The sequence below is a fragment of the Phyllobates terribilis genome, unplaced genomic scaffold (assembly GCF_046119375.1).
Source record: "Phyllobates terribilis strain yellow unplaced genomic scaffold, ASM4611937v1 Scaffold_8__6_contigs__length_399053987, whole genome shotgun sequence".
Taxonomy (NCBI): Eukaryota; Metazoa; Chordata; class Amphibia; order Anura; family Dendrobatidae; genus Phyllobates; species Phyllobates terribilis.
In genome coordinates this window covers 217,936,975-218,081,153 of record NW_027362768.1, presented here as the reverse complement: position 1 = coordinate 218,081,153, position 144,179 = coordinate 217,936,975, and positions in this window count along the sequence as shown.

The following is a 144,179-nucleotide window of genomic DNA, read 5'->3' as shown; positions in this document are numbered from 1 at the left end:
CTCTTAGCATGATAAAGAAGATTCAAAGAGAGTGAGATGCCAGCTCCTTTCATTCAGTCAGTAGCTTCAAACATTTCTAGACGTTTTTCAAAGGCAAAAATCAATGAATATTGTAAATGCACAAACAGTAATTTCTCCGCATTGCAAGGTGCAATTTTGAAATTTTTTGCTTTTTCCTGCTCCTCTTAGCATGATAAAGAAGATTCAAAGAGAGTGAGATGCCAGCTCCTTTCATTCAGTGAGTAGCTTCAAACATTTCTGGACGTTTTTCAATGGCAAAAATCAATGAATATTGTAAATGCACAAACAGTAATTTCTCCGCATTGCAAGGTGCAATTCTGATATTTTTTGCTTTTTCCTGCTCCTCTTAGCATGATAAAGAAGATTCAAAGAGAGTGAGATGCCAGCTATTTTCATTCAGTCAGTAGCTTCAAACATTTCTGGTATATGAATAGCATGATGTCTTTCAATGGCAAAAATCAATTAATAATGTGAATGCACAAACAGTAATTTCTCGGCATTGCAAGGTGCAATTCTGAATTTTTTTGCTTTTTCCTGCTCCTCTTAGCATGATAAAGAAGATTCAAAGAGATTGAGATGCCAGCTCCTTTCATTCAGTCAGTAGCTTCAAACATTTCTGGACGTTTTTCAATCGCAAAAATCAATGAATATTGTAAATGCACAAACAGTAATTTCTCAGCATTGCAAGGTGCAAATCTGAAATTTTTTGCTTTTTCCTGCTCATCTTAGCATGATAAAGAAGATTCAAAGAGAGTGAGATGCCAGCTCCTTTCATTCAATGAGTAGCTTCAAACATTTCTGGACGTTTTTCAATGGCAAAAATCAATGAATATTGTAAATGCACAAACAGTAATTTCTCCGCATTGCAAGGTGCAATTCTGAAATTTTTTGCTTTTTCCTGCTCCTCTTAGCATGATAAAGAAGATTCAAAGAGAGTGAGATGCCAGCTATTTTCATTCAGTCAGTAGCTTCAAACATTTCTGGTATATGAATAACATGATGTCTTTCAATGGCAAAAATCAATTAATAATGTGAATGCACAAACAGTAATTTCTCGGCATTGCAAGGTGCAATTCTGAAATTTTTTGCTTTTTCCTGCTCCTCTTAGCATGATAAAGAAGATTCAAAGAGATTGAGATGCCAGCTCCATTCATTCAGTCAGTAGCTTCAAACATTTCTGGACGTTTTTCAATCGCAAAAATCAATGAATATTGTAAATGCACAAACAGTAATTTCTCAGCATTGCAAGGCGTAATTCTGAAATTTTTTGCTTTTTCCTGCTCATCTTAACATGATAAAGAAGATTCAAAGAGAGTGAGATGCCAGCTCCTTTCATTCAGTCAGTAGCTTCAAACATTTCTGGTATATGAATAACATGATGTTTTTCAAGGGCAAAAATCAATGAATAATGTGAATGCACAAACAGTAATTTCTCCGCATTGCAAGGTGCAATTCTGAAATTTTTTGCTTTTTCCTGCTCCTTTTAGCATGATAAAGAAGATTCAAAGAGAGTGAGATGCCAGCTCCTTTCATTCAGTCAGTAGCTTCAAACATTTCTGCTATATGAATAACATGATGTTTTTCAATGTCAAAAATCAATGAATAATGTGAATGCACAAACAGTAATTTCTCGGCATTGCAAGGTGCAATTCTGAAATTTTTTGCTTTTTCCTACTCCTCTTAGCATGATAAAGAAGATTCAAAGAGAGTGAGATGCCAGCTCCTTTCATTCAGTCAGTAGCTTCAAACATTTCTAGACGTTTTTCAATGGCAAAAATCAATGAATATTGTAAATGCACAAACAGTAATTTCTCCGCATTGCAAGGTGCAATTCTGAAATTTTTTGCTCTTTCCTGCTCCTCTTAGCATGATAAAGAAGATTCAAAGAGAGTGAGATGCCAGCTCCTTTCATTCAGTCAGTAGCTCCAAACATTTCTGGTATATGAATAACATGATGTTTTTCAATGGCAAAAATCAATGAATAATGTGAATGCACAAACAATAATTTCTCCGCATTGCAAGGTGCAATTCTGAAATTTTTTGCTTTTTCCTGCTCCTCTTAGCATGATAAAGAAAATTCAAAGAGAGTGAGATGCCAGCTCCTTTCATTCAGTCAGTAGCTTCAAACATTTCTGGACGTTTTTCAATGGCAAAAATCAATGAATATTGTAAATGCACAAACAGTAATTTCTCCGCATTGCAAGGTGCAATTCTGAAATTTTTTGCTCTTTCCTGCTCCTCTTAGCATGATAAAGAAGATTCAAAGAGAGTGAGATGCCAGCTCCTTTCATTCAGTCAGTAGCTTCAAACATTTCTGGACGTTTTTCAATGGCAAAAATCAATGAATATTGTAAATGCATAAACAGTAATTTCTCCGCATTGCAAGGTGCAATTCTGAAATTTTTTGCTTTTTCCTGCTCCTCTTAGCATGATAAAGAAGATTCAAAGAGAGTGAGATGCCAGCTCCTTTCATTCAGTCAGTAGCTTCAAACATTTCTGGACGTTTTTCAATGGCAAAAATCAATGAATAATGTGAATGCACAAACAGTAATTTCTCCGCATTGCAAGGTGCAATTCTGAAATTTTTTGCTTTTTCCTGCTCCTCTTAGCATGATAAAGAAGATTCAAGGAGAGTGAGATGCCAGCGCTTTTCATTCAGTCAGTAGCTTCAAACATTTCTGGTATATGAATAACATGATGTTTTTCAATGGCAAAAATCAATGAATATTGTAAATGCACAAACAGTAATTTCTCCGCATTGCAAGGTGCAATTCTGAAATTTTTTGCTTTTTCCTGCTCCTCTTAGCATGATAAAGAAGATTCAAAGAGAGTGAGATGCCAGCTCCTTTCATTCAGTCAGTAGCTTCAAACAATTCTGGACGTTTTTCAATGGCAAAAATCAATGAATATTGTAAATGCACAAACAGTAATTTCTCCGCATTGCAAGGTGCAATTCTGAAATTTTTTGCTTTTTCCTGCTCCTCTTAGCATGATAAAGAAGATTCAAAGAGAGTGAGATGCCAGCTCCTTTCATTCAGTCAGTAGCTTCAAACATTTCTGGTATATGAACAACATGATGTTTTTCATTGGCAAAAATCAATGAATAATGTGAATGCACAAACAGTAATTTCTCCTCATTGCAAGTTGCAATTCTGAAATTTTTTGCTTTTTCCTGCTCCTCTTAGCATGATAAAGAAGATTCAAAGAGCGTGAGATGCCAGCTCGTTTCATTCAGTCAGTAGCTTCAAACATTTCTGGACGTTTTTCAATGGCAAAAATCAATGAATATTGTAAATGCACAAACAGTAATTTCTACGCATTGCAAGGTGCAATTCTGAAATTTTTTGCTTTTTCCTGCTTCTCTTAGCATGATAAAGAATATTCAAAGAGAGTGAGATGCCAGCTCCTTTCATTCAATCAGTAGCTTCAAACATTTCTGGACGTTTTTCAATGGCAAAAATCAATGAATAATGTGAATGCACAAACAGTAATTTCTCCGCATTGCAAGGTGCAATTCTGAAATTTTTTGCTTTTTCCTGCTCCTCTTAGCATGATAAAGAAGATTCAAGGAGAGTGAGATGCCAGCGCTTTTCATTCAGTCAGTAGCTTCAAACATTTCTGGTATATGAATAACATGATGTTTTTCAATGGCAAAAATCAATGAATATTGTAAATGCACAAACAGTAATTTCTCCGCATTGCAAGGTGCAATTCTGAAATTTTTTGCTTTTTCCTGCTCCTCTTAGCATGATAAAGAAGATTCAAAGAGAGTGAGATGCCAGCTCCTTTCATTCAGTCAGTAGCTTCAAACAATTCTGGACGTTTTTCAATGGCAAAAATCAATGAATATTGTAAATGCACAAACAGTAATTTCTCCGCATTGCAAGGTGCAATTCTGAAATTTTTTGCTTTTTCCTGCTCCTCTTAGCATGATAAAGAAGATTCAAAGAGAGTGAGATGCCAGCTCCTTTCATTCAGTCAGTAGCTTCAAACATTTCTGGTATATGAACAACATGATGTTTTTCATTGGCAAAAATCAATGAATAATGTGAATGCACAAACAGTAATTTCTCCTCATTGCAAGTTGCAATTCTGAAATTTTTTGCTTTTTCCTGCTCCTCTTAGCATGATAAAGAAGATTCAAAGAGCGTGAGATGCCAGCTCGTTTCATTCAGTCAGTAGCTTCAAACATTTCTGGACGTTTTTCAATGGCAAAAATCAATGAATATTGTAAATGCACAAACAGTAATTTCTACGCATTGCAAGGTGCAATTCTGAAATTTTTTGCTTTTTCCTGCTCCTCTTAGCATGATAAAGAATATTCAAAGAGAGTGAGATGCCAGCTCCTTTCATTCAATCAGTAGCTTCAAACATTTCTGGACGTTTTTCAATGGCAAAAATCAATGAATATTGTAAATGCACAAACAGTAATTTCTCCGCATTGCAAGGTGCAATTCTAAAATTTTTTGCTTTTTCCTGCTCCTCTTAGCATGATAAAGAAGATTCAAAGAGAGTGAGATGCCAGCTCCTTTCATTCAGTCAGTAGCTTCAAACATTTCTGGACGTTTTTCAATGGCAAAAATCAATGAATAATGTGAATGCACAAACAATAATTTCTCCGCATTGCAAGGTGCAATTCTGAAATTTTTTGCTTTTTCCTGCTCCTCTTAGCATGATAAAGAAGATTCAAAGAGAGTGAGATGCCAGCTCCTTTCATTCAGTCAGTAGCTTCAAACATTTCTGGACGTTTTTCAATGGCAAAAATCAATGAATAATGTGAATGCACAAACAGTAATTTCTCGGCATTGCAAGGTGCAATTCTGAAATTTTTTGCTTTTTCCTGCTACTCTTAGCATGATAAAGAAGATTCAAAGAGAGTGAGATGCCAGCTCCTTTCATTCAGTCAGTAGCTTCAAACATTTCTGGTATATGAATAACATGATGTTTTTCAATGGCAAAAATCAATGAATAATGTGAATGCACAAACAATAATTTCTCCGCATTGCAAGGTGCAATTCTGAAATTTTTTGCTTTTTCCTGCTCCTCTTAGCATGATAAAGAAGATTCAAAGAGAGTGAGATGCCAGCTCCTTTCATTCAGTCAGTAGCTTCAAACATTTATGGATGTTTTTCAATGGCAAAAATCAATGAATATTGTAAATGCACAAACAGTAATTTCTCCGCATTGCAAGGTGCAATTCTGAAATTTTTTGCTCTTTCCTGCTCCTCTTAGCATGATAAAGAAGATTCAAAGAGAGTGAGATGCCAGCTCCTTTCATTCAGTCAGTAGCTCCAAACATTTCTGGTATATGAATAACATGATGTTTTTCAATGGCAAAAATCAATGAATAATGTGAATGCACAAACAATAATTTCTCCGCATTGCAAGGTGCAATTCTGAAATTTTTTGCTTTTTCCTGCTCCTCTTAGCATGATAAAGAAAATTCAAAGAGAGTGAGATGCCAGCTCCTTTCATTCAGTCAGTAGCTTCAAACATTTCTGGACGTTTTTCAATGGCAAAAATCAATGAATATTGTAAATGCACAAACAGTAATTTCTCCGCATTGCAAGGTGCAATTCTGAAATTTTTTGCTCTTTCCTGCTCCTCTTAGCATGATAAAGAAGATTCAAAGAGAGTGAGATGCCAGTTCCTTTCATTCAGTCAGTAGCTTCAAACATTTCTGGACGTTTTTCAATGGCAAAAATCAATGAATATTGTAAATGCACAAACAGTAATTTCTCCGCATTGCAAGGTGCAATTCTGAAATTTTTTGCTTTTTCCTGCTCCTCTTAGCATGATAAAGAAGATTGAAAGAGAGTGAGATGCCAGCTCCTTTCATTCAGTCAGTAGCTTCAAACATTTCTGGACGTTTTTCAATGGCAAAAATCAATGAATAATGTGAATGCACAAACAGTAATTTCTCCGCATTGCAAGGTGCAATTCTGAAATTTTTTGCTTTTTCCTGCTCCTCTTAGCATGATAAAGAAGATTCAAGGAGAGTGAGATGCCAGCGCTTTTCATTCAGTCAGTAGCTTCAAACATTTCTGGTATATGAATAACATGATGTTTTTCAATGGCAAAAATCAATGAATATTGTAAATGCACAAACAGTAATTTCTCCGCATTGCAAGGTGCAATTCTGAAATTTTTTGCTTTTTCCTGCTCCTCTTAGCATGATAAAGAAGATTCAAAGAGAGTGAGATGCCAGCTCCTTTCATTCAGTCAGTAGCTTCAAACAATTCTGGACGTTTTTCAATGGCAAAAATCAATGAATATTGTAAATGCACAAACAGTAATTTCTCCGCATTGCAAGGTGCAATTCTGAAATTTTTTGCTTTTTCCTGCTCCTCTTAGCATGATAAAGAAGATTCAAAGAGAGTGAGATGCCAGCTCCTTTCATTCAGTCAGTAGCTTCAAACATTTTTGGTATATGAACAACATGATGTTTTTCATTGGCAAAAATCAATGAATAATGTGAATGCACAAACAGTAATTTCTCCTCATTGCAAGTTGCAAATCTGAAATTTTTTGCTTTTTCCTGCTCCTCTTAGCATGATAAAGAAGATTCAAAGAGCGTGAGATGCCATCTCGTTTCATTCAGTCAGTAGCTTCAAACATTTCTGGACGTTTTTCAATGGCAAAAATCAATGAATATTGTAAATGCACAAACAGTAATTTCTACGCATTGCAAGGTGCAATTCTGAAATTTTTTGCTTTTTCCTGCTCCTCTTAGCATGATAAAGAAGATTCAAAGAGAGTGAGATGCCAGCTCCTTTCATTCAATCAGTAGCTTCAAACATTTCTGGACGTTTTTCAATGGCAAAAATCAATGAATATTGTAAATGCACAAACAGTAATTTCTCCGCATTGCAAGGTGCAATTCTGAAATTTTTTGCTTTTTCCTGCTCCTCTTAGCATGATAAAGAAGATTCAAAGAGAGTGAGATGCCAGCTCCTTTCATTCAGTCAGTAGCTTCAAACATTTCTGGACGTTTTTCAATGGCAAAAATCAATGAATAATGTGAATGCACAAACAGTAATTTCTCCGCATTGCAAGGTGCAATTCTGAAATTTTTTGCTTTTTCCTGCTCCTCTTAGCATGATAAAGAAGAGTCAAAGAGAGTGAGATGCCAGCTCTTTTCATTCAGTCAGTAGCTTCAAACATTTCTGGTATATGAATAACATGATGTTTTTCAATGGCAAAAATCAATGAATAATGTGAATGCACAAACAGTAATTTCTCCACATTGCAAGGTGCAATTCTGAAATTTTTTGCTTTTTCCTGCTCCTCTTAGCATGATAAAGAAGATTCAAAGAGAGTGAGATGCCAGCTATTTTCATTCAGTCAGTAGCTTCAAACATTTCTGGACGTTTTTCAATGGCAAAAATCAATGAATATTGTAAATGCACAAACAGTAATTTCTCCGCATTGCAAGGTGCAATTCTGAAATTTTTTGCTTTTTCCTGCTCCTCTTAGCATGAAAAAGAAGATTCAAAGAGAGTGAGATGCCAGCTCCTTTCATTCAGTCAGTAGATTCAAACATTTCTGGTATATGAATAAGATGATGTTTTTCAAGGGCAAAAATCAATGAATAATGTGAATGCACAAACAGTAATTTCTCCGCATTGCAAGGTGCAATTCTGAAATTTTTTGCTTTTTCCTGCTCCTTTTAGCATGATAAAGAAGATTCAAAGAGAGTGAGATGCCAGCTCCTTTCATTCAGTCAGTAGCTTCAAACATTTCTGGACGTTTTTCAATGGCAAAAATCAATGAATATTGTAAATGCACAAACAGTAATTTCTCCGCATTGCAAGGTGCAATTCTGAAATTTTTTGCTTTTTCCAGCTCCTCTTAGCATGATAAAGAAGATTCAAAGAGAGTGAGATGCCAGCTCCTTTCATTCAGTCAGTAGCTTCAAACATTTCTGGACGTTTTTCAATGGCAAAAATCAATGAATAATGTGAATGCACAAACAGTAATTTCTCCGCATTGCAAGGTGCAATTCTGAAATTTTTTGCTTTTTCCTGCTCCTCTTAGCATGATAAAGAAGATTCAAAGAGAGTGAGATGCCAGCTCTTTTCATTCAGTCAGTAGCTTCAAACATTTCTGGTATATGAATAACATGATGTTTTTCAATGGCAAAAATCAGTGAATAATGTGAATGCACAAACAGTAATTTCTCCGCATTGCAAGGTGCAATTCTGAAATTTTTTGCTTTTTCCTGCTCCTCTTAGCATGATAAAGAAGATTCAAAGAGAGTGAGATGCCAGCTCCTTTCATTCAGTCAGTAGCTTCAAACATTTCTGGACGTTTTTCAATGGCAAAAATCAATGAATATTGTAAATGCACAAACAGTAATTTCTCTGCATTGCAAGGTGCAATTCTGAAATTTTTTGCTTTTTCCTGCACCTCTTAGCATGATAAAGAAGACTGAAAGAGAGTGAGATGCCAGCTCCTTTCATTCAGTCAGTAGCTTCAAACATTTCTGGACGTTTTTCAATGGCAAAAATCAATGAATATTGTAAATGCACAAACAGTAATTTCTCCGCATTGCAAGGTGCAATTCTGAAATTTTTTGCTTTTTCCTGCTCCTCTTAGCATGATAAAAAAGATTCAAAGAGAGTGAGATGCCAGCTCCTTTCATTCAGTCAGTAGCTTCAAACATTTCTGGACGTTTTTCAATGGCAAAAATCAATGAATAATGTGAATGCACAAACAGTAATTTCTCCGCATTGCAAGGTGCAATTCTGAAATTTTTTGCTTTTTCCTGCTCCTCTTAGCATGATAAAGAAGATTCAAAGAGAGTGAGATGCCAGCTCTTTTCATTCAGTCAGTAGCTTCAAACATTTCTGGTATATGAATAACATGATGTTTTTCAATGGCAAAAATCAATGAATAATGTGAATGCACAAACAGTAATTTCTCGGCATTGCAAGGTGCAATTCTGAAATTTTTTGCTTTTCCTGCTCCTCTTAGCATGATAAAGAAGATTCAAAGAGAGTGAGATGCCAGCTCCTTTCATTCAGTCAGTAGCTTCAAACATTTCTGGTATATGAATAACAAGATGTTTTTCAATGGCAAAAATCAATGAATAATGTGAATGCACAAACAATAATTTCTCCGCATTGCAAGGTGCAATTCTGAAATTTTTTGCTTTTTCCTGCTCCTCTTAGCATGATAAAGAAGATTCAAAGAGAGTGAGATGCCAGCTCCTTTCATTCATTCAGTAGCTTCAAACATTTCTGGATGTTTTTCAATGGCAAAAATCAATGAATATTGTTAATGCACAAACAGTAATTTCTCTGCATTGCAAGGTGCAATTCTGAAATTTTTTGCTTTTTCCTGCTCCTCTTAGCATGATAAAGAAGATTCAAAGAGAGTGAGATGCCAGCTCCTTTCATTCATTCAGTAGCTTCAAACATTTCTGGACGTTTTTCAATGGCAAAAATCAATGAATATTGTAAATGCACAAACAGTAATTTCTCCGCATTGCAAGGTGCAATTCTGAAATTTTTTGCTTTTTCCTGCTCCTCTTAGCATGATAAAGAATATTCAAAGAGAGTGAGATGCCAGCTCCTTTCATTCAGTCAGTAGCTTCAAACATTTCTGGATGTTTTTCAATGGCAAAAATCAATGAATAATGTGAATGCACAAACAGTAATTTCTCCGCATTGCAAGGTGCAATTCTGAAATTTTTTGCGTTTTCCTGCTCCTCTTAGCATGATAAAGAAGATTCAAAGAGAGTGAGATGCCAGCTCCTTTCATTCAGTCAGTAGCTTCAAACATTTCTAGACGTTTTTCAATGGCAAAAATCAATGAATATTGTAAATGCACAAACAGTAATTTCTCCGCATTGCAAGGTGCAATTTTGAAATTTTTTGCTTTTTCCTGCTCCTCTTAGCATGATAAAGAAGATTCAAAGAGAGTGAGATGCCAGCTCCTTTCATTCAGTGAGTAGCTTCAAACATTTCTGGACGTTTTTCAATGGCAAAAATCAATGAATATTGTAAATGCACAAACAGTAATTTCTCCGCATTGCAAGGTGCAATTCTGATATTTTTTGCTTTTTCCTGCTCCTCTTAGCATGATAAAGAAGATTCAAAGAGAGTGAGATGCCAGCTATTTTCATTCAGTCAGTAGCTTCAAACATTTCTGGTATATGAATAGCATGATGTCTTTCAATGGCAAAAATCAATTAATAATGTGAATGCACAAACAGTAATTTCTCGGCATTGCAAGGTGCAATTCTGAATTTTTTTGCTTTTTCCTGCTCCTCTTAGCATGATAAAGAAGATTCAAAGAGATTGAGATGCCAGCTCCTTTCATTCAGTCAGTAGCTTCAAACATTTCTGGACGTTTTTCAATCGCAAAAATCAATGAATATTGTAAATGCACAAACAGTAATTTCTCAGCATTGCAAGGTGCAAATCTGAAATTTTTTGCTTTTTCCTGCTCATCTTAGCATGATAAAGAAGATTCAAAGAGAGTGAGATGCCAGCTCCTTTCATTCAATGAGTAGCTTCAAACATTTCTGGACGTTTTTCAATGGCAAAAATCAATGAATATTGTAAATGCACAAACAGTAATTTCTCCGCATTGCAAGGTGCAATTCTGAAATTTTTTGCTTTTTCCTGCTCCTCTTAGCATGATAAAGAAGATTCAAAGAGAGTGAGATGCCAGCTATTTTCATTCAGTCAGTAGCTTCAAACATTTCTGGTATATGAATAACATGATGTCTTTCAATGGCAAAAATCAATTAATAATGTGAATGCACAAACAGTAATTTCTCGGCATTGCAAGGTGCAATTCTGAAATTTTTTGCTTTTTCCTGCTCCTCTTAGCATGATAAAGAAGATTCAAAGAGATTGAGATGCCAGCTCCATTCATTCAGTCAGTAGCTTCAAACATTTCTGGACGTTTTTCAATCGCAAAAATCAATGAATATTGTAAATGCACAAACAGTAATTTCTCAGCATTGCAAGGCGTAATTCTGAAATTTTTTGCTTTTTCCTGCTCATCTTAACATGATAAAGAAGATTCAAAGAGAGTGAGATGCCAGCTCCTTTCATTCAGTCAGTAGCTTCAAACATTTCTGGTATATGAATAACATGATGTTTTTCAAGGGCAAAAATCAATGAATAATGTGAATGCACAAACAGTAATTTCTCCGCATTGCAAGGTGCAATTCTGAAATTTTTTGCTTTTTCCTGCTCCTTTTAGCATGATAAAGAAGATTCAAAGAGAGTGAGATGCCAGCTCCTTTCATTCAGTCAGTAGCTTCAAACATTTCTGCTATATGAATAACATGATGTTTTTCAATGTCAAAAATCAATGAATAATGTGAATGCACAAACAGTAATTTCTCGGCATTGCAAGGTGCAATTCTGAAATTTTTTGCTTTTTCCTACTCCTCTTAGCATGATAAAGAAGATTCAAAGAGAGTGAGATGCCAGCTCCTTTCATTCAGTCAGTAGCTTCAAACATTTCTAGACGTTTTTCAATGGCAAAAATCAATGAATATTGTAAATGCACAAACAGTAATTTCTCCGCATTGCAAGGTGCAATTTTGAAATTTTTTGCTTTTTCCTGCTCCTCTTAGCATGATAAAGAAGATTCAAAGAGAGTGAGATGCCAGCTCCTTTCATTCAGTGAGTAGCTTCAAACATTTCTGGACGTTTTTCAATGGCAAAAATCAATGAATATTGTAAATGCACAAACAGTAATTTCTCCGCATTGCAAGGTGCAATTCTGAAATTTTTTGCTTTTTCCTGCTCCTCTTAGCATGATAAAGAAGATTCAAAGAGAGTGAGATGCCAGCTATTTTCATTCAGTCAGTAGCTTCAAACATTTCTGGTATATGAATAGCATGATGTCTTTCAATGGCAAAAATCAATTAATAATGTGAATGCACAAACAGTAATTTCTCGGCATTGCAAGGTGCAATTCTGAATTTTTTTGCTTTTTCCTGCTCCTCTTAGCATGATAAAGAAGATTCAAAGAGATTGAGATGCCAGCTCCTTTCATTCAGTCAGTAGCTTCAAACATTTCTGGACGTTTTTCAATCGCAAAAATCAATGAATATTGTAAATGCACAAACAGTAATTTCTCAGCATTGCAAGGTGCAAATCTGAAATTTTTTGCTTTTTCCTGCTCATCTTAGCATGATAAAGAAGATTCAAAGAGAGTGAGATGCCAGCTCCTTTCATTCACTGAGTAGCTTCAAACATTTCTGGACGTTTTTCAATGGCAAAAATCAATGAATATTGTAAATGCACAAACAGTAATTTCTCCGCATTGCAAGGTGCAATTCTGAAATTTTTTGCTTTTTCCTGCTCCTCTTAGCATGATAAAGAAGATTCAAAGAGAGTGAGATGCCAGCTATTTTCATTCAGTCAGTAGCTTCAAACATTTCTGGTATATGAATAACATGATGTCTTTCAATGGCAAAAATCAATTAATAATGTGAATGCACAAACAGTAATTTCTCGGCATTGCAAGGTGCAATTCTGAATTTTTTTGCTTTTTCCTGCTCCTCTTAGCATGATAAAGAAGATTCAAAGAGATTGAGATGCCAGCTCCATTCATTCAGTCAGTAGCTTCAATCATTTCTGGACGTTTTTCAATCGCAAAAATCAATGAATATTGTAAATGCACAAACAGTAATTTCTCGGCATTGCAAGGTGTAATTCTGAAATTTTTTGCTTTTTCCTGCTCATCTTAACATGATAAAGAAGATTCAAAGAGAGTGAGATGCCAGCTCCTTTCATTCAGTCAGTAGCTTCAAACATTTCTGGTATATGAATAACATGATGTTTTTCAAGGGCAAAAATCAATGAATAATGTGAATGCACAAACAGTAATTTCTCCGCATTGCAAGGTGCAATTCTGAAATTTTTTGCTTTTTCCTGCTCCTTTTAGCATGATAAAGAAGATTCAAAGAGAGTGAGATGCCAGCTCCTTTCATTCAGTCAGTAGCTTCAAACATTTCTGGTATATGAATAACATGATGTTTTTCAATGTCAAAAATCAATGAATAATGTGAATGCACAAACAGTAATTTCTCGGCATTGCAAGGTGCAATTCTGAAATTTTTTGCTTTTTCCTACTCCTCTTAGCATGATAAAGAAGATTCAAAGAGAGTGAGATGCCAGCTCCTTTCATTCAGTCAGTAGCTTCAAACATTTCTGGACGTTTTTCAATGGCAAAAATCAATGAATATTGTAAATGCACAAACAGTAATTTCTCCGCATTGCAAGGTGCAATTCTGAAATTTTTTGCTCTTTCCTGCTCCTCTTAGCATGATAAAGAAGATTCAAAGAGAGTGAGATGCCAGCTCCTTTCATTCAGTCAGTAGCTCCAAAGATTTCTGGTATATGAATAACATGATGTTTTTCAATGGCAAAAATCAATGAATAATGTGAATGCACAAACAATAATTTCTCCGCATTGCAAGGTGCAATTCTGAAATTTTTTGCTTTTTCCTGCTCCTCTTAGCATGATAAAGAAAATTCAAAGAGAGTGAGATGCCAGCTCCTTTCATTCAGTCAGTAGCTTCAAACATTTCTGGATGTTTTTCAATGGCAAAAATCAATGAATATTGTAAATGCACAAACAGTAATTTCTCCGCATTGCAAGGTGCAATTCTGAAATTTTTTGCTCTTTCCTGCTCCTCTTAGCATGATAAAGAAGATTCAAAGAGAGTGAGATGCCAGCTCCTTTCATTCAGTCAGTAGCTTCAAACATTTCTGGACGTTTTTCAATGGCAAAAATCAATGAATATTGTAAATGCACAAACAGTAATTTCTCCGCATTGCAAGGTGCAATTCTGAAATTTTTTGCTTTTTCCTGCTCCTCTTAGCATGATAAAAAAGATTCAAAGAGAGTGAGATGCCAGCTCCTTTCATTCAGTCAGTAGCTTCAAACATTTCTGGACGTTTTTCAATGGCAAAAATCAATGAATAATGTGAATGCACAAACAGTAATTTCTCCGCATTGCAAGGTGCAATTCTGAAATTTTTTGCTTTTTCCTGCTCCTCTTAGCATGATAAAGAAGATTCAAAGAGAGTGAGATGCCAGCGCTTTTCATTCAGTCAGTAGCTTCAAACATTTCTGGTATATGAATAACATGATGTTTTTCAATGGCAAAAATCAATGAATATTGTAAATGCACAAACAGTAGTTTCTCCGCATTGCAAGGTGCAATTCTGAAATTTTTTGCTTTTTCCTGCTCCTCTTAGCATGATAAAGAAGATTCAAAGAGAGTGAGATGCCAGCTCCTTTCATTCAGTCAGTAGCTTCAAACAATTCTGGACGTTTTTCAATGGCAAAAATCAATGAATATTGTAAATGCACAAACAGTAATTTCTCCGCATTGCAAGGTGCAATTTTGAAATTTTTTGCTTTTTCCTGCTCCTCTTAGCATGATAAAGAAGATTCAAAGAGAGTGAGATGCCAGCTCTTTTCATTCAGTCAGTAGCTTCAAACATTTCTGTTATATGAATAACAAGATGTTTTTCAATGGCAAAAATCAATGAATAATGTGAATGCACAAACAATTATTTCTCCTCATTGCAAGGTGCAATTCTGAAATTTTTTGCTTTTTCCTGCTCCTCTTAGCATGATAAAGAAGATTCAAAGAGAGTGAGATGCCAGCTCCTTTCATTCAGTCAGTAGCTTCAAACATTTCTGGACGTTTTTCAATGGCAAAAATCAATGAATATTGTAAATGCACAATCAGTAATTTCTCCGCATTGCAATGTGCAATTCTGAAATTTTTTGCTTTTTCCAGCTCCTCTTAGCATGATAAAGAAGATTCAAAGAGAGTGAGATGCCAGCTCCTTTCATTCAGTCAGTAGATTCAAACATTTCTGGTATATGAATAAGATGATGTTTTTCAAGGGCAAAAATCAATGAATAATGTGAATGCACAAACAGTAATTTCTCCGCATTGCAAGGTGCAATTCTGAAATTTTTTGCTTTTTCCTGCTCCTTTTAGCATGATAAAGAAGATTCAAAGAGAGTGAGATGCCAGCTCCTTTCATTCAGTCAGTAGCTTCAAACATTTCTGGACGTTTTTCAATGGCAAAAATCAATGAATATTGTAAATGCACAAACAGTAATTTCTCCGCATTGCAAGGTGCAATTCTGAAATTTTTTGCTTTTTCCAGCTCCTCTTAGCATGATAAAGAAGATTCAAAGAGAGTGAGATGCCAGCTCCTTTCATTCAGTCAGTAGCTTCAAACATTTCTGGACGTTTTTCAATGGCAAAAATCAATGAATAATGTGAATGCACAAACAGTAATTTCTCCGCATTGCAAGGTGCAATTCTGAAATTTTTTGCTTTTTCCTGCTCCTCTTAGCATGATAAAGAAGATTCAAAGAGAGTGAGATGCCAGCTCTTTTCATTCAGTCAGTAGCTTCAAACATTTCTGGTATATGAATAACATGATGTTTTTCAATGGCAAAAATCAATGAATATTGTAAATGCACAAACAGTAATTTCTCCGCATTGCAAGGTGCAATTCTGAAATTTTTTGCTTTTTCCTGCTCCTCTTAGCATGATAAAGAAGATTCAAAGAGAGTGAGATGCCAGCTCCTTTCATTCAGTCAGTAGCTTCAAACAATTCTGGACGTTTTTCAATGGCAAAAATCAATGAATATTGTAAATGCACAAACAGTAATTTCTCCGCATTGCAAGGTGCAATTTTGAAATTTTTTGCTTTTTCCTGCTCCTCTTAGCATGATAAAGAAGATTCAAAGAGAGTGAGATGCCAGCTCTTTTCATTCAGTCAGTAGCTTCAAACATTTCTGGTATATGAATAACATGATGTTTTTCAATGGCAAAAATCAGTGAATAATGTGAATGCACAAACAGTAATTTCTCCGCATTGCAAGGTGCAATTCTGAAATTTTTTGCTTTTTCCTGCTCCTCTTAGCATGATAAAGAAGATTCAAAGAGAGTGAGATGCCAGCTCCTTTCATTCAGTCAGTAGCTTCAAACATTTCTGGACGTTTTTCAATGGCAAAAATCAATGAATATTGTAAATGCACAAACAGTAATTTCTCTGCATTGCAAGGTGCAATTCTGAAATTTTTTGCTTTTTCCTGCACCTCTTAGCATGATAAAGAAGACTGAAAGAGAGTGAGATGCCAGCTCCTTTCATTCAGTCAGTAGCTTCAAACATTTCTGGACGTTTTTCAATGGCAAAAATCAATGAATATTGTAAATGCACAAACAGTAATTTCTCCGCATTGCAAGGTGCAATTCTGAAATTTTTTGCTTTTTCCTGCTCCTCTTAGCATGATAAAAAAGATTCAAAGAGAGTGAGATGCCAGCTCCTTTCATTCAGTCAGTAGCTTCAAACATTTCTGGACGTTTTTCAATGGCAAAAATCAATGAATAATGTGAATGCACAAACAGTAATTTCTCCGCATTGCAAGGTGCAATTCTGAAATTTTTTGCTTTTTCCTGCTCCTCTTAGCATGATAAAGAAGATTCAAAGAGAGTGAGATGCCAGCTCTTTTCATTCAGTCAGTAGCTTCAAACATTTCTGGTATATGAATAACATGATGTTTTTCAATGGCAAAAATCAATGAATAATGTGAATGCACAAACAGTAATTTCTCGGCATTGCAAGGTGCAATTCTGAAATTTTTTGCTTTTCCTGCTCCTCTTAGCATAATAAAGAAGATTCAAAGAGAGTGAGATGCCAGCTCCTTTCATTCATTCAGTAGCTTCAAACATTTCTGGATGTTTTTCAATGGCAAAAATCAATGAATATTGTTAATGCACAAACAGTAATTTCTCTGCATTGCAAGGTGCAATTCTGAAATTTTTTGCTTTTTCCTGCTCCTCTTAGCATGATAAAGAAGATTCAAAGAGAGTGAGATGCCAGCTCCTTTCATTCATTCAGTAGCTTCAAACATTTCTGGACGTTTTTCAATGGCAAAAATCAATGAATATTGTAAATGCACAAACAGTAATTTCTCCGCATTGCAAGGTGCAATTCTGAAATTTTTTGCTTTTTCCTGCTCCTCTTAGCATGATAAAGAATATTCAAAGAGAGTGAGATGCCAGCTCCTTTCATTCAGTCAGTAGCTTCAAACATTTCTGGATGTTTTTCAATGGCAAAAATCAATGAATAATGTGAATGCACAAACAGTAATTTCTCCGCATTGCAAGGTGCAATTCTGAAATTTTTTGCGTTTTCCTGCTCCTCTTAGCATGATAAAGAAGATTCAAAGAGAGTGAGATGCCAGCTCCTTTCATTCAGTCAGTAGCTTCAAACATTTCTAGACGTTTTTCAAAGGCAAAAATCAATGAATATTGTAAATGCACAAACAGTAATTTCTCCGCATTGCAAGGTGCAATTTTGAAATTTTTTGCTTTTTCCTGCTCCTCTTAGCATGATAAAGAAGATTCAAAGAGAGTGAGATGCCAGCTCCTTTCATTCAGTGAGTAGCTTCAAACATTTCTGGACGTTTTTCAATGGCAAAAATCAATGAATATTGTAAATGCACAAACAGTAATTTCTCCGCATTGCAAGGTGCAATTCTGATATTTTTTGCTTTTTCCTGCTCCTCTTAGCATGATAAAGAAGATTCAAAGAGAGTGAGATGCCAGCTATTTTCATTCAGTCAGTAGCTTCAAACATTTCTGGTATATGAATAGCATGATGTCTTTCAATGGCAAAAATCAATTAATAATGTGAATGCACAAACAGTAATTTCTCGGCATTGCAAGGTGCAATTCTGAATTTTTTTGCTTTTTCCTGCTCCTCTTAGCATGATAAAGAAGATTCAAAGAGATTGAGATGCCAGCTCCTTTCATTCAGTCAGTAGCTTCAAACATTTCTGGACGTTTTTCAATCGCAAAAATCAATGAATATTGTAAATGCACAAACAGTAATTTCTCAGCATTGCAAGGTGCAAATCTGAAATTTTTTGCTTTTTCCTGCTCATCTTAGCATGATAAAGAAGATTCAAAGAGAGTGAGATGCCAGCTCCTTTCATTCAATGAGTAGCTTCAAACATTTCTGGACGTTTTTCAATGGCAAAAATCAATGAATATTGTAAATGCACAAACAGTAATTTCTCCGCATTGCAAGGTGCAATTCTGAAATTTTTTGCTTTTTCCTGCTCCTCTTAGCATGATAAAGAAGATTCAAAGAGAGTGAGATGCCAGCTATTTTCATTCAGTCAGTAGCTTCAAACATTTCTGGTATATGAATAACATGATGTCTTTCAATGGCAAAAATCAATTAATAATGTGAATGCACAAACAGTAATTTCTCGGCATTGCAAGGTGCAATTCTGAAATTTTTTGCTTTTTCCTGCTCCTCTTAGCATGATAAAGAAGATTCAAAGAGATTGAGATGCCAGCTCCATTCATTCAGTCAGTAGCTTCAAACATTTCTGGACGTTTTTCAATCGCAAAAATCAATGAATATTGTAAATGCACAAACAGTAATTTCTCAGCATTGCAAGGCGTAATTCTGAAATTTTTTGCTTTTTCCTGCTCATCTTAACATGATAAAGAAGATTCAAAGAGAGTGAGATGCCAGCTCCTTTCATTCAGTCAGTAGCTTCAAACATTTCTGGTATATGAATAACATGATGTTTTTCAAGGGCAAAAATCAATGAATAATGTGAATGCACAAACAGTAATTTCTCCGCATTGCAAGGTGCAATTCTGAAATTTTTTGCTTTTTCCTGCTCCTTTTAGCATGATAAAGAAGATTCAAAGAGAGTGAGATGCCAGCTCCTTTCATTCAGTCAGTAGCTTCAAACATTTCTGCTATATGAATAACATGATGTTTTTCAATGTCAAAAATCAATGAATAATGTGAATGCACAAACAGTAATTTCTCGGCATTGCAAGGTGCAATTCTGAAATTTTTTGCTTTTTCCTACTCCTCTTAGCATGATAAAGAAGATTCAAAGAGAGTGAGATGCCAGCTCCTTTCATTCAGTCAGTAGCTTCAAACATTTCTAGACGTTTTTCAATGGCAAAAATCAATGAATATTGTAAATGCACAAACAGTAATTTCTCCGCATTGCAAGGTGCAATTTTGAAATTTTTTGCTTTTTCCTGCTCCTCTTAGCATGATAAAGAAGATTCAAAGAGAGTGAGATGCCAGCTCCTTTCATTCAGTGAGTAGCTTCAAACATTTCTGGACGTTTTTCAATGGCAAAAATCAATGAATATTGTAAATGCACAAACAGTAATTTCTCCGCATTGCAAGGTGCAATTCTGAAATTTTTTGCTTTTTCCTGCTCCTCTTAGCATGATAAAGAAGATTCAAAGAGAGTGAGATGCCAGCTATTTTCATTCAGTCAGTAGCTTCAAACATTTCTGGTATATGAATAGCATGATGTCTTTCAATGGCAAAAATCAATTAATAATGTGAATGCACAAACAGTAATTTCTCGGCATTGCAAGGTGCAATTCTGAATTTTTTTGCTTTTTCCTGCTCCTCTTAGCATGATAAAGAAGATTCAAAGAGATTGAGATGCCAGCTCCTTTCATTCAGTCAGTAGCTTCAAACATTTCTGGACGTTTTTCAATCGCAAAAATCAATGAATATTGTAAATGCACAAACAGTAATTTCTCAGCATTGCAAGGTGCAAATCTGAAATTTTTTGCTTTTTCCTGCTCATCTTAGCATGATAAAGAAGATTCAAAGAGAGTGAGATGCCAGCTCCTTTCATTCACTGAGTAGCTTCAAACATTTCTGGACGTTTTTCAATGGCAAAAATCAATGAATATTGTAAATGCACAAACAGTAATTTCTCCGCATTGCAAGGTGCAATTCTGAAATTTTTTGCTTTTTCCTGCTCCTCTTAGCATGATAAAGAAGATTCAAAGAGAGTGAGATGCCAGCTATTTTCATTCAGTCAGTAGCTTCAAACATTTCTGGTATATGAATAACATGATGTCTTTCAATGGCAAAAATCAATTAATAATGTGAATGCACAAACAGTAATTTCTCGGCATTGCAAGGTGCAATTCTGAAATTTTTTGCTTTTTCCTGCTCCTCTTAGCATGATAAAGAAGATTCAAAGAGATTGAGATGCCAGCTCCATTCATTCAGTCAGTAGCTTCAATCATTTCTGGACGTTTTTCAATCGCAAAAATCAATGAATATTGTAAATGCACAAACAGTAATTTCTCGGCATTGCAAGGTGTAATTCTGAAATTTTTTGCTTTTTCCTGCTCATCTTAACATGATAAAGAAGATTCAAAGAGAGTGAGATGCCAGCTCCTTTCATTCAGTCAGTAGCTTCAAACATTTCTGGTATATGAATAACATGATGTTTTTCAAGGGCAAAAATCAATGAATAATGTGAATGCACAAACAGTAATTTCTCCGCATTGCAAGGTGCAATTCTGAATTTTTTTGCTTTTTCCTGCTCCTTTTAGCATGATAAAGAAGATTCAAAGAGAGTGAGATGCCAGCTCCTTTCATTCAGTCAGTAGCTTCAAACATTTCTGGTATATGAATAACATGATGTTTTTCAATGTCAAAAATCAATGAATAATGTGAATGCACAAACAGTAATTTCTCGGCATTGCAAGGTGCAATTCTGAAATTTTTTGCTTTTTCCTACTCCTCTTAGCATGATAAAGAAGATTCAAAGAGAGTGAGATGCCAGCTCCTTTCATTCAGTCAGTAGCTTCAAACATTTCTGGACGTTTTTCAATGGCAAAAATCAATGAATATTGTAAATGCACAAACAGTAATTTCTCCGCATTGCAAGGTGCAATTCTGAAATTTTTTGCTCTTTCCTGCTCCTCTTAGCATGATAAAGAAGATTCAAAGAGAGTAAGATGCCAGCTCCTTTCATTCAGTCAGTAGCTTCAAACATTTCTGGACGTTTTTCAATGGCAAAAATCAATGAATATTGTAAATGCACAAACAGTAATCTCTCCGCAGTGCAAGGAGCAATTCTGAAATTTTTTGCTTTTTCCTGCTCCTCTTAGCATGATAAAAAAGATTCAAAGAGAGTGAGATGCCAGCTCCTTTCATTCAGTCAGTAGCTTCAAACATTTCTGGACGTTTTTCAATGGCAAAAATCAATGAATAATGTGAATGCACAAACAGTAATTTCTCCGCATTGCAAGGTGCAATTCTGAAATTTTTTGCTTTTTCCTGCTCCTCTTAGCATGATAAAGAAGATTCAAAGAGAGTGAGATGCCAGCGCTTTTCATTCAGTCAGTAGCTTCAAACATTTCTGGTATATGAATAACATGATGTTTTTCAATGGCAAAAATCAATGAATATTGTAAATGCACAAACAGTAGTTTCTCCGCATTGCAAGGTGCAATTCTGAAATTTTTTGCTTTTTCCTGCTCCTCTTAGCATGATAAAGAAGATTCAAAGAGAGTGAGATGCCAGCTCCTTTCATTCAGTCAGTAGCTTCAAACAATTCTGGACGTTTTTCAATGGCAAAAATCAATGAATATTGTAAATGCACAAACAGTAATTTCTCCGCATTGCAAGGTGCAATTTTGAAATTTTTTGCTTTTTCCTGCTCCTCTTAGCATGATAAAGAAGATTCAAAGAGAGTGAGATGCCAGCTCTTTTCGTTCAGTCAGTAGCTTCAAACATTTCTGTTATATGAATAACAAGATGTTTTTCAATGGCAAAAATCAATGAATAATGTGAATGCACAAACAATTATTTCTCCTCATTGCAAGGTGCAATTCTGAAATTTTTTGCTTTTTCCTGCTCCTCTTAGCATGATAAAGAAGATTCAAAGAGAGTGAGATGCCAGCTCCTTTCATTCAGTCAGTAGCTTCAAACATTTCTAGACGTTTTTCAAAGGCAAAAATCAATGAATATTGTAAATGCACAAACAGTAATTTCTCCGCATTGCAAGGTGCAATTTTGAAATTTTTTGCTTTTTCCTGCTCCTCTTAGCATGATAAAGAAGATTCAAAGAGAGTGAGATGCCAGCTCCTTTCATTCAGTGAGTAGCTTCAAACATTTCTGGACGTTTTTCAATGGCAAAAATCAATGAATATTGTAAATGCACAAACAGTAATTTCTCCGCATTGCAAGGTGCAATTCTGATATTTTTTGCTTTTTCCTGCTCCTCTTAGCATGATAAAGAAGATTCAAAGAGAGTGAGATGCCAGCTATTTTCATTCAGTCAGTAGCTTCAAACATTTCTGGTATATGAATAGCATGATGTCTTTCAATGGCAAAAATCAATTAATAATGTGAATGCACAAACAGTAATTTCTCGGCATTGCAAGGTGCAATTCTGAATTTTTTTGCTTTTTCCTGCTCCTCTTAGCATGATAAAGAAGATTCAAAGAGATTGAGATGCCAGCTCCTTTCATTCAGTCAGTAGCTTCAAACATTTCTGGACGTTTTTCAATCGCAAAAATCAATGAATATTGTAAATGCACAAACAGTAATTTCTCAGCATTGCAAGGTGCAAATCTGAAATTTTTTGCTTTTTCCTGCTCATCTTAGCATGATAAAGAAGATTCAAAGAGAGTGAGATGCCAGCTCCTTTCATTCAATGAGTAGCTTCAAACATTTCTGGACGTTTTTCAATGGCAAAAATCAATGAATATTGTAAATGCACAAACAGTAATTTCTCCGCATTGCAAGGTGCAATTCTGAAATTTTTTGCTTTTTCCTGCTCCTCTTAGCATGATAAAGAAGATTCAAAGAGAGTGAGATGCCAGCTATTTTCATTCAGTCAGTAGCTTCAAACATTTCTGGTATATGAATAACATGATGTCTTTCAATGGCAAAAATCAATTAATAATGTGAATGCACAAACAGTAATTTCTCGGCATTGCAAGGTGCAATTCTGAAATTTTTTGCTTTTTCCTGCTCCTCTTAGCATGATAAAGAAGATTCAAAGAGATTGAGATGCCAGCTCCATTCATTCAGTCAGTAGCTTCAAACATTTCTGGACGTTTTTCAATCGCAAAAATCAATGAATATTGTAAATGCACAAACAGTAATTTCTCAGCATTGCAAGGCGTAATTCTGAAATTTTTTGCTTTTTCCTGCTCATCTTAACATGATAAAGAAGATTCAAAGAGAGTGAGATGCCAGCTCCTTTCATTCAGTCAGTAGCTTCAAACATTTCTGGTATATGAATAACATGATGTTTTTCAAGGGCAAAAATCAATGAATAATGTGAATGCACAAACAGTAATTTCTCCGCATTGCAAGGTGCAATTCTGAAATTTTTTGCTTTTTCCTGCTCCTTTTAGCATGATAAAGAAGATTCAAAGAGAGTGAGATGCCAGCTCCTTTCATTCAGTCAGTAGCTTCAAACATTTCTGCTATATGAATAACATGATGTTTTTCAATGTCAAAAATCAATGAATAATGTGAATGCACAAACAGTAATTTCTCGGCATTGCAAGGTGCAATTCTGAAATTTTTTGCTTTTTCCTACTCCTCTTAGCATGATAAAGAAGATTCAAAGAGAGTGAGATGCCAGCTCCTTTCATTCAGTCAGTAGCTTCAAACATTTCTAGACGTTTTTCAATGGCAAAAATCAATGAATATTGTAAATGCACAAACAGTAATTTCTCCGCATTGCAAGGTGCAATTTTGAAATTTTTTGCTTTTTCCTGCTCCTCTTAGCATGATAAAGAAGATTCAAAGAGAGTGAGATGCCAGCTCCTTTCATTCAGTGAGTAGCTTCAAACATTTCTGGACGTTTTTCAATGGCAAAAATCAATGAATATTGTAAATGCACAAACAGTAATTTCTCCGCATTGCAAGGTGCAATTCTGAAATTTTTTGCTTTTTCCTGCTCCTCTTAGCATGATAAAGAAGATTCAAAGAGAGTGAGATGCCAGCTATTTTCATTCAGTCAGTAGCTTCAAACATTTCTGGTATATGAATAGCATGATGTCTTTCAATGGCAAAAATCAATTAATAATGTGAATGCACAAACAGTAATTTCTCGGCATTGCAAGGTGCAATTCTGAATTTTTTTGCTTTTTCCTGCTCCTCTTAGCATGATAAAGAAGATTCAAAGAGATTGAGATGCCAGCTCCTTTCATTCAGTCAGTAGCTTCAAACATTTCTGGACGTTTTTCAATCGCAAAAATCAATGAATATTGTAAATGCACAAACAGTAATTTCTCAGCATTGCAAGGTGCAAATCTGAAATTTTTTGCTTTTTCCTGCTCATCTTAGCATGATAAAGAAGATTCAAAGAGAGTGAGATGCCAGCTCCTTTCATTCACTGAGTAGCTTCAAACATTTCTGGACGTTTTTCAATGGCAAAAATCAATGAATATTGTAAATGCACAAACAGTAATTTCTCCGCATTGCAAGGTGCAATTCTGAAATTTTTTGCTTTTTCCTGCTCCTCTTAGCATGATAAAGAAGATTCAAAGAGAGTGAGATGCCAGCTATTTTCATTCAGTCAGTAGCTTCAAACATTTCTGGTATATGAATAACATGATGTCTTTCAATGGCAAAAATCAATTAATAATGTGAATGCACAAACAGTAATTTCTCGGCATTGCAAGGTGCAATTCTGAAATTTTTTGCTTTTTCCTGCTCCTCTTAGCATGATAAAGAAGATTCAAAGAGATTGAGATGCCAGCTCCATTCATTCAGTCAGTAGCTTCAATCATTTCTGGACGTTTTTCAATCGCAAAAATCAATGAATATTGTAAATGCACAAACAGTAATTTCTCGGCATTGCAAGGTGTAATTCTGAAATTTTTTGCTTTTTCCTGCTCATCTTAACATGATAAAGAAGATTCAAAGAGAGTGAGATGCCAGCTCCTTTCATTCAGTCAGTAGCTTCAAACATTTCTGGTATATGAATAACATGATGTTTTTCAAGGGCAAAAATCAATGAATAATGTGAATGCACAAACAGTAATTTCTCCGCATTGCAAGGTGCAATTCTGAATTTTTTTGCTTTTTCCTGCTCCTTTTAGCATGATAAAGAAGATTCAAAGAGAGTGAGATGCCAGCTCCTTTCATTCAGTCAGTAGCTTCAAACATTTCTGGTATATGAATAACATGATGTTTTTCAATGTCAAAAATCAATGAATAATGTGAATGCACAAACAGTAATTTCTCGGCATTGCAAGGTGCAATTCTGAAATTTTTTGCTTTTTCCTACTCCTCTTAGCATGATAAAGAAGATTCAAAGAGAGTGAGATGCCAGCTCCTTTCATTCAGTCAGTAGCTTCAAACATTTCTGGACGTTTTTCAATGGCAAAAATCAATGAATATTGTAAATGCACAAACAGTAATTTCTCCGCATTGCAAGGTGCAATTCTGAAATTTTTTGCTCTTTCCTGCTCCTCTTAGCATGATAAAGAAGATTCAAAGAGAGTAAGATGCCAGCTCCTTTCATTCAGTCAGTAGCTTCAAACATTTCTGGACGTTTTTCAATGGCAAAAATCAATGAATATTGTAAATGCACAAACAGTAATCTCTCCGCAGTGCAAGGAGCAATTCTGAAATTTTTTGCTTTTTCCTGCTCCTCTTAGCATGATAAAAAAGATTCAAAGAGAGTGAGATGCCAGCTCCTTTCATTCAGTCAGTAGCTTCAAACATTTCTGGACGTTTTTCAATGGCAAAAATCAATGAATAATGTGAATGCACAAACAGTAATTTCTCCGCATTGCAAGGTGCAATTCTGAAATTTTTTGCTTTTTCCTGCTCCTCTTAGCATGATAAAGAAGATTCAAAGAGAGTGAGATGCCAGCGCTTTTCATTCAGTCAGTAGCTTCAAACATTTCTGGTATATGAATAACATGATGTTTTTCAATGGCAAAAATCAATGAATATTGTAAATGCACAAACAGTAGTTTCTCCGCATTGCAAGGTGCAATTCTGAAATTTTTTGCTTTTTCCTGCTCCTCTTAGCATGATAAAGAAGATTCAAAGAGAGTGAGATGCCAGCTCCTTTCATTCAGTCAGTAGCTTCAAACAATTCTGGACGTTTTTCAATGGCAAAAATCAATGAATATTGTAAATGCACAAACAGTAATTTCTCCGCATTGCAAGGTGCAATTTTGAAATTTTTTGCTTTTTCCTGCTCCTCTTAGCATGATAAAGAAGATTCAAAGAGAGTGAGATGCCAGCTCTTTTCGTTCAGTCAGTAGCTTCAAACATTTCTGTTATATGAATAACAAGATGTTTTTCAATGGCAAAAATCAATGAATAATGTGAATGCACAAACAATTATTTCTCCTCATTGCAAGGTGCAATTCTGAAATTTTTTGCTTTTTCCTGCTCCTCTTAGCATGATAAAGAAGATTCAAAGAGAGTGAGATGCCAGCTCCTTTCATTCAGTCAGTAGCTTCAAACATTTCTGGACGTTTTTCAATGGCAAAAATCAATGAATATTGTAAATGCACAATCAGTAATTTCTCCGCATTGCAATGTGCAATTCTGAAATTTTTTGCTTTTTCCTGCACCTCTTAGCATGATAAAGAAGATTCAAAGAGAGGGAGATGCCAGCTCCTTTCATTCATTCAGTAGCTTCAAACATTTCTGGATGTTTTTCAATGTCAAAAATCAATGAATATTGTAAATGCACAAACAGTAATTTCTCTGCATTGCAAGGTGCAATTCTGAAATTTTTTGCTTTTTCCTGCTCCTCTTAGCATGATAAAGAAGATTCAAAGAGAGTGAGATGCCAGCTCCTTTCATTCATTCAGTAGCTTCAAACATTTCTGGACGTTTTTCAATGGCAAAAATCAATGAATAATGTGAATGCACAAACAGTAATTTCTCCGCATTGCAAGGTGCAATTCTGAAATTTTTTGCTTTTTCCTGCTCCTCTTAGCATGATAAAGAAGATTCAAAGAGAGTGAGATGCCAGCTATTTTCATTCAGTCAGTAGCTTCAAACATTTCTGGTATATGAATAGCATGATGTCTTTCAATGGCAAAAATCAATTAATAATGTGAATGCACAAACAGTAATTTCTCGGCATTGCAAGGTGCAATTCTGAATTTTTTTGCTTTTTCCTGCTCCTCTTAGCATGATAAAGAAGATTCAAAGAGATTGAGATGCCAGCTCCTTTCATTCAGTCAGTAGCTTCAAACATTTCTGGACGTTTTTCAATCGCAAAAATCAATGAATATTGTAAATGCACAAACAGTAATTTCTCAGCATTGCAAGGTGCAATTCTGAAATTTTTTGCTTTTTCCTGCTCATCTTAGCATGATAAAGAAGATTCAAAGAGAGTGAGATGCCAGCTCCTTTCATTCAATGAGTAGCTTCAAACATTTCTGGACGTTTTTCAATGGCAAAAATCAATGAATATTGTAAATGCACAAACAGTAATTTCTCCGCATTGCAAGGTGCAATTCTGAACTTTTTTGCTTTTTCCTGCTCATCTTAACATGATAAAGAAGATTCAAAGAGAGTGAGATGCCAGCTCCTTTCATTCAGTCAGTAGCTTCAAACATTTCTGGTATATGAATAACATGATGTTTTTCAAGGGCAAAAATCAATGAATAATGTGAATGCACAAACAGTAATTTCTCCGCATTGCAAGGTGCAATTCTGAAATTTTTTGCTTTTTCCTGCTCCTTTTAGCATGATAAAGAAGATTCAAATATAGTGAGATGCCAGCTCCTTTCATTCAGTCAGTAGCTTCAAACATTTCTGGACGTTTTTCAATGGCAAAAATCAATGAATATTGTAAATGCACAAACAGTAATTTCTCCGCATTGCAAGGTGCAATTCTGAAATTTTTTGCTTTTTCCTGCTCCTCTTAGCATGATAAAGAAGATTCAAAGAGAGTGAGATGCCAGCTCCTTTCATTCAGTCAGTAGCTTCAAACATTTCTGGACGTTTTTCAATGGCAAAAATCAATGAATAATGTGAATGCACAAACAGTAATTTCTCCGCATTGCAAGGTGCAATTCTGAAATTTTTTGCTTTTTCCTGCTCCTCTTAGCATGATAAAGAAGATTCAAAGAGAGTGAGATGCCAGCTCCTTTCATTCAGTCAGTAGCTTCAAACATTTCTGGACGTTTTTCAATGGCAAAAATCAATGAATATTGTAAATGCACAAACAGTAATTTCTCCGCATTGCAAGGTGCAATTTTGAAATTTTTTGCTTTTTCCTGCTTCTCTTAGCATGATAAAGAAGATTCAAAGAGAGTGAGATGCCAGCTCTTTTCATTCAGTCCGTAGCTTCAAACATTTCTGGTATATCAATAGCATGATGTCTTTCAATGGCAAAAATCAATTAATAATGTGAATGCACAAACAGTAATTTCTCGGCATTGCAAGGTGCAATTCTGAATTTTTTTGCTTTTTCCTGCTCCTCTTAGCATGATAAAGAAGATTCAAAGAGATTGAGATGCCAGCTCCTTTCATTCAGTCAGTAGCTTCAAACATTTCTGGACGTTTTTCAATCGCAAAAATCAATGAATATTGTGAATGCACAAACAGTAATTTCTCAGCATTGCAAGGTGCAATTCTGAAATTTTTTGCTTTTTCCTGCTCATCTTAGCATGATAAAGAAGATTCAAAGAGAGTGAGATGCCAGCTCCTTTCATTCAGTGAGTAGCTTCAAACATTTCTGGACGTTTTTCAATGGCAAAAATCAATGAATATTGTAAATGCACAAACAGTAATTTCTCCGCATTGCAAGGTGCAATTCTGAACTTTTTTGCTTTTTCCTGCTCCTCTTAGCATGATAAAGAAGATTCAAAGAGAGTGAGATGCCAGCTCTTTTCATTCAGTCAGTAGCTTCAAACATTTCTGGTATATGAATAACATGATGTTTTTCAATGGCAAAAATCAATGAATAATGTGAATGCACAAAGAGTAATTTCTCGGCATTGCAAGGTGCAATTCTGAAATTTTTTGCTTTTTCCTGCTACTCTTAGCATGATAAAGAAGATTCAAAGAGAGTGAGATGCCAGCTCCTTTCATTCAGTCAGTAGCTTCAAACATTTCTGGTATATGAATAACATGATGTTTTTCAATGGCAAAAATCAATGAATAATGTGAATGCACAAACAATAATTTCTCCGCATTGCAAGGTGCAATTCTGAAATTTTTTGCTTTTTCCTACTCCTCTTAGCATGATAAAGAAGATTCAAAGAGAGTGAGATGCCAGCTCCTTTCATTCAGTCAGTAGCTTCAAACATTTCTGGACGTTTTTTAAAGGCAAAAATCAATGAATATTGTAAATGCACAAACAGTAATTTCTCCGCATTGCAAGGTGCAATTCTGAAATTTTTTGCTCTTTCCTGCTCCTCTTATCATGATAAAGAAGATTCAAAGAGAGTGAGATGCCAGCTCCTTTCATTCAGTCAGTAGCTCCAAACATTTCTGGTATATGAATAACATGATGTTTTTCAATGGCAAAAATCAATGAATAATGTGAATGCACAAACAATAATTTCTCCACATTGCAAGGTGCAATTCTGAAATTTTTTGCTTTTTCCTGCTCCTCTTAGCATGATAAAGAAAATTCAAAGAGAGTGAGATGCCAGCTCCTTTCATTCAGTCAGTAGCTTCAAACATTTCTGGTATATGAATAACATGATGTCTTTCAATGGCAAAAATCAATTAATAATGTGAATGCACAAACAGTAATTTCTCGGCATTGCAAGGTGCAATTCTGAAATTTTTTGCTTTTTCCTGCTCCTCTTAGCATGATAAAGAAGATTCAAAGAGATTGAGATGACAGCTCCATTCATTCAGTCAGTAGCTTCAAACATTTCTGGACGTTTTTCAATCGCAAAAATCAATGAATATTGTAAATGCACAAACAGTAATTTCTCAGCATTGCAAGGTGCAATTCTGAAATTTTTTGCTTTTTCCTGCTCATCTTAACATGATAAAGAAGATTCAAAGAGAGTGAGATGCCAGCTCCTTTCATTCAGTCAGTAGCTTCAAACATTTCTGGTATATGAATAACATGATGTTTTTCAAGGGCAAAAATCAATGAATAATGTGAATGCACAAACAGTAATTTCTCCGCATTGCAAGGTGCAATTCTGAAATTTTTTGCTTTTTCCTGCTCCTTTTAGCATGATAAAGAAGACTCAAAGAGAGTGAGATGCCAGCTCCTTTCATTCAGTCAGTAGCTTCAAACATTTCTGGACGTTTTTCAATGGCAAAAATCAATGAATATTGTAAATGCACAAACAGTAATTTCTCCGCATTGCAAGGTGCAATTCTGAAATTTTTTGCTTTTTCCTGCTCCTCTTAGCATGATAAAGAAGATTCAAAGAGAGTGAGATGCCAGCTCCTTTCATTCAGTCAGTAGCTTCAAACATTTCTGGACGTTTTTCAATGGCAAAAATCAATGAATAATGTGAATGCACAAACAGTAATTTCTCCGCATTGCAAGGTGCAATTCTGAAATTTTTTGCTTTTTCCTGCTCCTCTTAGCATGATAAAGAAGATTCAAAGAGAGTGAGATGCCAGCTCCTTTCATTCAGTCAGTAGCTTCAAACATTTCTGGACGTTTTTCAATGGCAAAAATCAATGAATATTGTAAATGCACAAACAGTAATTTCTCCGCATTGCAAGGTGCAATTTTGAAATTTTTTGCTTTTTCCTGCTTCTCTTAGCATGATAAAGAAGATTCAAAGAGAGTGAGATGCCAGCTCTTTTCATTCAGTCCGTAGCTTCAAACATTTCTGGTATATGAATAACATGATGTTTTTCAATGGCAAAAATCAATGAATAATGTGAATGCACAAACAGTAATTTCTCGGCATTGCAAGGTGCAATTCTGAAATTTTTTGCTTTTTCCTGCTACTCTTAGCATGATAAAGAAGATTCAAAGAGATTGAGATGCCAGCTCCATTCATTCAGTCAGTAGCTTCAAACATTTCTGGACGTTTTTCAATCGCAAAAATCAATGAATATTGTAAATGCACAAACAGTAATTTCTCAGCATTGCAAGGTGCAATTCTGAAATTTTTTGCTTTTTCCTGCTCATCTTAACATGATAAAGAAGATTCAAAGAGAGTGAGATGCCAGCTCCTTTCATTCAGTCAGTAGCTTCAAACATTTCTGGTATATGAATAACATGATGTTTTTCAAGGGCAAAAATCAATGAATAATGTGAATGCACAAACAGTAATTTCTCCGCATTGCAAGGTGCAATTCTGAAATTTTTTGCTTTTTCCTGCTCCTTTTAGCATGATAAAGAAGATTCAAAGAGAGTGAGATGCCAGCTCCTTTCATTCAGTCAGTAGCTTCAAACATTTCTGGACGTTTTTCAATGGCAAAAATCAATGAATATTGTAAATGCACAAACAGTAATTTCTCCGCATTGCAAGGTGCAATTCTGAAATTTTTTGCTTTTTCCTGCTCCTCTTAGCATGATAAAGAAGATTCAAAGAGAGTGAGATGCCAGCTCCTTTCATTCAGTCAGTAGCTTCAATCATTTCTGGACGTCTTTCAATGGCAAAAATCAATGAATAATGTGAATGCTCAAACAGTAATTTCTCCGCATTGCAAGGTGCAATTCTGAAATTTTTTGCTTTTTCCTGCTCCTCTTAGCATGATAAAGAAGATTCAAAGAGAGTGAGATGCCAGCTCCTTTCATTCACTCAGTAGCTTCAAACATTTCTGGACGTTTTTCAATGGCAAAAATCAATGAATATTGTAAATGCACAAACAGTAATTTCTCCGCATTGCAAGGTGCAATTTTGAAATTTTTTGCTTTTTCCTGCTCCTCTTAGCATGATAAAGAAGATTCAAAGAGAGTGAGATGCCAGCTCTTTTCATTCAGTCAGTAGCTTCAAACATCTCTGGTATATGAATAACATGATGTTTTTCAATGGCAAAAATCAATGAATAATGTGAATGCACAAACAGTAATTTCTCGGCATTGCAAGGTGCAATTCTGAAATTTTTTGCTTTTTCCTGCTACTCTTAGCATGATAAAGAAGATTCAAAGAGAGTGAGATGCCAGCTCCTTTCATTCAGTCAGTAGCTTCAAACATTTCTGGTATATGAATAACATGATGTTTTTCAATGGCAAAAATCAATGAATAATGTGAATGCACAAACAATAATTTCTCCGCATTGCAAGGTGCAATTCTGAAATTTTTTGCTTTTTCCTACTCCTCTTAGCATGATAAAGAAGATTCAAAGAGAGTGAGATGCCAGCTCCTTTCATTCAGTCAGTAGCTTCAAACATTTCTGGACGTTTTTTAAAGGCAAAAATCAATGAATATTGTAAATGCACAAACAGTAATTTCTCCGCATTGCAAGGTGCAATTCTGAAATTTTTTGCTCTTTCCTGCTCCTCTTATCATGATAAAGAAGATTCAAAGAGAGTGAGATGCCAGCTCCTTTCATTCAGTCAGTAGCTCCAAACATTTCTGGTATATGAATAACATGATGTTTTTCAATGGCAAAAATCAATGAATAATGTGAATGCACAAACAATAATTTCTCCACATTGCAAGGTGCAATTCTGAAATTTTTTGCTTTTACCTGCTCCTCTTAGCATGATAAAGAAAATTCAAAGAGAGTGAGATGCCAGCTCCTTTCATTCAGTCAGTAGCTTCAAACATTTCTGGATGTTTTTCAATGGCAAAAATCAATGAATATTGTAAATGCACAAACAGTAATTTCTCCGCATTGCAAGGTGCAATTCTGAAATTTTTTGCTTTTTCCTGCTCCTCTTAGCATGATAAAGAAGATTCAAAGAGAGTGAGATGCCAGCTCCTTTCATTCAGTCAGTAGCTTCAAACATTTCTGGACGTTTTTCAATGGCAAAAATCAATGAATATTGTAAATGCACAAACAGTAATTTCTCCGCATTGCAAGGTGCAATTTTGAAATTGTTTGCTTTTTCCTGCTTCTCTTAGCATGATAAAGAAGATTCAAAGAGAGTGAGATGCCAGCTCTTTTCATTCAGTCCGTAGCTTCAAACATTTCTGGTATATGAATAACATGATGTTTTTCAATGGCAAAAATCAATGAATAATGTGAATGCACAAACAGTAATTTCTCGGCATTGCAAGGTGCAATTCTGAAATTTTTTGCTTTTTCCTGCTACTCTTAGCATGATAAAGAAGATTCAAAGTGATTGAGATGCCAGCTCCATTCATTCAGTCAGTAGCTTCAAACATTTCTGGACGTTTTTCAATCGCAAAAATCAATGAATATTGTAAATGCACAAACAGTAATTTCTCAGCATTGCAAGGTGCAATTCTGAAATTTTTTGCTTTTTCCTGCTCCTCTTAGCATGATAAAGAAGATTCAAAGAGAGTGAGATGCCAGCTCCTTTCATTCAGTCAGTAGCTTCAAACATTTCTGGACGTTTTTCAATGGCAAAAATCAATGAATAATGTGAATGCACAAACAGTAATTTCTCCGCATTGCAAGGTGCAATTCTGAAATTTTTTGCTTTTTCCTGCTCCTCTTAGCATGATAAAGAAGATTCAAAGAGAGTGAGATGCCAGCTCCTTTCATTCAGTCAGTAGCTTCAAACATTTCTGGACGTTTTTCAATGGCAAAAATCAATGAATATTGTAAATGCACAAACAGTAATTTCTCCGCATTGCAAGGTACAATTTTGAAATTTTTTGCTTTTTCCTGCTTCTCTTAGCATGATAAAGAAGATTCAAAGAGAGTGAGATGCCAGCTCTTTTCATTCAGTCCGTAGCTTCAAACATTTCTGGTATATCAATAGCATGATGTCTTTCAATGGCAAAAATCAATTAATAATGTGAATGCACAAACAGTAATTTCTCGGCATTGCAAGGTGCAATTCTGAATTTTTTTGCTTTTTCCTGCTCCTCTTAGCATGATAAAGAAGATTCAAAGAGATTGAGATGCCAGCTCCTTTCATTCAGTCAGTAGCTTCAAACATTTCTGGACGTTTTTCAATCGCAAAAATCAATGAATATTGTGAATGCACAAACAGTAATTTCTCAGCATTGCAAGGTGCAATTCTGAAATTTTTTGCTTTTTCCTGCTCATCTTAGCATGATAAAGAAGATTCAAAGAGAGTGAGATGCCAGCTCCTTTCATTCAGTGAGTAGCTTCAAACATTTCTGGACGTTTTTCAATGGCAAAAATCAATGAATATTGTAAATGCACAAACAGTAATTTCTCCGCATTGCAAGGTGCAATTCTGAACTTTTTTGCTTTTTCCTGCTCCTCTTAGCATGATAAAGAAGATTCAAAGAGAGTGAGATGCCAGCTCTTTTCATTCAGTCAGTAGCTTCAAACATTTCTGGTATATGAATAACATGATGTTTTTCAATGGCAAAAATCAATGAATTATGTGAATGCACAAAGAGTAATTTCTCGGCATTGCAAGGTGCAATTCTGAAATTTTTTGCTTTTTCCTGCTACTCTTAGCATGATAAAGAAGATTCAAAGAGAGTGAGATGCCAGCTCCTTTCATTCAGTCAGTAGCTTCAAACATTTCTGGTATATGAATAACATGATGTTTTTCAATGGCAAAAATCAATGAATAATGTGAATGCACAAACAATAATTTCTCCGCATTGCAAGGTGCAATTCTGAAATTTTTTGCTTTTTCCTACTCCTCTTAGCATGATAAAGAAGATTCAAAGAGAGTGAGATGCCAGCTCCTTTCATTCAGTCAGTAGCTTCAAACATTTCTGGACGTTTTTTAAAGGCAAAAATCAATGAATATTGTAAATGCACAAACAGTAATTTCTCCGCATTGCAAGGTGCAATTCTGAAATTTTTTGCTCTTTCCTGCTCCTCTTATCATGATAAAGAAGATTCAAAGAGAGTGAGATGGCAGCTCCTTTCATTCAGTCAGTAGCTCCAAACATTTCTGGTATATGAATAACATGATGTTTTTCAATGGCAAAAATCAATGAATAATGTGAATGCACAAACAATAATTTCTCCACATTGCAAGGTGCAATTCTGAAATTTTTTGCTTTTTCCTGCTCCTCTTAGCATGATAAAGAAAATTCAAAGAGAGTGAGATGCCAGCTCCTTTCATTCAGTCAGTAGCTTCAAACATTTCTGGTATATGAATAACATGATGTCTTTCAATGGCAAAAATCAATTAATAATGTGAATGCACAAACAGTAATTTCTCGGCATTGCAAGGTGCAATTCTGAAATTTTTTGCTTTTTCCTGCTCCTCTTAGCATGATAAAGAAGATTCAAAGAGATTGAGATGACAGCTCCATTCATTCAGTCAGTAGCTTCAAACATTTCTGGACGTTTTTCAATCGCAAAAATCAATGAATATTGTAAATGCACAAACAGTAATTTCTCAGCATTGCAAGGTGCAATTCTGAAATTTTTTGCTTTTTCCTGCTCATCTTAACATGATAAAGAAGATTCAAAGAGAGTGAGATGCCAGCTCCTTTCATTCAGTCAGTAGCTTCAAACATTTCTGGTATATGAATAACATGATGTTTTTCAAGGGCAAAAATCAATGAATAATGTGAATGCACAAACAGTAATTTCTCCGCATTGCAAGGTGCAATTCTGAAATTTTTTGCTTTTTCCTGCTCCTTTTAGCATGATAAAGAAGACTCAAAGAGAGTGAGATGCCAGCTCCTTTCATTCAGTCAGTAGCTTCAAACATTTCTGGACGTTTTTCAATGGCAAAAATCAATGAATATTGTAAATGCACAAACAGTAATTTCTCCGCATTGCAAGGTGCAATTCTGAAATTTTTTGCTTTTTCCTGCTCCTCTTAGCATGATAAAGAAGATTCAAAGAGAGTGAGATGCCAGCTCCTTTCATTCAGTCAGTAGCTTCAAACATTTCTGGACGTTTTTCAATGGCAAAAATCAATGAATAATGTGAATGCACAAACAGTAATTTCTCCGCATTGCAAGGTGCAATTCTGAAATTTTTTGCTTTTTCCTGCTCCTCTTAGCATGATAAAGAAGATTCAAAGAGAGTGAGATGCCAGCTCCTTTCATTCAGTCAGTAGCTTCAAACATTTCTGGACGTTTTTCAATGGCAAAAATCAATGAATATTGTAAATGCACAAACAGTAATTTCTCCGCATTGCAAGGTGCAATTTTGAAATTTTTTGCTTTTTCCTGCTTCTCTTAGCATGATAAAGAAGATTCAAAGAGAGTGAGATGCCAGCTCTTTTCATTCAGTCCGTAGCTTCAAACATTTCTGGTATATGAATAACATGATGTTTTTCAATGGCAAAAATCAATGAATAATGTGAATGCACAAACAGTAATTTCTCGGCATTGCAAGGTGCAATTCTGAAATTTTTTGCTTTTTCCTGCTACTCTTAGCATGATAAAGAAGATTCAAAGAGATTGAGATGCCAGCTCCATTCATTCAGTCAGTAGCTTCAAACATTTCTGGACGTTTTTCAATCGCAAAAATCAATGAATATTGTAAATGCACAAACAGTAATTTCTCAGCATTGCAAGGTGCAATTCTGAAATTTTTTGCTTTTTCCTGCTCATCTTAACATGATAAAGAAGATTCAAAGAGAGTGAGATGCCAGCTCCTTTCATTCAGTCAGTAGCTTCAAACATTTCTGGTATATGAATAACATGATGTTTTTCAAGGGCAAAAATCAATGAATAATGTGAATGCACAAACAGTAATTTCTCCGCATTGCAAGGTGCAATTCTGAAATTTTTTGCTTTTTCCTGCTCCTTTTAGCATGATAAAGAAGATTCAAAGAGAGTGAGATGCCAGCTCCTTTCATTCAGTCAGTAGCTTCAAACATTTCTGGACGTTTTTCAATGGCAAAAATCAATGAATATTGTAAATGCACAAACAGTAATTTCTCCGCATTGCAAGGTGCAATTCTGAAATTTTTTGCTTTTTCCTGCTCCTCTTAGCATGATAAAGAAGATTCAAAGAGAGTGAGATGCCAGCTCCTTTCATTCAGTCAGTAGCTTCAATCATTTCTGGACGTTTTTCAATGGCAAAAATCAATGAATAATGTGAATGCTCAAACAGTAATTTCTCCGCATTGCAAGGTGCAATTCTGAAATTTTTTGCTTTTTCCTGCTCCTCTTAGCATGATAAAGAAGATTCAAAGAGAGTGAGATGCCAGCTCCTTTCATTCACTCAGTAGCTTCAAACATTTCTGGACGTTTTTCAATGGCAAAAATCAATGAATATTGTAAATGCACAAACAGTAATTTCTCCGCATTGCAAGGTGCAATTTTGAAATTTTTTGCTTTTTCCTGCTCCTCTTAGCATGATAAAGAAGATTCAAAGAGAGTGAGATGCCAGCTCTTTTCATTCAGTCAGTAGCTTCAAACATCTCTGGTATATGAATAACATGATGTTTTTCAATGGCAAAAATCAATGAATAATGTGAATGCACAAACAGTAATTTCTCGGCATTGCAAGGTGCAATTCTGAAATTTTTTGCTTTTTCCTGCTACTCTTAGCATGATAAAGAAGATTCAAAGAGAGTGAGATGCCAGCTCCTTTCATTCAGTCAGTAGCTTCAAACATTTCTGGTATATGAATAACATGATGTTTTTCAATGGCAAAAATCAATGAATAATGTGAATGCACAAACAATAATTTCTCCGCATTGCAAGGTGCAATTCTGAAATTTTTTGCTTTTTCCTACTCCTCTTAGCATGATAAAGAAGATTCAAAGAGAGTGAGATGCCAGCTCCTTTCATTCAGTCAGTAGCTTCAAACATTTCTGGACGTTTTTTAAAGGCAAAAATCAATGAATATTGTAAATGCACAAACAGTAATTTCTCCGCATTGCAAGGTGCAATTCTGAAATTTTTTGCTCTTTCCTGCTCCTCTTATCATGATAAAGAAGATTCAAAGAGAGTGAGATGCCAGCTCCTTTCATTCAGTCAGTAGCTCCAAACATTTCTGGTATATGAATAACATGATGTTTTTCAATGGCAAAAATCAATGAATAATGTGAATGCACAAACAATAATTTCTCCACATTGCAAGGTGCAATTCTGAAATTTTTTGCTTTTTCCTGCTCCTCTTAGCATGATAAAGAAAATTCAAAGAGAGTGAGATGCCAGCTCCTTTCATTCAGTCAGTAGCTTCAAACATTTCTGGACGTTTTTCAATGGCAAAAATCAATGAATATTGTAAATGCACAAACAGTAATTTCTCCGCATTGCAAGGTGCAATTCTGAAATTTTTTGCTTTTTCCTGCTCCTCTTAGCATGATAAAGAAGATTCAAAGAGAGTGAGATGCCAGCTCCTTTCATTCAGTCAGTAGCTTCAAACATTTCTGGACGTTTTTCAATGGCAAAAATCAATGAATATTGTAAATGCACAAACAGTAATTTCTCCGCATTGCAAGGTGCAATTTTGAAATTGTTTGCTTTTTCCTGCTTCTCTTAGCATGATAAAGAAGATTCAAAGAGAGTGAGATGCCAGCTCTTTTCATTCAGTCCGTAGCTTCAAACATTTCTGGTATATGAATAACATGATGTTTTTCAATGGCAAAAATCAATGAATAATGTGAATGCACAAACAGTAATTTCTCGGCATTGCAAGGTGCAATTCTGAAATTTTTTGCTTTTTCCTGCTACTCTTAGCATGATAAAGAAGATTCAAAGTGATTGAGATGCCAGCTCCATTCATTCAGTCAGTAGCTTCAAACATTTCTGGACGTTTTTCAATCGCAAAAATCAATGAATATTGTAAATGCACAAACAGTAATTTCTCAGCATTGCAAGGTGCAATTCTGAAATTTTTTGCTTTTTCCTGCTCATCTTAACATGATAAAGAAGATTCAAAGAGAGTGAGATGCCAGCTCCTTTCATTCAGTCAGTAGCTTCAAACATTTCTGGTATATGAATAACATGATGTTTTTCAAGGGCAAAAATCAATGAATAATGTGAATGCACAAACAGTAATTTCTCCGCATTGCAAGGTGCAATTCTGAAATTTTTTGCTTTTTCCTGCTCCTTTTAGCATGATAAAGAAGATTCAAAGAGAGTGAGATGCCAGCTCCTTTCATTCAGTCAGTAGCTTCAAACATTTCTGGACGTTTTTCAATGGCAAAAATCAATGAATATTGTAAATGCACAAACAGTAATTTCTCCGCATTGCAAGGTGCAATTCTGAAATTTTTTGCTTTTTCCTGCTCCTCTTAGCATGATAAAGAAGATTCAAAGAGAGTGAGATGCCAGCTCCTTTCATTCAGTCAGTAGCTTCAAACATTTCTGAACGTTTTTCAATGGCAAAAATCAATGAATAATGTGAATGCACAAACAGTAATTTCTCCGCATTGCAAGGTGCAATTCTGAAATTTTTTGCTTTTTCCTGCTCCTCTTAGCATGATAAAGAAGATTCAAAGAGAGTGAGATGCCAGCTCCTTTCATTCAGTCAGTAGCTTCAAACATTTCTGGACGTTTTTCAATGGCAAAAATCAATGAATATTGTAAATGCACAAACAGTAATTTCTCCGCATTGCAAGGTGTAATTTTGAAATTTTTTGCTTTTTCCTGCTCCTCTTAGCATGATAAAGAAGATTCAAAGAGAGTGAGATGCCAGCTCTTTTCATTCAGTCAGTAGCTTCAAACATTTCTGGTATATGAATAACATGATGTTTTTCAATGGCAAAAATCAATGAATAATGTAAATGCACAAACATTAATTTCTCGGCATTGCAAGGTGCAATTCTGAAATTTTTTGCTTTTTCCTGCTACTCTTAGCATGATAAAGAAGATTCAAAGAGAGTGAGATGCCAGCTCCTTTCATTCAGTCAGTAGCTTCAAACATTTCTGGTATATGAATAACATGATGTTTTTCAATGGCAAAAATCAATGAATAATGTGAATGCACAAACAATAATTTCTCCGCATTGCAAGGTGCAATTCTGAAATTTTTTGCTTTTTCCTACTCCTCTTAGCATGATAAAGAAGATTCAAAGAGAGTGAGATGCCAGCTCCTTTCATTCAGTCAGTAGCTTCAAACATTTCTGGACGTTTTTCAAACTCAAAAATCAATGAATATTGTAAATGCACAAACAGTAATTTCTCCGCATTGCAAGGTGCAATTCTGAAATTTTTTGCTCTTTCCTGCTCCTCTTAGCATGATAAAGAAGATTCAAAGAGAGTGAGATGCCAGCTCCTTTCATTCAGTCAGTAGCTCCAAACATTTCTGGTATATGAATAACATGATGTTTTCAATGGCAAAAATCAATGAATAATGTGAATGCACAAACAATAATTTCTCCGCATTGCAAGGTGCAATTCTGAAATTTTTTGCTTTTTCCTGCTCCTCTTAGCATGATAAAGAAAATTCAAAGAGAGTGAGATGCCAGCTCCTTTCATTCAGTCAGTAGCTTCAAACATTTCTGGACGTTTTTCAATGGCAAAAATCAATGAATAATGTGAATGCACAAACAGTAATTTCTCCGCATTGCAAGGTGCAATTCTGAAATTTTTTGCTTTTTCCTGCTCCTCTTAGCATGATAAAGAAGATTCAAAGAGGGTGAGATGTCAGTGCTTTTCATTCAGTCAGTAGCTTCAAACATTTCTGGTATATGAATAACATGATGTTTTTCAATGGCAAAAATCAATGAATATTGTAAATGCACAAACAGTAATTTCTCCGCATTGCAAGGTGCAATTCTGAAATTTTTTGCTTTTTCCTGCTCCTCTTAGCATGATAAAGAAGATTCAAAGAGAGTGAGATGCCAGCTCCTTTCATTCAGTCAGTAGCTTCAAACATTTCTGGACGTTTTTCAATGGCAAAAATCAATGAATATTGTAAATGCACAAACAGTAATTTCTCCGCATTGCAAGGTGCAATTTTGAAATTGTTTGCTTTTTCCTGCTTCTCGTAGCATGATAAAGAAGATTCAAAGAGAGTGAGATGCCAGCTCTTTTCATTCAGTCCGTAGCTTCAAACATTTCTGGTATATGAATAACATGATGTTTTTCAATGGCAAAAATCAATGAATAATGTGAATGCACAAACAGTAATTTCTCGGCATTGCAAGGTGCAATTCTGAAATTTTTTGCTTTTTCCTGCTACTCTTAGCATGATAAAGAAGATTCAAAGTGATTGAGATGCCAGCTCCATTCATTCAGTCAGTAGCTTCAAACATTTCTGGACGTTTTTCAATCGCAAAAATCAATGAATATTGTAAATGCACAAACAGTAATTTCTCAGCATTGCAAGGTGCAATTCTGAAATTTTTTGCTTTTTCCTGCTCATCTTAACATGATAAAGAAGATTCAAAGAGAGTGAGATGCCAGCTCCTTTCATTCAGTCAGTAGCTTCAAACATTTCTGGTATATGAATAACATGATGTTTTTCAAGGGCAAAAATCAATGAATAATGTGAATGCACAAACAGTAATTTCTCCGCATTGCAAGGTGCAATTCTGAAATTTTTTGCTTTTTCCTGCTCCTTTTAGCATGATAAAGAAGATTCAAAGAGAGTGAGATGCCAGCTCCTTTCATTCAGTCAGTAGCTTCAAACATTTCTGGACGTTTTTCAATGGCAAAAATCAATGAATATTGTAAATGCACAAACAGTAATTTCTCCGCATTGCAAGGTGCAATTCTGAAATTTTTTGCTTTTTCCTGCTCCTCTTAGCATGATAAAGAAGATTCAAAGAGAGTGAGATGCCAGCTCCTTTCATTCAGTCAGTAGCTTCAAACATTTCTGAACGTTTTTCAATGGCAAAAATCAATGAATAATGTGAATGCACAAACAGTAATTTCTCCGCATTGCAAGGTGCAATTCTGAAATTTTTTGCTTTTTCCTGCTCCTCTTAGCATGATAAAGAAGATTCAAAGAGAGTGAGATGCCAGCTCCTTTCATTCAGTCAGTAGCTTCAAACATTTCTGGACGTTTTTCAATGGCAAAAATCAATGAATATTGTAAATGCACAAACAGTAATTTCTCCGCATTGCAAGGTGCAATTTTGAAATTTTTTGCTTTTTCCTGCTCCTCTTAGCATGATAAAGAAGATTCAAAGAGAGTGAGATGCCAGCTCTTTTCATTCAGTCAGTAGCTTCAAACATTTCTGGTATATGAATAACATGATGTTTTTCAATGGCAAAAATCAATGAATAATGTGAATGCACAAACATTAATTTCTCGGCATTGCAAGGTGCAATTCTGAAATTTTTTGCTTTTTCCTGCTACTCTTAGCATGATAAAGAAGATTCAAAGAGAGTGAGATGCCAGCTCCTTTCATTCAGTCAGTAGCTTCAAACATTTCTGGTATATGAATAACATGATGTTTTTCAATGGCAAAAATCAATGAATAATGTGAATGCACAAACAATAATTTCTCCGCATTGCAAGGTGCAATTCTGAAATTTTTTGCTTTTTCCTACTCCTCTTAGCATGATAAAGAAGATTCAAAGAGAGTGAGATGCCAGCTCCTTTCATTCAGTCAGTAGCTTCAAACATTTCTGGACGTTTTTCAAACTCAAAAATCAATGAATATTGTAAATGCACAAACAGTAATTTCTCCGCATTGCAAGGTGCAATTCTGAAATTTTTTGCTCTTTCCTGCTCCTCTTAGCATGATAAAGAAGATTCAAAGAGAGTGAGATGCCAGCTCCTTTCATTCAGTCAGTAGCTCCAAACATTTCTGGTATATGAATAACATGATGTTTTCAATGGCAAAAATCAATGAATAATGTGAATGCACAAACAATAATTTCTCCGCATTGCAAGGTGCAATTCTGAAATTTTTTGCTTTTTCCTGCTCCTCTTACCATGATAAAGAAAATTCAAAGAGAGTGAGATGCCAGCTCCTTTCATTCAGTCAGTAGCTTCAAACATTTCGGGACGTTTTTCAATGGCAAAAATCAATGAATAATGTGAATGCACAAACAGTAATTTCTCCGCATTGCAAGGTGCAATTCTGAAATTTTTTGCTTTTTCCTGCTCCTCTTAGCATGATAAAGAAGATTCAAAGAGGGTGAGATGTCAGTGCTTTTCATTCAGTCAGTAGCTTCAAACATTTCTGGTATATGAATAACATGATGTTTTTCAATGGCAAAAATCAATGAATATTGTAAATGCACAAACAGTAATTTCTCCGCATTGCAAGGTGCAATTCTGAAATTTTTTGCTTTCTCCTGCTCCTCTTAGCATGATAAAGAAGATTCAAAGAGAGTGAGATGCCAGCTCCTTTCATTCAGTCAGTAGCTTCAAACAATTCTGGACGTTTTTCAATGGCAAAAATCAATGAATATTGTAAATGCACAAACAGTAATTTCTCCGCATTGCAATGTGCAATTTTGAAATTTTTTGCTTTTTCCTGCTCCTCTTAGCATGATAAAGAAGATTCAAAGAGAGTGAGATGCCAGCTCCTTTCATTCATTCAGTAGCTTCAAGCATTTCTGGATGTTTTTCAATGGCAAAAATCAATGAATATTGTAAATGCACAAACAGTAATTTCTCGGCATTGCAAGGTGCAATTCTGAAATTTTTTGCTTTTTCCTGCTCCTCTTAGCATGATAAAGAAGATTCAAAGAGAGTGAAATGCCAGCTCCTTTCATTCAGTCAGTAGCTTCAAACATTTCTGGACGTTTTTCAATGGCAAAAATCAATGAATAATGTGAATGCACAAACAGTAATTTCTCCGCATTGCAAGGTGCAATTCTGAAATTTTTTACGTTTTCCTGCTCCTCTTAGCATGACAAAGAAGATTCAAAGAGAGTGAGATGCCAGCTCCTTTCATTCAGTCAGTAGCTTCAAACATTTCTAGACGTTTTTCAATGGCAAAAATCAATGAATATTGTAAATGCACAAACAGTAATTTCTCTGCATTGCAAGGTGCAATTTTGAATTTTTTTGCTTTTTCCTGCTCCTCTTAGCATGATAAAGAAGATTCAAAGAGAGTGAGATGCCAGCTCCTTTCATTCAGTGAGCAGCTTCAAACATTTCTGGACGTTTTTCAATGGCAAAAATCAATGAATATTGTAAATGCACAAACAGTAATTTCTCCGCATTGCAAGGTGCAATTCTGAAATTTTTTGCTTTTTCCTGCTCCTCTTAGCATGATAAAGAAGATTCAAAGAGAGTGAGATGCCTGCTATTTTCATTCAGTCAGTAGCTTCAAACATTTCTGGTATATGAATAACATGATGTCTTTCAATGGCAAAAATCAATTAATAATGTGAATGCACAAACAGTAATTTCTCGGAATTGCAAGGTGCAATTCTGAAATTTTTTGCTTTTTCCTGCTCCTCTTAGCATGATAAAGAAGATTCAAAGAGATTGAGATGCCAGCTCCTTTCATTCAGTCAGTAGCTTCAAACATTTCTGGACGTTTTTCAATCGCAAAAATCAATGAATATTGTAAATGCACAAACAGTATTTTCTCAGCATTGCAAGGTGCAATTCTGAAATTTTTTGCTTTTTCCTGCTCATCTTAGCATGATAAAGAAGATTCAAAGAGAGTGAGATGCCAGCTCCTTTCATTCAGTCAGTAGCTTCAAACATTTCTGGTATATGAATAACATGATGTTTTTCAAGGGCAAAAATCAATGAATAATGTGAATGCACAAACAGTAATTTCTCCGCATTGCAAGGTGCAATTCTGAAATTTTTTGCTTTTTCCTGCTCCTCTTAGCATGATAAAGAAGATTCAAAGAGAGTGAGATGCCTGCTATTTTCATTCAGTCAGTAGCTTCAAACATTTCTGGTATATGAATAACATGATGTTTTTCAAGGGCAAAAATCAATGAATATTGTAAATGCACAAACAGTAATTTCTCCGCATTGCAAGGTGCAATTCTGAAATTTTTTGCTTTTTCCTGCTCCTCTTAGCATGATAAAGAAGATTCAAAGAGAGTGAGATGCCAGCTCCTTTCATTCAGTCAGTAGCTTCAAACATTTCTGGTATATGAATAACATGATGTTTTTCAAGGGCAAAAATCAATGAATAATGTGAATGCACAAACAGTAATTTCTCCGCATTGCAAGGTGCAATTCTGAAATTTTTTGCTTTTTCCTGCTCCTTTTAGCATGATAAAGAAGATTCAAAGAGAGTGAGATGCCAGCTCCTTTCATTCAGTCAGTAGCTTCAAACATTTCTGGACGTTTTTCAATGGCAAAAATCAATGAATATTGTAAATGCACAAACAGTAATTTCTCCGCATTGCAAGGTGCAATTCTGAAATTTTTTGCTTTTTCCTGCTCCTCTTAGCATGATAAAGAAGATTCAAAGAGAGCGAGATGCCAGCTCCTTTCATTCAGTCAGTAGCTTCAAACATTTCTAGACGTTTTTCAATGGCAAAAATCAATGAATAATGTGAATGCACAAACAGTAATTTCTCCGCATTGCAAGGTGCAATTCTGAAATTTTTTGCTTTTTCCTGCTCCTCTTAGCATTATAAAGAAGATTCAAAGAGAGCGAGATGCCAGCTCCTTTCAATCATTCAGTAGCTTCAAACATTTCTGGATGTTTTTCAATGGCAAAAATCAATGAATATTGTAAATGCACAAACAGTAATTTCTCCGCATTGCAAGGTGCAATTCTGAAATTTTTTGCTTTTTCCTGCTCCTCTTAGCATGATAAAGAAGATTCAAAGAGAGAGAAATGCCAGCTCCTTTCATTCAGTCAGTAGCTTCAAACATTTCTGGACGTTTTTCAATGGCAAAAATCAATGAATAATGTGAATGCACAAACAGTAATTTCTCCGCATTGCAAGGTGCAATTCTGAAATTTTTTGCGTTTTCCTGCTCCTCTTAGCATGACAAAGAAGATTCAAAGAGAGTGAGATGCCAGCTCCTTTCATTCAGTCAGTAGCTTCAAACATTTCTAGACGTTTTTCAATGGCAAAAATCAATGAATATTGTAAATGCACAAACAGTAATTTCTCCGCATTGCAAGGTGCAATTTTGAATTTTTTTGCTTTTTCCTGCTCCTCTTAGCATGATAAAGAAGATTCAAAGAGAGTGAGATGCCAGCTCCTTTCATTCAGTGAGCAGCTTCAAACATTTCTGGACGTTTTTCAATGGCAAAAATCAATGAATATTGTAAATGCACAAACAGTAATTTCTCCGCATTGCAAGGTGCAATTCTGAAATTTTTTGCTTTTTCCTGCTCCTCTTAGCATGATAAAGAAGATTCAAAGAGAGTGAGATGCCAGCTATTTTCATTCAGTCAGTAGCTTCAAACATTTCTGGTATATGAATAACATGATGTCTTTCAATGGCAAAAATCAATTAATAATGTGAATGCACAAACAGTAATTTCTCGGCATTGCAAGGTGCAATTCTGAAATTTTTTGCTTTTTCCTGCTCCTCTTAGCGTGATAAAGAAGATTCAAAGAGATTGAGATGCCAGCTCCTTTCATTCAGTCAGTAGCTTCAAACATTTCTGGACGTTTTTCAATCGCAAAAATCAATGAATATTGTAAATGCACAAACAGTAATTTCTCAGCATTGCAAGGTGCAATTCTGAAATTTTTTGCTTTTTCCTGCTCATCTTAGCATGATAAAGAAGATTCAAAGAGAGTGAGATGCCAGCTCCTTTCATTCAGTCAGTAGCTTCAAACATTTCTGGTATATGAATAACATGATGTTTTTCAAGGGCAAAAATCAATGAATAATGTGAATGCACAAACAGTAATTTCTCCGCATTGCAAGGTGCAATTCTGAAATTTTTTGCTTTTTCCTGCTCCTCTTAGCATGATAAAGAAGATTCAAAGAGAGTGAGATGCCAGCTCCTTTCATTCAGTCAGTAGCTTCAAACATTTCTGGACGTTTTTCAATGGCAAAAATCAATGAATATTGTAAATGCACAAACAGTAATTTCTCCGCATTGCAAGGTGCAATTCTGAAATTTTTTGCTTTTTCCTGCTCCTCTTAGCATGATAAAGAAGATTCAAAGAGAGTGAGATGCCAGCTCCTTTCATTCAGTCAGTAGCTTCAAACATTTCTGGTATATGAATAACATGATGTTTTTCAAGGGCAAAAATCAATGAATAATGTGAATGCACAAACAGTAATTTCTCCGCATTGCAAGGTGCAATTCTGAAATTTTTTGCTTTTTCCTGCTCCTTTTAGCATGATAAAGAAGATTCAAAGAGAGTGAGATGCCAGCTCCTTTCATTCAGTCAGTAGCTTCAAACATTTCTGGACGTTTTTCAATGGCAAAAATCAATGAATATTGTAAATGCACAAACAGTAATTTCTCCGCATTGCAAGGTGCAATTCTGAAATTTTTTGCTTTTTCCTGCTCCTCTTAGCATGATAAAGAAGATTCAAAGAGAGCGAGATGCCAGCTCCTTTCATTCAGTCAGTAGCTTCAAACATTTCTGGACGTTTTTCAATGGCAAAAATCAATGAATAATGTGAATGCACAAACAGTAATTTCTCCGCATTGCAAGGTGCAATTCTGAAATTTTTTGCTTTTTCCTGCTCCTCTTAGCATGATAAAGTAGATTCAAAGAGAGTGAGATGCCAGCTCCTTTCATTCATTCAGTAGCTTCAAACATTTCTGGATGTTTTTCAAGGGCAAAAATCAATGAATATTGTAAATGCACAAACAGTAATTTCTCCGCATTGCAAGGTGCAATTCTGAAATTTTTTGCTTTTTCCTGCTCCTCTTAGCATGATAAAGAAGATTCAAAGAGAGTGAAATGCCAGCTCCTTTCATTCAGTCAGTAGCTTCAAACATATCTGGACGTTTTTCAATGGCAAAAATCAATGAATAATGTGAATGCACAAACAGTAATTTCTCCGCATTGCAAGGTGCAATTCTGAAATTTTTTGCGTTTTCCTGCTCCTCTTAGCATGACAAAGAAGATTCAAAGAGAGTGAGATGCCAGCTCCTTTCATTCAGTCAGTAGCTTCAAACATTTCTAGACGTTTTTCAATGGCAAAAATAAATGAATATTGTAAATGCACAAACAGTAATTTCTCCGCATTGCAAGGTGCAATTTTGAATTTTTTTGCTTTTTCCTGCTCCTCTTAGCATGATAAAGAAGATTCAAAGAGAGTGAGATGCCAGCTCCTTTCATTCAGTGAGCAGCTTCAAACATTTCTGGACGTTTTTCAATGGCAAAAATCAATGAATATTGTAAATGCACAAACAGTAATTTCTCCGCATTGCAAGGTGCAATTCTGAAATTTTTTGCTTTTTCCTGCTCCTCTTAGCATGATAAAGAAGATTCAAAGAGAGTGAGATGCCAGCTATTTTCATTCAGTCAGTAGCTTCAAACATTTCTGGTATATGAATAACATGATGTCTTTCAATGGCAAAAATCAATTAATAATGTGAAAGCACAAACAGTAATTTCTCGGCATTGCAAGGTGCAATTCTGAAATTTTTTGCTTTTTCCTGCTCCTCTTAGCATGATAAAGAAGATTCAAAGAGATTGAGATGCCAGCTCCTTTCATTCAGTCAGTAGCTTCAAACATTTCTGGACGTTTTTCAATCGCAAAAATCAATGAATATTGTAAATGCACAAACAGTAATTTCTCAGCATTGCAAGGTGCAATTCTGAAATTTTTTGCTTTTTCCTGCTCATCTTAGCATGATAAAGAAGATTCAAAGAGAGTGAGATGCCAGCTCCTTTCATTCAGTCAGTAGCTTCAAACATTTCTGGTATATGAATAACATGATGTTTTTCAAGGTCAAAAATCAATGAATAATGTGAAAGCACAAACAGTAATTTCTCCGCATTGCAAGGTGCAATTCTGAAATTTTTCGCTTTTTCCTGCTCCTCTTAGCGTGATAAAGAAGATTCAAAGAGATTGAGATGCCAGCTCCTTTCATTCAGTCAGTAGCTTCAAACATTTCTGGACGTTTTTCAATCGCAAAAATCAATGAATATTGTAAATGCACAAACAGTAATTTCTCAGCATTGCAAGGTGCAATTCTGAAATTTTTTGCTTTTTCCTGCTCATCTTAGCATGATAAAGAAGATTCAAAGAGAGTGAGATGCCAGCTCCTTTCATTCAGTCAGTAGCTTCAAACATTTCTGGTATATGAATAACATGATGTTTTTCAAGGGCAAAAATCAATGAATAATGTGAATGCACAAACAGTAATTTCTCCGCATTGCAAGGTGCAATTCTGAAATTTTTTGCTTTTTCCTGCTCCTCTTAGCATGATAAAGAAGATTCAAAGAGAGTGAGATGCCAGCTCCTTTCATTCAGTCAGTAGCTTCAAACATTTCTGGACGTTTTTCAATGGCCAAAATCAATGAATATTGTAAATGCACAAACAGTAATTTCTCCGCATTGCAAGGTGCAATTCTGAAATTTTTTGCTTTTCCTGCTCCTCTTAGCATGATAAAGAAGATTCAAAGAGAGTGAGATGCCAGCTCCTTTCATTCAGTCAGCAGCTTCAAACATTTCTGGTATATGAATAACATGATGTTTTTCAAGGGCAAAAATCAATGAATAAATTGTGAATGCACAAACAGTAATTTCTCCGCATTACAAGGTGCAATTCTGAAATTTTTTGCTTTTTCCTGCTCTTTTTAGCATGATAAAGAAGATTCAAAGAGAGTGAGATGCCAGCTCCTTTCATTCAGTCAGTAGCTTCAAACATTTCTGGACGTTTTTCAATGGCAAAAATCAATGAATATTGTAAATGCACAAACAGTAATTTCTCCGCATTGCAAGGTGCAATTCTGAAATTTTTTGCTTTTTCCTGCTCCTCTTAGCATGATAAAGAAGATTCAAAGAGAGCGAGATGCCAGCTCCTTTCATTCAGTCAGTAGCTTCAAACATTTCTGGACGTTTTTCAATGGCAAAAATCAATGAATAATGTGAATGCACAAACAGTAATTTCTCCGCATTGCAAGGTGCAATTCTGAAATTTTTTGCTTTTTCCTGCTCCTCTTAGCATGATAAAGAAGATTCAAAGAGAGTGAGATGCCAGCTCCTTTCATTCAGTCAGTAGCTTCAAACATTTCTGGATGTTTTTCAATGGCAAAAATCAATGAATATTGTAAATGCACAAACAGTAATTTCTCCGCATTGCAAGGTGCAATTCTGAAATTTTTTGCTTTTTCCTGCTCCTCTTAGCATGATAAAGAAGATTCAAAGAGAGCGAGATGCCAGCTCCTTTCATTCAGTCAGTAGCTTCAAACATTTCTGGACGTTTTTCAATGGCAAAAATCAATGAATAATGTGAATGCACAAACAGTAATTTCTCCGCATTGCAAGGTGCAATTCTGAAATTTTTTGCTTTTTCCTGCTCCTCTTAGCATGATAAAGAAGATTCAAAGAGAGTGAGATGCCAGCTCCTTTCATTCAGTCAGTAGCTTCAAACATTTCTGGATGTTTTTCAATGGCAAAAATCAATGAATATTGTAAATGCACAAACAGTAATTTCTCCGCATTGCAAGGTGCAATTCTGAAATTTTTTGCTTTTTCCTGCTCCTCTTAGCATGATAAAGAAGATTCAAAGAGAGTGAGATGCCAGCTCCTTTCATTCATTCAGGAGCTTCAAACATTTCTGGACGTTTTTCAATGGCAAAAATCAATGAATATTGTAAATGCACAAACAGTAATTTCTCCGCATTGCATGGTGCAATTCTGAAATTTTTTGCTTTTTCCTGCTCCTCTTAGCATGATAAAGAAGATTCAAAGAGAGTGAGATGCCAGCTCCTTTCATTCAGTCAGTAGCTTCAAACATTTCTGGACGTTTTTCAATGGCAAAAATTAATGAATAATGTGATTGCACAAACAGTAATTTCTCCGCATTGCAAGGTGCAATTCTGAAATTTTTTGCTTTTTCCTGCTCCTCTTAGCATGATAAAGAAGATTCAAAGAGAGTGAGATGCCAGCTCCTTTCATTCAGTCAGTAGCTTCAAACATTTCTAGACGTTTTTCAATGGCAAAAATCAATGAATATTGTAAATGCACAAACAGTAATTTCTCCGCATTGCAAGGTGCAATTCTGAAATTTTTTGCTTTTTCCTGCTCCTCTTAGCATGATAAAGAAGATTCAAAGAGAGTGAGATTTCAGCTCCTTTCATTCAGTCAGTAGCTTCAAACATTTCTGGACGTTTTTCAATGGCAAAAATCAATGAAAATTGTAAATGCACAAACAGTAATTTCTCCGCATTGCAAGGTGCAATTCTGAAATTTTTTGCTTTTTCCTGCTCCTCTTAGCATGATAAAGAAGATTCAAAGAGAGTGAGATGCCAGCTCCTTTCATTCAGTCAGTAGCTTCAAACATTTCTGGGCGTTTTTCAATGGCAAAAATCAATGAATATTGTAAATGCACAAACAGTAATTTCTCCACATTGCAAGGTGCAATTCTGAAATGTTTTGCTTTTTCCTGCTCCTCTTAGCATGATAAAGAAGATTCAAAGAGAGTGAGATGCCAGCTCCTTTCATTCAGTCAGTAGCTTCAAACATTTCTGGTATATGAATAACATGATGTTTTTCAATGGCAAAAATCAATGAATATTGTAAATGCACAATCAGTAATTTCTCCGCATTGCAAGGTGCAATTCTGAAATTTTTTGCTTTTTCCTGCTCCTCTTAGCATGATAAAGAAGATTCAAAGAGAGTGAGATGCCAGCTCTTTTCATTCAGTCAGTAGCTTCAAACATTTCTGGACGTTTTTCAATGGCAAAAATCAATGAATATTGTAAATGCACAAACAGTAATTTCTCCGCATTGCAAGGTGCAATTCTGAAATTTTTTACTTTTTCCTGCTCAACTTAGCATGATAAAGAAGATTCAAAGAGAGTGAGATGCCAGCCTCTTTCATTCAGTCAGTAGCTTCAAACATTTCTGGTATATGAATAACATGATGTTTTTCAATGGCAAAAATCAATGAATAATGTGAATGCACAAACAATAATTTCTCCGCATTGCAGGGTGCAATTCTGAAATGTTTTGCTTTTTCCTGCTCCTCTTAGCATGATAAAGAAGATTCAAAGAGAGTGAGATGCCAGCTCCTTTCATTCAGTCAGTAGCTTCAAACATTTCTGGACGATTTTCAATGGCAAAAATCAATTAATATTGTAAATGCACAAACAGTAATTTCTCCGCATTGCAAGGTGCAATTCTGAAATTTTTTGCTTTTTCCTGCTCCTCTTAGCATGATAAAGAAGATTCAAAGAGAGTGAGATGCCAGCTCCTTTCATTCATTCAGTAGCTTCAAACATTTCTGGACGTTTTTCAATGGCAAAAATCAATGAATATTGTAAATGCACAAACAGTAATTTCTCCGCATTGCAAGGTGCAATCCTGAAATTTTTTGCTTTTTCCTGCTCCTCTTAGCATGATAAAGAAGATTCAAAGAGAGTGAGATGCCAGCTCCTTTCATTCAGTCAGTAGCTTCAAACATTTCTGGACGTTTTTCAATGGCAAAAATCAATGAATAATGTGAATGCACAAACAGTAATTTCTCCGCATTGCAAGGTGCAATTTTGAAATTTTTTGCTTTTTCCTGCTCCTCTTAGCATGATAAAGAAGATTCAAAGAGAGTGAGATTCCATCTCTTTTCATTCAGTCAGTAGCTTCAAACATTTCTGGTATATGAATAACATGATGTTTTTCAATGGCAAAAATCAATGAATAATGTGAATGCACAAACAGGAATTTCTCCGCATTGCAAGGTGCAATTCTGAAATTTTTTGCTTTTTCCTGCTCCTCTTAGCATGATAAAGAAGATTCAAAGAGAGTGAGATTTCAGCTCCTTTCATTCAGTCAGTAGCTTCAAACATTTCTGGACGTTTTTCAATGGCAAAAATCAATGAATATTGTAAATGCACAAACAGTAATTTCTCCGCATTGCAAGGTGCAATTCTGAAATTTTTTGCTTTTTCCTGCTCCTCTTAGCATGATAAAGAAGATTCAAAGAGAGTGAGATGCCAGCTCCTTTCATTCAGTCAGTAGCTTCAAACATTTCTGGACGTTTTTCAATGGCAAAAATCAATGAATATTGTAAATGCACAAACAGTAATTTCTCCACATTGCAAGGTGCAATTCTGAAATGTTTTGCTTTTTCCTGCTCCTCTTAGCATGATAAAGAAGATTCAAAGAGAGTGAGATGCCAGCTCCTTTCATTCAGTCAGTAGCTTCAAACATTTCTGGACGATTTTCAATGGCAAAAATCAATTAATATTGTAAATGCACAAACAGTAATTTCTCCGCATTGCAAGGTGCAATTCTGAAATTTTTTGCGTTTTCCTGCTCCTCTTAGCATGATAAAGAAGATTCAAAGAGAGTGAGATGCCAGCTCCTTTCATTCATTCAGTAGCTTCAAACATTTCTGGACGTTTTTCAATGGCAAAAATCAATGAATATTGTAAATGCACAAACAGTAATTTCTCCGCATTGCAAGGTGCAATCCTGAAATTTTTTGCTTTTTCCTGCTCCTCTTAGCATGATAAAGAAGATTCAAAGAGAGTGAGATGCCAGCTCCTTTCATTCAGTCAGTAGCTTCAAACATTTCTGGACGTTTTTCAATGGCAAAAACCAATGAATAATGTGAATGCACAAACAGTAATTTCTCCGCATTGCAAGGTGCAATTTTGAAATTTTTTGCTTTTTCCTGCTCCTCTTAGCATGATAAAGAAGATTCAAAGAGAGTGAGATTCCATCTCTTTTCATTCAGTCAGTAGCTTCAAACATTTCTGGTATATGAATAACATGATGTTTTTCAATGGCAAAAATCAATGAATAATGTGAATGCACAAACAGGAATTTCTCCGCATTGCAAGGTGCAATTCTGAAATTTTTTGCTTTTTCCTGCTCCTCTTAGCATGATAAAGAAGATTCAAAGAGAGTGAGATTTCAGCTCCTTTCATTCAGTCAGTAGCTTCAAACATTTCTGGACGTTTTTCAATGGCAAAAATCAATGAATATTGTAAATGCACAAACAGTAATTTCTCCGCATTGCAAGGTGCAATTCTGAAATTTTTTGCTTTTTCCTGCTCCTCTTAGCATGATAAAGAAGATTCAAAGAGAGTGAGATGCCAGCTCCTTTCATTCAGTCAGTAGCTTCAAACATTTCTGGACGTTTTTCAATGGCAAAAATCAATGAATATTGTAAATGCACAAACAGTAATTTCTCCACATTGCAAGGTGCAATTCTGAAATGTTTTGCTTTTTCCTGCTCCTCTTAGCATGATAAAGAAGATTCAAAGAGAGTGAGATGCTAGCTCCTTTCATTCAGTCAGTAGCTTCAAACATTTCTGGACGTTTTTCAATGGCAAAAATCAATGAATATTGTAAATGCACAAACAGTAATTTCTCTGCATTGCAAGGTGCAATTTTGAAATTTTTTGCTTTTTCCTGCTCCTCTTAGCATGATAAAGAAGATTCAAAGAGAGTGAGATGCCAGCTCTTTTCTTTCAGTCAGTAGCTTCAAACATTTCTGGTATATGAATAACATGATGTTTTTCAATGGCAAAAATAAATGAATAATGTGAATGCACAAACAGTAATTTCTCGGCATTGCAAGGTGCAATTCTGAAATTTTTTGCTTTTTCCTGCTCCTCTTAGCATGATAAAGAAGATTCAAAGAGATTGAGATGCCAGCTCCTTTCATTCAGTCAGTAGCTTCAAACATTTCTGGACGTTTTTCAATGGCAAAAGTCAATGAATATTGTAAATGCACAATCAGTAATTTCTCCGCATTGCAAGGTGCAATTCTGAAATTTTTTGATTTTTCCTGCTCCTCTTAGCATGATAAAGAAGATTCAAAGAGAGTGAGATGCCAGCTCCTTTCATTCAGTCAGTAGCTTCAAACATTTCTGGACGTTTTTCAAAGGCAAAAATCAATGTATAATGTGAATGCACAAACAGTAATTTCTCCGCATTGCAAGGTGCAATTCTGAAATTTTTTGCTTTTTCCTGCTCATCTTAGCATGATAAAGAAGATTCAAAGGGAGTGAGATGCCAGCTCCTTTCATTCAGTCAGTAGCTTCAAACATTTCTGGTATATGAATAACATGATGTTTTTCAATGGCAAAAATCAATGAATAATGTGAATGCACAAACAGTAATTTCTGCGCATTGCAAGGTGTAATTCTGAAATTTTTTGCTTTTTCCTGCTCCTCTTAGCATGATAAAGAAGATTCAAAGAGAGTGAGATGCCAGCTCCTTTCATTCAGTCAGTAGCTTCAAACATTTCTGGATGTTTTTCAATGGCAAAAATCAATGAATATTGTAAATGCACAAACAGTAATTTCTCCGCATTGCAAGGTGCAATTCTGAAATTTTTTGCTTTTTCCTGCTCCTCTTAGCATGATAAAGAAGATTCAAGGAGAGTGAGATGCCAGCTCTTTTCATTCAGTCAGTAGCTTCAAACATTTCTGGTATATGAATAACATGATGTTTTTCAATGGCAAAAATCAATGAATAATGTGAATGCACAACAGTAATTTCTCGGCATTGCAAGGTGCAATTCTGAAATTTTTTGCTTTTTCCTGCTCCTCTTAGCATGCTAAAGAAGATTCAAAGAGAGTGAGATGCCAGCTCCTTTCATTCAGTCAGTAGCTTCAAACATTTCTGGTATATGAATAACATGATGTTTTTCAATGGCAAAAATCAATGAATAATGTGAATGCACAAACAATAATTTCTCCGCATTGCAAGGTGCAATTCTGAAATTTTTTGCTTTTTCCTGCTCCTCTTAGCATGATAAAGAAGATTCAAAGAGAGTGAGATGCCAGCTCCTTTCATTCAGTCAGTAGCTTCAAACATTTCTGGACGTTTTTCAATGGCAAAAATCAATGAATATTGTAAATGCACAAACAGTAATTTCTCCGCATTGCAAAGTGCAATTCTGAAATTTTTTGCTCTTTCCTGCTCCTCTTAGCATGATAAAGAAGATTCAAAGAGAGTGAGATGCCAGCTCCTTTCATTCAGTCAGTAGCTTCAAACATTTCTGGACGTTTTTCAATGGCAAAAATCAATGAATATTGTAAATGCACAAACAGTAATTTCTCCACATTGCAAGGTGCAATTCTGAAATGTTTTGCTTTTTCCTGCTCCTCTTAGCATGATAAAGAGATTCAAAGAGATTGAGATGCCAGCTCCTTTCATTCAGTCAGTAGCTTCAAACATTTCTGGACGTTTTTCAATGGCAAAAATCAATGAATATTGTAAATGCACAATCAGTAATTTCTCCGCATTGCAAGGTGCAATTCTGAAATTTTTTGATTTTTCCTGCTCCTGTTAGCATGATAAAGAAGATTCAAAGAGAGTGAGATGCCAGCTCTTTTAATTCAGTCAGTAGCTTCAAACATTTCTGGACGTTTTTCAATGGCAAAAATCAATGAATATTGTAAATGCACAAACAGTAATTTCTCCGCATTGCAAGGTGCAATTCTGAAATTTTTTGCTTTTTCCTGCTCATCTTAGCATGATAAAGAAGATTCAAAGAGAGTGAGATGCCAGCTCCTTTCATTCAGTCAGTAGCTTCAAACATTTCTGGTATATGAATAACATGATGTTTTTCAATGGCAAAAATCAATGAATAATGTGAATGCACAAACAGTAATTTCTGCGCATTGCAAGGTGTAATTCTGAAATTTTTTGCTTTTTCCTGCTCCTCTTAGCATGATAAAGAAGATTCAAAGAGAGTGAGATGCCAGCTCCTTTCATTCAGTCAGTAGCTTCAAACATTTCTGGACGTTTTTCAATGGCAAAAATCAATGAATATTGTAAATGCACAAACAGTAATTTCTCCGCATTGCAAAGTGCAATTCTGAAATTTTTTGCTCTTTCCTGCTCCTCTTAGCATGATAAAGAAGATTCAAAGAGAGTGAGATGCCAGCTCCTTTCATTCAGTCAGTAGCTTCAAACATTTCTGGACGTTTTTCAATGGCAAAAATCAATGAATATTGTAAATGCACAAACAGTAATTTCTCCACATTGCAAGGTGCAATTCTGAAATGTTTTGCTTTTTCCTGCTCCTCTTAGCATGATAAAGAGATTCAAAGAGATTGAGATGCCAGCTCCTTTCATTCAGTCAGTAGCTTCAAACATTTCTGGACGTTTTTCAATGGCAAAAATCAATGAATATTGTAAATGCACAATCAGTAATTTCTCCGCATTGCAAGGTGCAATTCTGAAATTTTTTGATTTTTCCTGCTCCGCTTAGCATGATAAAGAAGATTCAAAGAGAGTGAGATGCCAGCTCTTTTAATTCAGTCAGTAGCTTCAAACATTTCTGGACGTTTTTCAATGGCAAAAATCAATGAATATTGTAAATGCACAAACAGTAATTTCTCCGCATTGCAAGGTGCAATTCTGAAATTTTTTGCTTTTTCCTGCTCATCTTAGCATGATAAAGAAGATTCAAAGAGAGTGAGATGCCAGCTCCTTTCATTCAGTCAGTAGCTTCAAACATTTCTGGTATATGAATAACATGATGTTTTTCAATGGCAAAAATCAATGAATAATGTGAATGCACAAACAGTAATTTCTGCGCATTGCAAGGTGTAATTCTGAAATTTTTTGCTTTTTCCTGCTCCTCTTAGCATGATAAAGAAGATTCAAAGAGAGTGAGATGCCAGCTCCTTTCATTCAGTCAGTAGCTTCAAACATTTCTGGACGTTTTTCAATGGCAAAAATCAATGAATATTGTAAATGCACAAACAGTAATTTCTCCGCATTGCAAGGTGCAATTCTGAAATTTTTTGCTTTTTCCTGCTCCTCTTAGCATGATAAAGAAGATTCAAGGAGAGTGAGATGCCAGCTCTTTTCATTCAGTCAGTAGCTTCAAACATTTCTGGTATATGAATAACATGATGTTTTTCAATGGCAAAAATCAATGAATAATGTGAATGCACAAACAGTAATTTCTCGGCATTGCAAGGTGCAATTCTGAAATTTTTTGCTTTTTCCTGCTCCTCTTAGCATGATAAAGAATATTCAAAGAGAGTGAGATGCCAGCTCCTTTCATTCAGTCAGTAGCTTCAAACATTTCTGGCATATGAATAACATGATGTTTTTCAATGGCAAAAATCAATGAATAATGTGAATGCACAAACAATAATTTCTCCGCATTAGAAGGTGCAATTCTGAAATTTTTTGCTTTTTCCTGCTCCTCTTAGCATGATAAAGAAGACTCAAAGAGAGTGAGATGCCAGCTCCTTTCATTCAGTCAGTAGCTTCAAACATTTCTGGATGTTTTTCAATGGCAAAAATCAATGAATATTGTAAATGCACAAACAGTAATTTCTCCGCATTGCAAGGTGCAATTCTGAAATTTTTTGCTCTTTCCTGCTCCTCTTAGCATGATAAAGAAGATTCAAAGAGAGTGAGATGCCAGCTCCTTTCATTCAGTCAGTAGCTTCAAACATTTCTGGTATATGAATAACATGATGTTTTTCAATGGCAAAAATCAATGAATAATGTGAATGCACAAACAGTAATTTCTCCGCATTGCAAGGTGCAATTCTGAAATTTTTTGCTTTTTCCTGCTCCTCTTAGCATGATAAAGAAGATTCAAAGAGAGTGAGATGCCAGCTCCTTTCATTCAGTCAGTAGCTTCAAACATTTCTGGACGTTTTTCAATGGCAAAAATCAATGAATATTGTAAATGCACAAACAGTAATTTCTCCGCATTGCAAGGTGCAATTCTGAAATTTTTTGCTTTTTCCTGCTCCTCTTAGCATGATAAAGAAGATTCAAAGAGAGTGAGATGCCAGCTCCTTTCATTCATTCAGTAGCTTCAAACATTTCTGGACATTTTTCAATGGCAAAAATCAATGAATATTGTAAATGCACAAACAGTAATTTCTCCGCATTGCAAGGTGCAATTCTGAAATTTTTTGCTTTTTCCTGCTCCTCTTAGCATGATAAAGAAGATTCAAATAGAGTGAGATGCCAACTCCTTTCATTCAGTCAGTAGCTTCAAACATTTCTTTACGTTTTTCAATGGCAAAAATCAATGAATAATGTGAATGCACAAACAGTAATTTCTCCGCATTGCAAGGTGCAATTTTGAAATTTTTTGCTTTTTCCTGCTCCTCTTAGCATGATAAAGAAGATTCAAAGAGAGTGAGATTCCATCTCTTTTCATTCAGTCAGTAGCTTCAAACATTTCTGGTATATGAATAACATGATGTTTTTCAATGGCAAAAATCAATGAATAATGTGAATGCACAAACAGTAATTTCTCCGCATTGCAAGGTGCAATTCTGAAATTTTTTGCTTTTTCCTGCTCCTCTTAGCATGATAAAGAAGATTCAAAGAGAGTGAGATTTCAGCTCCTTTCATTCAGTCAGTAGCTTCAAACATTTCTGGACGTTTTTCAATGGCAAAAATCAATGAATATTGTAAATGCACAAACAGTAATTTCTCCGCATTGCAAGGTGCAATTCTGAAATTTTTTGCTTTTTCCTGCTCCTCTTAGCATGATAAAGAAGATTCAAAGAGAGTGAGATGCCAGCTCCTTTCATTCAGTCAGTAGCTTCAAACATTTCTGGACGTTTTTCAAAGGCAAAAATCAATGTATAATGTGAATGCACAAACAGTAATTTCTCCGCATTGCAAGGTGCAATTCTGAAATTTTTTGCTTTTTCCTGCTCCTCTTAGCATGATAAAGTAGATTCAAAGAGAGTGAGATGCCAGCTCCTTTCATTCAGTCAGTAGCTTCAAACATTTCTGGACGTTTTTCAATGGCAAAAATCAATGAATATTGTAAATGCACAAACAGTAATTTCTCTGCATTGCAAGGTGCAATTTTGAAATTTTTTGCTTTTTCCTGCTCCTCTTAGCATGATAAAGAAGATTCAAAGAGAGTGAGATGCCATCTCTTTTCATTCAGTCAGTAGCTTCAAACATTTCTGGTATATGAATAACATGATGTTTTTCAATGGCAAAAATCAATGAATAATGTGAATGCACAAACAGTAATTTCTCCGCATTGCAAGGTGCAATTCTGAAATTTTTTGCTTTTTCCTGCTCCTCTTAGCATGATAAAGAAGATTCAAAGAGAGTGAGATGCCAGCTCCTTTCATTCAGTCAGTAGCTTCAAACATTTCTGGACGTTTTTCAATGGCAAAAATCAATGAATATTGTAAATGCACAAACAGTAATTTCTCCGCATTGCAAGGTGCAATTCTGAAATTTTTTGCTTTTTCCTGCTCCTCTTAGCATGATAAAGAAGATTCAAGGAGAGTGAGATGCCAGCTCTTTTCATTCAGTCAGTAGCTTCAAACATTTCTGGTATATGAATAACATGATGTTTTTCAATGGCAAAAATCAATGAATAATGTGAATGCACAAACAGTAATTTCTCGGCATTGCAAGGTGCAATTCTGAAATTTTTTGCTTTTTCCTGCTCCTCTTAGCATGATAAAGAATATTCAAAGAGAGTGAGATGCCAGCTCCTTTCATTCAGTCAGTAGCTTCAAACATTTCTGGTATATGAATAACATGATGTTTTTCAATGGCAAAAATCAATGAATAATGTGAATGCACAAACAATAATTTCTCCGCATTGCAAGGTGCAATTCTGAAATTTTTTGCTTTTTCCTGCTCCTCTTAGCATGATAAAGAAGACTCAAAGAGAGTGAGATGCCAGCTCCTTTCATTCAGTCAGTAGCTTCAAACATTTCTGGATGTTTTTCAATGGCAAAAATCAATGAATATTGTAAATGCACAAACAGTAATTTCTCCGCATTGCAAGGTGCAATTCTGAAATTTTTTGCTCTTTCCTGCTCCTCTTAGCATGATAAAGAAGATTCAAAGAGAGTGAGATGCCAGCTCCTTTCATTCAGTCAGTAGCTTCAAACATTTCTGGTATATGAATAACATGATGTTTTTCAATGGCAAAAATCAATAAATAATGTGAATGCACAAACAGTAATTTCTCCGCATTGCAAGGTGCAATTCTGAAATTTTTTGCTTTTTCCTGCTCCTCTTAGCATGATAAAGAAGATTCAAAGAGAGTGAGATGCCAGCTCCTTTCATTCAGTCAGTAGCTTCAAACATTTCTGGACGTTTTTCAATGGCAAAAATCAATGAATATTGTAAATGCACAAACAGTAATTTCTCCGCATTGCAAGGTGCAATTCTGAAATTTTTTGCTTTTTCCTGCTCCTCTTAGCATGATAAAGAAGATTCAAAGAGAGTGAGATTTCAGCTCCTTTCATTCAGTCAGTAGCTTCAAACATTTCTGGACGTTTTTCAATGGCAAAAATCAATGAATATTGTAAATGCACAAACAGTAATTTCTCCGCATTGCAAGGTGCAATTGTGTAATTTTTTGCTTTTTCCTGCTCCTCTTAGCATGATAAAGAAGATTCAAAGAGAGTGAGATGCCAGCTCCTTTCATTCAGTCAGTAGCTTCAAACATTTCTGGACGTTTTTCAATGGCAAAAATCAATGAATAATGTGAATGCACAAACAGTAATTTCTCGGCATTGCAAGGTGCAATTCTGAAATTTTTTGCTTTTTCCTGCTCCTCTTAGCATGATAAAGAAGATTCAAAGAGATTGAGATGCCAGCTCCTTTCATTCAGTCAGTAGCTTCAAACATTTCTGGACGTTTTTCAATGGCAAAAGTCAATGAATATTGTAAATGCACAATCAGTAATTTCTCCGCATTGCAAGGTGCAATTCTGAAATTTTTTGATTTTTCCTGCTCCTCTTAGCATGATAAAGAAGATTCAAAGAGAGTGAGATGCCAGCTCTTTTCATTCAGTCAGTAGCTTCAAACATTTCTGGACGTTTTTCAATGGCAAAAATCAATGAATATTGTAAATGCACAAACAGTAATTTCTCCGCATTGCAAGGTGCAATTCTGAAATTTTTTGCTTTTTCCTGCTCATCTTAGCATGATAAAGAAGATTCAAAGGGAGTGAGATGCCAGCTCCTTTCATTCAGTCAGTAGCTTCAAACATTTCTGGTATATGAATAACATGATGTTTTTCAATGGCAAAAATCAATGAATAATGTGAATGCACAAACAGTAATTTCTGCGCATTGCAAGGTGTAATTCTGAAATTTTTTGCTTTTTCCTGCTCCTCTTAGCATGATAAAGAAGATTCAAAGAGAGTGAGATGCCAGCTCCTTTCATTCAGTCAGTAGCTTCAAACATTTCTGGATGTTTTTCAATGGCAAAAATCAATGAATATTGTAAATGCACAAACAGTAATTTCTCCGCATTGCAAGGTGCAATTCTGAAATTTTTTGCTTTTTCCTCCTCCTCTTAGCATGATAAAGAAGATTCAAGGAGAGTGAGATGCCAGCTCTTTTCATTCAGTCAGTAGCTTCAAACATTTCTGGTATATGAATAACATGATGTTTTTCAATGGCAAAAATCAATGAATAATGTGAATGCACAACAGTAATTTCTCGGCATTGCAAGGTGCAATTCTGAAATTTTTTGCTTTTTCCTGCTCCTCTTAGCATGCTAAAGAAGATTCAAAGAGAGTGAGATGCCAGCTCCTTTCATTCAGTCAGTAGCTTCAAACATTTCTGGTATATGAATAACATGATGTTTTTCAATGGCAAAAATCAATGAATAATGTGAATGCACAAACAATAATTTCTCCGCATTGCAAGGTGCAATTCTGAAATTTTTTGCTTTTTCCTGCTCCTCTTAGCATGATAAAGAAGATTCAAAGAGAGTGAGATGCCAGCTCCTTTCATTCAGTCAGTAGCTTCAAACATTTCTGGACGTTTTTCAATGGCAAAAATCAATGAATATTGTAAATGCACAAACAGTAATTTCTCCACATTGCAAGGTGCAATTCTGAAATGTTTTGCTTTTTCCTGCTCCTCTTAGCATGATAAAGAGATTCAAAGAGATTGAGATGCCAGCTCCTTTCATTCAGTCAGTAGCTTCAAACATTTCTGGACGTTTTTCAATGGCAAAAATCAATGAATATTGTAAATGCACAATCAGTAATTTCTCCGCATTGCAAGGTGCAATTCTGAAATTTTTTGATTTTTCCTGCTCCTGTTAGCATGATAAAGAAGATTCAAAGAGAGTGAGATGCCAGCTCTTTTAATTCAGTCAGTAGCTTCAAACATTTCTGGACGTTTTTCAATGGCAAAAATCAATGAATATTGTAAATGCACAAACAGTAATTTCTCCGCATTGCAAGGTGCAATTCTGAAATTTTTTGCTTTTTCCTGCTCATCTTAGCATGATAAAGAAGATTCAAAGAGAGTGAGATGCCAGCTCCTTTCATTCAGTCAGTAGCTTCAAACATTTCTGGTATATGAATAACATGATGTTTTTCAATGGCAAAAATCAATGAATAATGTGAATGCACAAACAGTAATTTCTGCGCATTGCAAGGTGTAATTCTGAAATTTTTTGCTTTTTCCTGCTCCTCTTAGCATGATAAAGAAGATTCAAAGAGAGTGAGATGCCAGCTCCTTTCATTCAGTCAGTAGCTTCAAACATTTCTGGACGTTTTTCAATGGCAAAAATCAATGAATATTGTAAATCCACAAACAGTAATTTCTCCGCATTGCAAAGTGCAATTCTGAAATTTTTTGCTCTTTCCTGCTCCTCTTAGCATGATAAAGAAGATTCAAAGAGAGTGAGATGCCAGCTCCTTTCATTCAGTCAGTAGCTTCAAACATTTCTGGACGTTTTTCAATGGTAAAAATCAATGAATATTGTAAATGCACAAACAGTAATTTCTCCACATTGCAAGGTGCAATTCTGAAATGTTTTGCTTTTTCCTGCTCCTCTTAGCATGATAAAGAGATTCAAAGAGATTGAGATGCCAGCTCCTTTCATTCAGTCAGTAGCTTCAAACATTTCTGGACGTTTTTCAATGGCAAAAATCAATGAATATTGTAAATGCACAATCAGTAATTTCTCCGCATTGCAAGGTGCAATTCTGAAATTTTTTGATTTTTCCTGCTCCGCTTAGCATGATAAAGAAGATTCAAAGAGAGTGAGATGCCAGCTCTTTTAATTCAGTCAGTAGCTTCAAACATTTCTGGACGTTTTTCAATGGCAAAAATCAATGAATATTGTAAATGCACAAACAGTAATTTCTCCGCATTGCAAGGTGCAATTCTGAAATTTTTTGCTTTTTCCTGCTCATCTTAGCATGATAAAGAAGATTCAAAGAGAGTGAGATGCCAGCTCCTTTCATTCAGTCAGTAGCTTCAAACATTTCTGGTATATGAATAACATGATGTTTTTCAATGGCAAAAATCAATGAATAATGTGAATGCACAAACAGTAATTTCTGCGCATTGCAAGGTGTAATTCTGAAATTTTTTGCTTTTTCCTGCTCCTCTTAGCATGATAAAGAAGATTCAAAGAGAGTGAGATGCCAGCTCCTTTCATTCAGTCAGTAGCTTCAAACATTTCTTTACGTTTTTCAATGGCAAAAATCAATGAATAATGTGAATGCACAAACAGTAATTTCTCCGCATTGCAAGGTGCAATTTTGAAATTTTTTGCTTTTTCCTGCTCCTCTTAGCATGATAAAGAAGATTCAAAGAGAGTGAGATGCCATCTCTTTTCATTCAGTCAGTAGCTTCAAACATTTCTGGTATATGAATAACATGATGTTTTTCAATGGCAAAAATCAATGAATAATGTGAATGCACAAACAGTAATTTCTCCGCATTGCAAGGTGCAATTCTGAAATTTTTTGCTTTTTCCTGCTCCTCTTAGCATGATAAAGAAGATTCAAAGAGAGTGAGATGCCAGCTCCTTTCATTCAGTCAGTAGCTTCAAACATTTCTGGACGTTTTTCAATGGCAAAAATCAATGAATATTGTAAATGCACAAACAGTAATTTCTCCGCATTGCAAGGTGCAATTCTGAAATTTTTTGCTTTTTCCTGCTCCTCTTAGCATGATAAAGAAGATTCAAGGAGAGTGAGATGCCAGCTCTTTTCATTCAGTCAGTAGCTTCAAACATTTCTGGTATATGAATAACATGATGTTTTTCAATGGCAAAAATCAATGAATAATGTGAATGCACAAACAGTAATTTCTCCGCATTGCAAGGTGCAATTCTGAAATTTTTTGCTTTTTCCTGCTCCTCTTAGCATGATAAAGAAGATTCAAAGAGAGTGAGATGCCAGCTCCTTTCATTCAGTCAGTAGCTTCAAACATTTCTGGACGTTTTTCAATGGCAAAAATCAATGAATATTGTAAATGCACAAACAGTAATTTCTCCGCATTGCAAGGTGCAATTCTGAAATTTTTTGCTTTTTCCTGCTCCTCTTAGCATGATAAAGAAGATTCAAAGAGAGTGAGATGCCAGCTCCTTTCATTCATTCAGTAGCTTCAAACATTTCTGGACATTTTTCAATGGCAAAAATCAATGAATATTGTAAATGCACAAACAGTAATTTCTCCGCATTGCAAGGTGCAATTCTGAAATTTTTTGCTTTTTCCTGCTCCTCTTAGCATGATAAAGAAGATTCAAAGAGAGTGAGATGCCAGCTCCTTTCATTCAGTCAGTAGCTTCAAACATTTCTGGACGTTTTTCAATGGCAAAAATCAATGAATATTGTAAATGCACAAACAGTAATTTCTCCGCATTGCAAGGTGCAATTCTGAAATTTTTTGCTTTTTCCTGCTCCTCTTAGCATGATAAAGAAGATTCAAAGAGAGTGAGATGCCAGCTCCTTTCATTCATTCAGTAGCTTCAAACATTTCTGGACATTTTTCAATGGCAAAAATCAATGAATATTGTAAATGCACAAACAGTAATTTCTCCGCATTGCAAGGTGCAATTCTGAAATTTTTTGCTTTTTCCTGCTCCTCTTAGCATGATAAAGAAGATTCAAATAGAGTGAGATGCCAACTCCTTTCATTCAGTCAGTAGCTTCAAACATTTCTTTACGTTTTTCAATGGCAAAAATCAATGAATAATGTGAATGCACAAACAGTAATTTCTCCGCATTGCAAGGTGCAATTTTGAAATTTTTTGCTTTTTCCTGCTCCTCTTAGCATGATAAAGAAGATTCAAAGAGAGTGAGATTCCATCTCTTTTCATTCAGTCAGTAGCTTCAAACATTTCTGGTATATGAATAACATGATGTTTTTCAATGGCAAAAATCAATGAATAATGTGAATGCACAAACAGTAATTTCTCCGCATTGCAAGGTGCAATTCTGAAATTTTTTGCTTTTTCCTGCTCCTCTTAGCATGATAAAGAAGATTCAAAGAGAGTGAGATTTCAGCTCCTTTCATTCAGTCAGTAGCTTCAAACCTTTCTGGACGTTTTTCAATGGCAAAAATCAATGAATATTGTAAATGCACAAACAGTAATTTCTCCGCATTGCAAGGTGCAATTCTGAAATTTTTTGCTTTTTCCTGCTCCTCTTAGCATGATAAAGAAGATTCAAAGAGAGTGAGATGCCAGCTCCTTTCATTCAGTCAGTAGCTTCAAACATTTCTGGACGTTTTTCAAAGGCAAAAATCAATGTATAATGTGAATGCACAAACAGTAATTTCTCCGCATTGCAAGGTGCAATTCTGAAATTTTTTGCTTTTTCCTGCTCCTCTTAGCATGATAAAGTAGATTCAAAGAGAGTGAGATGCCAGCTCCTTTCATTCAGTCAGTAGCTTCAAACATTTCTGGACGTTTTTCAATGGCAAAAATCAATGAATATTGTAAATGCACAAACAGTAATTTCTCTGCATTGCAAGGTGCAATTTTGAAATTTTTTGCTTTTTCCTGCTCCTCTTAGCATGATAAAGAAGATTCAAAGAGAGTGAGATGCCATCTCTTTTCATTCAGTCAGTAGCTTCAAACATTTCTGGTATATGAATAACATGATGTTTTTCAATGGCAAAAATCAATGAATAATGTGAATGCACAAACAGTAATTTCTCCGCATTGCAAGGTGCAATTCTGAAATTTTTTGCTTTTTCCTGCTCCTCTTAGCATGATAAAGAAGATTCAAAGAGAGTGAGATGCCAGCTCCTTTCATTCAGTCAGTAGCTTCAAACATTTCTGGACGTTTTTCAATGGCAAAAATCAATGAATAATGTGAATGCACAAACAGTAATTTCTCCGCATTGCAAGGTGCAATTCTGAAATTTTTTGCTTTTTCCTGCTCCTCTTAGCATGATAAAGAAGATTCAAAGAGAGTGAGATTTCAGCTCCTTTCATTCAGTCAGTAGCTTCAAACCTTTCTGGACGTTTTTCAATGGCAAAAATCAATGAATATTGTAAATGCACAAACAGTAATTTCTCCGCATTGCAAGGTGCAATTCTGAAATTTTTTGCTTTTTCCTGCTCCTCTTAGCATGATAAAGAAGATTCAAAGAGAGTGAGATGCCAGCTCCTTTCATTCAGTCAGTAGCTTCAAACATTTCTGGACGTTTTTCAAAGGCAAAAATCAATGTATAATGTGAATGCACAAACAGTAATTTCTCCGCATTGCAAGGTGCAATTCTGAAATTTTTTGCTTTTTCCTGCTCCTCTTAGCATGATAAAGTAGATTCAAAGAGAGTGAGATGCCAGCTCCTTTCATTCAGTCAGTAGCTTCAAACATTTCTGGACGTTTTTCAATGGCAAAAATCAATGAATATTGTAAATGCACAAACAGTAATTTCTCTGCATTGCAAGGTGCAATTTTGAAATTTTTTGCTTTTTCCTGCTCCTCTTAGCATGATAAAGAAGATTCAAAGAGAGTGAGATGCCATCTCTTTTCATTCAGTCAGTAGCTTCAAACATTTCTGGTATATGAATAACATGATGTTTTTCAATGGCAAAAATCAATGAATAATGTGAATGCACAAACAGTAATTTCTCCGCATTGCAAGGTGCAATTCTGAAATTTTTTGCTTTTTCCTGCTCCTCTTAGCATGATAAAGAAGATTCAAAGAGAGTGAGATGCCAGCTCCTTTCATTCAGTCAGTAGCTTCAAACATTTCTGGACGTTTTTCAATGGCAAAAATCAATGAATATTGTAAATGCACAAACAGTAATTTCTCCGCATTGCAAGGTGCAATTCTGAAATTTTTTGCTTTTTCCTGCTCCTCTTAGCATGATAAAGAAGATTCAAAGAGAGTGAGATGCCAGCTCCTTTCATTCATTCAGTAGCTTCAAACATTTCTGGACATTTTTCAATGGCAAAAATCAATGAATATTGTAAATGCACAAACAGTAATTTCTCCGCATTGCAAGGTGCAATTCTGAAATTTTTTGCTTTTTCCTGCTCCTCTTAGCATGATAAAGAAGATTCAAATAGAGTGAGATGCCAACTCCTTTCATTCAGTCAGTAGCTTCAAACATTTCTTTACGTTTTTCAATGGCAAAAATCAATGAATAATGTGAATGCACAAACAGTAATTTCTCCGCATTGCAAGGTGCAATTTTGAAATTTTTTGCTTTTTCCTGCTCCTCTTAGCATGATAAAGAAGATTCAAAGAGAGTGAGATTTCATCTCTTTTCATTCAGTCAGTAGCTTCAAACATTTCTGGTATATGAATAACATGATGTTTTTCAATGGCAAAAATCAATGAATAATGTGAATGCACAAACAGTAATTTCTCCGCATTGCAAGGTGCAATTTTGAAATTTTTTGCTTTTTCCTGCTCCTCTTAGCATGATAAAGAAGATTCAAAGAGAGTGAGATTCCATCTCTTTTCATTCAGTCAGTAGCTTCAAACATTTCTGGTATATGAATAACATGATGTTTTTCAATGGCAAAAATCAATGAATAATGTGAATGCACAAACAGTAATTTCTCCGCATTGCAAGGTGCAATTCTGAAATTTTTTGCTTTTTCCTGCTCCTCTTAGCATGATAAAGAAGATTCAAAGAGAGTGAGATTTCAGCTCCTTTCATTCAGTCAGTAGCTTCAAACCTTTCTGGACGTTTTTCAATGGCAAAAATCAATGAATATTGTAAATGCACAAACAGTAATTTCTCCGCATTGCAAGGTGCAATTCTGAAATTTTTTGCTTTTTCCTGCTCCTCTTAGCATGATAAAGAAGATTCAAAGAGAGTGAGATGCCAGCTCCTTTCATTCAGTCAGTAGCTTCAAACATTTCTGGACGTTTTTCAAAGGCAAAAATCAATGTATAATGTGAATGCACAAACAGTAATTTCTCCGCATTGCAAGGTGCAATTCTGAAATTTTTTGCTTTTTCCTGCTCCTCTTAGCATGATAAAGTAGATTCAAAGAGAGTGAGATGCCAGCTCCTTTCATTCAGTCAGTAGCTTCAAACATTTCTGGACGTTTTTCAATGGCAAAAATCAATGAATATTGTAAATGCACAAACAGTAATTTCTCTGCATTGCAAGGTGCAATTTTGAAATTTTTTGCTTTTTCCTGCTCCTCTTAGCATGATAAAGAAGATTCAAAGAGAGTGAGATGCCATCTCTTTTCATTCAGTCAGTAGCTTCAAACATTTCTGGTATATGAATAACATGATGTTTTTCAATGGCAAAAATCAATGAATAATGTGAATGCACAAACAGTAATTTCTCCGCATTGCAAGGTGCAATTCTGAAATTTTTTGCTTTTTCCTGCTCCTCTTAGCATGATAAAGAAGATTCAAAGAGAGTGAGATGCCAGCTCCTTTCATTCAGTCAGTAGCTTCAAACATTTCTGGACGTTTTTCAATGGCAAAAATCAATGAATATTGTAAATGCACAAACAGTAATTTCTCCGCATTGCAAGGTGCAATTCTGAAATTTTTTGCTTTTTCCTGCTCCTCTTAGCATGATAAAGAAGATTCAAAGAGAGTGAGATGCCAGCTCCTTTCATTCAGTCAGTAGCTTCAAACATTTCTGGACGTTTTTCAATGGCAAAAATCAATGAATATTGTAAATGCACAAACAGTAATTTCTCCACATTGCAAGGTGCAATTCTGAAATGTTTTGCTTTTCCTGCTCCTCTTAGCATGAGAAAGAAGTTTCAAAGAGAGTGAGATGCCAGCTCCTTTCATTCAGTCAGTAGCTTCAAACATTTCTGGACGTCTTTCAATGGCAAAAATCAATGAATATTGTAAATGCACAAACAGTAACTTCTCCGCATTGCAAGGTGCAATTCTGAAATTTTTTGCTTTTTCCTGCTCCTCTTAGCATGATAAAGAAGATTCAAAGAGAGTGAGATGCCAGCTCCTTTCATTCAGTCAGTAGCTTCAAACATTTCTGGACGTTTTTCAAAGGCAAAAATCAATGTATAATGTGAATGCACAAACAGTAATTTCTCCGCATTGCAAGGTGCAATTCTGAAATTTTTTGCTTTTTCCTGCTCCTCTTAGCATGATAAAGTAGATTCAAAGAGAGTGAGATGCCAGCTCCTTTCATTCAGTCAGTAGCTTCAAACATTTCTGGACGTTTTTCAATGGCAAAAATCAATGAATATTGTAAATGCACAAACAGTAATTTCTCTGCATTGCAAGGTGCAATTTTGAAATTTTTTGCTTTTTCCTGCTCCTCTTAGCATGATAAAGAAGATTCAAAGAGAGTGAGATGCCATCTCTTTTCATTCAGTCAGTAGCTTCAAACATTTCTGGTATATGAATAACATGATGTTTTTCAATGGCAAAAATCAATGAATAATGTGAATGCACAAACAGTAATTTCTCCGCATTGCAAGGTGCAATTTGAAATTTTTTGCTTTTTCCTGCTCCTCTTAGCATGATAAAGAAGATTCAAAGAGAGTGAGATGCCAGCTCCTTTCATTCAGTCAGTAGCTTCAAACATTTCTGGACGTTTTTCAATGGCAAAAATCAATGAATATTGTAAATGCACAAACAGTAATTTCTCCGCATTGCAAGGTGCAATTCTGAAATTTTTTGCTTTTTCCTGCTCCTCTTAGCATGATAAAGAAGATTCAAAGAGAGTGAGATGCCAGCTCCTTTCATTCAGTCAGTAGCTTCAAACATTTCTGGTATATGAATAACATGATGTTTTTCAATGGCAAAAATCAATGAATAATGTGAATGCACAAACAGTAATTTCTCCGCATTGCAAGGTGCAATTCTGAAATTTTTTGCTTTTTCCTGCTCCTCTTAGCATGATAAAGAAGATTCAAAGAGAGTGAGATGCCAGCTACTTTCATTCAGTCAGTAGCTTCAAACATTTCTGGACGTTTTTCAATGGCAAAAATCAATGAATATTGTAAATGCACAAACAGTAATTTCTCCGCATTGCAAGGTGCAATTCTGAAATTTTTTGCTTTTTCCTGCTCCTCTTAGCATGATAAAGAAGATTCAAAGAGAGTGAGATGCCAGCTCCTTTCATTCATTCAGTAGCTTCAAACATTTCTGGACATTTTTCAATGGCAAAAATCAATGAATATTGTAAATGCACAAACAGTAATTTCTCCGCATTGCAAGGTGCAATTCTGAAATTTTTTGCTTTTTCCTGCTCCTCTTAGCATGATAAAGAAGATTCAAATAGAGTGAGATGCCAACTCCTTTCATTCAGTCAGTAGCTTCAAACATTTCTTTACGTTTTTCAATGGCAAAAATCAATGAATAATGTGAATGCACAAACAGTAATTTCTCCGCATTGCAAGGTGCAATTTTGAAATTTTTTGCTTTTTCCTGCTCCTCTTAGCATGATAAAGAAGATTCAAAGAGAGTGAGATTCCATCTCTTTTCATTCAGTCAGTAGCTTCAAACATTTCTGGTATATGAATAACATGATGTTTTTCAATGGCAAAAATCAATGAATAATGTGAATGCACAAACAGTAATTTCTCCGCATTGCAAGGTGCAATTCTGAAATTTTTTGCTTTTTCCTGCTCCTCTTAGCATGATAAAGAAGATTCAAAGAGAGTGAGATTTCAGCTCCTTTCATTCAGTCAGTAGCTTCAAACATTTCTGGACGTTTTTCAATGGCAAAAATCAATGAATATTGTAAATGCACAAACAGTAATTTCTCCGCATTGCAAGGTGCAATTCTGAAATTTTTTGCTTTTTCCTGCTCCTCTTAGCATGATAAAAAAGATTCAAAGAGAGTGAGATGCCAGCTCCTTTCATTCAGTCAGTAGCTTCAAACATTTCTGGACGTTTTTCAATGGCAAAAATCAATGAATATTGTAAATGCACAAACAGTAATTTCTCCACATTGCAAGGTGCAATTCTGAAATGTTTTGCTTTTTCCTGCTCCTCTTAGCATGAGAAAGAAGTTTCAAAGAGAGTGAGATGCCAGCTCCTTTCATTCAGTCAGTAGCTTCAAACATTTCTGGACGTCTTTCAATGGCAAAAATCAATGAATATTGTAAATGCACAAACAGTAACTTCTCCGCATTGCAAGGTGCAATTCTGAAATTTTTTGCTTTTTCCTGCTCCTCTTAGCATGATAAAGAAGATTCAAAGAGAGTGAGATGCCAGCTCCTTTCATTCAGTCAGTAGCTTCAAACATTTCTGGACGTTTTTCAAAGGCAAAAATCAATGTATAATGTGAATGCACAAACAGTAATTTCTCTGCATTGCAAGGTGCAATTTTGAAATTTTTTGCTTTTTCCTGCTCCTCTTAGCATGATAAAGAAGATTCAAAGAGAGTGAGATGCCATCTCTTTTCATTCAGTCAGTAGCTTCAAACATTTCTGGTATATGAATAACATGATGTTTTTCAATGGCAAAAATCAATGAATAATGTGAATGCACAAACAGTAATTTCTCCGCATTGCAAGGTGCAATTCTGAAATTTTTTGCTTTTTCCTGCTCCTCTTAGCATGATAAAGAATATTCAAAGAGATTGAGATGCCAGCTCCTTTCATTCAGTCAGTAGCTTCAAACATTTCTGGATGTTTTTCAATGGCAAAAATCATTGAATATTGTAAATGCACAATCAGTAATTTCTCCGCATTGCAAGGTGCAATTCTGAAATTTTTTGCTTTTTCCTGCTCCTCTTAGCATGATAAAGAAGATTCAAAGAGAGTGAGATGCCAGCTCTTTTCATTCAGTCAGTAGCTTCAAACATTTCTGGACGTTTTTCAATGGCAAAAATCAATGAATATTGTAAATGCACAAACAGAAATTTCTCCGCATTGCAAGGTGCAATTCTGAAATTTTTTGCTTTTTCCTGCTCCTCTTAGCATGATAAAGAAGATTCAAAGAGAGTGAGATGCCAGCTCCTTTCATTTAGTCAGTAGCTTCAAACATTTCTGGACATTTTTCAATGGCAAAAATCAATGAATATTGTACATGCACAAACAGTAATTTCTCCGCATTGCAAGGTGCAATTCTGAAATTTTTTGCTTTTTCCTGCTCCTCTTAGCATGATAAAGAAGATTCAAAGAGAGTGAGATGCCAGCTCTTTTCATTCAGTCAGTAGCTTCAAACATTTCTGGTATATGAATAACATGATGTTTTTCAATGTCAAAAATCAATGAATAATGTGAATGCACAAACAGTAATTTCTCGGCATTGCAAGGTGCAATTCTGAAATTTTTTGCTTTTTCCTGCTCCTCTTAGCATGATAAAGAAGATTCAAAGAGAGTGAGATGCCAGCTCCTTTCATTCAGTTAGTAGCTTCAAACATTTCTGGATGTTTTTCAAAGGCAAAAATCAATGAATATTGTAAATGCACAAACAGTAATTTCTCCACATTGCAAGGTGCAATTCTGAAATGTTTTGCTTTTTCCTGCTCCTCTTAGCATGAGAAAGAAGATTCAAAGAGAGTGAGATGCCAGCTCCTTTCATTCAGTCAGTAGCTTCAAACATTTCTGGACGTCTTTCAATGGCAAAAATCAATGAATATTGTAAATGCACAAACAGTAACTTCTCCGCATTGCAAGGTGCAATTCTGAAATTTTTTGCTTTTTCCTGCTCCTCTTAGCATGATAAAGAAGATTCAAAGAGAGTGAGATGCCAGCTCCTTTCATTCAGTCAGTAGCTTCAAACATTTCTGGACGTTTTTCAATGGCAAAAATCAATGTATAATGTGAATGCACAAACAGTAATTTCTCCGCATTGCAAGGTGCAATTCTGAAATTTTTTGCTTTTTCCTGCTCCTCTTAGCATGATAAAGTAGATTCAAAGAGAGTGAGATGCCAGCTCCTTTCATTCAGTCAGTAGCTTCAAACATTTCTGGACGTTTTTCAATGGCAAAAATCAATGAATATTGTAAATGCACAAACAGTAATTTCTCTGCATTGCAAGGTGCAATTTTGAAATTTTTTCCTTTTTCCTGCTCCTCTTAGCATGATAAAGAAGATTCAAAGAGAGTGAGATGCCATCTCTTTTCATTCAGTCAGTAGCTTCAAACATTTCTGGTATATGAATAACATGATGTTTTTCAATGGCAAAAATCAATGAATAATGTGAATGCACAAACAGTAATTTCTCGGCATTGCAAGGTGCAATTCTGAAATTTTTTGCTTTTTCCTGCTCCTCTTAGCATGATAAAGAAGATTCAAAGAGATTGAGATGCCAGCTCCTTTCATTCAGTCAGTAGCTTCAAACATTTCTGGATGTTTTTCAATGGCAAAAATCATTGAATATTGTAAATGCACAATCAGTAATTTCTCCGCATTGCAAGGTGCAATTCTGAAATTTTTTGCTTTTTCCTGCTCCTCTTAGCATGATAAAGAAGATTCAAAGAGAGTGAGATGCCAGCTCTTTTCATTCAGTCAGTAGCTTCAAACATTTCTGGACGTTTTTCAATGGCAAAAATCAATGAATATTGTAAATGCACAAACAGTAATTTCTCCGCATTGCAAGGTGCAATTCTGAAATTTTTTGCTTTTTCCTGCTCCTCTTAGCATGATAAAGAAGATTCAAAGAGAGTGAGATGCCAGCTCCTTTCATTCAGTCAGTAGCTTCAAACATTTCTGGACATTTTTCAATGGCAAAAATCAATGAATATTGTACATGCACAAACAGTAATTTCTCCGCATTGCAAGGTGCAATTCTGAAATTTTTTGCTTTTTCCTGCTCCTCTTAGCATGATAAAGAAGATTCAAAGAGAGTGAGATGCCAGCTCTTTTCATTCAGTCAGTAGCTTCAAACATTTCTGGTATATGAATAACATGATGTTTTTCAATGTCAAAAATCAATGAATAATGTGAATGCACAAACAGTAATTTCTCGGCATTGCAAGGTGCAATTCTGAAATTTTTTGCTCTTTCCTGCTCCTCTTAGCATGATAAAGAAGATTCAAAGAGAGTGAGATGCCAGCTCCTTTCATTCAGTCAGTAGCTTCAAACATTTCTGGACGTTTTTCAATGGCAAAAATCAATGAATAATGTGAATGCACAAACAGTAATTTCTCCGCATTGCAAGGTGCAATTTTGAAATTTTTTGCTTTTTCCTGCTCCTCTTAGCATGATAAAGAAGATTCAAAGAGAGTGAGATTCCATCTCTTTTCATTCAGTCAGTAGCTTCAAACATTTCTGGTATATGAATAACATGATGTTTTTCAATGGCAAAAATCAATGAATAATGTGAATGCACAAACAGTAATTTCTCCGCATTGCAAGGTGCAATTCTGAAATTTTTTGCTTTTTCCTGCTCCTCTTTGCATGATAAAGAAGATTCAAAGAGAGTGAGATTTCAGCTCCTTTCATTCAGTCAGTAGCTTCAAACATTTCTGAATGTTTTTCAATGGCAAAAATCAATGAATATTGTAAATGCACAAACAGTAATTTCTCCGCATTGCAAGGTGCAATTCTGAAATTTTTTGCTTTTTCCTGCTCCTCTTAGCATGATAAAGAAGATTCAAAGAGAGTGCGATTCCATCTCTTTTCATTCAGTCAGTAGCTTCAAACATTTCTGGTATATGAATAACATGATGTTTTTCAATGGCAAAAATCAATGAATAATGTGAATGCACAAACAGTAATTTCTCCGCATTGCAAGGTGCAATTCTGAAATTTTTTGCTTTTTCCTGCTCCTCTTAGCATGATAAAGACGATTCAAAGAGAGTGAGATTTCAGATCCTTTCATTCAGTCAGTAGCTTCAAACATTTCTGGACGTTTTTCAATGGCAAAAATCAATGAATATTGTAAATGCACAAACAGTAATTTCTCCGCATTGCAAGGTGCAATTCTGAAATTTTTTGCTTTTTCCTGCTCCTCTTAGCATGATAAAGAAGATTCAAAGAGAGTGAGATGCCAGCTCCTTTCATTCAGTCAGTAGCTTCAAACATTTCTGGACGTTTTTCAATGGCAAAAATCAATGAATATTGTAAATGCACAAACAGTAATTTCTCCACATTGCAAGGTGCAATTCTGAAATGTTTTGCTTTTTCCTGCTCCTCTTAGCATGAGAAAGAAGATTCAAAGAGAGTGAGATGCCAGCTCCTTTCATTCAGTCAGTAGCTTCAAACATTTCTGGACGTCTTTCAATGGCAAAAATCAATGAATATTGTAAATGCACAAACAGTAACTTCTCCGCATTGCAAGGTGCAATTCTGAAATTTTTTGCTTTTTCCTGCTCCTCTTAGCATGATAAAGTAGATTCAAAGAGAGTGAGATGCCAGCTCCTTTCATTCAGTCAGTAGCTTCAAACATTTCTGGACGTTTTTCAATGGCAAAAATCAATGAATATTGTAAATGCACAAACAGTAATTTCTCTGCATTGCAAGGTGCAATTTTGAAATTTTTTGCTTTTTCCTGCTCCTCTTAGCATGATAAAGAAGATTCAAAGAGAGTGAGATGCCATCTCTTTTCATTCAGTCAGTAGCTTCAAACATTTCTGGTATATGAATAACATGATGTTTTTCAATGGCAAAAATCAATGAATAATGTGAATGCACAAACAGTAATTTCTCGGCATTGCAAGGTGCAATTCTGAAATTTTTTGCTTTTTCCTGCTCCTCTTAGCATGATAAAGAAGATTCAAAGAGATTGAGATGCCAGCTCCTTTCATTCAGTCAGTAGCTTCAAACATTTCTGGATGTTTCTCAATGGCAAAAATCATTGAATATTGTAAATGCACAATCAGTAATTTCTCCGCATTGCAAGGTGCAATTCTGAAATTTTTTGCTTTTTCCTGCTCCTCTTAGCATGATAAAGAAGATTCAAAGAGAGTGAGATGCCAGCTCTTTTCATTCAGTCAGTAGCTTCAAACATTTCTGGACATTTTTCAATGGCAAAAATCAATGAATATTGTAAATGCACAAACATTAATTTCTCCGCATTGCAAGGTGCAATTCTGAAATTTTTTGCTTTTTCCTGCTCCTCTTAGCATGATAAAGAAGATTCAAAGAGAGTGAGATGCCAGCTCCTTTCATTCAGTCAGTAGCTTCAAACATTTCTGGACATTTTTCAATGGCAAAAATCAATGAATATTGTACATGCACAAACAGTAATTTCTCCGCATTGCAAGGTGCAATTCTGAAATTTTTTGCTTTTTCCTGCTCCTCTTAGCATGATAAAGAAGATTCAAAGAGAGTGAGATGCCAGCTCTTTTCATTCAGTCAGTAGCTTCAAACATTTCTGGTATATGAATAACATGATGTTTTTCAATGTCAAAAATCAATGAATAATGTGAATGCACAAACAGTAATTTCTCGGCATTGCAAGGTGCAATTCTGAAATTTTTTGCTTTTTCCTGCTCCTCTTAGCATGATAAAGAAGATTCAAAGAGATTGAGATGCCAGGTCCTTTCATTCAGTCAGTAGCTTCAAACATTTCTGGACGTTTTTCAATGGCAAAAATCAATGAATATTGTAAATGCACAATCAGTAATTACTCCGCATTGCAAGGTGCAATTCTGAAATTTTTTGCTTTTTCCTGCTCCTCTTAGCATGATAAAGAAGATTCAAAGAGAGTGAGATGCCAGCTCCTTTCATTCAGTTAGTAGCTTCAAACATTTCTGGACGTTTTTCAATGGCAAAAATCAATGAATATTGTAAATGCACAAACAGTAATTTCTCCACATTGCAAGGTGCAATTCTGAAATGTTTTGCTTTTTCCTGCTCCTCTTAGCATGAGAAAGAAGATTCAAAGAGAGTGAGATGCCAGCTCCTTTCATTCAGTCAGTAGCTTCAAACATTTCTGGACGTCTTTCAATGGCAAAAATCAATGAATATTGTAAATGCACAAACAGTAACTTCTCCGCATTGCAAGGTGCAATTCTGAAATTTTTTGCTTTTTCCTGCTCCTCTTAGCATGATAAAGAAGATTCAAAGAGAGTGAGATGCCAGCTCCTTTCATTCAGTCAGTAGCTTCAAACATTTCTGGACGTTTTTCAATGGCAAAAATCAATGTATAATGTGAATGCACAAACAGTAATTTCTCCGCATTGCAAGGTGCAATTCTGAAATTTTTTGCTTTTTCCTGCTCCTCTTAGCATTATAAAGTAGATTCAAAGAGAGTGAGATGCCAGCTCCTTTCATTCAGTCAGTAGCTTCAAACATTTCTGGTATATGAATAACATGATGTTTTTCAATGGCAAAAATCAATGAATAATGTGAATGCACAAACAGTAATTTCTGCGCATTGCAAGGTGTAATTCTGAAATTTTTTGCTTTTTCCTGCTCCTCTTAGCATGATAAAGAAGATTCAAAGAGAGTGAGATGCCAGCTCCTTTCATTCAGTCAGTAGCTTCAAACATTTCTGGACGTTTTTCAATGGCAAAAATCAATGAATATTGTAAATGCACAAACAGTAATTTCTCCGCATTGCAAGGTGCAATTCTGAAATTTTTTGCTTTTTCCTGCTCCTCCTAGCATGATAAAGAAGATTCAAAGAGAGTGAGATGCCAGCTCTTTTCATTCAGTAGCTTCAAACATTTCTGGACGTTTTTCAATGGCAAAAATCAATGAATATTGTAAATGCACAAACAGTAATTTCTCCACATTGCAAGGTGCAATTCTGAAATGTTTTGCTTTTTCCTGCTCCTCTTAGCATGAGAAAGAAGATTCAAAGAGAGTGAGATGCCAGCTCCTTTCATTCAGTCAGTAGCTTCAAACATTTCTGGACGTCTTTCAATGGCAAAAATCAATGAATATTGTAAATGCACAAACAGTAACTTCTCCGCATTGCAAGGTGCAATTCTGAAATTTTTTGCTTTTTCCTGCTACTCTTAGCATGATAAAGAAGATTCAAAGAGAGTGAGATGCCAGCTCCTTTCATTCAGTCAGTAGCTTCAAACATTTCTGGACGTTTTTCAATGGCAAAAATCAATGTATAATGTGAATGCACAAACAGTAATTTCTCCGCATTGCAAGGTGCAATTCTGAAATTTTTTGCTTTTTCCTGCTCCTCTTAGCATGATAAAGAAGATTCAAAGAGAGTGAGATGCCAGCTCTTTTCATTCAGTCAGTAGCTTCAAACATTTCTGGTATATGAATAACATGATGTTTTTCAATGTCAAAAATCAATGAATAATGTGAATGCACAAACAGTAATTTCTCGGCATTGCAAGGTGCAATTCTGAAATTTTTTGCTTTTTCCTTCTCCTCTTAGCATGATAAAGAAGATTCAAAGAGATTGAGATGCCAGCTCCTTTCATTCAGTCAGTAGCTTCAAACATTTCTGGACGTTTTTCAATGGCAAAAATCAATGAATATTGTAAATGCACAATCAGTAATTACTCCGCATTGCAAGGTGCAATTCTGAAATTTTTTGCTTTTTCCTGCTCCTCTTAGCATGATAAAGAAGATTCAAAGAGAGTGAGATGCCAGCTCTTTTCATTCAGTCAGTAGCTTCAAACATTTCTGGACGTTTTTCAATGGCAAAAATCAATGAATATTGTAAATGCACAAACAGTAATTTCTCCGCATTGCAAGGTGCAATTCTGAAATTTTTTGCTTTTTCCTGCTCCTCTTAGCATGATAAAGAAGATTCAAAGAGAGTGAGATGCCAGCTCCTTTCATTCAGTCAGTAGCTTCAAACATTTCTGGACATTTTTCAATGGCAAAAATCAATGAATATTGTACATGCACAAACAGTAATTTCTCCGCATTGCAAGGTGCAATTCTGAAATTTTTTGCTTTTTCCTGCTCCTCTTAGAATGATAAAGAAGATTCAAAGAGAGTGAGATGCCAGCTCTTTTCATTCAGTCAGTAGCTTCAAACATTTCTGGTATATGAATAACATGATGTTTTTCAATGTCAAAAATCAATGAATAATGTGAATGCACAAACAGTAATTTCTCGGCATTGCAAGGTGCAATTCTGAAATTTTTTGCTCTTTCCTGCTCCTCTTAGCATGATAAAGAAGATTCAAAGAGAGTGAGATGCCAGCTCCTTTCATTCAGTCAGTAGCTTCAAACATTTCTGGACGTTTTTCAATGGCAAAAATCAATGAATAATGTGAATGCACAAACAGTAATTTCTCCGCATTGCAAGGTGCAATTTTGAAATTTTTTGCTTTTTCCTGCTCCTCTTAGCATGATAAAGAAGATTCAAAGAGAGTGAGATTCCATCTCTTTTCATTCAGTCAGTAGCTTCAAACATTTCTGGTATATGAATAACATGATGTTTTTCAATGGCAAAAATCAATGAATAATGTGAATGCACAAACAGTAATTTCTCCGCATTGCAAGGTGCAATTCTGAAATTTTTTGCTTTTTCCTGCTCCTCTTTGCATGATAAAGAAGATTCAAAGAGAGTGAGATTTCAGCTCCTTTCATTCAGTCAGTAGCTTCAAACATTTCTGGACGTTTTTCAATGGCAAAAATCAATGAATATTGTAAATGCACAAACAGTAATTTCTCCGCATTGCAAGGTGCAATTCTGAAATTTTTTGCTTTTTCCTGCTCCTCTTAGCATGATAAAGAAGATTGAAAGAGAGTGAGATGCCAGCTCCTTTCATTCAGTCAGTAGCTTCAAACATTTCTGGACGTTTTTCAATGGCAAAAATCAATGAATATTGTAAATGCACAAACAGTAATTTCTCCACATTGCAAGGTGCAATTCTGAAATGTTTTGCTTTTTCCTGCTCCTCTTAGCATGATAAAGAGATTCAAAGAGATTGAGATGCCAGCTCCTTTCATTCAGTCAGTAGCTTCAAACATTTCTGGACGTTTTTCAATGGCAAAAATCAATGAATATTGTAAATGCACAATCAGTAATTTCTCCGCATTGCAAGGTGCAATTCTGAAATTTTTTGATTTTTCCTGCTCCTCTTAGCATGATAAAGAAGATTCAAAGAGAGTGAGATGCCAGCTCTTTTAATTCAGTCAGTAGCTTCAAACATTTCTGGACGTTTTTCAATGGCAAAAATAAATGAATATTGTAAATGCACAAACAGTAATTTCTCCGCATTGCAAGGTGCAATTCTGAAATTTTTTGCATTTTCCTGCTCATCTTAGCATGATAAAGAAGATTCAAAGAGAGTGAGATGCCAGCTCCTTTCATTCAGTCAGTAGCTTCAAACATTTCTGGTATATGAATAACATGATGTTTTTCAATGGCAAAAATCAATGAATAATGTGAATGCACAAACAGTAATTTCTGCGCATTGCAAGGTGTAATTCTGAAATTTTTTGCTTTTTCCTGCTCCTCTTAGCATGATAAAGAAGATTCAAAGAGAGTGAGATGCCAGCTCCTTTCATTCAGTCAGTAGCTTCAAACATTTCTGGACGTTTTTCAATGGCAAAAATCAATGAATATTGTAAATGCACAAACAGTAATTTCTCCGCATTGCAAGGTGCAATTCTGAAATTTTTTGCTTATTCCTGCTCCTCTTAGCATGATAAAGAAGATTCAAGGAGAGTGAGATGCCAGCTCTTTTCATTCAGTCAGTAGCTTCAAACATTTCTGGTATATGAATAACATGATGTTTTTCAATGGCAAAAATCAATGAATAATGTGAATGCACAAACAGTAATTTCTCGGCATTGCAAGGTGCAATTCTGAAATTTTTTGCTTTTTCCTGCTCCTCTTAGCGTGATAAAGAATATTCAAGGAGAGTGAGATGCCAGCTCCTTTCATTCAGTCAGTAGCTTCAAACATTTCTGGCATATGAATAACATGATGTTTTTCAATGGCAAAAATCAATGAATAATGTGAATGCACAAACAATAATTTCTCCGCATTGCAAGGTGCAATTCTGAAATTTTTTGCTTTTTCCTGCTCCTCTTAGCATGATAAAGAAGACTCAAAGAGAGTGAGATGCCAGCTCCTTTCATTCAGTCAGTAGCTTCAAACATTTCTGGATGTTTTTCAATGGCAAAAATCAATGAATATTGTAAATGCACAAACAGTAATTTCTCCGCATTGCAAGGTGCAATTCTGAAATTTTTTGCTCTTTCCTGCTCCTCTTAGCATGATAAAGAAGATTCAAAGAGAGTGAGATGCCAGCTCCTTTCATTCAGTCAGTAGCTTCAAACATTTTTGGTATATGAATAACATGATGTTTTTCAATGGCAAAAATCAATGAATAATGTGAATGCACAAACAGTAATTTCTCCGCATTGCAAGGTGCAATTCTGAAATTTTTTGCTTTTTCCTGCTCCTCTTAGCATGATAAAGAAGATTCAAAGAGAGTGAGATGCCAGCTCCTTTCATTCAGTCAGTAGCTTCAAACATTTCTGGACGTTTTTCAATGGCAAAAATCAATGAATATTGTAAATGCACAAACAGTAATTTCTCCGCATTGCAAGGTGCAATTCTGAAATTTTTTGCTTTTTCCTGCTCCTCTTAGCATGATAAAGAAGATTCAAAGAGAGTGAGATGCCAGCTCCTTTCATTCATTCAGTAGCTTCAAACATTTCTGGACATTTTTCAATGGCAAAAATCAATGAATATTGTAAATGCACAAACAGTAATTTCTCCGCATTGCAAGGTGCAATTCTGAAATTTTTTGCTTTTTCCTGCTCCTCTTAGCATGATAAAGAAGATTCAAATAGAGTGAGATGCCAACTCCTTTCATTCAGTCAGTAGCTTCAAACATTTCTGGACGTTTTTCAATGGCAAAAATCAATGAATAATGTGAATGCACAAACAGTAATTTCTCCGCATTGCAAGGTGCAATTCTGAAATTTTTTGCTTTTTCCTGCTCCTCTTAGCATGATAAAGAAGATTCAAAGAGAGTGAGATTCCATCTCTTTTCATTCAGTCAGTAGCTTCAAACATTTCTGGTATATGAATAACATGATGTTTTTCAATGGCAAAAATCAATGAATAATGTGAATGCACAAACAGTAATTTCTCCGCATTGCAAGGTGCAATTCTGAAATTTTTTGCTTTTTCCTGCTCCTCTTAGCATGATAAAGACGATTCAAAGAGAGTGAGATTTCAGCTCCTTTCATTCAGTCAGTAGCTTCAAACATTTCTGGACGTTTTTCAATGGCAAAAATCAATGAATATTGTAAATGCACAAACAGTAATTTCTCCGCATTGCAAGGTGCAATTCTGAAATTTTTTGCTTTTTCCTGCTCCTCTTAGCATGATAAAGAAGATTCAAAGAGAGTGAGATGCCAGCTCCTTTCATTCAGTCAGTAGCTTCAAACATTTCTGGACGTTTTTCAATGGCAAAAATCAATGAATATTGTAAATGCACAAACAGTAATTTCTCCACATTGCAAGGTGCAATTCTGAAATGTTTTGCTTTTTCCTGCTCCTCTTAGCATGAGAAAGAAGATTCAAAGAGAGTGAGATGCCAGCTCCTTTCATTCAGTCAGTAGCTTCAAACATTTCTGGACGTCTTTCAATGGCAAAAATCAATGAATATTGTAAATGCGCAAACAGTAACTTCTCCGCATTGCAAGGTGCAATTCTGAAATTTTTTGCTTTTTCCTGCTCCTCTTAGCATGATAAAGTAGATTCAAAGAGAGTGAGATGCCAGCTCCTTTCATTCAGTCAGTAGCTTCAAACATTTCTGGACGTTTTTCAATGGCAAAAATCAATGAATATTGTAAATGCACAAACAGTAATTTCTCTGCATTGCAAGGTGCAATTTTGAAATTTTTTGCTTTTTCCTGCTCCTCTTAGCATGATAAAGAAGATTCAAAGAGAGTGAGATGCCATCTCTTTTCATTCAGTCAGTAGCTTCAAACATTTCTGGTATATGAATAACATGATGTTTTTCAATTGCAAAAATCAATGAATAATGTGAATGCACAAACAGTAATTTCTCGGCATTGCAAGGTGCAATTCTGAAATTTTTTGCTTTTTCCTGCTCCTCTTAGCATGATAAAGAAGATTCAAAGAGATTGAGATGCCAGCTCCTTTCATTCAGTCAGTAGCTTCAAACATTTCTGGATGTTTTTCAATGGCAAAAATCATTGAATATTGTAAATGCACAATCAGTAATTTCTCCGCATTGCAAGGTGCAATTCTGAAATTTTTTGCTTTTTCCTGCTCCTCTTAGCATGATAAAGAAGATTCAAAGAGAGTGAGATGCCAGCTCTTTTCATTCAGTCAGTAGCTTCAAACATTTCTGGACGTTTTTCAATGGCAAAAATCAATGAATATTGTAAATGCACAAACAGTAATTTCTCCGCATTGCAAGGTGCAATTCTGAAATTTTTTGCTTTTTCCTGCTCCTCTTAGCATGATAAAGAAGATTCAAAGAGAGTGAGATGCCAGCTCCTTTCATTCAGTCAGTAGCTTCAAACATTTCTGGACATTTTTCAATGGCAAAAATCAATGAATATTGTACATGCACAAACAGTAATTTCTCCGCATTGCAAGGTGCAATTCTGAAATTTTTTGCTTTTTCCTGCTCCTCTTAGCATGATAAAGAAGATTCAAAGAGAGTGAGATGCCAGCTCTTTTCATTCAGTCAGTAGCTTCAAACATTTCTGGACGTTTTTCAATGGCAAAAATCAATGAATATTGTAAATGCACAAACAGTAATTTCTCCGCATTGCAAGGTGCAATTCTGAAATTTTTTGCTTTTTCCTGCTCCTCTTAGCATGATAAAGAAGATTCAAAGAGAGTGAGATGCCAGCTCCTTTCATTCAGTTAGTAGCTTCAAACATTTCTGGACGTTTTTCAATGGCAAAAATCAATGAATATTGTAAATGCACAAACAGTAATTTCTCCACATTGCAAGGTGCAATTCTGAAATGTTTTGCTTTTTCCTGCTCCTCTTAGCATGAGAAAGAAGATTCAAAGAGAGTGAGATGCCAGCTCCTTTCATTCAGTCAGTAGCTTCAAACATTTCTGGACGTCTTTCAATGGCAAAAATCAATGAATATTGTAAATGCACAAACAGTAACTTCTCCGCATTGCAAGGTGCAATTCTGAAATTTTTTGCTTTTTCCTGCTCCTCTTAGCATGATAAAGAAGATTCAAAGAGAGTGAGATGCCAGCTCCTTTCATTCAGTCAGTAGCTTCAAACATTTCTGGACGTTTTTCAATGGCAAAAATCAATGTATAATGTGAATGCACAAACAGTAATTTCTCCGCATTGCAAGGTGCAATTCTGAAATTTTTTGCTTTTTCCTGCTCCTCTTAGCATGATAAAGAAGATTCAAAGAGAGTGATATGCCAGCTCCTTTCATTCAGTCAGTAGCTTCAAACATTTCTGGACGTTTTTCAATGGCAAAAATCAATGAATATTGTAAATGCACAAACAGTAATTTCTCCGCATTGCAAGGTGCAATTCTGAAATTTTTTGCTTATTCCTGCTCCTCTTAGCATGATAAAGAAGATTCAAGGAGAGTGAGATGCCAGCTCTTTTCATTCAGTCAGTAGCTTCAAACATTTCTGGTATATGAATAACATGATGTTTTTCAATGGCAAAAATCAATGAATAATGTGAATGCACAAACAGTAATTTCTCGGCATTGCAAGGTGCAATTCTTAAATTTTTTGCTTTTTCCTGCTCCTCTTAGCATGATAAAGAATATTCAAGGAGAGTGAGATGCCAGCTCCTTTCATTCAGTCAGTAGCTTCAAACATTTCTGGCATATGAATAACATGATGTTTTTCAATGGCAAAAATCAATGAATAATGTGAATGCACAAACAATAATTTCTCCGCATTGCAAGGTGCAATTCTGAAATTTTTTGCTTTTTCCTGCTCCTCTTAGCATGATAAAGAAGACTCAAAGAGAGTGAGATGCCAGCTCCTTTCATTCAGTCAGTAGCTTCAAACATTTCTGGATGTTTTTCAATGGCAAAAATCAATGAATATTGTAAATGCACAAACAGTAATTTCTCCGCATTGCAAGGTGCAATTCTGAAATTTTTTGCTCTTTCCTGCTCCTCTTAGCATGATAAAGAAGATTCAAAGAGAGTGAGATGCCAGCTCCTTTCATTCAGTCAGTAGCTTCAAACATTTTTGGTATATGAATAACATGATGTTTTTCAATGGCAAAAATCAATGAATAATGTGAATGCACAAACAGTAATTTCTCCGCATTGCAAGGTGCAATTCTGAAATTTTTTGCTTTTTCCTGCTCCTCTTAGCATGATAAAGAAGATTCAAAGAGAGTGAGATGCCAGCTCCTTTCATTCAGTCAGTAGCTTCAAACATTTCTGGACGTTTTTCAATGGCAAAAATCAATGAATATTGTAAATGCACAAACAGTAATTTCTCCGCATTGCAAGGTGCAATTCTGAAATTTTTTGCTTTTTCCTGCTCCTCTTAGCATGATAAAGAAGATTCAAAGAGAGTGAGATGCCAGCTCCTTTCATTCATTCAGTAGCTTCAAACATTTCTGGACATTTTTCAATGGCAAAAATCAATGAATATTGTAAATGCACAAACAGTAATTTCTCCGCATTGCAAGGTGCAATTCTGAAATTTTTTGCTTTTTCCTGCTCCTCTTAGCATGATAAAGAAGATTCAAATAGAGTGAGATGCCAACTCCTTTCATTCAGTCAGTAGCTTCAAACATTTCTGGATGTTTTTCAATGGCAAAAATCAATGAATAATGTGAATGCACAAACAGTAATTTCTCCGCATTGCAAGGTGCAATTCTGAAATTTTTTGCTTTTTCCTGCTCCTCTTAGCATGATAAAGAAGATTCAAAGAGAGTGAGATTCCATCTCTTTTCATTCAGTCAGTAGCTTCAAACATTTCTGGTATATGAATAACATGATGTTTTTCAATGGCAAAAATCAATGAATAATGTGAATGCACAAACAGTAATTTCTCCGCATTGCAAGGTGCAATTCTGAAATTTTTTGCTTTTTCCTGCTCCTCTTAGCATGATAAAGACGATTCAAAGAGAGTGAGATTTCAGCTCCTTTCATTCAGTCAGTAGCTTCAAACATTTCTGGACGTTTTTCAATGGCAAACATCAATGAATATTGTAAATGCACAAACAGTAATTTCTCCGCATTGCAAGGTGCAATTCTGAAATTTTTTGCTTTTTCCTGCTCCTCTTAGCATGATAAAGAAGATTCAAAGAGAGTGAGATGCCAGCTCCTTTCATTCAGTCAGTAGCTTCAAACATTTCTGGACGTTTTTCAATGGCAAAAATCAATGAATATTGTAAATGCACAAACAGTAATTTCTCCACATTGCAAGGTGCAATTCTGAAATGTTTTGCTTTTTCCTGCTCCTCTTAGCATGAGAAAGAAGATTCAAAGAGAGTGAGATGCCAGCTCCTTTCATTCAGTCAGTAGCTTCAAACATTTCTGGACGTCTTTCAATGGCAAAAATCAATGAATATTGTAAATGCGCAAACAGTAACTTCTCCGCATTGCAAGGTGCAATTCTGAAATTTTTTGCTTTTTCCTGCTCCTCTTAGCATGATAAAGTAGATTCAAAGAGAGTGAGATGCCAGCTCCTTTCATTCAGTCAGTAGCTTCAAACATTTCTGGACGTTTTTCAATGGCAAAAATCAATGAATATTGTAAATGCACAAACAGTAATTTCTCTGCATTGCAAGGTGCAATTTTGAAATTTTTTGCTTTTTCCTGCTCCTCTTAGCATGATAAAGAAGATTCAAAGAGAGTGAGATGCCATCTCTTTTCATTCAGTCAGTAGCTTCAAACATTTCTGGTATATGAATAACATGATGTTTTTCAATGGCAAAAATCAATGAATAATGTGAATGCACAAACAGTAATTTCTCGGCATTGCAAGGTGCAATTCTGAAATTTTTTGCTTTTTCCTGCTCCTCTTAGCATGATAAAGAAGATTCAAAGAGATTGAGATGCCAGCTCCTTTCATTCAGTCAGTAGCTTCAAACATTTCTGGATGTTTTTCAATGGCAAAAATCATTGAATATTGTAAATGCACAATCAGTAATTTCTCCGCATTGCAAGGTGCAATTCTGAAATTTTTTGCTTTTTCCTGCTCCTCTTAGCATGATAAAGAAGATTCAAAGAGAGTGAGATGCCAGCTCTTTTCATTCAGTCAGTAGCTTCAAACATTTCTGGACGTTTTTCAATGGCAAAAATCAATGAATATTGTAAATGCACAAACAGTAATTTCTCCGCATTGCAAGGTGCAATTCTGAATTTTTTTGCTTTTTCCTGCTCCTCTTAGCATGATAAAGAAGATTCAAAGAGAGTGAGATGCCAGCTCCTTTCATTCAGTCAGTAGCTTCAAACATTTCTGGACATTTTTCAATGGCAAAAATCAATGAATATTGTACATGCACAAACAGTAATTTCTCCGCATTGCAAGGTGCAATTCTGAAATTTTTTGCTTTTTCCTGCTCCTCTTAGCATGATAAAGAAGATTCAAAGAGAGTGAGATGCCAGCTCTTTTCATTCAGTCAGTAGCTTCAAACATTTCTGGTATATGAATAACATGATGTTTTTCAATGTCAAAAATCAATGAATAATGTGAATGCACAAACAGTAATTTCTCGGCATTGCAAGGTGCAATTCTGAAATTTTTTGCTTTTTCCTGCTCCTCTTAGCATGATAAAGAAGATTCAAAGAGATTGAGATGCCAGGTCCTTTCATTCAGTCAGTAGCTTCAAACATTTCTGGACGTTTTTCAATGGCAAAAATCAATGAATATTGTAAATGCACAATCAGTAATTACTCCGCATTGCAAGGTGCAATTCTGAAATTTTTTGCTTTTTCCTGCTCCTCTTAGCATGATAAAGAAGATTCAAAGAGAGTGAGATGCCAGCTCTTTTCATTCAGTCAGTAGCTTCAAACATTTCTGGACGTTTTTCAATGGCAAAAATCAATGAATATTGTAAATGCACAAACAGTAATTTCTCCGCATTGCAAGGTGCAATTCTGAAATTTTTTGCTTTTTCCTGCTCCTCTTAGCATGATAAAGAAGATTCAAAGAGAGTGAGATGCCAGCTCCTTTCATTCAGCTAGTAGCTTCAAACATTTCTGGACGTTTTTCAATGGCAAAAATCAATGAATATTGTAAATGCACAAACAGTAATTTCTCCACATTGCAAGGTGCAATTCTGAAATGTTTTGCTTTTTCCTGCTCCTCTTAGCATGAGAAAGAAGATTCAAAGAGAGTGAGATGCCAGCTCCTTTCATTCAGTCAGTAGCTTCAAACATTTCTGGACGTCTTTCAATGGCAAAAATCAATGAATATTGTAAATGCACAAACAGTAACTTCTCCGCATTGCAAGGTGCAATTCTGAAATTTTTTGCTTTTTCCTGCTCCTCTTAGCATGATAAAGAAGATTCAAAGAGAGTGAGATGCCAGCTCCTTTCATTCAGTCAGTAGCTTCAAACATTTCTGGACGTTTTTCAATGGCAAAAATCAATGTATAATGTGAATGCACAAACAGTAATTTCTCCGCATTGCAAGGTGCAATTCTGAAATTTTTTGCTTTTTCCTGCTCCTCTTAGCATTATAAAGTAGATTCAAAGAGAGTGAGATGCCAGCTCCTTTCATTCAGTCAGTAGCTTCAAACATTTCTGGACGTTTTTCAATGGCAAAAATCAATGAATATTGTAAATGCACAAACAGTAATTTCTCTGCATTGCAAGGTGCAATTTTGAAATTTTTTGCTTTTTCCTGCTCCTCTTAGCATGATAAAGAAGATTCAAAGAGAGTGAGATGCCATCTCTTTTCATTCAGTCAGTAGCTTCAAACATTTCTGGTATATGAATAACATGATGTTTTTCAATGGCAAAAATCAATGAATAATGTGAATGCACAAACAGTAATTTCTGCGCATTGCAAGGTGTAATTCTGAAATTTTTTGCTTTTTCCTGCTCCTCTTAGCATGATAAAGAAGATTCAAAGAGAGTGAGATGCCAGCTCCTTTCATTCAGTCAGTAGCTTCAAACATTTCTGGACGTTTTTCAATGGCAAAAATCAATGAATATTGTAAATGCACAAACAGTAATTTCTCCGCATTGCAAGGTGCAATTCTGAAATTTTTTGCTTTTTCCTGCTCCTCTTAGCATGATAAAGAAGATTCAAAGAGAGTGAGATGCCAGCTCTTTTCATTCAGTAGCTTCAAACATTTCTGGACGTTTTTCAATGGCAAAAATCAATGAATATTGTAAATGCACAAACAGTAATTTCTCCACATTGCAAGGTGCAATTCTGAAATGTTTTGCTTTTTCCTGCTCCTCTTAGCATGAGAAAGAAGATTCAAAGAGAGTGAGATGCCAGCTCCTTTCATTCAGTCAGTAGCTTCAAACATTTCTGGACGTCTTTCAATGGCAAAAATCAATGAATATTGTAAATGCACAAACAGTAACTTCTCCGCATTGCAAGGTGCAATTCTGAAATGTTTTGCTTTTTCCTGCTCCTCTTAGCATGAGAAAGAAGATTCAAAGAGAGTGAGATGCCAGCTCCTTTCATTCAGTCAGTAGCTTCAAACATTTCTGGACGTTTTTCAATGGCAAAAATCAATGTATAATGTGAATGCACAAACAGTAATTTCTCCGCATTGCAAGGTGCAATTCTGAAATTTTTTGCTTTTTCCTGCTCCTCTTAGCATGATAAAGAAGATTCAAAGAGAGTGAGATGCCAGCTCTTTTCATTCAGTCAGTAGCTTCAAACATTTCTGGTATATGAATAACATGATGTTTTTCAATGTCAAAAATCAATGAATAATGTGAATGCACAAACAGTAATTTCTCGGCATTGCAAGGTGCAATTCTGAAATTTTTTGCTTTTTCCTTCTCCTCTTAGCATGATAAAGAAGATTCAAAGAGATTGAGATGCCAGCTCCTTTCATTCTGTCAGTAGCTTCAAACATTTCTGGACGTTTTTCAATGGCAAAAATCAATGAATATTGTAAATGCACAATCAGTAATTACTCCGCATTGCAAGGTGCAATTCTGAAATTTTTTGATTTTTCCTGCTCCTCTTAGCATGATAAAGAAGATTCAAAGAGAGTGAGATGCCAGCTCTTTTCATTCAGTCAGTAGCTTCAAACATTTCTGGATGTTTTTCAATGGCAAAAATCAATGAATATTGTAAATGTACAAACAGTAATTTCTCCGCATTGCAAGGTGCAATTCTGAAATTTTTTGCTTTTTCCTGCTCATCTTAGCATGATAAAGAAGATTCAAAGAGAGTGAGATGCCAGCTCCTTTCATTCAGTCAGTAGCTTCAAACATTTCTGGTATATGAATAACATGATGTTTTTCAATGGCAAAAATCAATGAATAATGTGAATGCACAAACAATAATTTCTCCGCATTGCAAGGTGCAATTCTGAAATGTTTTGCTTTTTCCTGCTCCTCTTAGCATGATAAAGAAGATTCAAAGAGAGTGAGATGCCAGCTCCTTTCATTCAGTCAGTAGCTTCAAACATTTCTGGACATTTTTCAATGGCAAAAATCAATGAATATTGTAAATGCACAAACAGTAATTTCTCCGCATTGCAAGGTGCAATTCTGAAATTTTTTGCTTTTTCCTGCTCCTCTTAGCATGATAAAAAAGATTCAAAGAGAGTGAGATGCCAGCTCCTTTCATTCAGTCAGTAGCTTCAAACATTTCTGGACGTTTTTCAATGGCAAAAATCAATGAATATTGTAAATGCACAAACAGTAATTTCTCGGCATTGCAAGGTGAAATTCTGAAATTTTTTGCTTTTTCCTGCTCATCTTAGCATGATAAAGAAGATTCAACGAGTGTGAGATGCCAGCTCCTTTCATTCAGTCAGTAGCTTCAAACATTTCTGGTATATGAATAACATGATGTTTTTCAATGGCAAAAATCAATGAATAATGTGAATGCACAAACAGTAATTTCTGCGCATTGCAAGGTGTAATTCTGAAATTTTTTGCTTTTTCCTGCTCCTCTTAGCATGATAAAGAAGATTCAAAGAGAGTGAGATGCCAGCTCCTTTCATTCAGTCAGTAGCTTCAAACATTTCTGGACGTTTTTCAATGGCAAAAATCAATGAATATTGTAAATGCACAAACAGTAATTTCTCCGCATTGCAAGGTGCAATTCTGAAATTTTTTGCTTTTTCCTGCTCCTCTTAGCGTGATAAAGAAGATTCAAAGAGAGTGAGATGCCAGCTCTTTTCATTCAGTAGCTTCAAACATTTCTGGATGTTTTTCAATGGCAAAAATCAATGAATATTGTAAATGCACAAACAGTAATTTCTCCACATTGCAAGGTGCAATTCTGAAATGTTTTGCTTTTTCCTGCTCCTCTTAGCATGAGAAAGAAGATTCAAAGAGAGTGAGATGCCAGCTCCTTTCATTCAGTCAGTAGCTTCAAACATTTCTGGACGTCTTTCAATGGCAAAAATCAATGAATATTGTAAATGCACAAACAGTAACTTCTCCGCATTGCAAGGTGCAATTCTGAAATTTTTTGCTTTTTCCTGCTCCTCTTAGCATGATAAAGAAGATTCAAAGAGAGTGAGATGCCAGCTCCTTTCATTCAGTCAGTAGCTTCAAACATTTCTGGACGTTTTTCAATGGCAAAAATCAATGAATATTGTAAATGCACAAACAGTAATTTCTCTGCATTGCAAGGTGCAATTTTGAAATTTTTTGCTTTTTCCTGCTCCTCTTAGCATGATAAAGAAGATTCAAAGAGAGTGAGATGCCATCTCTTTTCATTCAGTCAGTAGCTTCAAACATTTCTGGTATATGAATAACATGATGTTTTTCAATGGCAAAAATCAATGAATAATGTGAATGCACAAACAGTAATTTCTCGGCATTGCAAGGTGCAATTCTGAAATTTTTTGCTTTTTCCTGCTCCTCTTAGCATGATAAAGAAGATTCAAAGAGATTGAGATGCCAGCTCCTTTCATTCAGTCAGTAGCTTCAAACATTTCTGGACGTTTTTCAATGGCAAAAATCAATGAATATTGTAAATGCACAATCAGTAATTACTCCGCATTGCAAGGTGCAATTCTGAAATTTTTGCTTTTTCCTGCTCCTCTTAGCATGATAAAGAAGATTCAAAGAGAGTGAGATGCCAGCTCTTTTCATTCAGTCAGTAGCTTCAAACATTTCTGGACGTTTTTCAATGGCAAAAATCAATGAATATTGTAAATGTACAAACAGTAATTTCTCCGCATTGCAAGGTGCAATTCTGAAATTTTTTGCTTTTTCCTGCTCATCTTAGCATGATAAAGAAGATTCAAAGAGAGTGAGATGCCAGCTCCTTTCATTCAGTCAGTAGCTTCAAACATTTCTGGTATATGAATAACATGATGTTTTTCAATGGCAAAAATCAATGAATAATGTGAATGCACAAACAATAATTTCTCCGCATTGCAAGGTGCAATTCTGAAATGTTTTGCTTTTTCCTGCTCCTCTTAGCATGATAAAGAAGATTCAAAGAGAGTGAGATGCCAGCTCCTTTCATTCAGTCAGTAGCTTCAAACATTTCTGGACGTTTTTCAATGGCAAAAATCAATGAATATTGTAAATGCACAAACAGTAATTTCTCCGCATTGCAAGGTGCAATTCTGAAATTTTTTGCTTTTTCCTGCTCCTCTTAGCATGATAAAGAAGATTCAAAGAGAGTGAGATGCCAGCTCTTTTCATTCAGTCAGTAGCTTCAAACATTTCTGGACATTTTTCAATGGCAAAAATCAATGAATATTGTAAATGCACAAACAGTAATTTCTCCGCATTGCAAGGTGCAATTCTGAAATTTTTTGCTTTTTCCTGCTCCTCTTAGCATGATAAAGAAGATTCAAAGAGAGTGAGATGCCAGCTCCTTTCATTCAGTCAGTAGCTTCAAACATTTCTGGACGTTTTTCAATGGCAAAAATCAATGAATATTGTAAATGCACAAACAGTAATTTCTCGGCATTGCAAGGTGCAATTCTGAAATTTTTTGCTTTTTCCTGCTCATCTTAGCATGATAAAGAAGATTCAACGAGTGTGAGATGCCAGCTCCTTTCATTCAGTCAGTAGCTTCAAACATTTCTGGTATATGAATAACATGATGTTTTTCAATGGCAAAAATCAATGAATAATGTGAATGCACAAACAGTAATTTGTGCGCATTGCAAGGTGTAATTCTGAAATTTTTTGCTTTTTCCTGCTCCTCTTAGCATGATAAAGAAGATTCAAAGAGAGTGAGATGCCAGCTCCTTTCATTCAGTCAGTAGCTTCAAACATTTCTGGATGTTTTTCAATGGCAAAAATCAATGAATATTGTAAATGCACAAACAGTAATTTCTCCACATTGCAAGGTGCAATTCTGAAATGTTTTGCTTTTTCCTGCTCCTCTTAGCATGAGAAAGAAGATTCAAAGAGAGTGAGATGCCAGCTCCTTTCATTCAGTCAGTAGCTTCAAACATTTCTGGACGTCTTTCAATGGCAAAAATCAATGAATATTGTAAATGCACAAACAGTAACTTCTCCGCATTGCAAGGTGCAATTCTGAAATTTTTTGCTTTTTCCTGCTCCTCTTAGCATGATAAAGAAGATTCAAAGAGAGTGAGATGCCAGCTCCTTTCATTCAGTCAGTAGCTTCAAACATTTCTGGACGTTTTTCAATGGCAAAAATCAATGAATATTGTAAATGCACAAACAGTAATTTCTCTGCATTGCAAGGTGCAATTTTGAAATTTTTTGCTTTTTCCTGCTCCTCTTAGCATGATAAAGAAGATTCAAAGAGAGTGAGATGCCATCTCTTTTCATTCAGTCAGTAGCTTCAAACATTTCTGGTATATGAATAACATGATGTTTTTCAATGGCAAAAATCAATGAATAATGTGAATGCACAAACAGTAATTTCTCGGCATTGCAAGGTGCAATTCTGAAATTTTTTGCTTTTTCCTGCTCCTCTTAGCATGATAAAGAAGATTCAAAGAGATTGAGATGCCAGCTCCTTTTATTCAGTCAGTAGCTTCAAACATTTCTGGACGTTTTTCAATGGCAAAAATCAATGAATATTGTAAATGCACAATCAGTAATTACTCCGCATTGCAAGGTGCAATTCTGAAATTTTTTGCTTTTTCCTGCTCCTCTTAGCATGATAAAGAAGATTCAAAGAGAGTGAGATGCCAGCTCTTTTCATTCAGTCAGTAGCTTCAAACATTTCTGGACGTTTTTCAATGGCAAAAATCAATGAATATTGTAAATGTACAAACAGTAATTTCTCCGCATTGCAAGGTGCAATTCTGAAATTTTTTGCTTTTTCCTGCTCATCTTAGCATGATAAAGAAGATTCAAAGAGAGTGAGATGCCAGCTCCTTTCATTCAGTCAGTAGCTTCAAACATTTCTGGTATATGAATAACATGATGTTTTTCAATGGCAAAAATCAATGAATAATGTGAATGCAAAAAACAATAATTTCTCCGCATTGCAAGGTGCAATTATGAAATGTTTTGCTTTTTCCTGCTCCTCTTAGCATGATAAAGAAGATTCAAAGAGAGTGAGATGCCAGCTCCTTTCATTCAGTCAGTAGCTTCAAACATTTCTGGACGTTTTTCAATGGCAAAAATCAATGAATATTGTAAATGCACAAACAGTAATTTCTCCGCATTGCAAGGTGCAATTCTGAAATTTTTTGCTTTTTCCTGCTCCTCTTAGCATGATAAAGAAGATTCAAAGAGAGTGAGATGCCAGCTCCTTTCATTCAGTCAGTAGCTTCAAACATTTCTGGACGTTTTTCAATGGCAAAAATCAATGAATATTGTAAATGCACAAACAGTAATTTCTCGGCATTGCAAGGTGCAATTCTGAAATTTTTTGCTTTTTCCTGCTCATCTTAGCATGATAAAGAAGATTCAACGAGAGTGAGATGCCAGCTCCTTTCATTCAGTCAGTAGCTTCAAACATTTCTGGTATATGAATAACATGATGTTTTTCAATGGCAAAAATCAATGAATAATGTGAATGCACAAACAGTAATTTCTGCGCATTGCAAGGTGTAATTCTGAAATTTTTTGCTTTTTCCTGCTCCTCTTAGCATGAGAAAGAAGATTCAAAGAGAGTGAGATGCCATCTCCTTTCATTCAGTCAGTAGCTTCAAACATTTCTGGACGTCTTTCAATGGCAAAAATCAATGAATATTGTAAATGCACAAACAGTAACTTCTCCGCATTGCAAGGTGCAATTCTGAAATTTTTTGCTTTTTCCTGCTCCTCTTAGCATGATAAAGAAGATTCAAAGAGAGTGAGATGCCAGCTCCTTTCATTCAGTCAGTAGCTTCAAACATTTCTGGACGTTTTTCAATGGCAAAAATCAATGAATATTGTAAATGCACAAACAGTAATTTCTCCGCATTGCAAGGTGCAATTCTGAAATTTTTTGCTTTTTCCTGCTCCTCTTAGCATGATAAAGAAGATTCAAAGAGAGTGAGATGCCAGCTCTTTTCATTCAGTCAGTAGCTTCAAACATTTCTGGTATATGAATAACATGATGTTTTTCAATGTCAAAAATCAATGAATAATGTGAATGCACAAACAGTAATTTCTCGGCATTGCAAGGTGCAATTCTGAAATTTTTTGCTTTTTCCTTCTCCTCTTAGCATGATAAAGAAGATTCAAAGAGATTGAGATGCCAGCTCCTTTCATTCAGTCAGTAGCTTCAAACATTTCTGGACGTTTTTCAATGGCAAAAATCAATGAATATTGTAAATGCACAATCAGTAATTACTCCGCATTGCAAGGTGCAATTCTGAAATTTTTTGCTTTTTCCTGCTCCTCTTAGCATGATAAAGAAGATTCAAAGAGAGTGAGATGCCAGCTCTTTTCATTCAGTCAGTAGCTTCAAACATTTCTGGATGTTTTTCAATGGCAAAAATCAATGAATATTGTAAATGTACAAACAGTAATTTCTCCGCATTGCAAGGTGCAATTCTGAAATTTTTTGCTTTTTCCTGCTCATCTTAGCATGATAAAGAAGATTCAAAGAGAGTGAGATGCCAGCTCCTTTCATTCAGTCAGTAGCTTCAAACATTTCTGGTATATGAATAAGATGATGTTTTTCAATGGCAAAAATCAATGAATAATGTGAATGCACAAACAATAATTTCTCCGCATTGCAAGGTGCAATTCTGAAATGTTTTGCTTTTTCCTGCTCCTCTTAGCATGATAAAGAAGATTCAAAGAGAGTGAGATGCCAGCTCCTTTCATTCAGTCAGTAGCTTCAAACATTTCTGGACGTTTTTCAATGGCAAAAATCAATGAATATTGTAAATGCACAAACAGTAATTTCTCCGCATTGCAAGGTGCAATTCTGAAATTTTTTGCTTTTTCCTGCTCCTCTTAGCGTGATAAAGAAGATTCAAAGAGAGTGACATGCCAGCTCTTTTCATTCAGTCAGTAGCTTCAAACATTTCTGGACATTTTTCAATGGCAAAAATCAATGAATATTGTAAATGCACAAACAGTAATTTCTCCGCATTGCAAGGTGCAATTCTGAAATTTTTTGCTTTTTCCTGCTCCTCTTAGCATGATAAAGAATATTCAAAGAGAGTGAGATGCCAGCTCCTTTCATTCAGTCAGTAGCTTCAAACATTTCTGGACGTTTTTCAATGGCAAAAATCAATGAATATTGTAAATGCACAAACAGTAATTTCTCGGCATTGCAAGGTGCAATTCTGAAATTTTTTGCTTTTTCCTGCTCATCTTAGCATGATAAAGAAGATTCAACGAGTGTGAGATGCCAGCTCCTTTCAATCAGTCAGTAGCTTCAAACATTTCTGGTATATGAATAACATGATGTTTTTCAATGGCAAAAATCAATGAATAATGTGAATGCACAAACAGTAATTTCTGCGCATTGCAAGGTGTAATTCTGAAATTTTTTGCTTTTTCCTGCTCCTCTTAGCATGATAAAGAAGATTCAAAGAGAGTGAGATGCCAGCTCCTTTCATTCAGTCAGTAGCTTCAAACATTTCTGGACGTTTTTCAATGGCAAAAATCAATGAATATTGTAAATGCACAAACAGTAATTTCTCCGCATTGCAAGGTGCAATTCTGAAATTTTTTGCTTTTTCCTGCTCCTCTTAGCGTGATAAAGAAGATTCAAAGAGAGTGAGATGCCAGCTCTTTTCATTCAGTAGCTTCAAACATTTCTGGATGTTTTTCAATGGCAAAAATCAATGAATATTGTAAATGCACAAACAGTAATTTCTCCACATTGCAAGGTGAAATTCTGAAATGTTTTGCTTTTTCCTGCTCCTCTTAGCATGATAAAGAAGATTCAAAGAGAGTGAGATGCCAGCTCCTTTCATTCAGTCAGTAGCTTCAAACATTTCTGGACGTCTTTCAATGGCAAAAATCAATGAATATTGTAAATGCACAAACAGTAACTTCTCCGCATTGCAAGGTGCAATTCTGAAATTTTTTGCTTTTTCCTGCTCCTCTTAGCATGATAAAGAAGATTCAAAGAGAGTGAGATGCCAGCTCCTTTCATTCAGTCAGTAGCTTCAAACATTTCTGGACGTTTTTCAATGGCAAAAATCAATGAATATTGTAAATGCACAAACAGTAATATCTCTGCATTGCAAGGTGCAATTTTGAAATTTTTTGCTTTTTCCTGCTCCTCTTAGCATGATAAAGAAGATTCAAAGAGAGTGAGATGCCATCTCTTTTCATTCAGTCAGTAGCTTCAAACATTTCTGGTATATGAATAACATGATGTTTTTCAATGGCAAAAATCAATGAATAATGTGAATGCACAAACAGTAATTTCTCGGCATTGCAAGGTGCAATTCTGAAATTTTTTGCTTTTTCCTGCTCCTCTTAGCATGATAAAGAAGATTCAAAGAGATTGAGATGCCAGCTCCTTTCATTCAGTCAGTAGCTTCAAACATTTCTGGACGTTTTTCAATGGCAAAAATCAATGAATATTGTAAATGTACAATCAGTAATTACTCCGCATTGCAAGGTGCAATTCTGAAATTTTTTGCTTTTTCCTGCTCCTCTTAGCATGATAAAGAAGATTCAAAGAGAGTGAGATGCCAGCTCTTTTCATTCAGTCAGTAGCTTCAAACATTTCTGGACGTTTTTCAATGGCAAAAATCAATGAATATTGTAAATGTACAAACAGTAATTTCTCCGCATTGCAAGGTGCAATTCTGAAATTTTTTGCTTTTTCCTGCTCATCTTAGCATGATAAAGAAGATTCAAAGAGAGTGAGATGCCAGCTCCTTTCATTCAGTCAGTAGCTTCAAACATTTCTGGTATATGAATAACATGATGTTTTTCAATGGCAAAAATCAATGAATAATGTGAATGCACAAACAATAATTTCTCCGCATTGCAAGGTGCAATTCTGAAATGTTTTGCTTTTTCCTGCTCCTGTTAGCATGATAAAGAAGATTCAAAGAGAGTGAGATGCCAGCTCCTTTCATTCAGTCAGTAGCTTCAAACATTTCTGGACGTTTTTCAATGGCAAAAATCAATGAATATTGTAAATGCACAAACAGTAATTTCTCCGCATTGCAAGGTGCAATTCTGAAATTTTTTGCTTTTTCCTGCTCCTCTTAGCATGATAAAGAAGATTCAAAGAGAGTGAGATGCCAGCTCTTTTCATTCAGTCAGTAGCTTCAAACATTTCTGGACATTTTTCAATGGCAAAAATCAATGAATATTGTAAATGCCAAACAGTAATTTCTCCGCATTGCAAGGTGCAATTCTGAAATTTTTTGCTTTTTCCTGCTCCTCTTAGCATGATAAAGAAGATTCAAAGAGAGTGAGATGCCAGCTCCTTTCATTCAGTCAGTAGCTTCAAACATTTCTGGATGTTTTTCAATGGCAAAAATCAATGAATATTGTAAATGCACAAACAGTAATTTCTCGGCATTGCAAGGTGCAATTCTGAAATTTTTTGCTTTTTCCTGCTCATCTTAGCATGATAAAGAAGATTCAACGAGAGTGAGATGCCAGCTCCTTTCATTCAGTCAGTAGCTTCAAGCATTTCTGGTATATGAATAACATGATGTTTTTCAATGGCAAAAATCAATGAATAATGTGAATGCACAAACAGTAATTTCTGCGCATTGCAAGGTGTAATTCTGAAATTTTTTGCTTTTTCCTGCTCCTCTTAGCATGATAAAGAAGATTCAAAGAGAGTGAGATGCCAGCTCCTTTCATTCAGTCAGTAGCTTCAAACATTTCTGGACGTTTTTCAATGGCAAAAATCAATGAATATTGTAAATGCACAAACAGTAATTTCTCCGCATTGCAAGGTGCAATTCTGAAATTTTTTGCTTTTTCCTGCTCCTCTTAGCGTGATAAAGAAGATTCAAAGAGAGTGAGATGCCAGCTCTTTTCATTCAGTAGCTTCAAACATTTCTGGACGTTTTTCAATGGCAAAAATCAATGAATATTGTAAATGCACAAACAGTAATTTCTCCACATTGCAAGGTGCAATTCTGAAATGTTTTGCTTTTTCCTGCTCCTCTTAGCATGAGAAAGAAGATTCAAAGAGAGTGAGATGCCAGCTCCTTTCATTCAGTCAGTAGCTTCAAACATTTCTGGACGTCTTTCAATGGCAAAAATCAATGAATATTGTAAATGCACAAACAGTAACTTCTCCGCATTGCAAGGTGCAATTCTGAAATTATTTGCTTTTTCCTGCTCCTCTTAGCATGATAAAGAAGATTCAAAGAGAGTGAGATGCCAGCTCCTTTTATTCAGTTAGTAGCTTCAAACATTTCTGGACGTTTTTCAATGGCAAAAATCAATGTATAATGTGAATGCACAAACAGTAATTTCTCCGCATTGCAAGGTGCAATTCTGAAATTTTTTGCTTTTTCCTGCTCCTCTTAGCATGATAAAGTAGATTCAAAGAGAGTGAGATGCCAGCTCCTTTCATTCAGTCAGTAGCTTCAAACATTTCTGGACGTTTTTCAATGGCAAAAATCAATGAATATTGTAAATGCACAAACAGTAATTTCTCTGCATTGCAAGGTGCAATTTTGAAATTTTTTGCTTTTTCCTGCTCCTCTTAGCATGATAAAGAAGATTCAAAGAGAGTGAGATGCCATCTCTTTTCATTCAGTCAGTAGCTTCAAACATTTCTGGTATATGAATAACATGATGTTTTTCAATGGCAAAAATCAATGAATAATGTGAATGCACAAACAGTAATTTCTCGGCATTGCAAGGTGCAATTCTGAAATTTTTTGCTTTTTCCTGCTCCTCTTAGCATGAGAAAGAAGATTCAAAGAGAGTGAGATGCCAGCTCCTTTCATTCAGTCAGTAGCTTCAAACATTTCTGGACGTCTTTCAATGGCAAAAATCAATGAATATTGTAAATGCACAAACAGTAACTTCTCCGCATTGCAAGGTGCAATTCTGAAATTTTTTGCTTTTTCCTGCTCCTCTTAGCATGATAAAGAAGATTCAAAGAGAGTGAGATGCCAGCTCCTTTCATTCAGTCAGTTGCTTCAAACATTTCTGGACGTTTTTCAATGGCAAAAATCAATGTATAATGTGAATGCACAAACAGGAATTTCTCCGCATTGCAAGGTGCAATTCTGAAATTTTTTGCTTTTTCCTGCTCCTCTTAGCATGATAAAGTAGATTCAAAGAGAGTGAGATGCCAGCTCCTTTCATTCAGTCAGTAGCTTCAAACATTTCTGGACGTTTTTCAATGGCAAAAATCAATGAATATTGTAAATGCACAAACAGTAATTTCTCTGCATTGCAAGGTGCAATTTTGAAATTTTTTGCTCTTTCCTGCTCCTCTTAGCATGATAAAGAAGATTCAAAGAGAGTGAGATGCCATCTCTTTTCCTTCAGTCAGTAGCTTCAAACATTTCTGGTATATGAATAACATGATGTTTTTCAATGGCAAAAATCAATGAATAATGTGAATGCACAAACAGTAATTTCTCGGCATTGCAAGGTGCAATTCTGAAATTTTTTGCTTTTTCCTGCTCCTCTTAGCATGATAAAGAAGATTCAAAGAGAGTGAGATGCCAGCTCCTTTCATTCAGTCAGTAGCTTCAAACATTTCTGGACGTCTTTCAATGGCAAAAATCAATGAATATTGTAAATGCACAAACAGTAACTTCTCCGCATTGCAAGGTGCAATTCTGAAATTTTTTGCTTTTTCCTGCTCCTCTTAGCATGATAAAGAAGATTCAAAGAGAGTGAGATGCCAGCTCCTTTCATTCAGTCAGTAGCTTCAAACATTTCTGGACGTTTTTCAATGGCAAAAATCAATGAATATTGTAAATGCACAAACAGTAATTTCTCCGCATTGCAAGGTGCAATTCTGAAATTTTTTGCTTTTTCCTGCTCCTCTTAGCATGATAAAGAAGATTCAAAGAGAGTGAGATGCCAGCTCTTTTCATTCAGTCAGTAGCTTCAAACATTTCTGGTATATGAATAACATGATGTTTTTCAATGGCAAAAATCAATGAATAATGTGAATGCACAAACAATAATTTCTCCGCATTGCAAGGTGCAATTCTGAAATGTTTTGCTTTTTCCTGCTCCTCTTAGCATGATAAAGAAGATTCAAAGAGAGTGAGATGCCAGCTCCTTTCATTCAGTCAGTAGCTTCAAACATTTCTGGACGTTTTTCAATGGCAAAAATCAATGAATATTGTAAATGCACAAACAGTAATTTCTCCGCATTGCAAGGTGCAATTCTGAAATTTTTTGCTTTTTCCTGCTCCTCTTAGCATGATAAAGAAGATTCAAAGAGAGTGAGATGCCAGCTCTTTTCATTCAGTCAGTAGCTTCAAACATTTCTGGTATATGAATAACATGATGTTTTTCAATGGCAAAAATCAATGAATAATGTGAATGCCCAAACAGTAATTTCTCCCCATTGCAAGGTGCAATTCTGAAATTTTTTGCTTTTTCCTGCTCCTCTTAGCATGATAAAGAAGATTCAAAGAGAGTGAGATGCCAGCTCCTTTCATTCAGTCAGTAGCTTCAAACATTTCTGGACTTTTTTCAATGGCAAAAATCAATGAATATTGTAAATACACAAACAGTAATTTCTCCGCATTGCAAGGTGCAATTCTGAATTTTTTTGCTTTTTCCTGCTCCTCTTAGCATGATAAAGAAGATTCAAAGAGAGTGAGATGCCAGCTCCTTTCATTCAGTCAGTAGCTTCAAACATTTCTTGACGTTTTTCAATGGCAAAAATCAATGAATATTGTAAATGCACAAACAGTAATTTCTCCGCATTGCAAGGTGCAATTCTGAAATTTTTTGCTTTTTCCTGCTCCTCTTAGCATGATAAAGAAGATTTAGAGAGAGTGAGATGCCAGCTCTTTTCATTCAGTCCGTAGCTTCAAACATTTCTGGTATATGAATAACATGATGTTTTTCAATGGCAAAAATCAATGAATAATGTGAATGCACAAACAGCAATTTCTCCGCATTGCAAGGTGCAATTCTGAAATTTTTTGCTTTTTCCTGCTCCTCTTAGCATAATAAAGAAGATTCAAGGAGAGTGAGATACCAGCTCCTTTCATTCAGTCAGTAGCTTCAAACATTTCTGGACGTTTTTCAATGGCAAAAATCAATGAATAATGTGAATGCACAAACAGTAATTTCTCCGCATTGCAAGGTGCAATTCTGAAATTTTTTGCTTTTTCCTGCTCCTCTTAGCATGATAAAGAAGATTCAAAGAGAGTGAGATGCCAGCTCTTTTCATTCAGTCAGTAGCTTCAAACATTTCTAGACATTTTTCAATGGCAAAAATCAATGAATATTGTAAATGCACAAACAGTAATTTCTCCGCATTGCAAGGTGCAATTCTGAAATTTTTTGCTTTTTCCTGCTCCTCTTAGCATGATAAAGAAGATTCAAAGAGAGTGAAATGCCAGCTCCTTTCATTCAGTCAGTAGCTTAAAACATTTCTGGACGTTTTTCAATGGCAAAAATCAATGAATATTGTAAATGCACAAACAGTAATTTCTCCGCATTGCAAGGTGCAATTCTGAAATTTTTTGCTTTTTCCTGATCCTCTTGGCATGATAAAGAAGATTCAAAGAGAGTGAGATGCCAGCTCCTTTCATTCAGTCAGTAGCTTCAAACATTTCTGGACGTTTTTCAATGGCAAAAATCAATGAATATTGTAAATACACAAACAGTAATTTCTCCGCATTGCAAGGTGCAATTCTGAATTTTTTTGCTTTTTCCTGCTCCTCTTAGCATGATAAAGAAGATTCAAAGAGAGTGAGATGCCAGCTCCTTTCATTCAGTCAGTAGCTTCAAACATTTCTGGACGTTTTTCAATGGCAAAAATCAATGAATATTGTAAATGCACAAACAGTAATTTCTCCGCATTGCAAGGTGCAATTCTGAAATTTTTTGCTTTTTCCTGCTCATCTTAGCATGATAAAGAAGATTCAAAGAGAGTGAGATGCCAGCTCCTTTCATTCAGTCAGTAGCTTCAAACATTTCTGGTATATGAATAACATGATGTTTTTCAATGGCAAAAATCAATGAATAATGTGAATGCACAAACAGTAATTTCTCCGCATTGCACAGTGCAATTCTGAATTTTTTTGCTTTTTCCTGCTCAACTTAGCATGATAACGAAGATTCAAAGAGAGTGAGATGCCAGCTCCTTTCATTCAGTCAGTAGCTTCAAACATTTCTGGACGTTTTTCAATGGCAAAAATCAATGAATAATGTGAATGCACAAACAGTAATTTCTCCGCATTGCAAGGTGCAATTCTGAAATTTTTTGCTTTTTCCTGCTCCTCTTAGCATGATAAAGAAGATTCAAAGAGAGTGAGATGCCAGCTCCTTTCATTCAGTCAGTAGCTTCAAACATTTCTTGACATTTTTCAATGGAAAAAATCAATGAATATTGTAAATGCACAAACAGTAATTTCTCCGCATTGCAAGGTGCAATTCTGAAATTTTTTGCTTTTTCCTGCTCCTCTTAGCATGATAAAGAAGATTTAGAGAGAGTGAGATGCCAGCTCTTTTCATTCAGTCCGTAGCTTCAAACATTTCTGGTATATGAATAACATGATGTTTTTCAATGGCAAAAATCAATGAATAATGTGAATGCACAAACAGCAATTTCTCCGCATTGCAAGGTGCAATTCTGAAATTTTTTGCTTTTTCCTGCTCCTCTTAGCATAATAAAGAAGATTCAAGGAGAGTGAGATACCAGCTCCTTTCATTCAGTCAGTAGCTTCAAACATTTCTGGACGTTTTTCAATGGCAAAAATCAATGAATAATGTGAATGCACAAACAGTAATTTCTCCGCATTGCAAGGTGCAATTCTGAAATTTTTTGCTTTTTCCTGCTCCTTTTAGCATGATAAAGAAGATTCAAAAAGAGTGAGATGCCAGCTCCTTTCATTCAGTCAGTAGCTTCAAACATTTCTGGACGTTTTTCAATGGCAAAAATCAATGAATATTGTAAATGCACAAACAGTAATTTCTCCGCATTGCAAGGTGCAATTCTGAAATTTTTTGCTTTTTCCTGCTCCTCTTAGCATGATAAAGAAGATTCAAAGAGAGTGAGATGCCAGCTCTTTTCATTCAGTCAGTAGCTTCAAACATTTCTGGTATATGAATAACATGATGTTTTTCAATGGCAAAAATCAATGAATAATGTGAATGCACAAACAGTAATTTCTCCCCATTGCAAGGTGCAATTCTGAAATTTTTTGCTTTTTCCTGCTACTCTTAGCATGATAAAGAAGATTCAAAGAGAGTGAGATGCCAGCTCCTTTCATTCAGTCAGTAGCTTCAAACATTTCTGGAAGTTTTTCAATGGCAAAAATAAATGAATATTGTAAATACACAAACAGTAATTTCTCCGCATTGCAAGGTGCAATTCTGAATTTTTTTGCTTTTTCCTGCTCCTCTTAGCATGATAAAGAAGATTCAAAGAGAGTGAGATGCCAGCTCCTTTCATTCAGTCAGTAGCTTCAAACATTTCTTGACGTTTTTCAATGGCAAAAATCAATGAATATTGTAAATGCACAAACAGTAATTTCTCCGCATTGCAAGGTGCAATTCTGAAATTTTTTGCTTTTTCCTGCTCCTCTTAGCATGATAAAGAAGATTTAAAGAGAGTGAGATGCCAGCTCTTTTCATTCAGTCCGTAGCTTCAAACATTTCTGGTATATGAATAACATGATGTTTTTCAATGGCAAAAATCAATGAATAATGTGAATGCACAAACAGCAATTTATCCGCATTGCAAGGTGCAATTCTGAAATTTTTTGCTTTTTCCTGCTCCTCTTAGCATAATAAAGAAGATTCAAGGAGAGTGAGATGCCAGCTCCTTTCATTCAGTCAGTAGCTTCAAACATTTCTGGACATTTTTCAATGGCAAAAATCAATGAATATTGTAAATGCACAAACAGTAATTTCTCCGCATTGCAAGGTGCAATTCTGAAATTTTTTGCTTTTTCCTGCTCCTCTTAGCATGATAAAGAAGATTCAAAGAGAGAGAGATGCCAGCTCTTTTCATTCAGTCAGTAGCTTCAAACATTTCTGGACGTTTTTCAAATGCAAAAATCAATGAATATTGTAAATGCACAAACAGTAATTTCTCCGCATTGCAAGGTGCAATTCTGAAATTTTTTGCTTTTTCCTGCTCATCTTAGCATGATAAAGAAGATTCAAAGAGAGTGAGATGCCAGCTCTTTTCATTCAGTCAGTAGCTTCAAACATTTCTGGTATATGAATAACATGATGTTTTTCAATGGCAAAAATCAATGAATAATGTGAATGCACAAACAGTAATTTCTCCGCATTGCACGGTGCAATTCTGAATTTTTTTACTTTTTCCTGCTCATCTTAGCATGATAAAGAAGATTCAAAGAGAGTGAGATGCCAGCTCCTTTCATTCAGTCAGTAGCTTCAAACATTTCTGGACGTTTTTCAATGGCAAAAATCAATGAATAATGTGAATGCACAAATAGCAATTTCTCCGCATTGCAAGGTGCAATTCTGAAATTTTTTGCTTTTTCCTGCTCCTCTTAGCATGATAAAGAAGATTCAAAGAGAGTGAGATGCCAGCTCTTTTCATTCAGTCAGTAGCTTCAAACATTTCTGGACATTTTTCAATGGCAAAAATCAATGAATATTGTAAATGCACAAACAGTAATTTCTCCGCATTGCAAGGTGCAATTCTGAAATTTTTTGCTTTTTCCTGCTCCTCTTAGCATGATAAAGAAGATACAAAGAGAGTGAAATGCCAGCTCCTTTCATTCAGTCAGTAGCTTAAAACATTTCTGGACGTTTTTCAATGGCAAAAATCAATGAATATTGTAAATGCACAAACAGTAATTTCTCCGCATTGCAAGGTGCAATTCTGAAATTTTTTGCTTTTTCCTGCTCCTCTTAGCATGATAAAGAAGATTCAAAGAGAGTGAGATGCCAGCTCCTTTCATTCAGTCAGTAGCTTTAAACATTTCTGGATGTTTTTCAATGGCAAAAATCAATGAATATTGTAAATGCACAAACAGTATTTTCTCCGCATTGCAAGGTGCAATTCTGAATTTTTTTGCTTTTTCCTGCTCCTCTTAGCATGATAAAGAAGATTCAAAGAGTGTGAGAAGCCAGCTCCTTTCATTCAGTCAGTAGCTTCAAACATTTCTGGACGTTTTTCAATGGCAAAAATCAATGAATATTGTAAATGCACAAACAGTAATTTCTCCGTATTGCAAGGTGCAATTCAGAAATTTTTTGCTTTTTCCTGCTCCTCTTAGCATCATAAGGAAGATACAAAGAGAGTGAGATGCCATCTCCTTTCATTCAGTCAGTAGCTTCAAACATTTCTGGACGTTTTTCAATGGCAAAAATAAATGAATAATGTGAATGCACAAACAGTAATTTCTCCGCATTGCAAGGTGCAATTTTGAAATTTTTTGCTTTTTCCTGCTCCTCTTAGCATGATAAAGAAGATTCAAAGAGAGTGAGATGCCAGCTCCTTTCATTCAGTCAGTAGCTTCAAACATTTCTGGAGGTTTTTCAATGGCAAAAATCAATGAATATTGTAAATGCACAAACAGTAATTTCTCCACATTGCAAGGTGCAATTCTGAAATTTTTTGCTTTTTCCTGCTCCTCTTAGCATGATAAAGAAGATTCAAAGAGAGTGAGATGCCAGCTCCTTTCATTCAGTCAGTAGCTTCAAACATTTCTGGACGTTTTTCAATGGCAAAAATCAATGAATATTGTAAATGCACAAACAGTAATTTCTCCGCATTGCAAGGTGCAATTCTGAAATTTTTTGCTTTTTCCTGCTCCTCTTAGCATGATAAAGAAGATTCAAAGAGAGTGAAAAGCCAGCTCCTTTCATTCAGTCAGTAGCTTAAAACATTTCTGGACGTTTTTCAATGGCAAAAATCAATGAATATTGTAAATGCACAAACAGTAATTTCTCCGCATTGCAAGGTGCAATTCTGAAATTTTTTGCTTTTTCCTGCTCCTCTTAGCATGATAAAGAAGATTCAAAGAGAGTGAGATGCCAGCTCCTTTCATTCAGTCAGTAGCTTCAAACATTTCTGGATGTTTTTCAATGGCAAAAATCAATGAATATTGTAAATGCACAAACAGTAATTTCTCCGCATTGCAAGGTGCAATTCTGAATTTTTTTGCTTTTTCCTGCTCCTCTTAGCATGATAAAGAAGATTCAAAGAGAGTGAGAAGCCAGCTCCTTTCATTCAGTCAGTAGCTTCAAACATTTCTGGACGTTTTTCAATGGCAAAAATCAATGAATATTGTAAATGCACAAACAGTAATTTCTCCGTATTGCAAGGTGCAATTCTGAAATTTTTTGCTTTTTCCTGCTCCTCTTAGCATGATAAGGAAGATACAAAGAGAGTGAGATGCCATATCCTTTCATTCAGTCAGTAGCTTCAAACATTTCTGGACGTTTTTCAATGGCAAAAATCAATGAATAATGTGAATGCACAAACAGTAATTTCTCCGCATTGCAAGGTGCAATTCTGAAATTTTTTGCTTTTTCCTGCTCCTCTTAGCATGATAAAGAAGATTCAAAGAGAGTGAGATGCCAGCTCCTTTCATTCAGTCAGTAGCTTCAAACATTTCTGGAGGTTTTTCAATGGCAAAAATCAATGAATATTGTAAATGCACAAAGAGTAATTTCTCCGCATTGCAAGGTGCAATTCTGAAATTTTTTGCTTTTTCCTGCTCCTCTTAGCATGATAAAGAAGATTCAAAGAGAGTGAGATGGCAGCTCTTTTCATTCAGTCAGTAGCTTCAAACATTTCTGGTATATGAATAACATGATGTTTTTCAATGGCAAAAATCAATGAATAATGTGAATGCACAAACAGTAATTTCTCCGCATTGCAAGGTGTAATTCTGAAATTTTTTGCTTTTTCCTGCTCCTCTTAGCATGATAAAGAAGATTCAAAGAGAGTGAGATGCCAGCTCTTTTCATTCAGTCAGTATCTTCAAACATTTCTGGACGTTTTTCAATGGCAAAAATCAATGAATATTGTAAATGCACAAACAGTAATTTCTCCGCATTGCAAGGTGCAATTCTGAATTTTTTTGCTTTTTCCTGCTCCTCTTAGCATGATAAAGAAGATTCAAAGAGAGTGAGATGCCAGCTCCTTTCATTCAGTCAGTAGCTTCAAACATTTCTGGACGTTTTTCAATGGCAAAAATCAATGAATATTGTAAATGCACAAACAGTAATTTCTCCGCATTGCAAGGTGCAATTCTGAAATTTTTTGCTTTTTCCTGCTCCTCTTAGCATGATAAAGAAGATTCAAAGAGAGTGAGAAGCCAGCTCCTTTCATTCAGTCAGTAGCTTCAAACATTTCTGGACGTTTTTCAATGGCAAAAATCAATGAATATTGTAAATGCACAAACAGTAATTTCTCCGCATTGCAAGGTGCAATTCTGAAATTTTTTGCTTTTTCCTGCTCCTCTTACCATGATAAAGAAGATTCAAAGAGAGTGAGATGCCAGCTCCTTTCATTCAGTCAGTAGCTTCAAACATTTCTGGACGTTTTTCAATGGCAAAAATCAATGAATATTGTAAATGCACAAACAGTAATTTCTCCGTATTGCAAGGTGCAATTCTGAAATTTTTTGCTTTTTCCTGCTCCTCAGCATGATAAAGAAGATTCAAAGAGAGTGAGATGCCATCTCCTTTCATTCAGTCAGTAGCTTCAAACATTTCTGGACGTTTTTCAATGGCAAAAATCAATGAATAATGTGAATGCACAAACAGTAATTTCTCCGCATTGCAAGGTGCAATTCTGAAATTTTTTGCTTTTTCCTGCTCCTCTTAGCATGATAAAGAAGATTCAAAGAGAGTGAGATGCCAGCTCTTTTCATTCAGTCAGTAGCTTCAAACATTTCTGGACGTTTTTCAATGGCAAAAATCAATGAATATTGTAAATGCACAAACAGTAATTTCTCCGCATTGCAAGGTGCAATTCTGAAATTTTTTGCTTTTTCCTGCTCCTCTTAGCATTATAAAGAAGATTCAAAGAGAGTGAGATGCCAGCTCCTTTCATTCAGTCAGTAGCTTCAAACATTTCTGGACGTTTTTCAATGGCAAAAATCAATGAATAATGTGAATGCACAAACAGTAATTTCTCCGCATTGCAAGGTGCAATTCTGAATTTTTTTGCTTTTTCCTGCTCCTCTTAGCATGATAAAGAAGATTCAAAGAGAGTGAGATGCCAGCTCCTTTCATTCAGTCAGTAGCTTCAAACATTTCTGGACGTTTTTCAATGGCAAAAATCAATGAATATTATAAATGCACAAACAGTAATTTCTCCGCATTGCAAGGTGCAATTCTGAAATTTTTTGCTTTTTCCTGCTCCTCTTAGCATGATAAAGAAGATTCAAAGAGAGTGAGATGCCAGCTCTTTTCATTCAGTCAGTAGCTTCAAACATTTCTGGACGTTTTTCAATGGCAAAAATCAATGAATATTGTAAATGCACAAACAGTAATTTCTCCGCATTGCAAGGTGCAATTCTGAATTTTTTTGATTTTTCCTGCTCCTCTTAGCATGATAAAGAAGATTCAAAGAGAGTGAGATGCCAGCTCTTTTCATTCAGTCAGTAGCTTCAAACATTTCTGGTATATGAATAACATGATGTTTTTCAATGGCAAAAATCAATGAATAATGTGAATGCACAAACAGTAATTTCTCCGCCTTGCAAGGTGCAATTCTGAAATTTTTTGCTTTTTCCTGCTCCTCTTAGCATGATAAAGAAGATTCAAAGAGAGTGAGATGCCAGCTCCTTTCATTCAGTCAGTAGCTTCAAACATTTCTGGAGGTTTTTCAATGGCAAAAATCAATGAATATTGTAAATGCACAAACAGTAATTTCTCCGCATTGCAAGGTGCAATTCTGAAATTTTTTGCTTTTTCCTGCTCCTCTTAGCATGATAAAGAAGATTCAAAGAGAGTGAGATGCCAGCTCCTTTCATTCAGTCAGTAGCTTCAAACATTTCTGGTATATGAATAACATGATGTTTTTCAATGGCAAAAATCAATGAATAATGTGAATGCACAAACAGAAATTTCTCCGCATTGCAAGGTGCAATTCTGAAATTTTTTGCTTTTTCCTGCTCCTCTTAGCATGATAAAGAAGATTCAAAGAGAGTGAGATGCCAGCTCCTTTCATTCAGTCAGTAGCTTCAAATATTTCTGAACGTTTTTCAATGGCAAAAATCAATGAATATTGTAAATGCACAAACAGTAATTTCTCTGCATTGCAAGGTGCAATTCTGAAATTTTTTGCTTTTTCCTGCTCCGCTTAGCATGATAAAGAAGATTCAAAGAGAGTGAGATGCCAGCTCCTTTCATTCAGTCAGTAGCTTCAAACATTTCTGGATGTTTTTCAATGGCAAAAATCAATGAATATTGTAAATGCACAAACAGTAATTTCTCCGCATTGCAAGGTGCAATTCTGAAATTTTTTGCTTTTTCCTGCTCCTCTTAGCATGATAAAGAAGTTTCAAAGAGAGTGAGATGCCAGCTCCTTTCATTCAGTCAGTAGCTTCAAACATTTCTGGATGTTTTTCAATGGCAAAAATCAATGAATAATGTGAATGCACAAACATTAATTTCTCCGCATTGCAAGGTGCAATTCTGAAATTTTTTGCTTTTTCCTGCTCCTCTTAGCATGATAAAGAAGATTAAAAGAGAGTGAGATGCCAGCTCCTTTCATTCAGTCAGTAGCTTCAAACATTTCTGGAGGTTTTTCAATGGCAAAAATCAATGAATATTGTAAATGCACAAACAGTAATTTCTCCGCATTGCAAGGTGCAATTCTGAAATTTTTTGCTTTTTCCTGCTCCTCTTAGCATGATAAAGAAGATTCAAAGAGAGTGAGATGCCAGCTCTTTTCATTCAGTCAGTAGCTTCAAACATTTCTCGTATATGAATAACATGATGTTTTTCAATGGCAAAAATCAATGAATAACGTGAATGCACAAACAGTAATTTCTCCGCATTGCAAGGTGCAATTCTGAATTTTTTTGCTTTTTCCTGCTCCTCTTAGCATGATAAAGAAGATTCAAAGAGAGTGAGATGCCAGCTCCTTTCATTCAGTCAGTAGCTTCAAACATTTCTGGACGTTTTTCAATGGCAAAAATCAATGAATATTGTAAATGCAAAAACAGTAATTTCTCCGCATTGCAAGGTGCAATTCTGAAATTTTTTGCTTATTCCTGCTCCTCTTAGCATGATAAAGAAGATTCAAAGAGAGTGAGATGCCAGCTCCTTTCATTCAATCAGTAGCTTCAAACATTTCTGGATGTTTTTCAATGGCAAAAATCAATGAATAATGTGAATGCACAAACAGTAATTTCTCCGCATTGCAAGGTGCAATTCTGAAATTTTTTGCTTTTTCCTGCTCCTCTTAGCATGATAAAGAAGATTCAAAGAGAGTGAGATGCCAGCTCTTTTCATTCAGTCAGTAGCTTCAAACATTTCTGGTATATGAATAACATGATGTTTTTCAATGGCAAAAATCAATGAATAATGTGAATGCACAAACAGTAATTTCTCCGCATTGCAAGGTGCAATTCTGAAATTTTTTGCTTTTTCCTGCTCCTCTTAGCATGATAAAGAAGATTCAAAGAGCGTGAGATGCCAGCTCTTTTCATTCAGTCAGTAGCTTCAAACATTTCTGGTATATGAATAACATGATGTTTTTCAATGGCAAAAATCAATGAATAATGTGAATGCACAAACAGTAATTTCTCGGCATTGCAAGGTGCAATTCTGAAATTTTTTGCTTTTTCCTGCTTCTCTTAGCATGATAAAGAAGATTCAAAGAGAGTGAGATGCCAGCTCCTTTCATTCAGTCCGTAGCTTCAAACAGTTCTGGACGTTTTTCAATGGCAAAAATCAATGAATATTGTAAATGCACAAACAGTAATTTCTCCGCATTGCAAGGTGCAATTCTGAAATTTTTTGCTTTTTCCTGCTCCTCTTAGCATGATAAAGAAGATTCAAAGAGAGTGAGATGCCAGCTCTTTTCATTCAGTCAGTAGCTTCAAACATTTCTGGTATATGAATAACATGATGTTTTTCAACGGCAGAAATCAATGAATAATGTGAATGCACAAACAGTAATTTCTCCGCATTGCAAGGTGCAATTCTGAAATTTTTTGCTTTTTCCTGCTCCTCTTAGCATGATAAAGAAGATTCAAAGAGAGTGAGATGAGAGCTCCTTTCATTCAGTCAGTAGCTTCAAACATTTCTGGACGTTTTTCAATGGCAAAAATCAATGAATATTGTAAATGCACAAACAGTAATTTCTCCGCATTGCAAGGTGCAATTCTGAAATTTTTTGCTTTTTCCTGCTCCTCTTAGCATGATAAAGAAGATTCAAAGAGAGTGAGATGCCAGCTCTTTTCATTCAGTCAGTAGCTTCAAACATTTCTGGTATAGGAATAACATGATGTTTTTCAATGGCAAAAATCAATGAATAATGTGAATGCACAAACAGTAATTTCTCGGCATTGCAAGGTGCAATTCTGAATTTTTTTGCTTTTTCCTGCTCCTCTTAGCATGATAAAGAAGATTCAAAGAGAGTGAGATCCCAGCTCATTTCATTCAGTCAGTAGCTTCAAACATTTCTGGACGTTTTTCAATGGCAAAAATCAATGAATATTGCAAATGCACAAACAGTAATTTATCCGCATTGCAAGGTGCAATTCTGAAATTTTTTGCTTTTTCCTGCTCCTCTTAGCATGATAAAGAAGATTCAAAGAGAGTGAGATGCCAGCTCTTTTCATTCAGTCAGTAGCTTCAAACATTTCTGGACGTTTTTCAATGGCAAAAATCAATGAATATTGTAAATGCACAAACAGTAATTTCTCCGCATTGCAAGGTGCAATTCTGAAATTTTTTGCTTTTTCCTGCTCATCTTAGCATGATAAAGAAGATTCAAAGAGAGTGAGATGCCAGCTCCTTTCATTCAGTCAGTAGCTTCAAACATTTCTGGACGCTTTCCAATGGCAAAAATCAATGAATATTGTAAATGCACAAACAGTAATTTCTCCGCATTGCAAGGTGCAATTCTGAAATTTTTTGCTTTTTCCTGCTCCTCTTAGCATGATAAAGAAGATTCAAAGAGAGTGAGATGCCAGCTGTTTTCATTCAGTCAGTAGCTTCAAACATTTCTGGACGTTTTTCAATGGCAAAAATCAATGAATATTGCAAATGCACAAACAGTAATTTATCCGCATTGCAAGGTGCAATTCTGAAATTTTTTGCTTTTTCCTGCTCCTCTTAGCATGATAAAGAAGATTCAAAGAGAGTGAGATGCCAGCTCTTTTCATTCAGTCAGTAGCTTCAAACATTTCTGGACGTTTTTCAATGGCAAAAATCAATGAATATTGTAAGTGCACAAACAGTAATTTCTCCGCATTGCAAGGTGCAATTCTGAAATTTTTTGCTTTTTCCTGCTCATCTTAGCATGATAAAGAAGATTCAAAGAGAGTGAGATGCCAGCTCCTTTCATTCAGTCAGTAGCTTCAAACATTTCTGGAGGTTTTTCAATGGCAAAAATCAATGAATATTGTAAATGCACAAACAGTAATTTCTCCGCATTGCAAGGTGCAATTCTGAAATTTTTTGCTTTTTCCTGCTCCTCTTAGCATGATAAAGAAGATTCAAAGAGAGTGAGATGCCAGCTCTTTTCATTCAGTCAGTAGCTTCAAACATTTCTCGTATATGAATAACATGATGTTTTTCAATGGCAAAAATCAATGAATAACGTGAATGCACAAACAGTAATTTCTCCGCATTGCAAGGTGCAATTCTGAATTTTTTTGCTTTTTCCTGCTCCTCTTAGCATGATAAAGAAGATTCAAAGAGAGTGAGATGCCAGCTCCTTTCATTCAGTCAGTAGCTTCAAACAATTCTGGACGTTTTTCAATGGCAAAAATCAATGAATATTGTAAATGCAAAAACAGTAATTTCTCCGCATTGCAAGGTGCAATTCTGAAATTTTTTGCTTATTCCTGCTCCTCTTAGCATGATAAAGAAGATTCAAAGAGAGTGAGATGCCAGCTCCTTTCATTCAATCAGTAGCTTCAAACATTTCTGGATGTTTTTCAATGGCAAAAATCAATGAATAATGTGAATGCACAAACAGTAATTTCTCCGCATTGCAAGGTGCAATTCTGAAATTTTTTGCTTTTTCCTGCTCCTCTTAGCATGATAAAGAAGATTCAAAGAGAGTGAGATGCCAGCTCTTTTCATTCAGTCAGTAGCTTCAAACATTTCTGGTATATGAATAACATGATGTTTTTCAATGGCAAAAATCAATGAATAATGTGAATGCACAAACAGTAATTTCTCCGCATTGCAAGGTGCAATTCTGAAATTTTTTGCTTTTTCCTGCTCCTCTTAGCATGATAAAGAAGATTCAAAGAGCGTGAGATGCCAGCTCTTTTCATTCAGTCAGTAGCTTCAAACATTTCTGGTATATGAATAACATGATGTTTTTCAATGGCAAAAATCAATGAATAATGTGAATGCACAAACAGTAATTTCTCGGCATTGCAAGGTGCAATTCTGAAATTTTTTGCTTTTTCCTGCTTCTCTTAGCATGATAAAGAAGATTCAAAGAGAGTGAGATGCCAGCTCCTTTCATTCAGTCCGTAGCTTCAAACAGTTCTGGACGTTTTTCAATGGCAAAAATCAATGAATATTGTAAATGCACAAACAGTAATTTCTCCGCATTGCAAGGTGCAATTCTGAAATTTTTTGCTTTTTCCTGCTCCTCTTAGCATGATAAAGAAGATTCAAAGAGAGTGAGATGCCAGCTCTTTTCATTCAGTCAGTAGCTTCAAACATTTCTGGTATATGAATAACATGATGTTTTTCAACGGCAGAAATCAATGAATAATGTGAATGCACAAACAGTAATTTCTCCGCATTGCAAGGTGCAATTCTGAAATTTTTTGCTTTTTCCTGCTCCTCTTAGCATGATAAAGAAGATTCAAAGAGAGTGAGATGAGAGCTCCTTTCATTCAGTCAGTAGCTTCAAACATTTCTGGACGTTTTTCAATGGCAAAAATCAATGAATATTGTAAATGCACAAACAGTAATTTCTCCGCATTGCAAGGTGCAATTCTGAAATTTTTTGCTTTTTCCTGCTCCTCTTAGCATGATAAAGAAGATTCAAAGAGAGTGAGATGCCAGCTCTTTTCATTCAGTCAGTAGCTTCAAACATTTCTGGTATAGGAATAACATGATGTTTTTCAATGGCAAAAATCAATGAATAATGTGAATGCACAAACAGTAATTTCTCGGCATTGCAAGGTGCAATTCTGAATTTTTTTGCTTTTTCCTGCTCCTCTTAGCATGATAAAGAAGATTCAAAGAGAGTGAGATCCCAGCTCATTTCATTCAGTCAGTAGCTTCAAACATTTCTGGACGTTTTTCAATGGCAAAAATCAATGAATATTGCAAATGCACAAACAGTAATTTATCCGCATTGCAAGGTGCAATTCTGAAATTTTTTGCTTTTTCCTGCTCCTCTTAGCATGATAAAGAAGATTCAAAGAGAGTGAGATGCCAGCTCTTTTCATTCAGTCAGTAGCTTCAAACATTTCTGGACGTTTTTCAATGGCAAAAATCAATGAATATTGTAAATGCACAAACAGTAATTTCTCCGCATTGCAAGGTGCAATTCTGAAATTTTTTGCTTTTTCCTGCTCATCTTAGCATGATAAAGAAGATTCAAAGAGAGTGAGATGCCAGCTCCTTTCATTCAGTCAGTAGCTTCAAACATTTCTGGACGCTTTCCAATGGCAAAAATCAATGAATATTGTAAATGCACAAACAGTAATTTCTCCGCATTGCAAGGTGCAATTCTGAAATTTTTTGCTTTTTCCTGCTCCTCTTAGCATGATAAAGAAGATTCAAAGAGAGTGAGATGCCAGCTGTTTTCATTCAGTCAGTAGCTTCAAACATTTCTGGACGTTTTTCAATGGCAAAAATCAATGAATATTGCAAATGCACAAACAGTAATTTATCCGCATTGCAAGGTGCAATTCTGAAATTTTTTGCTTTTTCCTGCTCCTCTTAGCATGATAAAGAAGATTCAAAGAGAGTGAGATGCCAGCTCTTTTCATTCAGTCAGTAGCTTCAAACATTTCTGGACGTTTTTCAATGGCAAAAATCAATGAATATTGTAAGTGCACAAACAGTAATTTCTCCGCATTGCAAGGTGCAATTCTGAAATTTTTTGCTTTTTCCTGCTCATCTTAGCATGATAAAGAAGATTCAAAGAGAGTGAGATGCCAGCTCCTTTCATTCAGTCAGTAGCTTCAAACATTTCTGGACGCTTTTCAATGGCAAAAATCAATGAATATTGTAAATGCACAAACAGTAATTTCTCCGCATTGCAAGGTGCAATTCTGAAATTTTTTGCTTTTTCCTGCTCCTCTTAGCATGATAAAGAAGATTCAAAGAGAGTGAGATGCCAGCTCTTTTCATTCAGTCAGTAGATTCAAACATTTCTGGTATATGAATAACATGATGTTTTTCATTGGCAAAAATCAATGAATAATGTGAATGCACAAACAGTAATTTCTCGGCATTGCAAGGTGCAATTCTGAAATTTTTTGCTTTTTCCTGCTCCTCTTAGCATGATAAAGAAGATTCAAAGAGAGTGAGATGCCAGCTCTTTTCATTCAGTCAGTAGCTTCAAACATTTCTGGACGTTTTTCAATGGCAAAAATCAATGAATATTGTAAATGCACAAACAGTAATTTCTCCGCATTGCAAGGTGCAATTCTGAAATTTTTTGCTTTTTCCTGCTCCTCTTAGCATGATAAAGAAGATTCAAAGAGAGTGAGATGCCAGCTCTTTTCATTCAGTCAGTAGATTCAAACATTTCTGGTATATGAATAACATGATGTTTTTCATTGGCAAAAATCAATGAATAATGTGAATGCACAAACAGTAATTTCTCGGCATTGCAAGGTGCAATTCTGAAATTTTTTGCTTTTTCCTGCTCCTCTTAGCATGATAAAGAAGATTCAAAGAGAGTGAGATGCCAGCTCTTTTCATTCAGTCAGTAGCTTCAAACATTTCTGGACGTTTTTCAATGGCAAAAATCAATGAATATTGTAAATGCACAAACAGTAATTTCTCCGCATTGCAAGGTGCAATTCTGAAATTTTTTGCTTTTTCCTGCTCCTCTTAGCATGATAAAGAAGATTCAAAGAGAGTGAGATGCCAGCTCCTTTCATTCAGTCAGTAGCTTCAAACATTTCTGGTATATGAATAACATGATGTTTTTCAATGGCAAAAATCAATGAATAATGTGAATGCACAAACAGTAATTTCTCCGCATTGCAAGGTGCAATTCTGAAATTTTTTGCTTTTTCCTGCTCCTCTTAGCATGATAAAGAAGATTCAAAGAGAGTGAGATGCCAGCTCCTTTCATTCAGTCAGTAGCTTCAAACATTTCTGGACGTTTTTCAATGGCAAAAATCAATGAATATTGTAAATGCACAAACAGTAATTTCTCCGCATTGCAAGGTGCAATTCTGAAATTTTTTGCTTTTTCCTGCTCCTCTTAGCATGATAAAGAAGATTCAAAGAGCGTGAGATGCCAGCTCTTTTCATTCAGTCAGTAGCTTCAAACATTTCTGGTATATGAATAACATGATGTTTTTCAATGGCAAAAATCAATGAATAATGTGAATGCACAAACAGTAATTTCTCGGCATTGCAAGGTGCAATTCTGAAATTTTTTGCTTTTTCCTGCTCCTCTTAGCATGATAAAGAAGATTCAAAGAGAGTGAGATGCCAGCTCTTTTCATTCAGTCAGTAGCTTCAAACATTTCTGGTATATGAATAACATGATGTTTTTCAATGGCAGAAATCAATGAATAATGTGAATGCACAAACAGTAATTTCTCCGCATTGCAAGGTGCAATTCTGAAATTTTTTGCTTTTTCCTGCTCCTCTTAGCATGATAAAGAAGATTCAAAGAGAGTGAGATGCCAGCTCCTATCATTCAGTTAGTAGCTTCAAACATTTCTGGACGTTTTTCAATGGCAAAAATCAATGAATATTGTAAATGCACAAACAGTAATTTCTCCGCATTGCAAGGTGCAATTCTGAAATTTTTTGCTTTTTCCTGCTCCTTTTAGCATGATAAAGAAGATTCAAAGAGAGTGAGATGCCAGCTCCTTTCATTCAGTCAGTAGCTTCAAACATTTCTGGACGTTTTTCAATGGCAAAAATCAATGAATAATGTGAATGCACAAACAGTAATTTCTCCGCATTGCAAGGTGCAATTCTGAAATTTTTTGCTTTTTCCTGCTCCTCTTAGCATGATAAAGAAGATTCAAAGAGAGTGAGATGCCAGCTCTTTTCATTCAGTCAGTAGCTTCAAACATTTCTGGCATATGAATAACATGATGTTTTTCAATGGCAAAAATCAATGAATAATGTGAATGCACAAACAGTAATTTCTCCGCATTGCAAGGTGCAATTCTGAAATTTTTTGCTTTTTCCTGCTCCTCTTAGCATGATAAAGAAGATTCAAAGAGAGTGAGATGCCAGCTCCTTTCATTCAGTCAGTAGCTTCAAACATTTCTGGACGTTTTTCAATGGCAAAAATCAATGAATATTGTAAATGCACAAACAGTAATTTCTCCGCATTGCAAGGTGCAATTCTGAAATTTTTTGCTTTTTCCTGCTCCTCTTAGCATGATAAAGAAGATTCAAAGAGAGTGCGATGCCAGCTCCTTTCATTCAGTCAGTAGCTTCAAACATTTCTGGTATATGAATAACATGATGTTTTTCAATGGCGAAAATCAATGAATAATGTGAATGCACAAACAGGAATTTCTCCGCATTGCAAGGTGCAATTCTGGAATTTTTTGCTTTTTCCTGCTCCTCTTAGCATGATAAAGAAGATTCAAAGAGAGTGAGATGCCAGCTCCTTTCATTCAGTCAGTAGCTTCAAACATTTCTGGACGTTTTTCAATGGCAAAAATCAATGAATATTGTAAATGCACAAACAGTAATTTCTCCGCATTGCAAGGTGCAATTCTGAAATTTTTTGCTTTTTCCTGCTCCTCTTAGCATGATAAAGAAGATTCAAAGAGAGTGAGATGCCAGCTCTTTTCATTCAGTCAGTAGCTTCAAACATTTCTGGTATAGGAATAACATGATGTTTTTCAATGGCAAAAATCAATGAATAATGTGAATGCACAAACAGTAATTTCTCGGCATTGCAAGGTGCAATTCTGAATTTTTTTGCTTTTTCCTGCTCCTCTTAGCATGATAAAGAAGATTCAAAGAGAGTGAGATCCCAGCTCATTTCATTCAGTCAGTAGCTTCAAACATTTCTGGACGTTTTTCAATGGCAAAAATCAATGAATATTGCAAATGCACAAACAGTAATTTATCCGCATTGCAAGGTGCAATTCTGAAATTTTTTGCTTTTTCCTGCTCCTCTTAGCATGATAAAGAAGATTCAAAGAGAGTGAGATGCCAGCTCTTTTCATTCAGTCAGTAGCTTCAAACATTTCTGGACGTTTTTCAATGGCAAAAATCAATGAATATTGTAAATGCACAAACAGTAATTTCTCCGCATTGCAAGGTGCAATTCTGAAATTTTTTGCTTTTTCCTGCTCATCTTAGCATGATAAAGAAGATTCAAAGAGAGTGAGATGCCAGCTCCTTTCATTCAGTCAGTAGCTTCAAACATTTCTGGACGCTTTTCAATGGCAAAAATCAATGAATATTGTAAATGCACAAACAGTAATTTCTCCGCATTGCAAGGTGCAATTCTGAAATTTTTTGCTTTTTCCTGCTCCTCTTAGCATGATAAAGAAGATTCAAAGAGAGTGAGATGCCAGCTCTTTTCATTCAGTCAGTAGCTTCAAACATTTCTGGACGTTTTTCAATGGCAAAAATCAATGAATATTGCAAATGCACAAACAGTAATTTATCCGCATTGCAAGGTGCAATTCTGAAATTTTTTGCTTTTTCCTGCTCCTCTTAGCATGATAAAGAAGATTCAAAGAGAGTGAGATGCCAGCTCTTTTCATTCAGTCAGTAGCTTCAAACATTTCTGGACGTTTTTCAATGGCAAAAATCAATGAATATTGTAAATGCACAAACAGTAATTTCTCCGCATTGCAAGGTGCAATTCTGAAATTTTTTGCTTTTTCCTGCTCATCTTAGCATGATAAAGAAGATTCAAAGAGAGTGAGATGCCAGCTCCTTTCATTCAGTCAGTAGCTTCAAACATTTCTGGACGCTTTTCAATGGCAAAAATCAATGAATATTGTAAATGCACAAACAGTAATTTCTCCGCATTGCAAGGTGCAATTCTGAAATTTTTTGCTTTTTCCTGCTCCTCTTAGCATGATAAAGAAGATTCAAAGAGAGTGAGATGCCAGCTCTTTTCATTCAGTCAGTAGATTCAAACATTTCTGGTATATGAATAACATGATGTTTTTCATTGGCAAAAATCAATGAATAATGTGAATGCACAAACAGTAATTTCTCGGCATTGCAAGGTGCAATTCTGAAATTTTTTGCTTTTTCCTGCTCCTCTTAGCATGATAAAGAAGATTCAAAGAGAGTGAGATGCCAGCTCTTTTCATTCAGTCAGTAGCTTCAAACATTTCTGGACGTTTTTCAATGGCAAAAATCAATGAATATTGTAAATGCACAAACAGTAATTTCTCCGCATTGCAAGGTGCAATTCTGAAATTTTTTGCTTTTTCCTGCTCCTCTTAGCATGATAAAGAAGATTCAAAGAGAGTGAGATGCCAGCTCCTTTCATTCAGTCAGTAGCTTCAAACATTTCTGGTATATGAATAACATGATGTTTTTCAATGGCAAAAATCAATGAATAATGTGAATGCACAAACAGTAATTTCTCCGCATTGCAAGGTGCAATTCTGAAATTTTTTGCTTTTTCCTGCTCCTCTTAGCATGATAAAGAAGATTCAAAGAGAGTGAGATGCCAGCTCCTTTCATTCAGTCAGTAGCTTCAAACATTTCTGGACGTTTTTCAATGGCAAAAATCAATGAATATTGTAAATGCACAAACAGTAATTTCTCCGCATTGCAAGGTGCAATTCTGAAATTTTTTGCTTTTTCCTGCTCCTCTTAGCATGATAAAGAAGATTCAAAGAGCGTGAGATGCCAGCTCTTTTCATTCAGTCAGTAGCTTCAAACATTTCTGGTATATGAATAACATGATGTTTTTCAATGGCAAAAATCAATGAATAATGTGAATGCACAAACAGTAATTTCTCGGCATTGCAAGGTGCAATTCTGAAATTTTTTGCTTTTTCCTGCTCCTCTTAGCATGATAAAGAAGATTCAAAGAGAGTGAGATGCCAGCTCCTTTCATTCAGTCCGTAGCTTCAAACATTTCTGGACGTTTTTCAATGGCAAAAATCAATGAATATTGTAAATGCACAAACAGTAATTTCTCCGCATTGCAAGGTGCAATTCTGAAATTTTTTGCTTTTTCCTGCTCCTCTTAGCATGATAAAGAAGATTCAAAGAGAGTGAGATGCCAGCTCTTTTCATTCAGTCAGTAGCTTCAAACATTTCTGGTATATGAATAACATGATGTTTTTCAATGGCAGAAATCAATGAATAATGTGAATGCACAAACAGTAATTTCTCCGCATTGCAAGGTGCAATTCTGAAATTTTTTGCTTTTTCCTGCTCCTCTTAGCATGATAAAGAAGATTCAAAGAGAGTGAGATGCCAGCTCCTTTCATTCAGTCAGTAGCTTCAAACATTTCTGGACGTTTTTCAATGGCAAAAATCAATGAATATTGTAAATGCACAAACAGTAATTTCTCCGCATTGCAAGGTGCAATTCTGAAATTTTTTGCTTTTTCCTGCTCCTTTTAGCATGATAAAGAAGATTCAAAGAGAGTGAGATGCCAGCTCCTTTCATTCAGTCAGTAGCTTCAAACATTTCTGGACGTTTTTCAATGGCAAAAATCAATGAATAATGTGAATGCACAAACAGTAATTTCTCCGCATTGCAAGGTGCAATTCTGAAATTTTTTGCTTTTTCCTGCTCCTCTTAGCATGATAAAGAAGATTCAAAGAGAGTGAGATGCCAGCTCTTTTCATTCAGTCAGTAGCTTCAAACATTTCTGGCATATGAATAACATGATGTTTTTCAATGGCAAAAATCAATGAATAATGTGAATGCACAAACAGTAATTTCTCCGCATTGCAAGGTGCAATTCTGAAATTTTTTGCTTTTTCCTGCTCCTCTTAGCATGATAAAGAAGATTCAAAGAGAGTGAGATGCCAGCTCCTTTCATTCAGTCAGTAGCTTCAAACATTTCTGGACGTTTTTCAATGGCAAAAATCAATGAATATTGTAAATGCACAAACAGTAATTTCTCCGCATTGCAAGGTGCAATTCTGAAATTTTTTGCTTTTTCCTGCTCCTCTTAGCATGATAAAGAAGATTCAAAGAGAGTGCGATGCCAGCTCCTTTCATTCAGTCAGTAGCTTCAAACATTTCTGGTATATGAATAACATGATGTTTTTCAATGGCAAAAATCAATGAATAATGTGAATGCACAAACAGGAATTTCTCCGCATTGCAAGGTGCAATTCTGGAATTTTTTGCTTTTTCCTGCTCCTCTTAGCATGATAAAGAAGATTCAAAGAGAGTGAGATGCCAGCTCCTTTCATTCAGTCAGTAGCTTCAAACATTTCTGGACGTTTTTCAATGGCAAAAATCAATGAATATTGTAAATGCACAAACAGTAATTTCTCCGCATTGCAAGGTGCAATTCTGAAATTTTTTGCTTTTTCCTGCTCCTCTTAGCATGATAAAGAAGATTCAAAGAGAGTGAGATGCCAGCTCTTTTCATTCAGTCAGTAGCTTCAAACATTTCTGGTATAGGAATAACATGATGTTTTTCAATGGCAAAAATCAATGAATAATGTGAATGCACAAACAGTAATTTCTCGGCATTGCAAGGTGCAATTCTGAATTTTTTTGCTTTTTCCTGCTCCTCTTAGCATGATAAAGAAGATTCAAAGAGATTGAGATGCCAGCTCCTTTAATTCAGTCAGTAGCTTCAAACATTTCTGGAAGTTTTTCAATGGCAAAAATCAATGAATATTGTAAATGCACAAACAGTAATTTCTCCGCATTGCAAGGTGCAATTCTGAAATTTTTTGCTTTTTCCTGCTCCTCTTAGCATGATAAAGAAGATTCAAAGAGAGTGAGATCCCAGCTCATTTCATTCAGTCAGTAGCTTCAAACATTTCTGGACGTTTTTCAATGGCAAAAATCAATGAATATTGTAAATGCACAAACAGTAATTTCTCGGCATTGCAAGGTGCAATTCTGAAATTTTTTGCTTTTTCCTGCTCCTCTTAGCATGATAAAGAAGATTCAAAGAGAGTGAGATGCCAGCTCTTTTCATTCAGTCAGTAGCTTCAAACATTTCTGGACGTTTTTCAATGGCAAAAATCAATGAATATTGTAAATGCACAAACAGTAATTTCTCCGCATTGCAAGGTGCAATTCTGAAATTTTTTGCTTTTTCCTGCTCATCTTAGCATGATAAAGAAGATTCAAAGAGAGTGAGATGCCAGCTCCTTTCATTCAGTCAGTAGCTTCAAACATTTCTGGACGCTTTTCAATGGCAAAAATCAATGAATATTGTAAATGCACAAACAGTAATTTCTCCGCATTGCAAGGTGCAATTCTGAAATTTTTTGCTTTTTCCTGCTCCTCTTAGCATGATAAAGAAGATTCAAAGAGAATGAGATGCCAGCTCTTTTCATTCAGTCAGTAGCTTCAAACATTTCTGGTATATGAATAACATGATGTTTTTCATTGGCAAAAATCAATGAATAATGTGAATGCACAAACAGTAATTTCTCCGCATTGCAAGGTGCAATTCTGAATTTTTTGCTTTTTCCTGCTCCTCTTAGCATGATAAAGAAGATTCAAAGAGAGTGAGATGCCAGCTCCTTTCATTCAGTCAGTAGCTTCAAACATTTCTGGACGTTTTTCAATGGCAAAAATCAATGAATATTGTAAATGCACAAACAGTAATTTCTCCGCATTGCAAGGTGCAATTCTGAAATTTTTTGCTTTTTCCTGCTCCTCTTAGCATGATAAAGAAGATTCAAAGAGAGTGAGATGCCAGCTCTTTTCATTCAGTCAGTAGCTTCAAACATTTCTGGACGTTTTTCAATGGCAAAAATCAATGAATATTGTAAATGCACAAACAGTAATTTCTCCGCATTGCAAGGTGCAATTCTGAAATTTTTTGCTTTTTCCTGCTCCTCTTAGCATGATAAAGAAGATTCAAAGAGAGTGAGATGCCAGCTCCTTTCATTCAGTCAGTAGCTTCAAACATTTCTGGTATATGAATAATATGATGTTTTTCAATGGCAAAAATCAATGAATAATGTGAATGCACAAACAGTAATTTCTCTGCATTGCAAGGTGCAATTCTGAAATTTTTTGCTTTTTCCTGCTCCTCTTAGCATGATAAAGAAGATTCAAAGAGAGTGAGATGCCAGCTCCTTTCATTCAGTCAGTAGCTTCAAACATTTCTGGACGTTTTTGAATGGCAAAAATCAATGAATATTGTAAATGCACAAACAGTAATTTCTCCGCATTGCAAGGTGCAATTCTGAAATTTTTTGCTTTTTCCTGCTCCTCTTAGCATGATAAAGAAGATTCAAAGAGAGTGAGATGCCAGCTCTTTTCATTCAGTCAGTAGCATCAAACATTTCTGGTATAGGAATAACATGATGTTTTTCAATGGCAAAAATCAATGAATAATGTGAATGCACAAACAGTAATTTCTCGGCATTGCAAGGTGCAATTCTGAAATTTTTTGCTTTTTCCTGCTCCTCTTAGCATGATAAAGAAGATTCAAAGAGATTGAGATGCCAGCTATTTGCATTCAGTCAGTAGCTTCAAACATTTCTGGACGTTTTTCAATGGCAAAAATCAATGAATATTGTAAATGCACAAACAGTAATTTCTCCGCATTGCAAGGTGCAATTCTGAAATTTTTTGCTTTTTCCTGCTCCTCTTAGCATGATAAAGAAGATTCAAAGAGAGTGAGATGCCAGCTCTTTTCATTCAGTCAGTAGCTTCAAACATTTCTGGTATATGAATAACATGATGTTTTTCAATGGCAAAAATCAATGAATAATGTGAATGCAGAAACAGTAATTTCTCGGCATTGCAAGGTGCAATTCTGAAATTTTTTGCTTTTTCCTGCTCCTCTTAGCATGATAAAGAAGATTCAAAGAGATTGAGATGCCAGCTCCTTGCATTCAGTCAGTAGCTTCAAACATTTCTGGACGTTTTTCAATGGCAAAAATCAATGAATATTGTAAATGCACAAACAGTAATTTCTCGGCATTGCAAGGTGCAATTCTGAAATTTTTTGCTTTTTCCTGCTCCTCTTAGCATGATAAAGAAGATTCAAAGAGAGTGAGATGCCAGCTCTTTTCATTCAGTCAGTAGCTTCAAACATTTCTGGACGTTTTTCAATGGCAAAATCAATGAATATTGTAAATGCACAAACAGTAATTTCTCCGCATTGCAAGGTGCAATTCTGAAATTTTTTGCTTTTTCCTGCTCATCTTAGCATGATAAAGAAGATTCAAAGAGAGTGAGATGCCAGCTCCTTTCATTCAGTCAGTAGCTTCAAACATTTCTGGACGCTTTTCAATGGCAAAAATCAATGAATTTTGTAAATGCACAAACAGTAATTTCTCCGCATTGCAAGGTGCAATTCTGAAATTTTTTGCTTTTTCCTGCTCCTCTTAGCATGATAAAGAAGATTCAAAGAGAGTGAGATGCCAGCTCTTTTCATTCAGTCAGTAGCTTCAAACATTTCTGGTATATGAATAACATGATGTTTTTCATTGGCAAAAATCAATGAATAATGTGAATGCACAAACAGTAATTTCTCGGCATTGCAAGGTGCAATTCTGAATTTTTTGCTTTTTCCTGCTCCTCTTAGCATGATAAAGAAGATTCAAAGAGAGTGAGATGCCAGCTCCTTTCATTCAGTCAGTAGCTTCAAACATTTCTGGACGTTTTTCAATGGCAAAAATCAATGAATATTGTAAATGCACAAACAGTAATTTCTCCGCATTGCAAGGTGCAATTCTGAAATTTTTTGCTTTTTCCTGCTCCTCTTAGCATGATAAAGAAGATTCAAAGAGAGTGAGATGCCAGCTCTTTTCATTCAGTCAGTAGCTTCAAACATTTCTGGACGTTTTTCAATGGCAAAAATCAATGAATATTGTAAATGCACAAACAGTAATTTCTCCGCATTGCAAGGTGCAATTCTGAAATTTTTTGCTTTTTCCTGCTCCTCTTAGCATGATAAAGAAGATTCAAAGAGAGTGAGATGCCAGCTCCTTTCATTCAGTCAGTAGCTTCAAACATTTCTGGTATATGAATAACATGATGTTTTTCAATGGCAAAAATCAATGAATAATGTGAATGCACAAACAGTAATTTCTCTGCATTGCAAGGTGCAATTCTGAAATTTTTTGCTTTTTCCTGCTCCTCTTAGCATGATAAAGAAGATTCAAAGAGAGTGAGATGCCAGCTCCTTTCATTCAGTCAGTAGCTTCAAACATTTCTGGACGTTTTTGAATGGCAAAAATCAATGAATATTGTAAATGCACAAACAGTAATTTCTCCGCATTGCAAGGTGCAATTCTGAAATTTTTTGCTTTTTCCTGCTCCTCTTAGCATGATAAAGAAGATTCAAAGAGAGTGAGATGCCAGCTCTTTTCATTCAGTCAGTAGCATCAAACATTTCTGGTATAGGAATAACATGATGTTTTTCAATGGCAAAAATCAATGAATAATGTGAATGCACAAACAGTAATTTCTCGGCATTGCAAGGTGCAATTCTGAAATGTTTTGCTTTTTCCTGCTCCTCTTAGCATGATAAAGAAGATTCAAAGAGATTGAGATGCCAGCTCCTTGCATTCAGTCAGTAGCTTCAAACATTTCTGGACGTTTTTCAATGGCAAAAATCAATGAATATTGTAAATGCACAAACAGTAATTTCTCCGCATTGCAAGGTGCAATTCTGAAATTTTTTGCTTTTTCCTGCTCCTCTTAGCATGATAAAGAAGATTCAAAGAGAGTGAGATGCCAGCTCTTTTCATTCAGTCAGTAGCTTCAAACATTTCTGGTATATGAATAACATGATGTTTTTCAATGGCAAAAATCAATGAATAATGTGAATGCACAAACAGTAATTTCTCGGCATTGCAAGGTGCAATTCTGAATTTTTTGCTTTTTCCTGCTCCTCTTAGCATGATAAGGAAGATTCAAAGAGAGTGAGATGCCAGCTCCTTTCATTCAGTCAGTAGCTTCAAACATTTCTGGACGTTTTTCAATGGCAAAAATCAATGAATATTGTAAATGCACAAACAGTAATTTCTCCGCATTGCAAGGTGCAATTCTGAAATTTTTTGCTTTTTCCTGCTCCTCTTAGCATGATAAAGAAGATTCAAAGAGAGTGAGATGCCAGCTCTTTTCATTCAGTCAGTAGCTTCAAACATTTCTGGACGTTTTTCAATGGCAAAAATCAATGAATATTGTAAATGCACAAACAGTAATTTCTCCGCATTGCAAGGTGCAATTCTGAAATTTTTTGCTTTTTCCTGCTCCTCTTAGCATGATAAAGAAGATTCAAAGAGAGTGAGATGCCAGCTCCTTTCATTCAGTCAGTAGCTTCAAACATTTCTGGACGTTTTTCAATGGCAAAAATGAATGAATATTGTAAATGCACAAACAGTAATTTCTCCGCATTGCAAGGTGCAATTCTGAAATTTTTTGCTTTTTCCTGCTCCTCTTAGCATGATAAAGAAGATTCAAAGAGAGTGAGATGCCAGCTCTTTTCATTCAGTCAGTAGCATCAAACATTTCTGGTATAGGAATAACATGATGTTTTTCAATGGCAAAAATCAATGAATAATGTGAATGCACAAACAGTAATTTCTCGGCATTGCAAGGTGCAATTCTGAAATTTTTTGCTTTTTCCTGCTCCTCTTAGCATGATAAAGAAGATTCAAAGAGAGTGAGATGCCAGCTCTTTTCATTCAGTCAGTAGCTTCAAACATTTCTGGACGTTTTTCAATGGCAAAAATCAATGAATATTGTAAATGCACAAACAGTAATTTCTCGGCATTGCAAGGTGCAATTCTGAAATTTTTTGCTTTTTCCTGCTCCTCTTAGCATGATAAAGAAGATTCAAAGAGAGTGAGATGCCAGCTCTTTTCATTCAGTCAGTAGCTTCAAACATTTCTGGACGTTTTTCAATGGCAAAATCAATGAATATTGTAAATGCACAAACAGTAATTTCTCCGCATTGCAAGGTGCAATTCTGAAATTTTTTGCTTTTTCCTGCTCATCTTAGCATGATAAAGAAGATTCAAAGAGAGTGAGATGCCAGCTCCTTTCATTCAGTCAGTAGCTTCAAACATTTCTGGACGCTTTTCAATGGCAAAAATCAATGAATTTTGTAAATGCACAAACAGTAATTTCTCCGCATTGCAAGGTGCAATTCTGAAATTTTTTGCTTTTTCCTGCTCCTCTTAGCATGATAAAGAAGATTCAAAGAGAGTGAGATGCCAGCTCTTTTCATTCAGTCAGTAGCTTCAAACATTTCTGGTATATGAATAACATGATGTTTTTCATTGGCAAAAATCAATGAATAATGTGAATGCACAAACAGTAATTTCTCGGCATTGCAAGGTGCAATTCTGAATTTTTTGCTTTTTCCTGCTCCTCTTAGCATGATAAAGAAGATTCAAAGAGAGTGAGATGCCAGCTCCTTTCATTCAGTCAGTAGCTTCAAACATTTCTGGACGTTTTTCAATGGCAAAAATCAATGAATATTGTAAATGCACAAACAGTAATTTCTCCGCATTGCAAGGTGCAATTCTGAAATTTTTTGCTTTTTCCTGCTCCTCTTAGCATGATAAAGAAGATTCAAAGAGAATGAGATGCCAGCTCTTTTCATTCAGTCAGTAGCTTCAAACATTTCTGGACGTTTTTCAATGGCAAAAATCAATGAATATTGTAAATGCACAAACAGTAATTTCTCCGCATTGCAAGGTGCAATTCTGAAATTTTTTGCTTTTTCCTGCTCCTCTTAGCATGATAAAGAAGATTCAAAGAGAGTGAGATGCCAGCTCCTTTCATTCAGTCAGTAGCTTCAAACATTTCTGGTATATGAATAACATGATGTTTTTCAATGGCAAAAATCAATGAATAATGTGAATGCACAAACAGTAATTTCTCTGCATTGCAAGGTGCAATTCTGAAATTTTTTGCTTTTTCCTGCTCCTCTTAGCATGATAAAGAAGATTCAAAGAGAGTGAGATGCCAGCTCCTTTCATTCAGTCAGTAGCTTCAAACATTTCTGGACGTTTTTGAATGGCAAAAATCAATGAATATTGTAAATGCACAAACAGTAATTTCTCCGCATTGCAAGGTGCAATTCTGAAATTTTTTGCTTTTTCCTGCTCCTCTTAGCATGATAAAGAAGATTCAAAGAGAGTGAGATGCCAGCTCTTTTCATTCAGTCAGTAGCATCAAACATTTCTGGTATAGGAATAACATGATGTTTTTCAATGGCAAAAATCAATGAATAATGTGAATGCACAAACAGTAATTTCTCGGCATTGCAAGGTGCAATTCTGAAATTTTTTGCTTTTTCCTGCTCCTCTTAGCATGATAAAGAAGATTCAAAGAGATTGAGATGCCAGCTCCTTGCATTCAGTCAGTAGCTTCAAACATTTCTGGACGTTTTTCAATGGCAAAAATCAATGAATATTGTAAATGCACAAACAGTAATTTCTCCGCATTGCAAGGTGCAATTCTGAAATTTTTTGCTTTTTCCTGCTCCTCTTAGCATGATAAAGAAGATTCAAAGAGAGTGAGATGCCAGCTCTTTTCATTCAGTCAGTAGCTTCAAACATTTCTGGTATATGAATAACATGATGTTTTTCAATGGCAAAAATCAATGAATAATGTGAATGCACAAACAGTAATTTCTCGGCATTGCAAGGTGCAATTCTGAATTTTTTGCTTTTTCCTGCTCCTCTTAGCATGATAAAGAAGATTCAAAGAGAGTGAGATGCCAGCTCCTTTCATTCAGTCAGTATCTTCAAACATTTCTGGACGTTTTTCAATGGCAAAAATCAATGAATATTGTAAATGCACAAACAGTAATTTCTCCGCATTGCAAGGTGCAATTCTGAAATTTTTTGCTTTTTCCTGCTCCTCTTAGCATGATAAAGAAGATTCAAAGAGAGTGAGATGCCAGCTCTTTTCATTCAGTCAGTAGCTTCAAACATTTCTGGACGTTTTTCAATGGCAAAAATCAATGAATATTGTAAATGCACAAACAGTAATTTCTCCGCATTGCAAGGTGCAATTCTGAAATTTTTTGCTTTTTCCTGCTCCTCTTAGCATGATAAAGAAGATTCAAAGAGAGTGAGATGCCAGCTCCTTTCATTCAGTCAGTAGCTTCAAACATTTCTGGACGTTTTTCAATGGCAAAAATCAATGAATATTGTAAATGCACAAACAGTAATTTCTCCGCATTGCAAGGTGCAATTCTGAAATTTTTTGCTTTTTCCTGCTCCTCTTAGCATGATAAAGAAGATTCAAAGAGAGTGAGATGCCAGCTCTTTTCATTCAGTCAGTAGCATCAAACATTTCTGGTATAGGAATAACATGATGTTTTTCAATGGCAAAAATCAATGAATAATGTGAATGCACAAACAGTAATTTCTCGGCATTGCAAGGTGCAATTCTGAAATTTTTTGCTTTTTCCTGCTCCTCTTAGCATGATAAAGAAGATTCAAAGAGAGTGAGATGCCAGCTCTTTTCATTCAGTCAGTAGCTTCAAACATTTCTGGACGTTTTTCAATGGCAAAAATCAATGAATATTGTAAATGCACAAACAGTAATTTCTCCGCATTGCAAGGTGCAATTCTGAAATTTTTTGCTTTTTCCTGCTCCTCTTAGCATGATAAAGAAGATTCAAAGAGAGTGAGATGCCAGCTCCTTTCATTCAGTCAGTAGCTTCAAACATTTCTGGACGTTTTTGAATGGCAAAAATCAATGAATATTGTAAATGCACAAACAGTAATTTCTCCGCATTGCAAGGTGCAATTCTGAAATTTTTTGCTTTTTCCTGCTCCTCTTAGCATGATAAAGAAGATTCAAAGAGATTGAGATGCCAGCTCCTTGCATTCAGTCAGTAGCTTCAAACATTTCTGGACGTTTTTCAATGGCAAAAATCAATGAATATTGTAAATGCACAAACAGTAATTTCTCCGCATTGCAAGGTGCAATTCTGAAATTTTTTGCTTTTTCCTGCTCCTCTTAGCATGATAAAGAAGATTCAAAGAGAGTGAGATGCCAGCTCTTTTCATTCAGTCAGTAGCTTCAAACATTTCTGGTATATGAATAACATGATGTTTTTCAATGGCAAAAATCAATGAATAATGTGAATGCACAAACAGTAATTTCTCGGCATTGCAAGGTGCAATTCTGAATTTTTTGCTTTTTCCTGCTCCTCTTAGCATGATAAAGAAGATTCAAAGAGAGTGAGATGCCAGCTCCTTTCATTCAGTCAGTAGCTTCAAACATTTCTGGACGTTTTTCAATGGCAAAAATCAATGAATATTGTAAATGCACAAACAGTAATTTCTCCGCATTGCAAGGTGTAATTCTGAAATTTTTTGCTTTTTCCTGCTCCTCTTAGCATGATAAAGAAGATTCAAAGAGAGTGAGATGCCAGCTCTTTTCATTCAGTCAGTAGCTTCAAACATTTCTGGACGTTTTTCAATGGCAAAAATCAATGAATATTGTAAATGCACAAACAGTAATTTCTCCGCATTGCAAGGTGCAATTCTGAAATTTTTTGCTTTTTCCTGCTCCTCTTAGCATGATAAAGAAGATTCAAAGAGAGTGAGATGCCAGCTCCTTTCATTCAGTCAGTAGCTTCAAACATTTCTGGACGTTTTTCAATGGCAAAAATCAATGAATATTGTAAATGCACAAACAGTAATTTCTCCGCATTGCAAGGTGCAATTCTGAAATTTTTTGCTTTTTCCTGCTCCTCTTAGCATGATAAAGAAGATTCAAAGAGAGTGAGATGCCAGCTCTTTTCATTCAGTCAGTAGCATCAAACATTTCTGGTATAGGAATAACATGATGTTTTTCAATGGCAAAAATCAATGAATAATGTGAATGCACAAACAGTAATTTCTCGGCATTGCAAGGTGAAATTCTGAAATTTTTTGCTTTTTCCTGCTCCTCTTAGCATGATAAAGAAGATTCAAAGAGAGTGAGATGCCAGCTCTTTTCATTCAGTCAGTAGCTTCAAACATTTCTGGACGTTTTTCAATGGCAAAAATCAATGAATATTGTAAATGCACAAACAGTAATTTCTCCGCATTGCAAGGTGAAATTCTGAAATTTTTTGCTTTTTCCTGCTCCTCTTAGCATGGTAAAGAAGATTCAAAGAGAGTGAGATGCCAGCTCCTTTCATTCAGTCAGTAGCTTCAAACATTTCTGGTATATGAATAACATGATGTTTTTCAATGGCAAAAATCAATGAATAATGTGAATGCACAAACAGTAATTTCTCTGCATTGCAAGGTGCAATTCTGAAAATTTTTGCTTTTTCATGCTCCTCTTAGCATGATAAAGAAGATTCAAAGAGAGTGAGATGCCAGCTCCTTTCATTCAGTCAGTAGCTTCAAACATTTCTGGACGTTTTTGAATGGCAAAAATCAATGAATATTGTAAATGCACAAACAGTAATTTCTCCGCATTGCAAGGTGCAATTCTGAAATTTTTTGCTTTTTCCTGCTCCTCTTAGCATGATAAAGAAGATTCAAAGAGAGTGAGATGCCAGCTCTTTTCATTCAGTCAGTAGCATCAAACATTTCTGGTATAGGAATAACATGATGTTTTTCAATGGCAAAAATCAATGAATAATGTGAATGCACAAACAGTAATTTCTCGGCATTGCAAGGTGCAATTCTGAAATTTTTTGCTTTTTCCTGCTCCTCTTAGCATGATAAAGAAGATTCAAAGAGATTGAGATGCCAGCTCCTTGCATTCAGTCAGTAGCTTCAAACATTTCTGGACGTTTTTCAATGGCAAAAATCAATGAATATTGTAAATGCACAAACAGTAATTTCTCCGCATTGCAAGGTGCAATTCTGAAATTTTTTGCTTTTTCCTGCTCCTCTTAGCATGATAAAGAAGATTCAAAGAGAGTGAGATGCCAGCTCTTTTCATTCAGTCAGTAGCTTCAAACATTTCTGGTATATGAATAACATGATGTTTTTCAAAGGCAAAAATCAATGAATAATGTGAATGCACAAACAGTAATTTCTCGGCATTGCAAGGTGCAATTCTGAATTTTTTGCTTTTTCCTGCTCCTTTTAGCATGATAAAGAACATTCAAAGAGAGTGAGATGCCAGCTCCTTTAATTCAGTCAGTAGCTTCAAACATTTCTGGACGTTTTTCAATGGCAAAAATCAATGAATATTGTAAATGCACAAACAGTAATTTCTCCGCATTACAAGGTGCAATTCTGAAATTTTTTGCTTTTTCCTGCTCCTCTTAGCATGATAAAGAAGATTCAAAGAGAGTGAGATGCCAGCTCTTTTCATTCAGTCAGTAGCTTCAAACATTTCTGAACGTTTTTCAATGGCAAAAATCAATGAATATTGTAAATGCACAAACAGTAATTTCTCCGCATTGCAAGGTGCAATTCTGAAATTTTTTGCTTTTTCCTGCTCCTCTTAGCATGATAAAGAAGATTCAAAGAGAGTGAGATGCCAGCTCTTTTCATTCAGTCAGTAGCTTCAAACATTTCTGGTATATGAATAACATGATGTTTTTCAATGGCAAAAATCAATGAATAATGTGAATGCACAAACAGTAATTTCTCTGCATTGCAAGGTGCAATTCTGAAATTTTTTGCTTTTTCCTGCTCCTCTTAGCATGATAAAGAAGATTCAAAGAGAGTGAGATGCCAGCTCCTTTCATTCAGTCAGTAGCTTCAAACATTTCTGGACGTTTTTGAATGGCAAAAATCAATGAATATTGTAAATGCACAAACAGTAATTTCTCCGCATTGCAAGGTGCAATTCTGAAATTTTTTGCTTTTTCCTGCTCCTCTTAGCATGATAAAGAAGATTCAAAGAGAGTGAGATGCCAGCTCTTTTCATTCAGTCAGTAGCATCAAACATTTCTGGTATAGGAATAACATGATGTTTTTCAATGGCAAAAATCAATGAATAATGTGAATGCACAAACAGTAATTTCTCGGCATTGCAAGGTGCAATTCTGAAATTTTTTGCTTTTTCCTGATCCTCTTAGCATGATAAAGAAGATTCAAAGAGATTGAGATGCCAGCTCCTTTCATTCAGTCAGTAGCTTCAAACATTTCTGGACGTTTTTCAATGGCAAAAATCAATGAATATTGTAAATGCACAAACAGTAATTTCTCCGCATTGCAAGGTGCAATTCTGAAATTTTTTGCTTTTTCCTGCTCATCTTAGCATGATAAAGAAGATTCAAAGAGACTGAGATGCCAGCTCCTTTCATTCAGTCAGTAGCTTCAAACATTTCTGGACGTTTTTCAATGGCAAAAATCAATGAATATTGTAAATGCACAAACAGTAATTTCTCCGCATTGCAAGGTGCAATTCTGCAATTTTTTGCTTTTTCCTGCTCCTCTTAGCATGATAAAGAAGATTCAAAGAGAGTGAGATGCCAGCTCTTTTCATTCAGTCAGTAGCTTCAAACATTTCTGGACGTTTTTCAATGGCAAAAATCAATGAATATTGTAAATGCACAAACAGTAATTTCTCCGCATTGCAAGGTGCAATTCTGAATTTTTTTGCTTTTTCCTGCTCATCTTAGCATGATAAAGAAGATTCAAAGAGAGTGAGATGCCAGCTCCTTTCATTCAGTCAGTAGCTTCAAACATTTCTGGACGCTTTTCAATGGCAAAAATCAATGAATATTGTAAATGCACAAACAGTAATTTCTCCGCATTGCAAGGTGCAATTCTGAAATTTTTTGCTTTTTCCTGCTCCTCTTAGCATGATAAACAAGATTCAAAGAGAGTGATATGCCAGCTCCTTTCATTCAGTCAGTAGCTTCAAACATTTCTGGTATATGAATAACATGATGTTTTTCAATGGCAAAAATCAATGAATAATGTGAATGCACAAACAGTAATTTCTCCGCATTGCAAGGTGCAATTCTGAAATTTTTTGCTTTTTCCTGCTCCTCTTAGCATGATAAAGAAGATTCAAAGAGAATGAGATGCCAGCTCCTTTCATTCAGTCAGTAGCTTCAAACATTTCTGGACGTTTTTCAATGGCAAAAATCAATGAATATTGTAAATGCACAAACAGTAATTTCTCCGCATTACAAGGTGCAATTCTGAAATTTTTTGCTTTTTCCTGCTCCTCTTAGCATGATAAAGAAGATTCAAAGAGAGTGAGATGCCAGCTCTTTTCATTCAGTCAGTAGCTTCAAACATTTCTGAACGTTTTTCAATGGCAAAAATCAATGAATATTGTAAATGCACAAACAGTAATTTCTCCGCATTGCAAGGTGCAATTCTGAAATTTTTTGCTTTTTCCTGCTCCTCTTAGCATGATAAAGAAGATTCAAAGAGAGTGAGATGCCAGCTCTTTTCATTCAGTCAGTAGCTTCAAACATTTCTGGTATATGAATAACATGATGTTTTTCAATGGCAAAAATCAATGAATAATGTGAATGCACAAACAGTAATTTCTCTGCATTGCAAGGTGCAATTCTGAAATTTTTTGCTTTTTCCTGCTCCTCTTAGCATGATAAAGAAGATTCAAAGAGAGTGAGATACCAGCTCCTTTCATTCAGTCAGTAGCTTCAAACATTTCTGGACGTTTTTGAATGGCAAAAATCAATGAATATTGTAAATGCACAAACAGTAATTTCTCCGCATTGCAAGGTGCAATTCTGAAATTTTTTGCTTTTTCCTGCTCCTCTTAGCATGATAAAGAAGATTCAAAGAGAGTGAGATGCCAGCTCTTTTCATTCAGTCAGTAGCATCAAACATTTCTGGTATAGGAATAACATGATGTTTTTCAATGGCAAAAATCAATGAATAATGTGAATGCACAAACAGTAATTTCTCGGCATTGCAAGGTGCAATTCTGAAATTTTTTGCTTTTTCCTGCTCCTCTTAGCATGATAAAGAAGATTCAAAGAGATTGAGATGCCAGCTCCTTTCATTCAGTCAGTAGCTTCAAACATTTCTGGACGTTTTTCAATGGCAAAAATCAATGAATATTGTAAATGCACAAACAGTAATTTCTCCGCATTGCAAGGTGCAATTCTGAAATTTTTTGCTTTTTCCTGCTCATCTTAGCATGAGAAAGAAGATTCAAAGAGACTGAGATGCCAGCTCTTTTCATTCAGTCAGTAGCTTCAAACATTTCTGGACGTTTTTCAATGGCAAAAATCAATGAATATTGTAAATGCACAAACAGTAATTTCTCCGCATTGCAAGGTGCAATTCTGAATTTTTTTGCTTTTTCCTGCTCATCTTAGCATGATAAAGAAGATTCAAAGAGAGTGAGATGCCAGCTCCTTTCATTCAGTCAGTAGCTTCAAACATTTCTGGACGCTTTTCAATGGCAAAAATCAATGAATATTGTAAATGCACAAACAGTAATTTCTCCGCATTGCAAGGTGCAATTCTGAAATTTTTTGCTTTTTCCTGCTCCTCTTAGCATGATAAACAAGATTCAAAGAGAGTGATATGCCAGCTCCTTTCATTCAGTCAGTAGCTTCAAACATTTCTGGTATATGAATAACATGATGTTTTTCAATGGCAAAAATCAATGAATAATGTGAATGCACAAACAGTAATTTCTCCGCATTGCAAGGTGCAATTCTGAAATTTTTTGCTTTTTCCTGCTCCTCTTAGCATGATAAAGAAGATTCAAAGAGAATGAGATGCCAGCTCCTTTCATTCAGTCAGTAGCTTCAAACATTTCTGGACGTTTTTCAATGGCAAAAATCAATGAATATTGTAAATGCACAAACAGTAATTTCTCCGCATTGCAAGGTGCAATTCTGAAATTTATTGCTTTTTCCTGCTCCTCTTAGCATGATAAAGAAGATTCAAAGAGAGTGAGATGCCAGCTCTTTTCATTCAGTCAGTAGCTTCAAACATTTCTGGTATATGAATAACATGATGTTTTTCAATGGCAAAAATCAATGAATAATGTGAATGCACAAACAGTAATTTCTCAGCATTGCAAGGTGCAATTCTGAAATTTTTTGCTTTTTCCTGCTCCTCTTAGCATGATAAAGAAGATTCAAAGAGAGTGAGATGCCAGCTCCTTTCATTCAGTCCGTAGCTTCAAACATTTCTGGACGTTTTTCAATGGCAAAAATCAATGAATATTGTAAATGCACAAACAGTAATTTCTCCGCATTGCAAGGTGCAATTCTGAAATTTTTTGCTTTTTCCTGCTCCTCTTAGCATGATAAAGAAGATTCAAAGAGAGTGAGATGCCAGCTCTTTTCATTCAGTCAGTAGCTTCAAACATTTCTGGTATATGAATAACATGATGTTTTTCAATGGCAAAAATCAATGAATAATGTGAATGCACAAACAGTAATTTCTCCGCATTGCAAGGTGCAATTCTGAAATTTTTTGCATTTTCCTGCTCCTCTTAGCATGATAAAGAAGATTCAAAGAGAGTGAGATGCCAGCTCATTTCATTCAGTCAGTAGCTTCAAACATTTCTGGACATTTTTCAATGGCAAAAATCAATGAATATTGTAAATGCACAAACAGTAATTTCTCCGCATTGCAAGGTGCAATTCTGAAATTTTTTGCTTTTTCCTGCTCCTTTTAGCATGATAAAGAAGATTCAAAGAGAGTGAGATGCCAGCTCCTTTCATTCAGTCAGTAGCTTCAAACATTTCTGGACGTTTTTCAATGGCAAAAATCAATGAATAATGTGAATGCACAAACAGTAATTTCTCCGCATAGCAAGGTGCAATTCTGAAATTTTTTGCTTTTTCCTGCTCCTCTTAGCATTATAAAGAAGATTCAAAGAGAGTGAGATGCCAGCTCTTTTCATTCAGTCAGTAGCTTCAAACATTTCTGGCATATGAATAACATGATGTTTTTGAATGGCAAAAATCAATGAATAATGTGAATGCACAAACAGTAATTTCTCCGCATTGCAAGGTGCAATTCTGAAATTTTTTGCTTTTTCCTGCTCCTCTTAGCATGATAAAGAAGATTCAAAGAGAGTGAGATCCCAGCTCCTTTCATTCAGTCAGTAGCTTCAAACATTTCTGGACGTTTTTCAATGGCAAAAATAAATGAATATTGTAAATGCACAAACAGTAATTTCTCCGCATTGCAAGGTGCAATTCTGAAATTTTTTGCTTTTTCCTGCTCCTCTTAGCATGATAAAGAAGATTCAAAGAGAGTGAGATCCCAGCTCCTTTCATTCAGTCAGTAGCTTCAAACATTTCTGGACGTTTTTCAATGGCAAAAATCAATGAATATTGTAAATGCACAAACAGTAATTTATCCGCATTGCAAGGTGCAATTCTGAAATTTTTTGCTTTTTCCTGCTCCTCTTAGCATGATAAAGAAGATTCAAAGAGAGTGAGATGCCAGCTCCTTTCATTCAGTCAGTAGCTTCAAACATTTCTGGACGCTTTTCAATGGCAAAAATCAATGAATATTGTAAATGCACAAACAGTAATTTCTCCGCATTGCAAGGTGCAATTCTGAAATTTTTTGCTTTTTCCTGCTCCTCTTAGTATGATAAAGAAGATTCAAAGAGAGTGAGATGCCAGCTCCTTTCATTCAGTCAGTAGCTTCAAACATTTCTGGACGTTTTTCAATGGCAAAAATCAATGAATATTGTAAATGCACAAACAGTAATTTCTCCGCATTGCAAGGTGCAATTCTGAAATTTTTGCTTTTTCCTGCTCCTCTTAGCATGATAAAGAAGATTCAAAGAGAGTGAGATGCCAGCTCTTTTCATTCAGTCAGTAGCTTCAAACATTTCTGGTATATGAATAACATGATGTTTTTCAATGGCAAAAATCAATGAATAATGTGAATGTACAAACAGTAATTTCTCGGCATTGCAAGGTGCAATTCTGAAATTTTTTGCTTTTTCCTGCTCCTCTTAGCATGATAAAGAAGATTCAAAGAGAGTGAGATGCCAGCTCTTTTCATTCAGTCAGTAGCTTCAAACATTTCTGGTATATGAATAACATGATGTTTTTCAATGGCAAAAATCAATGAATAATGTGAATGCACAAACAGTAATTTCTCCGCATTGCAAGGTGCAATTCTGAAATTTTTTGCATTTTCCTGCTCCTCTTAGCATGATAAAGAAGATTCAAAGAGAGTGAGATGCCAGCTCATTTCATTCAGTCAGTAGCTTCAAACATTTCTGGACATTTTTCAATGGCAAAAATCAATGAATATTGTAAATGCACAAACAGTAATTTCTCCGCATTGCAAGGTGCAATTCTGAAATTTTTTGCTTTTTCCTGCTCCTTTTAGCATGATAAAGAAGATTCAAAGAGAGTGAGATGCCAGCTCCTTTCATTCAGTCAGTAGCTTCAAACATTTCTGGACGTTTTTCAATGGCAAAAATCAATGAATAATGTGAATGCACAAACAGTAATTTCTCCGCATAGCAAGGTGCAATTCTGAAATTTTTTGCTTTTTCCTGCTCCTCTTAGCATTATAAAGAAGATTCAAAGAGAGTGAGATGCCAGCTCTTTTCATTCAGTCAGTAGCTTCAAACATTTCTGGCATATGAATAACATGATGTTTTTGAATGGCAAAAATCAATGAATAATGTGAATGCACAAACAGTAATTTCTCCGCATTGCAAGGTGCAATTCTGAAATTTTTTGCTTTTTCCTGCTCCTCTTAGCATGATAAAGAAGATTCAAAGAGAGTGAGATCCCAGCTCCTTTCATTCAGTCAGTAGCTTCAAACATTTCTGGACGTTTTTCAATGGCAAAAATAAATGAATATTGTAAATGCACAAACAGTAATTTCTCCGCATTGCAAGGTGCAATTCTGAAATTTTTTGCTTTTTCCTGCTCCTCTTAGCATGATAAAGAAGATTCAAAGAGAGTGAGATCCCAGCTCCTTTCATTCAGTCAGTAGCTTCAAACATTTCTGGACGTTTTTCAATGGCAAAAATCAATGAATATTGTAAATGCACAAACAGTAATTTATCCGCATTGCAAGGTGCAATTCTGAAATTTTTTGCTTTTTCCTGCTCCTCTTAGCATGATAAAGAAGATTCAAAGAGAGTGAGATGCCAGCTCCTTTCATTCAGTCAGTAGCTTCAAACATTTCTGGACGCTTTTCAATGGCAAAAATCAATGAATATTGTAAATGCACAAACAGTAATTTCTCCGCATTGCAAGGTGCAATTCTGAAATTTTTTGCTTTTTCCTGCTCCTCTTAGTATGATAAAGAAGATTCAAAGAGAGTGAGATGCCAGCTCCTTTCATTCAGTCAGTAGCTTCAAACATTTCTGGACGTTTTTCAATGGCAAAAATCAATGAATATTGTAAATGCACAAACAGTAATTTCTCCGCATTGCAAGGTGCAATTCTGAAATTTTTGCTTTTTCCTGCTCCTCTTAGCATGATAAAGAAGATTCAAAGAGAGTGAGATGCCAGCTCTTTTCATTCAGTCAGTAGCTTCAAACATTTCTGGTATATGAATAACATGATGTTTTTCAATGGCAAAAATCAATGAATAATGTGAATGTACAAACAGTAATTTCTCGGCATTGCAAGGTGCAATTCTGAAATTTTTTGCTTTTTCCTGCTCCTCTTAGCATGATAAAGAAGATTCAAAGAGATTGAGATGCCAGCTCCTTGCATTCAGTCAGTAGCTTCAAACATTTCTGGACGTTTTTCAATGGCAAAAATCAATGAATATTGTAAATGCACAAACAGTAATTTCTCCGCATTGCAAGGTGCAATTCTGAAATTTTTTGCTTTTTCCTGCTCCTCTTAGCATGATAAAGAAGATTCAAAGAGAGTGAGATGCCAGCTCTTTTCATTCAGTCAGTAGCTTCAAACATTTCTGGTATATGAATAACATGATGTTTTTCAATGGCAAAAATCAATGAATAATGTGAATGCACAAACAGTAATTTCTCGGCATTGCAAGGTGCAATTCTGAATTTTTTGCTTTTTCCTGCTCCTCTTAGCATGATAAAGAAGATTCAAAGAGAGTGAGATGCCAGCTCCTTTCATTCAGTCAGTAGCTACAAACATTTCTGGACGTTTTTCAATGGCAAAAATCAATGAATATTGTAAATGCACAAACAGTAATTTCTCCGCATTGCAAGGTGCAATTCTGAAATTTTTTGCTTTTTCCTGCTCCTCTTAGCATGATAAAGAAGATTCAAAGAGAGTGAGATGCCAGCTCTTTTCATTCAGTCAGTAGCTTCAAACATTTCTGGACGTTTTTCAATGGCAAAAATCAATGAATATTGTAAATGCACAAACAGTAATTTCTCCGCATTGCAAGGTGCAATTCTGAAATTTTTTGCTTTTTCCTGCTCCTCTTAGCATGATAAAGAAGATTCAAAGAGAATGAGATGCCAGCTCCTTTCATTCAGTCAGTAGCTTCAAACATTTCTGGACGTTTTTCAATGGCAAAAATCAATGAATATTGTAAATGCACAAACAGTAATTTCTCCGCATTGCAAGGTGCAATTCTGAAATTTATTGCTTTTTCCTGCTCCTCTTAGCATGATAAAGAAGATTCAAAGAGAGTGAGATGCCAGCTCTTTTCATTCAGTCAGTAGCTTCAAACATTTCTGGTATATGAATAACATGATGTTTTTCAATGGCAAAAATCAATGAATAATGTGAATGCACAAACAGTAATTTCTCAGCATTGCAAGGTGCAATTCTGAAATTTTTTGCTTTTTCCTGCTCCTCTTAGCATGATAAAGAAGATTCAAAGAGAGTGAGATGCCAGCTCCTTTCATTCAGTCCGTAGCTTCAAACATTTCTGGACGTTTTTCAATGGCAAAAATCAATGAATATTGTAAATGCACAAACAGTAATTTCTCCGCATTGCAAGGTGCAATTCTGAAATTTTTTGCTTTTTCCTGCTCCTCTTAGCATGATAAAGAAGATTCAAAGAGAGTGAGATGCCAGCTCCTTTCATTCAGTCCGTAGCTTCAAACATTTCTGGACGTTTTTCAATGGCAAAAATCAATGAATATTGTAAATGCACAAACAGTAATTTCTCCGCATTGCAAGGTGCAATTCTGAAATTTTTTGCTTTTTCCTGCTCCTCTTAGCATGATAAAGAAGATTCAAAGAGAGTGAGATGCCAGCTCTTTTCATTCAGTCAGTAGCTTCAAACATTTCTGGTATATGAATAACATGATGTTTTTCAATGGCAAAAATCAATGAATAATGTGAATGCACAAACAGTAATTTCTCCGCATTGCAAGGTGCAATTCTGAAATTTTTTGCATTTTCCTGCTCCTCTTAGCATGATAAAGAAGATTCAAAGAGAGTGAGATGCCAGCTCCTTTCATTCAGTCAGTAGCTTCAAACATTTCTGGACATTTTTCAATGGCAAAAATCAATGAATATTGTAAATGCACAAACAGTAATTTCTCCGCATTGCAAGGTGCAATTCTGAAATTTTTTGCTTTTTCCTGCTCCT